This window comes from Citrus sinensis, chromosome 1 (genome assembly GCF_022201045.2).
Source record: "Citrus sinensis cultivar Valencia sweet orange chromosome 1, DVS_A1.0, whole genome shotgun sequence".
Lineage (NCBI taxonomy): Eukaryota > Viridiplantae > Streptophyta > Magnoliopsida > Sapindales > Rutaceae > Citrus > Citrus sinensis.
The window spans coordinates 19,425,747-19,569,925 of NC_068556.1; the positions used below are offsets into that span (position 1 = coordinate 19,425,747).

The window sequence follows — 144,179 nt, forward strand, 5'->3', positions numbered from 1 at the left end:
TATTATGAACCAGAACAACGTTCCAGGAAAAATTTCCTGCAACCACAGTACCACTCACCAACAAAATCTCTCACTTTCCACCTTTTTCTTTTTTGATTTTTGTGTTAAAAATTTTCTTTCATTGCTTAAATATATTTCCTTTTCTTTAACAATAATTGTCTTTACATTCATAGGGGGTGTTTGGTGCTCGTACCACTCTTGATTCTACTGAATTTGTAATGTAAGGAGGTGAGCAAATTGAGCCCAGATCAATATAGTCCCTTATTATGTGTTTATTATGGATATATAGTTTTATAATGAGGTTATCAACACAATCGAAGTTGCGACAATAAGTGATGTGGTAACGTTGAGCTTGACTGGAGATGATTTTGCCTCTATCATTTACCATCGTAAAAAACTCCGCTGATGTGAGTCTAGTACGATGTGTTTGTCAAAAAGTATAAATAGTTTTGTATGTTAAAATATCACAATTATTTTTCAAAAGTGAAGTTACATTAAGATTATAATGATAGGGATGTAAAAGGTAATGTTTAATAAATTAGAAAAATAAATCATAATCCCTCATGGTATACTCTTTTCTTTTTTATTGTTTAGTCTAACAATAACCCAATCTTTTTTCCACTCATGGAAACGGATTCTTTAAAGATTAGACAAGCTTACTTGAAGAAGGATCCTTAAATAAAAAAGAAAAGAAATGATAAAGACATCAAACAAGCTAGTGGACGTAGTGCTACTTCCAAATCTTTTTTCAATTATAGGTTTTCACCAAATTGTCATTCCCTATTCTCTTTAGGAAGGGGAAAAAAAGAACTGAGTTCCAATCTTTAGTTTAATTTTGTTTTTTTTTTCTTCTCTATGTGGAAATCTTAACATTTCTGGATATACGTCGGCAAGGATTATACAACTTGACACGTTCAATGGTTAGGAATCATCCAACTAAAATTAAAAGAATTAAAAGATTCACTTCACTTTGCTTTCGGCATCAATTTCAATTTCACTCCAACCAACTTGGCCTTACCTAATCAGGATGCCGTTTAAGTTCCTTATCCTCCTCTACTTGATATATAAGAACACCACCTTGCCACCCGCCCCATCTCTTTCTAATTAGAGAAGTAACTTTTAAACTTTCACAAATATAATGCTAAATACATTTTCCTGTCCACTATTGAGTAACTCACCAGAATTCTCGAGTCATGTGGCACCCTTTAGGCTTGATTCTTTTTATCTTCTCTGAAATTGATTTTACTTAATGGACTATTTAGTATTTCTTATCTACAGGCTAATTAATTTTATTTTATTTTTAGTGATTATTTAGTATCACTTATCTACGAGTTAAGAGTCTATAAGTTTAATTCTTACCTTCCACTTTGTTTAATCGTAACTTGAGTAGGTTTTTATAGATTTAATATGCTTAGGTTGAGCAGTCATGTTAAAAAATCTCAAATTTTAAGCTTGTGACAGGGGAAGTTGTAAAATTTCTTTTTAAAAAAACAAATTTGTCTACAATATCCTTTATTTATGGGTTAATTATGTCCTCCCTCCAAATGTTTCAATATTTTCTACTGTGTCCCCAAATGTTTCAACAATACTCACTCCACACCCAAATCTGTTATTTTGACCATTTATTCTAATTGTCAAAGGGTAAATTTGAAAGTTCATGTCCTAAATATTATTTGATGATGATAAATTAAATTTATTTGATAAGTTAATTGATGGGATTATTATTAATTACCTTTAAATAAAATTTTTTAATGTAAATATTAATTATTAAATTAACATTTTATCTCATTTAATTCTTCTCTAATTCAAGATAAGGGGTATTTTGGACATTTAATTAAATTTCAAATAGCTCCGTTAAACATAACGGTCAAATTAATGGAATTGGGTGTAAAGTGAGCATTGTCGAAATATTTGAGTGCGCGGCGGGAAATGTCGAAACATTTGGGGCTGGGTGGAAATAACCCTTTATTTATTTTACAATCTTATTTTGTTCTTTTTATTATAAGTATTTAAAAAACTTACCTATTAAAATAGTTTACAACTTTTTTGATAAAAATTATTATTGATAATCAGATAATTAAAAACTTTTACTTAAAGCTCCACTTAAAAAAAAAGTTAGTGAACACTTTACTTGAGTAAGTTTTATTTAAAAACTTATAACAAAACAACCTAAACCTCAAATACAATTCAGCCCAATAGAATAACCCAATTTTTTTCCTTTACAGCTGTCCATGTATATTTTCAGCTGAATTTATTTTTTTGCGTGTTGGGATCTCTTCGCTCATCATCATATGTTGCAAAAGATTGCACTCCTGCTTTTATATGAGGAACAAGATCCTCTCCTGATCTGAGTATTACTAAGTTATTAACAACCAATTAATGATTGAGTTATTTACTAAGGATATGATCAGATCAGAAGAGAATCCTGATCTTTTATATAAACTCCTTGATCACCTTCTTTACCCAATAGCAGCAAATAGCGAACTACATTCCAACAATGACAATAACTAAGTAATTAAACCAGAGGCCACCTCTCCCTGCCATGTATATATATCACCATAATTAATTATCAGAATCTTATCGGGGAATGTTAATTAAGACCAATTGAATACTTACACAATAAATGGTGGACCAAACATAAATCAATATTAATTCCAATTCTCCAGTCATCTGATTTTTTGGGTTACGATCACTGCATAGACATCTGATTTTTCTACCGCAAGAAAGCACACCCATGTCGATAGGGATAGCTGTGCAGGATACCGCTTCACTATGATTGCCTAGAGCCTAGAGGTTACAAAGTTACAGTTGAATACTTGAATATAGGAGATTATTCATATCTCGGCTAAGAGTAGTTTTTTAGCGAAGTCTATAATAAGTTTGTAACAAGCGTCAACTTATTAGCGTAGCTTTTGAGGATTTGTTGGTCCAATTGATTTTCTATGCAGTACCAAAACCAACTCATCCACTAGTATTAACTTATATTATCTTTCTACATGACGAGGATCGGCAAAAGAGGCCTCAGGTCACCTAAGGACATCTTGAGTTATCCTATGAACTTCCATATATGGTATATTTTGATGGATTTAAATCTTGTGTTGTTCTTATATTTTTATAATCTTCTATCGAGTATATATTTAGCTATATATGGTTAAGATTTAATTATATTATTATATCTTATCTAACAACTACCAATCACAATATTATAAAAAAAATTCAAATTAAGCTCAATATTGAATCTAAATTCTGTTTGTTTGTCATTTGTCAATATACTAATAAGAGTATGGGCGGAGACAAGATCTGATAAGGTGAGGCTCGCTACTACAAAATACAAAACAATGATTCACATGTTATGATGATTTTTCGTAACAATCGTCATTCAAAGTATTAGATGACAATTATTATGTGAACTGTCATGATATCTAATATTTACAATGATGGTTCTATTATATAACAATCATTAAATGTGAAGATAAAATGTAGTCTTACTTTTAATGATAGTTGTAAAAATAGTCATTAAAAGTATAAAATAATCTAACATTTATAATGATAGTTCTATTTTATAACAGTCATTAATTGTCAAGTTAAAATATAATCTTACTTTTAATGACAGTTTTATATAAAAATGGTCATCAACCTTAGAAATTTCTGGTGCTATTTCCTCTTTTTCTATTTTTTATTTCTATAATTTTTTCTATTATGTGCATACTTGTTTTTTCCCTTTGGTAATTAACAGATTGTTAACAAGACAACATCTAAGCACGTTAATTATTTGGTTACGAGGTAGTAAACTTCAGGCTTGAAATAATAGAGTTATAAAAATTTTGATGTAGAAGCCAATTTGTATTTTGTTGTAGGTTAATGATTGTTAAAGTTTTTTTGTAAAGCTATCTTTTGCACATGAGACATTTAAGTGAATTTAATAGGAAATTGTAATTGAAATAGAGGCTTCAAATGGTTCTTAAATTACAAATTATTATTGTTGTTGTTGTTGTAATCAACAACAAAAAATGACCGTTATTATGTAAAAACTATCATTAAATTTAACATATAATGACTGTTTTTATTAGAATCGTCATTAAATGTAGTCAGTGAGCATAATTGGCTGTTATAATATAAAAAACCGTCATGAAAATAGATATATAATTATATACTAGGAAAAAGATCATCTCCTGATCTGAGCTCTCATGAGCTTTTAAAGATCTTATGACATGTGTCTTTAAGCAATAGTGTATGGATATAATTTAACTTCTTTATTTTTTATTTTATTAATAACCAATCACCACATATATATTTGTTGAGGAAGAGATCAGATCAGGAGAGAATCATGATCCTATGTACTAACCCTCTTTGCTAGAACCATCATTAAAATTTTTTATACCACTCGCAGTAAGATGACGGTTACAACACAAAACCATCATTAAATATCAGCATCTAATGACGGCTCTTTAAAAAACCGTCATTAAAAATATATTTTTCTTGAAATTAAATGGAATTAATGATGGTTTGTTAAAAAACGTCATTAATGTTATCATTTTAATGACTATTCTTCAAAAAACCATCATGAAAGGTATCATTTCAATGACGGTTCCTTAAAAATTATCATTAAAGGTTCCATTTTAATGACGTTAAAAAACCATCATTAAATGTTTTATTTTAATGATGGTTCGTTAAAAATCACCATTAAAGATACCCTTTTAATGAGGGTTTTATGCTAAAAGTTATCATTAAAATTTATGTAGATACTAAAATAATGATTGCTTAGTAAAATAATCATCATTATAAATATATTTTAATGACAGTTAATGAACCATTATAAGATGTATAGCCCTTTTAATATTGCTTCCTAAGATAACGGTTATAAAAGCATCATCTTATGTCATTTAAAACCGTCTTTGTTGACCATTTTGTAGTTGTTCCGGGCCAAACTCCGAGCCAAACTCTAAAAACAAAAATATAAATATGAAGATAATAAATGCAACGGTTAGAATTGAACTCCTTTACCCACTACTCATGGATGGCATTGTTTCGTTGAACTATGGATGAGGATGCCACAAATTTCTCATAGCTAGCCCCTTGTACGATGTCTTGGTCATTACACCATCCAAGGAGATCAACATCCCAACAACTCTTGCGAGCATTTTGAAGATCAAGTGTGTCTAACATGCAAAATGTTAACTTATGGGTCTTGGTAAGTTACATTATATGTAACCACCTACGACCCACTTGTTTCATATGCTATTATACTTTTGTATTGGATGACAACTTTTGGATTGTCATAAGCTACATTATATGTAACTAGCAGGTATCCTTATTTTAATAGTCAATGACAAAGCAATGCATTTTTCTTAGCAATTCTACAATTAGAGAAATTATATAATACAATGGAGATACCATGTTAGCCATATAATAAACAAATGATATTATGACATATGTGTGATTATTTTGAAAAATTACATACAAGTTGTGGTTATATTAAATTTAATTACACATATTATACATGTATTAATTAGTTATATTAGTTTTAATGTATTCTAAAATTTCTCCTACAATTAAGATGGTAAAATCTCTTGTGTTGAAAATAAGAGGTCTGGAGTTCGATCCCTACTCACATGGATAGGGAAGGGATTGTGTTGCCGACTAAATAAAAAAAAAAAGATGAAGAGATAATTATGGATGTGGACCTCGGTAAAATTGCAATTACAAAATTTATGACACCTATGGCGTTCAGCACCGATACCACAAAAGTTGGAGGGGTGCATGTCATGCCTACAAAGAGCAAGTTTAAACTCAATCTAACCCTAAGTCATAAAACATTTGATATTAACAATTAGTTATTTTTAAAAGTTATTTTGAATCTATAATTCTTAATTAGTCGTCCTTACGTGAAGAAGGACAAAGTAAATATGTTGCTGAAAATAGCTAATGTCAGATTTGGCGTTGTTTTTTGGTTAAAAGAGAGGAGAATTATTAATTTAATAGTACCTTATTTATTAATCAAACGTATATTTTCTATTAATACACATAGAGCTGTATAATCCTTTTCTAGTATAGGTATTTTTTTTTTAAATATAAATTTCAAATTTTACAACAATGTAAGAGGTTTTTAGAATTAAAATACCGACATTGGCACTTGAAAATAATTAATAAATAGGGAAATAAGTAAATAGGGAAAATGAAGATGCCGCCGATGTTACTGCGGTAAGTTGTAGACATAAGCATGCAATCCGTGATGGAAGGAAGCCTCAACAGTAATATTCACAGAAGTGTAGCCTATGTGAGTTAGAACCATAAGAAGGTGTGGCGTGACTCTAGCTCCAGTAAGTGCCCTCAAAAGAACTAGCTTTCAATGCCATATCCAATAGAGTAATGATACAACCACAAACTCTTGTACAAACTTATTTTGTACAAACTGATGTGGCATGATAAGATTGGTTGAATTAAATATCACTTAGCCCACATGATTTGTTTTTATTAATTTATATTTTCATTCAACCAATAAATTAATGCCACGTCAGTTTGTACAAAATAAGTTTGTACAAGAGTTTGTGGCTGTATCATTACTCTATCCAATATACTGTTGCTAGCCAGCTCTCACAATGCAAATGCATGAAAAGAGTATTGAAAGAGCGTGTACAATCGAGGCTTGAAAGTAAGTGTAGACAAAAAAAACTCGAAGTTACGCCACATGTATCTAGATGTAAGAGTAATGATACAGCCACAAACTCTTGTACAAACCTATTTTGTACAAACTGATGTGGCATGATAAGATTGGTTGAATTAAATATCACTTGGCCCACATGATTTGTTTTTATTAATTTATATTTTCATTCAACCAATGATATCATGCCACGTCAGTTTGTACAAAATAAGTTTGTACAAAATAAGTTTGTACAAGAGTTTGTGGCTGTATCATTACTCCTAGATGTAATGGCAATGTGTAACAATAAGATAACCAAAAGACAATGTCACCAGTCACAATTGAGAACTGAGAAATGTGCGTCGACGTGACAATGTGAATGGCCATCATTTGTCATATCTATCATTGTTATGACTGTTACTATTTGCACTTTGCAGCATGCAAACCCTTGGGGCGTTCAACTTCAAGTGCTCTTGAATTAATGTGTTTGATCATTCTCGTTTTGTTTTGACGTACGGAAATTAGAGTGACAATATAATTATGAAGATGACCTTGAATTGTGTTTATGACCAGCAAGATAAATTAAAAAAAATAGCAAAAAAAAAGAAGATGTATTCCTGTTGAGTTATTGGGGCTATCCCACGTCGGCGTTAGAAAGATTTGGCAGTTAGTTACAAACCTCACCTCCCCAATTCTAATAGTCTAATCGAGAAACGACTTGTCTCCACTCGACCTACTAAACTAGCTTTTAAGGTGGAGAAAGGTCTCTATTACAATTGAACCAACTTTATTTAGTTATTTATTTTTCAAGTAGATTGAAGTTTAATTTAATTTATTAAAATGGGATAATTAATTTAAACTATATGTGCCAAATCAGTATTGATTTTCATTTAAAAATCTGATTAAAAAATTAGCAAAGTAATTTATGCTCATAATTAATAATATGGTTCATTTTGAATTATTCCCCGTAAACTAACTATTTTCAAGTCACCTTCTTATTTTTAAAAACTTCAATTTACCCCCTATTTTTGTTAACAAAAAAAAAAAAAAAAAACAACTCACCCCCATTTTGAGCATAAATATACAACTCACCCCCATTTTGAACATAAAAGTTTTTTTTTTTTTTTTTTTTTTGAGAATGAACATAAAAGTTAAATGACGTAACTTGAAGTTTTGAAAAGAAAAAGAGAGAATTTGAAGAAGTCAATTTGCGAAGGGATTAACATGAAATTTACCCTTAATAATATTATAAATATACTCATTTATGTGTGATGCAATTGGAATCAAGGGGTCAATTTCATAATATCTGGTGAATCGAACCAATTAGTCGTTTGATAGAAGTATAATATGTACAAGTGGCTATAAATTTTAGTTGTGTTGTGAAAACCAGGTGGATTTTCGCACACCAATCACATTCACGTCAAAATGCATGTATGCCTCACCTCCAATTTAAACTCAATAATGTACATATTCAATTAGAGAAATTCTAGAATAGATTAGAGGTACTGAACTCAATTAATACATGTATAATATATGTAGTTCAATTAAACATAATTATTAATTACATAATGATTTTTCGAAATAAATGTACACAACATACATATATTAATTGAGTATATTACCTATAATATACTCAAGAATCTCTTGTTGAATGTTATTGCTGTGAAGGTGTTAAATTTTCATTGGCTGAGAGTTGAGATTGTCTAAAAACGAGCTTGTAAAACTTTGTATTCATAACAATTTTAATTTAGCAGCTCAGAGAAATTAGAAACTCAAATAAGTGCTTTGTTTTACAGTGTTATATCGTACAACAACTTTTCTATGCATCACCTATATTATTTAGATCTCCTAAATTACATGCATGTAACTTAGTATTAGTCTATTTATATAAGTTATTAAATACTCTCTACCTGAGTTAGGTAGTACCAGTCCATCAATAATTTAAGAAGTTGAAATTTTTGTTTACCGAAAAACCGGCTAGTCATGTAGGCCCATCCAAAGAAAAGGAAAATGAATGCCACTTGATTTAATGGGGGAGCAGGTATGTCCCTTTTAACTTATTTGTTCTTGCTGCCGCATAACAAAAAGCTCGAAATAAGAAAAATATCTTTGTGTCATTGATTTGAAATTGGATTTAATTCATTTCGTCAAAAGACTAAGAAATCTTTGTCTTTGCATAGGTAGTGCTTTCTTTCTCGCATGATTTAAAGCATTATTTCAATCATATATTATATGATTTGTTGTTATATATACATATTTAAACATACTCTCATCCTATTGAAGACGAATTGCAAATTTCTTTCACATGAATCACATGCTAATGAAATGAAAAGATTTCCACTACGTTCTTCAATTTGCTAATGCTTAGCAGAAAAGCAATGGCCTCAGACACACAAACGGCCGACACTCTGGGTGCGGGTGCGAAATCATATGTTTGAAGATTTAGAAAAAGAATGCAATAAGTGTTTCATAACCATGCTTGGATTTTATTTGCATCCAACAGGTAGACAAGAGAACAAATACATACACTTCAAATGAGAAATGAAAGCAATCTTTGAGTATTGTTATCCTATAGTCTTGTTTTCTTTTCTATTGACACTATAGACAGATCAAAATTTCTTTAAGGCCAAAGGATTTTAATGAGAAATCCAACAGGCAGTGCATCGGAAGGTCTAACCCGAAGCTAATAGCCAAAGCATAATGAGAGATGATGTTGCAATAGTAAAACAGCAGCAAATAGCCAAGCCAACGGACGCTTGATATTTTTGACATTCGTTATCTACACTGCAATGTCCCAAATCATAAAAGTATAGCGTCGTGATGCCAGCTGATGCAGAAGCAGCAGCTAGAGATAATGTGGCTGTCACCTGCAACAATTTAATATAGGATTTGGCTTTTGAACAAACATAAAGACACAAAACTACTTTGGATTTCATATGGCAGCCTGGAGATGCTAATAGAGTTATAGAAGCTGACCCAGTCTCCAACAACAAAGAGGCTGATCAGAACAGGACTATGGAGAACCTTCTTTTGCACTATGGCATATGCATCTATTAAGGCAAGTCCAAAGCTCCAGATAACTTGCAAGCCCATAGCAGCAATTAGGTAGCTGCAGAAGGCACAAGGTGCTCAGCATAAACTTTGTAGCAGGCAAGGTTAGAAGTTCACACACAAGATTTACAGAGCTATAAAAAATGTTAAATTAGTTATCCTGAAGAGCATCATCTCTGTGTTTAAAGTACCTCCCCTAAATATGTATTGATACCAACATCGAGTCCATAAAACAATGGTCCAACTTAACCAAGAAGCTCGAATGCCTATAATTTTCAATTTTCCTATTTTCCAGCTGATGATAAGTTTATAAACACATGGCAAAGAAAATGTTTTTAAAAAAAAAAGGAAGCAGAGGTAACAACAGTAACTACAAAAGATACAACTGGAAGCACCGGAAGCACAAGATAGAGCACCACAACAAGACCTAGATATTGGGCCACTAAAAATCAGGATAAGGTACTCTAAGTGCTCCATGAAACATCATCCAATAGACGTCCAATAAGAGTCACCTAGATGATGTGAAGTCACAAATTAAAAAGCCCTTTTATATGGATCAACTCAGCCCAGCAAAGTTTCAACCACATAAATTGGATGCTTTCAAATCCTAGCATTCTAATTAATTGTACCTTCCACAATTTACATTTAACACAGAGATCACTATCAGATGGCTCAAACCTCATGCTCAAAGCTCCAGACAGTACCACCTAGGATCATCACAATATATGCTGAGTTGTATGATCATCTAATAAACTCAAAAACTGTAACAAGAATGACAATGCTCTCATAATTACAATCTACGATGCCTAAAATAGTCTCTCAGGACTGGAAATTTCATTTAACACAGACGCCGCCAGTATGTTCACAAGAGAATACCTTGCTTACTGCAAACTCTGCCATACTCGAGTCACTAGAAAGTTTGCATAATAAGAGGCTTAGGTATATTTCTTTTTGATACAGCACAAAACCTGAACGACAAAAATTCTAACTAACAAATTATAGCATAAATAGATTCCATGTTTCATTGCTCTGAGATAGAAACAGAATCAATACCAAAACGCATATTTATTTACCCAAAAGGCATTTCAGTTCTTGCACAGCACTATAAGCACAATGAACCAACCCATGGTTGATATTGACGCTGGGGGGCAAGTCTAGGATATCGAGGTATCCAACCCAAAAGGCTAGCCTTTTAGATGATATAACCCATCCTAAATGTAAAAACCTGAGTATCCTTTTATAGCCAATGTGGAACAACTTGACAAATGATAAGAATGCCAAATAATGTAAAACAGGACATTCTATCCTTTGTAATTGCAAATTAATGCTTGATTTAAATTCATCATCATAAAGGAAGCAAAAATGAAAAGATCTTTTTCTCATAATTAAATCGTACTCTTACTCCCTATGGCCATAAATCAAACGAAAGGAAATATATATGGCTATACAACTGATTCAACCACTCAATGAAGGAGGCAAAGGTGAATGTGGAGAAGTTCTTTGATAGGAAAAAAGAAGCCCCCACATTTGCAAGCGAAGAAATAAAAAAAAAAATCTAAGAAATATTCAGCTCAATTCACACTAAACTGTACTCAATTTAGTAATGTTATAAATGGTTTACGGTCCATTTAAAAAGCTATATACAAGGTTCTATCTCAACGAGTATTATCAAACTAAATAGCATCAACATAAGCAAGTAATTAAATAATTATACCAACACATTGATCTTTCAGCTTCTCTTTTTCCAAGAAACAGAGCTCATTGCAAGACTATGGACATTGCAAATCAATAAAAATCAGCTAAATCCCAAAACCAATCTAATAAAAGAACATTGCCCATAAAAATGTAGAGCAAAGGCAAAAGAAAAATACCAGAAAGCTGTAAAATTGAAGAAAGAGTGGGTGGAAGCCATGGAAGCAATAGACCCAGCTGCAAAAATACACTGAGCAATCCTCAGAAATAACCCAGTTGCAGTCCCAGGCGTGCCTGCAAAGACCCTCATCTTTCACGTTTCAGTTAAAAAAAAAAAAAAAACTAATCTTTTCTTTGGTCAAGAAATTTGCCCATTTCCCATAATCTTCCAAATACCCAACAAATTATGACCAAAAATAAATGCAAATTAAATTAAGGAGGCCAAAAAAAGGTGCCCAGAAATTAAAAAATGAACAAACAACAGATGATGAGAAACTTTTGTCTATACAGGAAAGAAGATGAACGAATGGAACAAGAAAGCAAGCCAAAAAAAAAAAAAAAACAGCGCAAAATGGGAGATGCAGGGACCAAATCACTGATGTCAACAAAACTCGAACCCTCTCTCCGTCTCCACTCTCCACACTGCGAATTAAACGAACATGTTCCCACGCGCCTATTGGTACGTTTGTTGTTGCTTTGCCAGTTAACGTTACACGTGTGACCCTATAATTGGAGCGTCGAGTTTGAAGTCTTTTTCCATAGTGGATAAAGTTTTTCAACAGCAGAAATTGACGTCTCCATTTTTTTATGTATTATTTTTAAGTTTTTTTTTTTGGGAGTAATTTAATTGTTTATTTTTTTTTTATTTGAGGATGTTTGTTTGTTTGCTTGCTGGTAGAAAAAAAATAAAAAAATCAATGTTGAGATAATTTTTGTAACTACAATTGAAATGCATAGTGTGGCAAGTTTATATTAAAATTAAAGTTTAATAAAATAATTTTGCTTAAAAACGAGGTAAGAAAGTATTCGACCAACTCAGCTCTTCGTATAATTTAATGTATATATTTGAGTTAATAATTTAGTTAGGATATTGAATTGAATTAACCAACAAGTAGATTTCACAAATGATCGAAAAATTATAATAATTGTAATGAGTTGGCTCTGTTGACTTCTATCATTTTGCTTTGATTAAGTTCCGTTTTTTACGAATGAGTTTAAGCTTTGTTTACGTTAATATAATGGAAATAAAATAAGCATTGGATCTAGTTTAGACTATAAAATGTTTTTTTTAAAAAAAAAAAACTAACCAAGGTTAAAAAGAAATGAACCGGTGCACCTAATCCATTTTTTATATCTGAAAACAAGGGTAGGTTATGAGATTTCATTTGGGAGATTTCATTTGGGTTAATCATTAATTCATGGCAAGCATCGGCTTGATTTGATGCCAAAAAACAGAAAGAAAACTGGTGCATGTTAGTTTTATAAATCAACTTGTAAAGAAGAAGGGTAAACGTATTGAATTCTTATAAAACATGCTAAGTTAAGTACTTAAGTTTTAAGTCAATATTACAAGGAAAGGAAACATGCTAAATTTTAATTAATGACTGAAATGAATGGCCGAGTGCCAGTGTTTGGCAACAAACAAGGGCTGCATTTTGCTGGTTAATATTGGCCAGCATAATGTAGCAAAAACCAGACCCGTTCCCCAGGTCTGGCTACAGTTTATTATTTTCTTTTAATTCTAGTTTTAATATTCTTATTTAGTTTAGATTATTTGTCTAAAATTAAAAAAAAAATCTATCGGTGCTGATAATTGTCAACTGGCCACAAGCAATCATAAAAGTCCCTATCAAACTATTGGAATTCTCATCTTTGGCTATATGTAATGGTGCTAATATCATCAACAATAGAGTTTTCGTTCGCCATAGATCTACAATTAAAATTTTAAAATTGAAAACCTTGATTGTAGATATATGATAATAGATTTTATTTATTTATTTATTATTTTCTTTAAGTCTAAGGCTAAAAGGCGATGAAGTCTTTCTTCAAAAGAGTTCTTAGAATGAGAGTTGAAAAAGAGTTGTCATAACTCTGGTTTTTACTCCATTGTCGAGTGGGTTTTGATACTAAGAGTCTAGGTAGGTGAAAATTTTAAGAACGAGAGTTAAGAGGTTTTGAAAAGCGTTTAATAGGAGGGGCATTAAAAGCTTTATGGAGACAGAGGAGCTTATTAAGAAGTGCAGAGCGATTGCTCTGGATGAGGAAGAGGAGGACAAAGTCTCCTTTGCTGGCAAAATGAAAGTAAAGGGTGCTAAAACTGTAAAGAGATATTTGTTAGTAAAGCTACTTAAAATGCAAGTTATGCAACCCAAGAAGGGGGTGAATTGAGATTTTAAAACTTACGCTAAACAATTCGCACACAACAATTTAATCTATCGCCTTAATCAAATAAAAAATAATAAATTCAATAATGTGCAATAATAAAAGAGTAAGGGAAGAGAGAGCAAACACAAGTATTTTTACGTGGTTCGGCAATCCCCGTCTATGTCCACGTCTCCAAGCAAACCAAGCTTGAGGATTTCACTATCCAAGCATTCCAAAGCTTCAAATGCTGACAATTGACTTCCAATGTGTCAATGAATCTTTACAACAAAGAGATTATCTCCCCAATCTCTTCACCCCAAGTGTTTCTCACACTTGTACACTCACAAATTTGATGAGAAATGAAAATTACAATAAACAACTATCTTTTAGAGTGTATATATAACTGATAGCTCAATGAAGATTTAATCTATGATGATTTTCGAATTTGAAGCTCAATATAAGTTGTGTGCACTTGTTTATACTTGAAAAGATTACCAAAAATGAATTAGATTTGATTTTATATAGTTTGAGCTCAAAAACTAGTCGTTATTCACTTTTTGGTGATAACCGGCTTACCGTTTATGGAATCCGGTTAGCCGCTTTTATGTTACCATTACAGCAAAAATTTGAATTTCAGAACATCCGGTATGCCGCTTATGAAATTCGGATAACCGTTTATGTTATAGAATTTTACTGCCCAAATCCAGTCTACCGTTTGTCAGGATCCGGATAGTCGCTTTCAATTCGGAGAGATTCTGCCCAAAATTCGCCTTACCGGTTTTTCAAATCCAGTCAGCCGCTTGCTATAGTGACCGCTACAGTAAACTATTTTCTAACATTGCAGTTTGACTCCAAAACTTTATAAAACTATATTATGGTCTAAAATGTTATGAAAGTTTTCAAATAAGTCCAATTTCAGAATTTCTAAATAATACTTTGTCAATTCCAAAACTTTTTAAAATTATGATATGGCCCAAAATGCTATGAAACTTTTCAAATAAGTTCTTCTCCAAAATTTCAAGTAATACTTGTTGATTTCAAAGTTTTCAAAACTCTTTAAATTAAACCATAAACTTGAAAAACAACTAATTTCATAAAATTATTTTTCCATTAAATATAAAACCTTTATAATGTGGAAATAATGATTTATTTAAAAATGTATAAAAAAATAATTTGAGCTTTTAAAAGATTAATCATTCTTAATCTTATTTGTTATCATCAAAATTAATATTATGGAAACATATATGTTAACAATCTCCCCATTTTTGATGATGGCAAATATTTCATGTATTTAAAGAATGATTCCATAAATTGCTCCCCCTAAATATAATATTCTCTTACAATTTGCCAATTAACTAAATTAACAAATTTAAATACATGTATTTTTCTCCCCCTTCATCATAAAAAAAAACTTAATTGGCAAAGAAAAAGAATAGCAAATTTTTATAAATTTAAAAACATGTATTCTTTTCTCCTCTCCCTTCATCATCAAAAAGAAAACTTAAAGGAAAAGAATAAGAGTAGCAAATTTGTTACCCATGTTATCCGAGTAGAAATTTTGATAGAATCTCCCCCTGACAACAAGCATCACCTCAAATATAAGTTTAGTAATATTACTCCCAAATTATTATAAATCATGATACAAGCCAACTCCATACATAAATCATCACACAAAAATATCATGAACCATTATTCCATCAATTACCAAGTCAACAACTCATAACATAAATTTATCATATAAAACACCCATGTAATCAAATCACATCATATCTCAAAATCATCAAGTCCTCACCATAATCACATATCAATTATCAAAACAATACTCAAAATGCATATTATTCTCCTCCTTTTGACAACATCGAAATGATATATTACTTTGTCTCCCCCTTTAGACAACAAAAAAGTTCAAAATACATATTATCCAAAATCATATTATATGCTCCCCCTAAATATATGGCCAATTTAAAATTTTAACCGAAATGATTTTATCCAAAAACATATCATATTTATCTCCCCCTTCATAGTAAAAAAGAAAAAAATAGATAGATGCAATCGAAACAAGATCATCAAAAATAATTCGATGAAGATATTACCCATTTTGTGCGAGCAAAATTTTTGGCAAAGTCTCCCCTTAAAAATGAACAAATTCTCAAATATACAACATGGTTAAAAAGATATAAGCTTCAACAATTATAACAAACCAACAACTTTACCAATTCATCAAGCAACACACATATAATCATCAATCATATTTTAATAGTATTAATAACATGATTAGAGATATTAATAAATTTCATCATTCCAAGTTCATACCTAATTTTTGAAAATTATTCTTCGCAAAGAGGTTTTGATTTGTTTACCAAATTAGCATGCAAAAGTTATAAGAACATATTATCAACTATCCAAGCTTCATAATTATGAATCACATTTTAGAAATCAAAACAACTAAACTTATCAAAGATCTAATGTGACATTTCAATATAACTTAAAAATTTCATATGCTTAAGAATCTCAAAGTAGATGTATTTCTCCCTTACATCTCATATCTCCCTCTTGATCATCAAAAAGTCAAGATAAGCACATTAGTTCCACATTATCCAAATATAAACATCAAAATATCAAACAAAAATCATCATCAATCTACAATGAAAGCAACAATGCATATGAAAATGTAAGTGCATAATATAATAGAAAACTATGGTAAAATCCATAAGGAGAGCACACTATGGAAGTGGTAATTTGAAATACTCAAAATGCACAAATTCATATTTTCAAGATATTGAGTAAAATGGGTAATTTTAAATCAATTAAAATGATCATAGAGATGATTTAAGGTGATGTATGGTGTTGATTAGATAAAAAATGGTGGATTTTAGAGAGAGAAAGATCTGGATTGCCGAATGAAGAAAAAAAGATTAATAGTCCTTAAAAAGCTCGAATTCGGCTATCCGGATGTGCCTAACCGGTTATCCGGTTGTGTACCAGTGAGTGTGTAGCACAAATCCGGATTTCTGAATTTTATAACCGGCTATCCAGTTGAATCCAGCAAAAAGCAAATTGAATTTGGCTTTTCTGGATTTTATAACCGGTTGACCGGTTGTTTCCAGCAAGTGAGATATTAAAAGCGGCTTACCGATTTTTCATTTTCTGGTTATCCGGTTTGAGTTCAGTGAGCAACAATAAGAGAAACGGTTTGCCGGTTTGCTAAATCTGGTTATCCGATATGTGACCCGAGAGCAACCAAAGCTAATCTAGCTTACCGGTTTGCTAAATCCGGTTATCCGGAATTTGACCCGAGAGTAATCAATAAGAAAAACGGTTTTCCGATTGATAGGAAGCGGTATACCGATTAATACTTGAAAATCATTTTAACTCTTATTGAATTTTGATAAGCTCTTAAACTTGTATTATACACACCATTTTATTTTTGGCTTAAAAATTGATCAATTTTAAAAATCATTTAACTTTTCAATAAGCCAATTAGTGCATGAAACATATATGCATACAAGACCAAACATATGAAATCATATCAAACAATGATGTCAATTTTATAAATGAATGATGATATAACACAATTAACGGCACAAGAATTCACACATATAATTCATTCATCATGTATATATTTTACACAATCATGAAACATATAATCATTCAAAGATTAATAATTCAAGCATATCACTCATTTATCAAGCTTAGGCATTACATAATCATCAAAATCAAACAAATCTATCATGATGAGTTGACAAGATATCATCATAAATATATAACCATGCATCATGATAAAGCACTCAATGTTAAACACAATGATAATTCAATCATGTAAACATACAAGTATACTTTCACAAACTACTATCTATTTTTCATGATCCACTCAACATAATAAATAGGCAAGATAAATTTATCCACTTCATGTTAATGCACTTAATGTTATGATACCAAATGAAATGTTAAATATTTACTAAGATTAAAAGACTATCACTTATAATCAATAAGGCAATAATTGTTACCAAAACAATTAAATAATCTTGCCTCATTATTTTTGCTTAGACCATGATCAAGTGATTATCCTCACAAGCTTCATTAAGGAGCTCTCCACCATTCCTTGTTTGTGGTACCTACAAAAAATATTCAAGTTGTGTTCTTTAGTACCCAAATATTCTTGGGTGTTTGAGTGTTAGGAATGGTTCCTTTTCGAACCCAAACACATTTTACTCCATAATATGCATTTCTTGTAATTGGACATCTATTCTTCATATGACCATTTTGATTGCAATAATGACATACAATTTTATGATCACTTGTGGAGGTAGCTTTAACAAAATAATTCTTATAATATTTTTGTTTCAACTTAGGCTTATACCCAAGTCCTCCTTTATCAAATACACATTTTTGAGTACTTAACAATTTTTCTAAGTTCTTTTGACCATTTGTGAATTTTAACACAATTTCATTGAGCTCATTACTCTTTTTCTTAAGTACATCATTTTCTTTCATCAATTTATCAACATGTGATTTTTCATGCTCATACGAAATATTTTGTTTAACTTTAAATGATGCAATTCTATCATGCAACATTTTATTATCTAACTCTAGTCCTTTAATCTTTTCATTTAATGAATCATTACATTTTTGTAAAGTATCATTTTCATTTTTCAAGTTATCTACATGTGATTCTAGATACTTGTGTAAAGTGCTGAATTTCTCATTTGATAATGCAACTTCATTATGCAATGTTTTATTCTCTAATTCTAATTCCTTTAGCTTCTCATTCAATGAATCAATGCATTTTTGCATGGCATCCTTTTCATTTGTAAGTTCTAGCATTTTCTTTTTAAGGCATGCATTATTTTTACCAAGTTTCATCCACTCATCATGCAATTCTTTAAAAGCATCATGTAATTCATCATAAGTAGAAAGATAATTTACCTCATCAAGTTCATCATCCGATTCATCTCCAATTGCCATAAGTGCCAAATTCGACACTTTATGAAATTCCTCTTCGTTTGTAGTCTCCTCATACACAATTTCAAGTTTTCTCCAAATTTCATAAGCATTAGAACAATTTGAAACTCTATGAAATTCCTTTTTATCTAAGGCACAAAATAAAGCATTCATAGCCTTGGAATTTAAAGACATATTTTTCTTATCCAACTCACTTAAAACATTCTTCCTAGGAATGAATGAACTATCACAAACTATTTCCCATATTTCATAATCTAAGGCTCATAAAAATACTCTCATCCTAGTTTTCCAATAAGGATAGTCATTACCATAAAAAAATGGAAGTCTAGTGATGGATTGGCCTTCCATGAAGGTTGAGCTAATTTGGGTTGCTATAGATCTTAAACTCTAGACGGTTAAGTCTACACAAGAGCACCTGGCTCTGATACCAAATGAAATGCAAGTTATGCAACCCAAGAAGGGGGTGAATTGGGATTTTAAAACTTACGCTAAACAATTCGCACAACAATTTAATCTATTGCCTTAATCAAATAAAAAATAATAAATTCAATAATGCGCAATAATAAAAGAGTAAAGGAAGAGAGAGCAAACACAAGTATTTTTACGTGGTTCGGCAATCCCCGCCTACATCCACGCCTCCAAGCAAACCAAGCTTGAAGATTTCACTATCCAAGCCTCCCAAGGCTTCAAATGCTTACAATTGACTTCCAAGGTGTCAATGAACCTTTACAACAAAGATATTATCTCCACAATCTCTTCACCCCAAGTGTTTTTCACACTTGTACACTCACAAATTTGATGAGAAATGAAAATTACAATAAACAACTCTCTTTTAGAGTGGATATACAAATGATAGCTCAATGAAGATTTAATCTATGATGATTTTCGAATTTAAAACTCAATATAAGTTGTGTGCACTTGTTTATGCTTGAAAATATTACCAAAAATGAATTGGATTTGAATTTATATAGTTTGAGTTAAAAAACTAGTCGTTATTCACTTTTTGGTGATAACCGGCTTACCGTTTATAGAATCCGGTTAGCTGCTTTTATGTTACCGTTACAGTAAAAATTTAAATTTCAGAACATCCGGTATGCCGCTTATGAAATCTGGATAGCCGTTTATGTTATAGAAGTTTACTGCCCAAATCCGGTCTACCGTTTGTCAGGATCCAGATAGCCGCTTTCAATTCGGAGAGATTCTATCCAAAATTTGGCTTACCGATTTTTCAAATCCGGTTAGCCGCTTGCTACAGTGACTGCTACAATAAATTATTTTCTAAAATTATAGTTTGACCCCAAAACTTTATAAAACTATATTATGACCCGAAACGTTATGAAAGTTTTCAAATAAGTCTAATTTCAAAATTTCTAAATAATACTTTGTCAATCCCAAAAATTTTTGAAATTATGATATGGCCCAAAATGCTATGAAACGTTTCAAATAAGTCCTCTAAAATTTCAAGCAATACTTGTTAATTTCAAAGTTTTCAAAACTCTTTCAATTAAACCATAAACTTGAAAAACAACTAATTTTATAAAATCATTTTTCCATTAAATATAAAACCTTTATAATGTGGAAATAATTATTTATTTAAAAATGTATAAAAAAATAATTTGAGCTTTTAAAAGATTAATCATTCTTAATCTTATTTGTTATCATCAAAATCAACATTATAGAAACATATATGTTAACAGTACTAATTACGAGGGTGGTAAACAAGGAGGGTTTGTGGGGGGCTATGTAACAAGTATGGAGGACAGTGAGAAAGGTGAAGATTGAGAATATGAGAGACAACATTTTCATTTTCAAATTCTCTCTTGAAGCAGATAAAAGAAGAGTCCTAACTGGGGGTCCTTGGCACTTCGATAGGGCATTGATAGTCCTTATAGAACCAAAGGGTATCAGAAACATCACAATTCAGGCATTTACTCATACACCTTTTTGGGTTCATCTTCGAAATTTACCGATAATGTGCATGAATGTAGACGCTGTGATGGAGCTCGGAGCAGTCGTTGGGAAAGTTGAAAAAGTAGAATCAGATGATACTGGAGAGTGTATTAGGAAGTATGTGAGGGCTAGAATTTTAGTTGATATAACTAAACAATTGAAGAAGATTATATTCCTAGAACAAGATGGGGAGAATAAAATCCCAATACCAGTGCTATATGAAAGGTGGCCAGACTTCTGTTTCTGCTGTGGTAAGCTGGGACATCAATTCAGAGAATGTGCGAAATAGAAAGGTCAACTCAAAAGGATCTTGCTTTTGGCCCTTGGCTGAAAGCAAGTATACTTCTAGATCGCTTTAAGCAAAACAGGAGTCAGGAAAGAGGAAACTAATACAGAGGCAAGAAAGCAGGGGAATCTGGAAGCCAAGAACACCATGGACAACTAGGTAACACACAGGAAGAAACCGGGGCAGAGTTGACCTAGAGAAAACGGGTGGGTACAAAAAGCCAATATAAATTGGACACGTAGCTGAAGAAGACATTAAACAAGCAAACATGATAGAGGGAATACCGAGACAACAACTTAATGCCAGCCAAAGTCAGATGGTAGTAGCTGGGTGCACAGAGATATCAGAATCAGAATTGAGTTTAGCGGTAAGAAGAGGAAGTTGAAAAACTTAGTAAGCAAGCTGGAAGTGCTGAAACAAAACCCAAATCAGAGGGAGAATGGTATGGAGATAAAGTCATTTGAGAAGCAAATTGATAACTTGCTACTTAAGGAAGAAATTTACTGGAAGCAGCGCTCGCGAGCTGACTAGCTTAAAGAGGGTGACAAGAATACGAAAGTCTTTCACTCTAAAGCTTCATCGAGAAAGAGGAAGAACAAAATCTGAAGTACTAATGATGAAAATGGAAAATGGATGGATGATGAAGAGGATGTGGAGAGGGAGGTTTGTTCTTATTTTGCAAAGATGTTCACCACTACCAGCCCACCCAAGAACATATGAAAGTTGCCCTTGCTGGATTACATCCCAAGGTATCAGATGAGATAAATGAAGAATTGGAGTAACCCTTCACAGAGGATGAAATCTCCACAGCCTTTGCCTAAATTGCCCTACAAAAGCCCCAGGTCCTAATGGTCTTCTTGCCGTATTTTTTCAGAAACACTGAAAGGTAGTCAACAAAGGTGTAATTTCTACTTGTCTCCACGTGCTTAAAGGAAAAGGTACTCATGCCCCTCTGAATCACACATACGTTGCTTTAGTTCTTAAAATAGAGAAGCCTAAGAAAGTATCAGATTTTAGGCCTATAAGCTTGTGTGATGTCATATATCGTATTATGGCAAAAACTATATCAAAAAGACTTAAAACCATACTCCACCAGATTATATCTCCCACTCAAAGTGCATTCATTCCCAACATGTTAATAACTGACAATATTATCATTGGTTATGAGTGTCTTCACAAAATTAGGCATAGTAAGGGTTAAAAGCAATGCCTGGTTGCTTTGAAATTAGATATTAGTAAAGCCTATGATAGGGTGAAATGAAGTTTTGTTGAAGCATCAATGCAAAAATTAGGCTTTTCTCATAGTTGGGTGTATTTGATAATGAAGTGTATCACGTCAACCTCTTTATCGGTGCTTATCAATGGAGTGCCTAAGGGACTAATTACTCCTCAAAGGGGGCTAAGGCAGGGCTGTCCGCTGTCTCCTTATTTATTTATGATGTGTGCGGAGGTGTTTTCCAGCTTACTGGTACAGGCGGAAGAGCAAAATCTGATTCATGGTTTAAGATTTAGGAGTTCTACCACCATATCACACCTGTTATTTACAGATGACAGTTTGGTTTTTATGAGAACAGTTGTGGCGGACTGTCAACATTTAAAAACAATCTTCGATTGTTACACTAGAGCATCAGGGCAGTTGTTTAACGTAGATAAATCATCGATATTTTTTAGTGGAAACACTAAAGCAGAGGAGGTGTCGGCAATTAAAGGAATATTTAACCTCAATGTGGTTTCTAGACATGAGAGATATTTGGGGTTACCATCTATGGTGGGCAGAAACAAAAAGAGCTTCTTCAATGATGTAAAGCCAAGGGTCCTCAGCAAAATATCAAATTGGCAGAATAAATTTTTCTCAAGCGGGGGGAAAGGAAGTGCTGATTAAGGCTGTATCTCAAGCGTTTCCTTGTTATACTATGATTTAGAATCCCAATTAGCTTGTGTGAGGATATGCAAAAAAGCTATAGCAAAGTTATGGTGGGGATCCAAAAATGACAAAAGGTGTATCCATGCTAAGTGGGAAAAAATGTGCAAAGCAAAAATAAGAGGAGCTATGGGGTTTCGAGATTTTGTTTGCTTTAATTAGGCGCTGATAACAAAGTAAACTTGGAGAATTCTGTAATTTCCCGACTCACTGGTGACCAAAGTTTTGCAAGCAAGATATTTCAAACAAACGGATTTCTTGCATGCAAAACTAGGGTCAAATCCATTCTATATATGGAGAAGCATACTGTGGGAAAAAATGTTATCCACAAGGGTTGCAAATGGAGGATTGGTAGGGGAAATAATGTTAAGATTTATAACAGCAACTGGATTCCAAGAGGTGAAACTTTCAGACCTATATCAATGCCATCTTTGCCTACTGATAATTATGTATCTGAGCTAATTGGGTCTGATAACAAGTAGGATGTGACAAAGATTTACCAGAATTTTGGTAAGGATGATGTTGAGTTAAGTATTCCTCTTCAAAAAGAGCCTGCTGAGGATCAATTGTTTTGGCATTATGACAAGCAAGGAAATTATTCTGTGAAAAGCGGATTTCAGATAGCCCAAAAAATCATGTTCCCATCCCCTCTTAGTAGTTCAAGGACTACTTCAGAGATATGGAAAGCGTTAAGGAATTTCACCTTACCAGCCAAGGTGAAGAATTTCATGTGGAGGGCTGTCTAGAATCTGCTCCCTACAATAGAAAATCTGTGACATGCCTATCGCATAAAAAAATAGAAACTGCGTTCGTGCGACAAAAATTGTCACATGGGAGACATCACTTGTTACCCAAAAACACAGAATGTCTGTATGTGCGACAAAAGCATGTCGCCACCCAAAACACAAAAACAGTGTTTTTGGGCGACATGGGTTGTCGCCCGTGCAACAAATTTTGTTGCCTAAAAAAACAGAAACTGAATTCAGGCGACATAGGTTCGTAGCACATGCGACAACAATGTCACCCAAAAACACAGAAACTGTGTTCGTGCGACGAGGGCTTGTCGCACGGGAGACAAATCTTGTCGCCCAAAAATGCAGGAACTGTGTTTGAGTGACAGACGCACACAAACACTGTAAATTTATAAACAGATCAAGTTTAGCAAACTTTGACGAGAAAAATAAAAATTACAACTAAAACTACTTCTATTTCATACACCCATTGCATAAGAATAACAAATTATTGGCTTTATATACTTTATTACACTATGTATGGTATAAATTACAAACATAAAATAACCAAAAATTAATTTTTTTCAACTTATGGCCATATATGGCTGAACTCATGAACAAGACAAATCAAACACAACCAACAACCACTTATAAAATCTCAAAAAATAAGAAAATCAAAGGTATTTAAAAATTTTAAACTTTGATAAAGTAACTAACCTCTTACAAACTCCAATACAAGTGGGCATATTTAGGCCGCCGTCAATCGTCATCGGTCGGTGGCCTTCTCCAACCACCCATGTTTTTCTTCTTCATGGGTTATATATGCTCTTGATGTGTATTTCTTTTTGTTTTAGTAAATGAGAATAGGGGAGTGGAGTGAAAATTGTGAGAGAATGTCATCTATTGTTTTTTTATGCTGGGGAAAGAGAAGGGAAAGAGAAATGCACTTTTTTACACAATGAATATTGTGTGTAATCGGTTAATACAATTATCCAATGAATTTTAAATTATTTTTTTATTCTTTAAGAATTTCGCCTTGTCTTTTACATTTTTGCCCTCGTTACCTAACGGTCAAACCGTATGTATACTAACGTCAGAGGAGGTAAGTGAGAATATAATCAAACTCGTCATTTAAGTGTAATTATATCAAACCTCAGGGGAGGTTTTAAAAATAGCCCACTTAAAGAATGTAGTTTTGCATTATGGGAATGTTCACTATCCATGCATTGGGCCCATGGGTTTCCATTATAAGTGGCTTATATTACGGGCATAAGCTTGAGCTTAACTATCTACATTGAATTGAGGTAATTCTCAATTCCGAAGTTAATTTTCAAGTACCAGTTAATTTCATGAATTCCTATTAAATATCTGAGCCAAACATGGGCCATAAGTTACATTCCAAGTGACTTACTTTATGCTAATATTCATATGCTTGAGCTGAATGCTCCACTTAAAGAAGGGTTATTTTTAGAAATCTCCCCTAAGGTTTGATATAATCTCACTTAAATGGCGAGATTGATTGTATTCTCACTTACCTCCCCTGCCGTTAGTATACATACAGGTTGACCGTTAGTTGATTTGTGAAATGACTAAAATATTCAAACCAATTTGGGAAGATAGAACATGTTTCCCGGGCGACAAGTTCTTGTCTCCCTAAATTACAGAATACTTATTTCTGTAATTTCGAGCGACAAATGTCGTCTCCAGGGCGACAAGTGTCTGTCTCCCCAAATTACAGAATGTTTGCAGGGCTGGAGGGTGAAATCAAAAACCACTAAAACATAATTTAGTTCTCTCAGCAATAGATTATATCAGTCTCCACCAAACAAATCACCAATATTTTACTTGTTTAAAGAAATAATTAAATTCGAAACCATCAAGTTGTATGTCACCAAACCGACAACACAAATAAAAAATAACAAACATTTTAATTTGTGGCGAGAGGAAAAAAAACATTAGTATGAGTTAATTAAATTGAAAAATAACACTAAGTAAAATAACATCATCATTTAAATAACAGTCACATGTGCATTTTCACAGCTTACAGTTGGTGACAATCACAATTTGACTTAATTTCATCAGCTTATACATCCAACAGTCGCCCATATACACAAAAATAACAACTGCACTAACAGTGTGGTATGTGTTGAGTGTTAGAAAATGCATATTTATAAAGGAGAAAACCGTCATTTTACATTTCAAGTCTTACTAACAACCCTTACTTTTATGTATTTAACCTTCTTGTGATTTAATTACATGTGTTTTATTTTAATTAAGTATTTTATGTATTTTAGGGGCATTATAGTCATTTCACAATAAAGGAGAAATCAGACGGCAAAACGGACATCACTTTTGAACTCAGGACGGTCAAAAACCTTAGGAGGAGCATAAAAGGAAAAATGGCACTATTCATGTGTACGGTACTGTATACGTTACTGTTCACGACACTGTTCACATAGACGGATGATGACGTGGCATTGACCGATGATGTGGCATTGACTGATGAGGTGTCACGATCCTGTTGGACTAAAATTCTTATGTACTGTTGATGGTGACGTGGCAGCATATCAGTGGACGAAAAATCTCGCGTACGGTGCATGCATCACACAGGATTATTTTCAACCAAACCGCGTTACTGTTCATCCGGGTCAAACCGCGTTACTGTTCAAAGTCGGGTCAAACCGTGTTACTGTTCATCCGCGTGGTCAAACCGTGGACTGTTGACTGATGACGTGGCGCAATCCTGAGCGTCCAAACTGTTTTTAATCCGATGGCCATGATTTACACCATGTATCTATAAAAAGGGGGCCTCTCCCCCCTAATTTGATATCTCTGAATCCATTTTTGGGATCCATTTTCTGTAATTCCCTCTCCATCTTGTAGTTTCTTCGTATTTTAATAAATTTCCATTTTGCCCCTAGTTCAACTATGAGTGGCTAATTTTCTTTCAAGCTTAGGTTGAAGGTGAAGTCTCAACATGTGTCATGGGCTTAATTTGGTAAATTTACTTTCTCTTCCCCTCTAATTTTTGTGGATGTTTTGACTTCTCGTCGACAAATAATAATAGTCTTGTCTAGATACCGCCTTGGTTACATCGGCTATCTAGTATAAGGTTATTATTATTTGGCACGGTAAGCCCTTAGCACCATATTGATTAGAGCGTGGTTCATGAGGTGTGGATTCCCCCCTCATGATTTAATTGGCATTAATAAGGAATATTTAGCCCATGATGCATGTTGATACGGATCCAGATACCCAAGTACGTCATTTCAATAGAATTCTCTTCAATTTCTTCTCGCCATTTCAATACCAATTTTAGAATTTATTCTCGCCATTTTAATTTAAGTTGTAGCATATTCCAAATCATTTCCACCACAAATCCAATCATCCATTCACAAAATTAATTCTACACAATTAAAATCCACCTCCTCGTGGGATCGACACTCGTCACCATTGATCTATATTATAATAGATTCGTGCGCTTGCGAGTACATTAAAATTTGCACAACAAGTTTTTGGCGCCGTTGCCGGGGAGGTAAGTAATTTTAATTCATAGAATTAATTTTTGTGAATAATTTCTTTTAATTATTTTCGTGTAATTTTTTTTTATTAAGAAAAGAAGAAAAAAAAAGTGAATTTACATTTTGAGCTAAGAATTTTATTTATTTATTTTCTCTCTTCTTTAAAATTCTATAATTTAATTTTGAATTTATTTTTCTTTTTAATTTTTTTTATCTTATTAATTTATTTTTATTTAATTTATTTCACGTATTTATTTTTGTGTATTTTTATAGAAAGGTTGTAATAGCGCAATAAGGTTAGTATCGTAATTTCTCCATCTTCTTTATTTTTATTTGTTTTGTTCCCATCTCTATTTTTATTTTATTTGTTTTGCATGCATGGTCGTAGGTCATTATTACCTAATCTTGAACCTATAGACCTTGAATTAGAAAAAACACTTCGCACACACAAACAAATTAAAAATAAAATGGATTTACAAGCACCACAGGAGAGGCCATTTAAGGACTACTTCAGTCCCTTAGCTAATTTGAGCACATCATGCATAAGATACCCAAATGTAGCTGCTAGGAGTTTTGAACTAAAACCTAGTGTGCTAAATTGTCTCCCCACATTTTATGGCCTAGAAAATGAGGATCCATATAATCATCTGAATGATTTTTATGCCATTTGTCAAACATTTAAATATGAGAATTTTTCAGATGATGATGTTAAACTCAGATTATTCCCATTTTCTTTAAAAGATAGAGCTCGTTCATGGCTTAATACATTACCTGCTAATAGCATTGCATCATGGGAACAAATGGTAACTAAATTTTTGAATAAATATTTCCTAGTGCATAAAACCAATGCTATTCGCAGGGAAATCTCAGAGTTTACTCAGAGAGAGGACGAGCAGTTTTTTGAGACATGGGAGCGATTCAATGGGCTACTCTTGAAGTGTCCACATCATGGGTACGAGAAATGGCAGCAATGCCAATACTTTTTGGAGGGATTACTACCAAATGTGCAAGAATGGCTAATGGCAACAAGTGGAGGAGAGCTAATGTCAAAAAGTGCATCAGAAATTTGGGAGTTTTTCCAGCGACAAGCGGATAATTCCCAACAACGGAGTCGATCACTCAGGAATACTAGAAGAATTAAAGGAGTGAATGAGGTTCACATTGGCGAATCAACTTCAGGAATCAAAGAAATCAAGGAGATGGTTGAAGGTCTTGCTCGACAAATAGCATCGTTATCGACTGCTAAATCAACTGAACCACATGACCTTGACTCATACTCAGATCAAGCCAATGCCATAGGTGTAATGAGGAAACCATCTAATTACAACCCATACTCCAACACATTCAATGTAGGACTGGAAATATGCAATTGTCCTTCGGCAACATGACTATGGAGCTGAACATCTTCAACATTGCCAAACAACCTCACAGTGCAGATGATGGAATTGTTGATGTGGATTTAATTGAAACAATAGTTGATAACACTTTTCTTTCAAACCTTAGTGACGATCCTTTACAAACATGTTTAACTCACTTTGGTTTGGATTTTGATATTGACAGATCGGTCGATGAGGTCAACGCCCTGCTTGACTCAGCACCATCTATGGATACTAATAAATGGAAGTCAAGAGTTGAACAACTAGCACCATCAGAGAAGAAACTCATCCCATCATCAGAATCACCACCGAAACTTGAGCTCAAACCATTGCCCAACACTCTGGAATATGTATTTTTGGGAGAAGAAGTACTCTGCCGGTAATCATCTCATCATCCCTCAATGACGAAGAAAAAGGTAAGTTGTTAGATGTTTTGAAAGAGCACAAAGGGGCATTAGGATGGACCATAGCAGACTTAAAAGGTATAAACCCAGTAGACTGCATGCATTACATTCACCTTGATGAAAATGCTAAAACTACTAGAGAGATGCAACGTCGGTTAAATCCTAACATGAAAGAAGTTGTTAGAACAGAAGTCCTTAAACTATTAGACGCAGGTATCATTTACCCAATTTCTGATAGTTCATGGGTCAGTCTTGTACAAGTTGTCCCCAAAAAGTCAGGAGTCACAGTAGTTACGAATGCTGATAATGAATTGATACCCACTAGAGTAACTACAGGATGGCGTGTATGCATTGATTATAGAAAGTTGAATTCTGTCACACGTAAAGACCATTTTCCTTTACCATTTATTGATCAAATGCTTGATAGATTAGCAAGCCATGAATTTTATTGCTTTCTAGATGGCTACTCAGGATATAATCAAATTCCCATAGCACCAAAAGATCAAGAGAAAACTACTTTCACTTGCCCTTTTGGCACATTTGCATATAGGAGAATGCCGTTTGGATTATGTAATGCACCTGCTATATTTCAACGATGCATGTTAAGTATTTTTTCTGATATGGTTGAACGATTCCTTGAAGTCTTTATGGATGATTTTTCTGTCTTTGGTGACTCGTTTGATTAATGCTTACATCATCTAACACTAGTTCTGCAGAGATGTATCGATAAGAACTTAGTCTTGAATTGGGAGAAGTGCCATTTTATGGTAAAACAAGGTATTGTTCTCGGTCACATCATTTCGAGCAAAGGTATTGAGGTTGACAAAGCCAATGTGGATCTCATTTCTAATCTTCCTCCACCTAAAATAGTCAGAGAAGTAAGATCTTTCCTTGGGCATGCTGGTTTCTATAGACGTTTCATTAAAGATTTTAGCAAAGTTTCTAGACCCTTATGCAATTTACTTGCTAAGGATGTACCTTTTGTCTTTGATGATTCATGTCTTATGGCGTTTGAAAAATTAAAACAGTTGTTGACATCATCACCCATCATTCAGGCCCCAAACTGGAGCTTACCATTTGAGCTCATGTGTGATGCATCTGATTATGCAGTAGGAGCAGTATTAGGACAAAGAGTTGATCGAATTCCCCACGTTATTTACTATGCTAGTATGACATTGAATGATGCACAGTTGAACTATTCAACTACTGAAAAAGAAATGCTAGCAGTAGTGTTTGCATTGGAAAAATTTCGATCATATCTCATTGGTTGTAAAATAATTATATTCACGGATCATGCTGCTCTTAAATATTTTCTCACAAAGAAAGATGCAAAAGCCAGACTAATTCGTTGGGTGTTACTTTTGCAGGAATTTGACTTGGAATTCAAAGATAAAAAAGGGACAGAAAATGTTGTGGCGGACCACCTCTCTCGTCTCCACTTTGACACAATTACAGAATTATTACCATTGAATGAGTCATTTCCAGATGAACAATTAATGAATGTGGAAGTATTACCTTGGTATGCTGATATAGTTAATTATCTTGTTACAGGTAAACTTCCAGAGCATTGGACCAAGCAAGATAAGGCTAAATTCTTTGTAGAGATAAAGAATTTCTTTTGGGATGACCCATATTTGTTCAAGTATTGTGCAGACCAAATTGTTAGACGATGTGTCCCAGAAAGTGAAATTCAGAATATCCTTTCATTCTGCCATGAACAAGCTTGTGGAGGCCATTTCAGTGCTAAGAAAACAGCGACTAAAGTTTTACAATGTGGTTTCTATTGGCCATCTATATTTCGAGACGCTTACACTTTCTGTTCTTCATGTGATAGGTGTCAACGAATGGGGAGCATTACACGAAAGAACATGATGCCACTAAATCCAATTTTAGTGGTTGAGATTTTTGACGTATGGGGTATTGACTTCATGGGACCCTTTCCCCCGTCTTTTGGCCATCAATACATATTGGTTGCTGTTGACTACGTATCAAAATGGGTAGAAGCAATTCCATGTAGGACCAATGATCACAAGGTGGTGATAGCATTTTTGAAAAGCAACATTGTTTCACGCTTTGGATTCCCACGAGCGATAATCAGTGATGGTGGTGCCCACTTTTGTAACAAAGCATTCAAAGCTCTTTTGACAAAGTATTCAATCACACACAAAGTGGCAACTCCGTATCATCCGCAAACCAGTGGCCAAGTTGAGATATCCAATCGAGAAATAAAGCACATATTAGAAAAAACGGTGAGGCCAGACAGGAAAGATTGGTCATTAAGACTTGATGATGCATTATGGGCATATAGAACGACTTTCAAGACCCCGATTGGGATGTCACCCTACAGGCTAGTGTATGGAAAAGCTTGCCACCTACCTGTGGAACTCGAGCATCGTGCGTATTGGGCCATCAAGAAATTCAATTTTGACATGCAGCAAGCCAGCTCAGAAAGAAGATTACAGCTGGCAGAACTTGAAGAAATTCGCAATAATGCATACGAAAATGCCAAGATTTACAAGCAACGAATGAAAGTCTTCCATGATAAGCAAATTATGAGAAAATCATTCACTCCAGGTCAGAAAGTACTTTTATTCAATTCTCGCTTGCACCTATTCCCAGGTAAGTTACGCTCTCGTTGGTCTGGCCCATTTATTGTTCATACTGTTTTTCCACATGGGGCAATTGAAATTAAAGACCCAAAGAACGGTGTCACGTTTAAAGTTAATGGTCAAAGATTAAAGCCATATCTAGAGTACCAACCACATGAAGAAGACACCGAAATAAATTTGAGTGACCCACCAGATTTGAATTGATTTTTTTTTTCTTTTCGTTGATTTGATTTTTCTTTCTTTCTTTTTATTATTATTCTTTTGCTAATTGAAATTATTTTTGCATAAGTGTGTTTATTTTACCATTAAGTTTTCTCTTATCATTTTTAATCATGAATCTCATACTTAGACCGTTCCTCCTGAACATTCTTAAACCACTTCAACGTGTCAAAACTCATCTCAAAAGGCAGATTCAATTTTGTAAAACACAACGCATTTGGGCTCTACAACCACCAGAGTTAGTAGCCTATGTTGAGGGTTTAGAACGCCAACTCAGAGACATTGAGAGAAGTGTTTATGACATCCAGTTGGAGCTTGAGGTAAATTCAATAAGAGGACGATTTTAATTTTCTTTGTGTGTTTTAATTTGTTTTTCTGTTTGCGTGCTTTAGTTTGTTACCCCGGTGAAGTGGCGGATAACGGTACTCCGTGACAATCAAGTCGGTTACTTCAGTTTCCCATAATAACTGATATTCTGAGGCGAAGGTATGGACAGAAACGAGATTCTAGCGAAGCTTCACAAGCGATTCCCTTCACTTCCTCAGAATGCCCTCCTTACGATCTATAAAGCTCGGTCCGAACGCATGCGATTACTCATGAGGAATAACATACCTGCTAACATCCGTTGGTTAATCGAGGCTAAAGTACGATCAGCAGGTGAGTTACCTTCAAAATTTATTGCATACATGCCTGGTTGTGGTAAAGGAAATTATGCAAGAAAACGACGAGCTCGAAGAATTTCTATTGCTTGTCATAAGTGTGCCAGAATGAGTTGCAATAAAAACCCATGTTCTTTAGGAATGATGTCTGATAACAGGGAAGATAAGATTCAATTCATTAGGGATGGCTTGAATAAGGAGTCATTGGATGATATCCTTTTGTCTCTTGAAACGCATCCCAGTGGATATGTGCAAGGAGCGATTCTCCAGTTATGGTCATTATTCCAGAAAGAGCATGCGCGATATAGTCTCGGGAATCTGACTATAAACGACCCTGTTTGCCAGTTTATAAGAAAACTGGATAGGAAGCCTATCCTCGACCCATAGAGGGCGTTCAAGCCGTTTCTGGACGTAAAACCAGAGGAAGATGTGAGCCACAGTCGCAACTACATGTAAATATCCTTTTACTTTATTGTTATTTTATTTCACTATTGTCTTATTGTTTGCATTATTGTCTTTAATAATTTTATTACTGTTTGCTTTTTCCTTATTACTGTTTGCTTTTCCCTTTTTACTGTTTTCTTTTTGACTTGCGAGCCACGTGCTTTACGCGTTATTTAACACTGACATATTACCTCATACACAACCATGACCCACTATCACCGAGACTCTTAAATGTGATTTCTTTTTTGTCAAGCACTCACAAATTGTTTTTGCGAAGTATCACAATGGCATCTACTCCCAATAGACAATTCAAGAACATTTGTGTGCTTTCTGGATTTACATATGGCAAACATAAAGAGTTCGTTGAGGCAGCCATAGATCTTGGTCGAAGCATAGCAGCGAGAAAATTACACTTGGTGTATGGAGGAGGTAACCGAGGGTTATCAAAAATGGTCTCAGAAGCAGCTTTTATCAGAGAAAGTCAAGTGTTAGGCATCATCCCAAGAGTCTTAAAACCATTGGGCAGTTCGTCTGACTCATCAACTGGAGAAGAGTTAGTCGTCTCAGGTATGCAAGAAAGAATAACTGAAATGCTTAATTATGCTGATGCTTTTATTTTCCTTCCAGGAGATCTTGCAACACTAGAGGCACTTATGACGCTAGCATCTTGGGCCCATCTGCACATCCACCAAAAACCCATCGGTTTGTTAAATGTCAATAACTTTTATGATGGCTTTATCGCATTTCTTAACCATGCAATAAAAAACTATTTCATTCCTTCTAATGTGAAAAAACTTTTTATTTGTGCTCACACTGCTAATGAGCTACTTGATATGTTACAAGCTTATAAACCGGAGCCAGACCCCTGGACTTTTGTGTTGGAGCGCCCAAATAATGATGGTAACAGTAGCCGCAGTAAGAAGTACAAATTAGATTTAACTCTCCTCTTGTAAATATTATTTTCTGTGTTGCACCACCTAGGTGATGTCTTCTAAACTCTACTTCTTTCCTTTCAAACATTGAGGACAATGTTTCGTTTTGATTGGGGGGAGGGAATAGTCGACAATTGTGGAATTTTGGTTAAGTTTTTACTAATTTTTTGTTGTAGAAACTAACTGTTGCTAACTTTTTGTGTTGAAGATGGCTGAATATGGAGTGTAGTGACTCTAGAAACGCATCTTCATCGTTTAAAAAAAAACTTTAAAAAAAAAATTCAGACATTTTCTTTTTTCTTTATTATGTGTTTATGTTTATTTTTCTTCTTTTTAATTTCTCCTCTATAAATATACATTTTTCAACTTTTGAGTCGAAGATGGCTGAATATGGAGTGTAGTTCCTCTAGAAACGCATCTTCTTTTTTTTAAAAAAAAAATATTTTCGTTTTCTATAATTTTACGTGTAACTTTTCTAATTAGTTTTTATGCATCATTTTCACATTTCTGCATGCATATTTTCCTTTCATGTTTAGAATAGGTTGGGGGGTAGAATGTTGTTTAAAAAAAAAATTTTTTTTAACATTAGATGACATGATTAATTTCAAATTTTAGTATTTGTATTATCTTTGGTCTTAAGTGATGTTACATTATGTTTGCTACTCTACATGTTGATGTCGGAGACAAATATGCATTGCTTGAAGGAATGAACATGTCATAATAAGTACCAAGTGAGTTTTTGAGCCTATTATTTTTCTTGGAGAATAACATTTTTGCCCATTCTCTATACAGCTTAGCAATTTATTATTTTATACACGATCTCTAAATTTCTTTTGAGTTAACCCTAAAAAAAAAATTGTAAAAAAAAAAAATTGTGTTGCTACATTAGGAGGCCCATCTAACTAGTAGACATGGATAATTATTTAGAGCCCTAAAAGACGATGGAAAGGCCATCTTTGATCCGTTTGAGCCTTTCTAGCCATCCCTTTTATTAAATATCCATAGTTACCCCTTTTGAGCCTTAAAAAAAAAAAAATATTTTCTTTGTCAACTTATCATCTTGACCCACTCCGATTTGGAGTATTACCCGATATCTTATAAGTTCCATCACCTATTTATGTTTGAGAAAAATATAAATAATTATTTTGTTCAGTGAAGTTATGCAAAAAAAAAAAGAAAAAAAAACAAAAGTTGTTGTTTCAAAAGAATAAAAATAAAAATAATAGGTGAAATCCACCTTGCAACTTCCAAAAAAAAAAAATCTCTGCATTTTTCTCAAACATACACTTTGTTTTCCTTATTTCCCTTTTTTGTTAACCATGTCCCTAACCTACGTTACGTCCTAATAAAAGTCCTTCCTGATTTTAGGGAACTATAATCTGAAGTAGAAGCTAGTTATATGGGCTAAAAAGATGTAGTGGTGCATATAAAAAATAATAATAATAAATTGGGTTGACTAACAATTTTTATTTGACTTGAGATCGTATTATTTCTAAGCTGAGGGCATATTTATTTCATCTTGGTGAGAGCATGTGATATCACTTCTTTATTATTTTCTCTCTCAATTACCATTCATTGGAGTGACTATTTTTATTGGGTTTAATTTATTTGTGAGAGTGTCACTACTTCCAGTGAGATTTTGGGGTTTGACATGTCATTCTTGAAAGTAGCTATAACAAAGTCTACTGGGCTAATTCATGTGGATGGTTGATGTGGGTGTGATGTTGCTTTAGACTGGAGATAATGCTTATACTTTTATTTGATTGCTATCATTAATCTGATTGAATAAACACGAGTGTTTCTAAAAAAAAAAAAAAAATCATTTTGAATTTGAATTTTGTTTTCGCTTCATTTGCTAGGGACTAGCAATAAGCTGGTTGGGGGGTGTGTTGAGTGTTAGAAAATGCATATTTATAAAGGAGAAAACCGTCATTTTACATTTCAAGTCTTACTAACAACCCTTACTTTTATGTATTTAACCTTCTTGTGATTTAATTACATGTGTTTTATTTTAATTAAGTATTTTATGTATTTTAGGGGCATTATAGTCATTTCACAATAAAGGAGAAATCAGACGGCAAAACGGACATCACTTTTGAACTCAGGACGGTCAAAAACCTTAGGAGGAGCATAAAAGGAAAAATGGCACTATTCATGTGTACGGTACTGTATACGTTACTGTTCACGACACTGTTCACATAGACGGATGATGACGTGGCATTGACCGATGATGTGGCATTGACTGATGAGGTGTCACGATCCTGTTGGACTAAAATTCTTATGTACTGTTGATGGTGACGTGGCAGCATATCAGTGGACGAAAAATCTCGCGTACGGTGCATGCATCACACAGGATTATTTTCAACCAAACCGCGTTACTGTTCATCCGGGTCAAACCGCGTTACTGTTCAAAGTCGGGTCAAACCGTGTTACTGTTCATCCGCGTGGTCAAACCGTGGACTGTTGACTGATGACGTGGCGTAATCCTGAGCGTCCAAACTGTTTTTAATCCGATGGCCATGATTTACTCCATGTATCTATAAAAAGGGGGCCTCTCTCCCCTAATTTGATATCTCTGAATCCATTTTTGGGATCCATTTTCTGTAATTCCCTCTCCATCTTGTAGTTTCTTCGTATTTTAATAAATTTCCATTTTGCCCCTAGTTCAACTATGAGTGGCTAATTTTCTTTCAAGCTTAGGTTGAAGGTGAAGTCTCAACAAGTGTCATGGGCTTAATTTGGTAAATTTACTTTCTCTTCCCCTCTAATTTTTGTGGATGTTTTGACTTCTCGTCGACAAATAATAATAGTCTTGTCTAGATACCGCCTTGGTTACACCGGCTATCTAGTATAAGGTTATTATTATTTGGCACGGTAAGCCCTTAGCACCATATTGATTAGAGCGTGGTTCATGAGGTGTGGATTCCCCCCTCATGATTTAATTGGCATTAATAAGGAATATTTAGCCCATGATGCATGTTGATACGGATCCAGATACCCAAGTACGTCATTTCAATAGAATTCTCTTCAATTTCTTCTCGCCATTTCAATACCAATTTTAGAATTTATTCTCGCCATTTTAATTTAAGTTGTAGCATATTCCAAATCATTTCCACCACAAATCCAATCATCCATTCACAAAATTAATTCTACACAATTAAAATCCACCTCCTCGTGGGATCGACACTCGTCACCATTGATCTATATTATAATAGATTCGTGCGCTTGCGAGTACATTAAAATTTGCACAACAGTATGATAGCTAAGTTATACTTTATACATAACATTGTCCATTTCTGCTGCAGGTTCCAGTGGAACAACAGACGGTTCAACTGGCCTTTCGTCCCTATTATATGTCAATAAGCACACGTTAACAAGTGAAAGCAAAGTAATAATTATGAATAATAATAATAATAATGACATTACTAAACAACAACGACTACTACTACAATAATAAAGAAAAATAATGATAATAGTAGTACATTTTAATATTTTTCATGTGACATGCCTATCGCATAAAAAAACAGAAACTGCGTTCGTGCGACAAAAATTGTCACATGGGAGACATCACTTGTTGCCCAAAAACACAGAATGTCTGTATGTGCGACAAAAGTATGTCGCCACCCAAAACACAAAAACAGTGTTTTTGGGCGACATGGGTTGTCGCCCGTGCAACAAATCTTGTTACCTAAAAAAACAGAAGCTGAATTCGGGCGACATAAGTTCGTAGCACGTGCGACAACAATGTCACCCAAAAACACAGAAATTGTGTTCGTGCGACGAGGGCTTGTCGCACGGGAGACAAACCTTGTCGCCCAAAAACGCAGGAACTGTGTTTGAGTGACAGACGCACACAAACACTGTAAATTTATAAACAAATCAACTTTAGCAAACTTTAACGAGAAAAATAAAAACTACAACTAAAACTACTTCTATTTTATACACCCATTGCATAAGAATAACAAATTATTGGCTTTATATACTTTATTACACTATGTATGGTATAAATTACAAACATAAAATAACCAAAAATTAATTTTTTTCAACTCATGGCCATATATGGCTGAACTCATTCTCCTTTTGATCAAATTTTCCATCACCAACCCATGAACAAGACAAATCAAACACAACCAACAACCACTTATAAAATCTCAAAAAACAAGAAAATCAAAAGTATTTAAAAATTTTAGACTTTGATAAAGTAACTAACCTCTTACAAACTCCAATACAAGTGGGCATATTCAGGCCGCCGTCAATCGTCACCGGTCAGTGGCCTTCTCCAACCACCCATGTTTTTCTTCTTCATGGGTTATATATGCTCTTGATGTGTATTTTTTTTTTTTTGTTTCAGTAAATGAGAATAGGGGAGTGGAGAGAAAATTGTGAGAGAATGTCATCCATTGTTTTTTTGTGCTGGGGAAAGAGAAATGCACTCTTTTACACAATGAATATTGTGTGTAATCGATTAATACAATTATCCAATGAATTTTAAATTATTTTTTTGATTTTTTAAGAATTTCACCTTGTCTTTTACATTTTTGTCCTCGTCACCTAATGGTCAAACCGTATGTATACTAACGTCAGAGGAGATAAGTGAGAATACAATCAAACTCGTCATTTAAGTGTAATTATATCAAACCTCAGGGGAGGTTTTAAAAATAGCCCACTTAAAGAATGTAGTTTTGCATTATGGGAATGTTCACTGTCCATGCATTGGGCCTATGGGTTTCCATTACAAGTGGCTTATATTACGGGCATAAGCTTGAGCACAAACCCAACCCCCCCCCCCCCCCCCCACCCCCCCCCCCCCCCCCACCCCTCGCTATCCACGCATGGGCCGTTGGCCTCCATTACAAGTGGCTGATATTATGGGAATATTCATAAGATTGAGCTCGATCAACCCACTTACAGCTACAAGTGGTTTACACTATGGGAGTGTTCACTATTTTTATCTGTGTTAAAATTAAAATTACCTGCGAACCACCTACTAAATATTTCATAAATTATCTGCGAATCACATGTTAAAAGGAAAATTTTCTATAAATCACTTGTTAAATGTTTATATAGATTATTTGCGAACCACGAGTTAAGAATCCAATATCGTTCGCACCTCCAAAAATTTATGACTTTGTATCAACCAACTATTTTCAATTATTTCTATCATTATAGGTTAGATAATCCTTTGAAAGGATTTATCTTTAATGCTGTAAGGAAAATATTGTGGCATCAATAAATGTCATAGTGGGATTGTTGTGGAACATAATTAAATTATTTAATCAACAAAGAAGGTAAACAATAGAGGTGTTCGTGGATTAGATTTTGCGGATTGGATATCAATCCATATTAGATCCGCGATTTTGTGGATTATAAATTTTCAATTCAATCTAATCCACAGATTAATGAAATTCAATCCAAATCCGATCCATACATCTGCAAATCTTATGCGAATTTGATCCAATTTATATCCAATCTATTATTTTACAGATTGGTTTGTTGACTGAAAATTTTTAATTCTGTCCAATCCACGAACTAACTAAATAAAAAAATGTAATATAAAAATAATTTTATTATCAATCAAATTTAAAATTAAATAAGATTTAAATAAATTAATTGTTTAAATAAATATAGAAATGACATTTAAAATTTCAAAATATAACACACCAAAAAGAAAAAAATCTAATTTGTTTAGATCAATACGTGAAAATTAACTATTTAGGAACCATATTTCTTTATTTCATGATTTTTTATTTTATATATTGTCGGATAAGATATAATATAGTGTCAATGTAATTATATTTTAACTTATTTATTTACTAGTAAGTATTAATGTCATATTTACAAAAAAATTTTAATTAAATACATACTTTTTATTTTTTACGGATTAATAGATTTTTGCTAATTTACAAAAGTAAATCCATATTCAATCTGCAATCATCCATATTCAATCCACATTCCACAGATTGCAGATTATCAAATTTTCAATCCAATCCAATCCAATCAATCAATCCATAGATCGGATTTTTATGAATTAAATTTCTACGAATTAGACGGATTGAGCACATTGAATTAGATTCTGAACACCCCTAATAAATAATAAATTTCAATATTTTTATTTAACTTATTTAATTATTATAAAGTATAAACCGTTGATTCATCCAATAGTCCAAAATAATCTCATGATTTTTTATGTCCTTACAGAAAGACCATTATCGAAACTGTGTTAGCATGTAAAAAGTCATTCACACCCAAAATCATTTAGAAAACTACAAAATCTTAAACCAATCCGACATGTTCGATGTTTACGATCAGACCGAGAACGGTTGATTTGCACAATTGGTGTTGATAGTCTCTGCGCTGACGATTGAGCCAGTGGAGTGGACGCTGATATACGGTGTGACAACGTTAATTTTTGACCTTTAAAACCAATCCAACGTCATCAAACTGTGTTAAAAAAAGAACGTCATTAAATTTTTGTTTGACTTTTCAATTTTCTTATTTTTTTAAATTAAATTACTTTTGTCTGTTGCATTTATCCTTAGTTTTATTAATATCATTGTGCGGTCGGCTCAATTTTAATGGTAAAGTCATGACTACTTAAATTTAAGAATCAATTTTTAAAATTTTCTTGTAATTTTAAAGTTTTTAAAATACGGATATTAGATAAATTAAAAATTCTCTAAATGGTTCATCAACCCATTAATAATGGTAACAAAAAAAAGTAGTTGAGTCCCAAAAAAAGTAGTTGGTTGATATAAGTTGAAAGGATGAAACTTTTTATACTTTAAAAATTATTTTAAGTACTCATATTTTTATAAAAATATTATTACAAAAATACCAGTGATATAAATTACTATTAAGAATAATTTATCATTAACAAATATAAACATTATTACTCTGAAAACCCATTTAGCACACTCAATCAACGTTCAATTCTCTTTAACTTTAAGCCCTATACTACTTCCCGACGCTTTAAACAAATATGTACAAAATGACAATAATTGAAGGGAAAAATGGTAAAGGTTAGAGATAAAATTCACTTACCATCATGAAGATTGAAACTTGACGTATTCTCCAAATCATTAAATGAGCAATTCCTTTAAATTTTGTTGGGTGCTTCCAGCTGCTGGTATTGATAGTTAATAATAACTTTTCTGGTGAACCTAATTGAACCTGAACTTGATGCGCAGATCACAGCCAACAACTGCATATATGGTGATTAACTGTGGTGGATTTGAGATCATTAGATCCAGTTGATTTGGTAATACGGTAACTTTTAGAATAATTGTTATTAGCTATACTATAGAAAATATGAAATAATCAGCTGTAAAGAGTATTAGTTAAATAATTGAAGAATTTATTTTAAAAAATACTGTGAATTTTAAAAGTAATTATATGTGTTTACTAAATCTTAATTAATGTTAAACTGTTATAAGAATATAAATGACTGAATTAGATATAAAGTTAAATATAATTTATTTAAGTATTTATAAAGAGTGATGATACAATTACAAACTCTTATACAAGTTGATTTGACATTAATTCATTAGTTGAATGAAAATACAAAATAATAAAAATAGATCAAGTAGGCGAAAACATATTTAATTCAACCAATTTTATCATGCCACATTAGTTTGTACAAAATAAATTTGTACAAGAAGTTGTGGCTATATTATTACTCATTTATAAACATGTATATAATTTTTTCTACTATATGTATGTAATAATTTGTAGCTAAAATAATATTTTATATTATTTATTTTATTTTGTTATCTCAATATAATTAGTTATAATTAATAATAATCTCTTTAAATTTGATGTTTTATTTCTCAATTAACAAGGATAATTTTTATAATATATATACATATATGAAGATATTTATGGAATTATATTAAGTATAAAATTAATTTTCTAAACCTGTCTTCTAAAATATGTTTTGTCAAAAGAGATTTCTAAAAAAATTTACCAAATATCAAAATTAACTTTTAACTTTTTAAAATCACTTTTAAGCTTTCAAAAGTAATTTCAAATGGGCCCTTTATTTATATATACTAATTTATATACATAGTTTGCTGCTTTATAATTACTGAGGATAGAAAATTTATAAATAAAAAAGTTTGACTAAATGCATATTAACTAAGTATGAGGCCTTAATCAATTGCCTGCTCTGTTGACCCTTTGACTCCGATGTTGGAATGAGAAAAGTCCAGCATATTGGGTAGCCGTGAGCATTACAGCTCATGTTCAACCGCTTCAGTTGCTGTTACATTTTTCAAGTTCAGATTTTTTGCTAATTTGTGTTGTACCGTTTAAAGATCTCGTGTATTCATAATGATATATGGTAGCTGCTAAGTTACGTTTTATGTAATTTACAACAACTCAAAATTAATTTTTCAATACAAAAAAATAATAGTATGTGAAACAAGTTAAAGGTTAACTACATTTGGATTTATTGTAAGTTATAATATATATAACTTAGTAAAACCCATACTATTAAGATTTGAGTGCATAGCAAATTTTTTTTTTTGGATTAATGATACTCTAAAGTATAATCTTGTAAAAATATCAGTAGTAGATCATATATATGAGCATTAAGTCGAATAGTTTATTTTTAAATTAGCATGAGAACATAAAAAATTCCAAATTGATAAGCTGCTTCTTGAATCTTACACAAAAAAAAACTTAAATCACAAGAGATTTATTTTCCTTATTTGAAACATGCACGTAGTTTGAAGTTATTCGGAATGGCAGATATTAACCTCAGTACATCCTCAATTTATTGATTAGACAACATTTGAAAACTCTATTCAAAATTAATTGCTACTTTTAAATCTCGAACTGCTTCAGGCCAGCAGACTTGCCTTCAAGTTCTTTAGAAAAATATTTGCTGAAATATTCTCCCACTAGAAATTCTCTGTAAACAGGCCGATTTTCTTCAGAGATCAACTCTTTGATCGGCCCAAAGGGCTTCTGCGTTTCAGTGGCGTGTCCTGTGAAAAAGCATGCCACGGAAACCCTTGAAGTGGCATGAACATTGGCCGCAACTCTATGGTCAACACTCTTGAGCTTATCGTTTGATATAACCTGAATTGATTAATTATTGAAAACTTTAATTAGCCTATATAGTTACTGTTAAAACACTAAAAATAAGCAGATGATGGGAAGATTAATTGTCTCCGTTATTTCAAAGACAAACCTGGAGAAAGTCCCCTATATTTACCACCAAGCCTCCTGATATAGGGTTAACATCAGTCCACTGATTTTCATAGAAGACTTGAAGGCCACCGATTTGGTCTTGCAACAGAATTGTAAGGAATGAAGGATCAGAGTGCCTTTTAGCTCCCAAAGTCAGCTCTGGCTGTGGGCAGTGCGGATAGTAGTTGCAGGCAACGCCGTATATATTGAAGCATCCCATATCTTTCAAATATTCAGGCTTCAGTCCTAGAGCCATTGATAGTATTTCAAACAGAGTCTCACCCAATTTTGAGACTTCTTTTATGTACTCCATTATGGTATCTCTGCAAATTCGGATGAACGATTGTACAGAAGAATATGATATCACAACTCATGATGGCTGGTTACAATATACTGAACATTAATTAAAAAGGGCTCTTAATTAACCAGCAATGTATATACAGAGACGGATCGATTATGTATATACCTGCAAACTTTGGGCAATTCATTGGGTTCCAAACTTTTGGTACCCGAAGTAAAAATGGCCAACGTGTCCCTCCAACTTGCGGTTCGTGAGTGATACAGATCAAAGTTGCTGTTGAATCTAACGTTTCTTGTGGGCTCACGTGTGTAGAACGGTTTCTTCACCTCAACATCTTGTTCATTAAACTTGTGAACTCCTTCAATCATCTCTTCCATCAGGTGTAAGGGAATCCCATGATTGATAACTTGGAAAAAACCCCATGTTTCTGACGCAGCCCGAACTTGATCAACAATATCTTCAAGTTTATTGTATCTGATGCCATCAAGATCGATAACTGGCACTTGTAATTTCCCCTGGTGAGTCGTCAACTCCTCAGCAATCTCTCCAGGTGGTCGAATGAATGTCCTGGGAATATTCACTACTCCAGCGTCCACTAGTCCTTTGACACCGGCTTTCGTATCATCAAAAGCCTTGCGCTCCCTGTCGATTTCCGACCCATTTTCAGAAGATGTTTTGGTGTCATCCGAGAGAACCATTTTCTATTCCTGCAAGAAAACAATGAGGATTGTGGTCGTCTAATGGCTTATTTATACTAATACAGTAATATCCTGTATGACTAGTGAGAAAGTTCTTATATCACTTATGATTTAAATTTCTCAATTACTGCAAAATGGCATAATAGTTGTCCACTTCGCAAATTTTATTGTTGTTTCCCACTAATTTTTTTTTTTCTTTAAACTGCGTTTTCAGGAACATTTTTGGAGTAATAAACATTATTATCTAGAAGAAGGCTTTATGGACCGTTTCTTTAAGGGATATATTTGATAGATTTAGTGTATGATTGAGAACGATCACTTGATTAGATTATATCATTTACTCTTTTTTCTTTTGATACAAAAAGGGCTAAGTTAAAAACTAAGCAATGACCATTCGTGGATAAGCAGTCCCAGATACATCATGCAGCAGCCACCCTTCAGTTCCGGACGGAGGCGTGGGAAACACATGGACCCCAAGAGGCAAAAGAAGAGCTTGGTTGGCAAGGTAATCAGCTGCAAAATTTGTTTCTCTATAGCTGTGTGACAGAGACACCTGCCACTCCATGTTAAGAAGTCTTTTGATACTCTGAATAAGAGAGGAGTTAGCATTGGGATGATTGGAGTAATAAACATTATTATCTAGAAGAAGGCTTTATGGATCGTTTCTTTAAGGGATATATTTGATAGATTTAGTGTATGATTGAGAACGATCACTTGATTAGATTATATCATTTACTCTTTTTTTTCAGTATCTTACCTCTTAAGAGTGATAATGTTCATCATCCATAAAGAATTTTCATAATGACAAAAGAAAACACGTTAATACCATATAATCTTACAGTTGTAAAAAAAAAAATAATGATAACAATAAGTTAACACCATATGGTGTTACAATTAATTAAAAAAACCAATGAAAATCACGCCAACACCATATGGTTTTATAATTGTTTCTATGGCCTGTTCTTTAAGCATTATGAATAAATATCATTTTTCTACCTCTTATCATCTTAAGTGAGGAGGCATTCGGCTATTGAAGGGTCACAGCCGCCGGACCACCGTCGGAACTCGCCGGACCTCGCCGAAAGGTCGCCGGACCTCCGCCGCCGGCCACCGGACCGCCATTTTATTTTATGTATATTTTTTTTATTACTAATATAAATGGTTTAATATTTAAGGTAAAGGATAAATTTGTCTAAAGAAAAAAATTATAATTTATTTCCTTATCAATTTTATATCAAATCAAACAATAAAATCTAATTTCACTACTCTTCTCCATTCTTTTCTTCTCTCTTCCTCTCAATTTCACTCTTTTCCTCTCTTCTTTTTTCTTCAAACCAAACATGACCTAATTATTTTCCAAGTTATGTATGACTTTTCAAACATAATCTTAATTTAGTTAGTTGGTAAGTATAGACCAGTCATGCTTCAATTTCTACTTTATGGAGTCCTATCACTCACAGAAAGGATAAACCTTTGAAACACATTATCGTTTGCTTTTATTTTTCATGCCATTGTGTCGCTGTCTTTAATGTTTGATTTTTCAAGCCTTTGTCTCGTTATCAGTAATATCATGCGATATCCTGGGGCTAAATCTATCTAATATCTCTAAACTTTGAAAATTTTTCATATCACGTGTTTGACTTTTATATGTTACACACACGCACACATATCCTAGGGCTAAAATGCCTAGTACATTAATTCTACCTAATACTTGGAAAAGGAGACAAAATAATTCGCGGATCACTTTAATATTTGTAGACTAAGGAAACCTACAGAGGTGATCATGGTGCCAAATTGTTCAATGCATAGCTTTGACTGGAATTTTTCAAAAATGAGCATTCACATTTAGAAAATCCAATTAACTGTCCTCATGGCTTGACGTGATGGTTTTCAAATAGTCTACTTTGGTTGGTCGCTTTTTAAAATTCTTATAAAACCTTATATTTTTAGTAGTTTGAGAAAATTACATAAAAGGATACATATGAATTTAACTTAAATTAAAATATTTTTATACTTACAAATCATGAACCCATCTTTATGTGATATAAATAATTATTTTAAAGTCAAAATAATTCTGAGGCAATATAGCAATAAATTATATGTTTTTATTATAAAAAATTATGTTTCATAATTAATTAAACTCTATTATAACCTTTTGTCCTTTTCTCTAAATTTCATCAAAATAAGAGTTATACATATAATACGTGGGGTTTCACAGAGTTTTAAAAGGGTGTTAGGAGCTTCGCTCTAAAAAGAATTGATCTAGACTTGCCCATTCCTCTACTTTTTCTAAAATAATAGGACTATTAGCACCCTTTGATTTCCTTTTAGAGCCCCATTTTCTATCAAATATCCATTTTAATTTCCAAAATGTCCTTTTTCTAATTTTTTTAATTTCTTCCACTCAACTCCAAATATCTGTTTCTCAAACAAATTTTGTAATGATTAATGAAGAAATTCACGATGGAAAACCACCATTTTTGTCCTTCTCTTTGTTCTCTATTGATCAATATTTATATGTACATTAGTTAATAAGATTACCCTAGTTCACAAGGAAATCCTATCAAACTAGGAAACATATAACAACCAATAATATATACACGTGAGTTAACACCCCCCCTTAAGTTGGAGCATGGAGATCACAAATGCCCAACTTGCGAAGAAGGAACTCGAACTCTTTGCTGCCAAGTGCCTTTGTGAAGACATCAACTAGCTGAATAGTAGTAGACACATAGGCAGGCCGTATGTTTCTTCGTTGAATTTCATCTCGAACAAAATGACAGTCAACTTCGATGCACTTGGTCCGTTCATGAAACACAGGGTTGGCAGCTAGATGAAGAGCAGTCTGGCTGTCACAATACAGGTGCATAGGCTGTGAGTGATCAACTCGAGAGACATCAACAACCCTTTGAGCCATTTGAGCTCACATGTAATTGTTGCCATGGCACGATACTCGGCCATAGCAGAGGACTGCGCAACTGTGTGTTGTTTCTTAGATTTCCAGGATATAGGAGAGGATCCAAGCATGACAAACCACCCAGATAAAGAACGCCGAGATAGCGGGCAGCTTGCCTAATCAGAATCACACCACCCATAAAGTTGCAAGTCACAACTGATATTAAAACCACACCTTGACCAGGGTTACCTTCAGATAGCGAACTACCCACAGAGCTGATTCCCAATGTCGCTCCCGCGGTTGTTGCATAAATTGAGAAAGCAGATGAACTGAATAGGACAACTCTAGCCGTGTAGCGGAAAGATAAATTAATCTGCCTACGCGTCGTCGATATTTCACAAGATCAGAAAAATAAGGGCCTTCAGCCAAAGTTAGCTGATGATTCGGTTCCAAGGAAAATGGGGCCGGTTTTGCACCAAGTAGTCCAGCCTCAGAGATAATATCTAACACATACTTCCGTTGAGACAGGAAGATTCCTGTCGGATTTCTTGCAACTTCAATACCCAAAAAATATTTCAATGGACCAAAATCTTTTATATAAAAACAATCACTCAAATACATCTTGAACACTCGAATAGCTTCGCTGTTGTTTTCCGAAACAATTATATCGTCAACATACACAAGCACAAGTAGATGTATGCTATCCCGATACAAGGTGAAGAGAGAATAATCCGAGCTCGATTGAGCAAAGTCGTAAGTCTTCAAAGTCGCTACCAACTTTGCAAACCAGTAATGTGGAGCTTGCTTTAATCCATATAATGACTTTCTTAGACGACAAACCATTTTAGATTCGTTTGAGGTGGAACCAGGCGGTAGGCGCATGTAAACTTCTTCATTGAGCTCACCATGTAAGAAAGCATCGTGAACATCTATCTGATAAAGCTCCCAATTCCTAGCCACAGCAACAACCAGAAAAGTTTGAACTATAACAAGTTTTGCGACAGGTGCACATGTCTCTGTGTAATCAATTCCTTTAACTTGCTTGTTCCCAAGGATCACCAAGCAAGCTTTGTATCTTTCAACTGTACCGTCGGCATTATACTTAATCCAGTACACCCACTTACAGCCTATGGCACGCTTTCCAGGTGGCAGAGACACAACAGTCCATGTGTTATTATTTTCCAGAGCTTGCAATCCAGACTTCATGGCCTTACGCCATCTAGGATCTCTCACGGCCTCAGCAAAAAAGGCAGGCTCAACTTCTGCAGTAATCGCTGCTAGAAAAGCACAATGTCGAGCAAAAAAATTATTACAATTCACATAATCAAGTATAGGATAAGGACTACCTGTAGGAAGTGATTGAGCGTGTGAGCATGAAGAGGGCCGCGAAGAGGGACTCAAATGCTGAACAGTATGCAAGACATAATCTTTTAACTTAATCAATTGTTACCGCTGTCTAAGACAGCGTCCCAAGGTCAGTTGTTGTTGCAATGATGTCTTAACAGTCTCAATGCCCCCCTGTCGTCAGAAGCATGCTCATCAGGAGCAAGCGTGGCAGTAGTAGCTGGTTCGGTTAGAGGCTTGTAGGGAAAGTCATGCTCAACGAACGTTACATCCCGGGAAGTAAAGAATGAGGCACTCTCAAAATCATATAAATATCAACCCTTTTTAACAAAATGATAACCCATGAATATATAGCGACGACTTCGACTAGCGAATTTATCACCGCAATGATCACGTTGTAGGTATAGGCGAGGCAACCAAATGACCGAATATTTGCATAAGATGGTGCCTTGCCAAATAGTCGTTCATAAGGAGTTCGTCCGTCAAGAAGAATATAAGGTGTTCGATTGATCAAGTAGGAAGCAGTTAACACGAATTCACCTCAGAATTCAACTGGTAAGAAAGCCTGAAAGTGCAAAGCACGAGCAACATTAAGAATGTGTCGATGCTTGCGTTCGACTCGACCATTCTGTTGAGAAGTACCTACATAAGATGTTTGATGATGAATGCCATGCTCAACAAAGAAATCAGATAAATACATAAATTCTGTCCCATTGTCTATCCGTATGATTTTAACGAGTTTATGGAATTGTCTAGAGACCATACTAAAACAATTACGTAATACACGCCCAACCTCCAAACACCGCGAGAAAAATCATCAACAATAGTCAAGAAATAATGAGCACCACAAGAACTAGCTGTGCGATAAGGTCCCCACAAGTCACAATGAATTAATTCACAAATATTTGAAGCTTTATTATTGCTTAAAACAAATTTGTCACGACACTGTTTTGCTCGAAAGCATACATCACAATTCTGAAAACTAGACAGACAATAAGCCGAATCAATAAAAAAGAGTAGCTGAACAACTTTAGAAGAAGGATGCCCCAACCTTTGATGCCATAAATCACAAGCTCTGTTGGTAACACTAGACAGAGCAGCGGCTGAACCAATGTCCCAAAAATAATAGAGTCCCTCTTGTTGCTCACCCACTCTAATCAGCATCCTCGTAATGCGATCCTGGATCACATATAATTGATCAGAAAATTGAATAAAACAATTGGTATCTTGAATCAGTTGCGATACAGAAATTAAATTGCAAGGTAAAACTTGGCACAAATAAAACATTATTCAGTTGCAGGTGGCTAGCAAGCACAACTGTTCCTTCTGTATTTTCCATTGTCGCGTTTCCATTAGGCAGCTGAATAGAACAGGGAATAACAAATACAATGTCGCATAAGATTTTTCTGTTTCCTGTCATGTGATGTGAGGCCCTAGTATCAAGAATCCACTCCATTGAATTAAGTTTACCACTGATCACTGCTCAAAAGATTAAGCAATGTGTTCCACTGTTCACTGCTCAAACTGCTGAGACCGCTTGCGGCTGATTCTAGGAGTTCTCCAGACGGATTGTTAGACCCTGTCGCAACTTGAGCAGCGTTGGCCCGAGCAGGACCTCCACGACCACCCCCATTGTTTCCACCATTCTGTTGTGAATTGTCGCGACCACGACCTGCATTCCTCGTGGCTTTCGACCGTTCACCCCACCATTCGGGATACCCCATAAGTTGGAAACAAGAAGATGCTTCATGTCCAGTCTTGTTGCATTGGGTACAAAGTATAGAAGACTTATCCCGGTTGTCATGTGATCCATGCGCGGCTTGAACAGCAAATGCTACAGGTTCACTCTGTTCTTCTTTAGCACGTGTCATTGACTGAACCTGCTCCTCCTGAATGACTATGGCATAGGCACGGTTCAACTTTGGCAGCGGCTCGGTGCTTAGAATATGAGACTGCACACCACCGTACACGGCTTCATCAAGACCCATCAAGAATTGATGTAATTTTTCTTCATCTCGTTTCTTATCCTATTCCGTGCCTAGATTACACGTACAATTACCGCATAGACAAGCAGGCGATTGCTCGTAATTACTCAATTCTTCCCACAACATCTTGAGTTTCCCATAATAATTCAAAATAGTCATACCTCGCTGCTTGCAATTCGCCAACTCATATTTGAGTTGCTGCACACGTGGTCCATTCCTAACAGAGAACCTTTCCTTGATATCATCCCACAACAACTTAGCAACTTCTGTATAAGTCACAGTAGATCGCAGGTTCAGTTCAATTGTATTCTGTATCCAGGAAACCAACATTGAATTCACCATCCACCAATCCTCCAAATCAGCCGAGTCATCAGCAGGTTGTTTCACGGTTCCATCAACAAAATTGAATTTCTTCTTAGCGCGCAATGCAGTCCACATAGCCCTTGCCCACTCGTCATAGTTGGTTCCTTGAAGTTGCACTTGAGTGATGATAGTTCCAGGATTATCACTAGCCGAAAAGAAGTAAGGAGACATCATTGTCTTGTCCAATCCACTTCTGCTAGCCTCTTTATCTTTTGTTTTTGTTTGAGTTTGGTCTTCCATTAAGCTCTGATACCATGAAGAAATTCACGATGGAAAACCACCCTTTTTGTCCTTCTCTTTGTTCTCTATTGATCAATATTTATATGTACATTAGTTGATAAGAATTACCCTAGTTCACAAGGAAATCCTATCAAACTAGGAAACACATAACAACCAATAATATATACACGTGACTTGCTATATATATATATAGACACACACACACACACACGTGAGTTAACATATATATATACACGTGAGTTCACAATTAAATCATATACATTTAACTCTTTAAAAAAAAATCATGTATGTTGGAATTAACTAGAATTAAAAGTGGATTTTCTATAGTTTTAAAAAAGTTTATTGTTCAAGGTTATATAAGAAATTGAAAATGAATGAGGAGATTATTGATAAGAGTGAGAATCTATTTGTAGAATGACAATAATAAAAATGCAAAGTGTTTGTGAGAAAAAAAACAAATTATGAATAACAGTGGATTGGTTCTTGTGGAAGTTTATAGTAAAGTGTTTGGTTTCCAGCAATCAAAGAGAAAATATTCGAGAAAGAAAGAAAGTTTGTTTCATTTCACTTAACTGAATGAAGTAATACAGAGGCTAGTATTTATATTACACTTACATAACAAACTTAACTAATGTATCGCCAATAACAATTTGACAGCTGTACAATTTATAACAGTCTAACGCCATGCTGGCTTACACACACACGTGAGTGTTAACTAACTCTCTTAGCATCAGCTGAGCTTCTCAACAACCTGAGCAGTCTTGAGCTTACTGGAGAAATCTGGACCTTTCTAGAATATTCCTAACAGTTCTATAGGTGTAAAGAGTTAGAGAAAGAAAATATAAGGGTTTAGTTAGATTTCTTTTGTTCTTTAGGGTGCGTTCACACTGTATTGTATTATGCTGTATTGTATTATTTTAATGCTGGTGTATTGTATTATGTTGTATTGCATTAGCACTGTATTATAATAATGTTGTACAATGTTTGGTGATACACTGTACTGTATTAATTTTTTTTGTGATTAACTTAAGTTATATATTTTAAAAAATAATATTTATTAATACTTAAAAAACTAAATATGTGGTCTTAAATTTTAAAAATTTAATAATTTTTTTAGTGTAAATGTTAAATTTTATTGAGAAATGATGACAACTATTATTTTTTTAAAAAATAAATTTCTAAACCCAAATTTAGTTATGAATAAGGGTTGTACAACAATTGTCTTTTTATAAACAAAATTCTTAAAAAAAAAATTACCAATACTAATTCCCATAGCACAATAAAATAAAAATTTTGTGAAGGCATTCAATCTCATCTCAAACAAATCTCATCTATCACTGTCGTCTTTAACCAATCTACAAAATCAAACCCCTTGAATCAAACATAGAAAGGAACTAAGGGAGGTAGCGGCAGCTATTAGTGTTATATAAAGATGATGAAGAAATGGAGGAGAAGATGACAAACAAGAAACTGAGAAGAAGAAGAAACAGACAAGACGAAAAAGAAGAGGGGAAAAGGAAAAAATAATAATAAAAGAAAAATGAGAGAGAGAAACAGATATGACGAAGAAGAAGAAGAGAGGAAAAGGGAAAAAAATAAAAGAAAAAAAGAGAGAGAGTGAGAATCAGAGAAGACGAAGAAGAAGAAGAGGGGAAAGGGAAAAAAAAAAGAAAAAAGAAAGAGAGAGAAATAGAGGAGACGAAGAAGAAGAAGCTAATGCAGTATAAACCCGAGTCTCACTCGGGTTTCTGTTATGCGGGGTTTCCCGCATTAATTTTTTTCTTAATGCAATACCGAAGAAGTGCCAAACATCGTATTGTCATATTTTAATGCAATGCAGAGCGCTAATACAGTAAAATGCGGCATGCCAAACATGACCTTAATGTATTATCATAGAGGACGGGTTTTATAAGGATTATAGAGGGCTGCCAATAGTCGGACTCTCTCTAAATTCTAAAAACAATAAAAAGTCCAGTATATGTACCGAGCGCTGGCTGAACAATTTTGACACTAATAAGGAGCAGTGCAGTAGGGACATTCTAATAATTGAAGAAAGTAAAGAGCAGCATTGGATGATTCATACGTTATTAATTAGTTGAAACATTTTTTTCGGAATTACTGGGGAAGAGTTCATAACAGGGCTCCGCAATTTGTAAATTGTTGGTAACAAACACGAATAATTAATACAAAGACTGCCGGCTTCATAGTTTGAGCTGATGGAGGAGAGAATTGTCATCAACCGCCGTAGAATATCCTTTGTTAAAACATTCACTTGCAAGAAAATCTCTGTAAATAGGAGGATTTTCTTCAGATGTCAACTCTTTGATCGGCCCATAAGACTTTGGGATTTCTGCATTATGTCCCATGAAAAAGCATGCCACGGAAACCCTTGGACCGACATGACCGGCGACTACTCTGTGGTTAACACTCTTGAACTTGTCGTTTGATACAACCTGATTCAATTTTAAGACACCTCATTGTCGTGATGATTGATGAAGATTGGCATGATTGTGGAAAAAATATTCATTGTAATTGTGAAAGACAAACCTGGAGGAAGTCCCCTATGTTTACCACTAAGCCTCCCACAATGGGTTGGACACCAACCCATTGATTGTCATGAAAGACTTGAAGGCCGCCGATTTGGTCTTGCAGAAGAATGGTAAGAAATGAAGGGTCTGAATGCCCGCTAGCTCCCAATGTCAAATCTGGCTGAGGGCAAGATGGATAGTAGTGGCAGAGAAGGGTGTATTCTTTAGGGCATCCAATCTCTTGTAAATGTTCAGCCTTCAGCCCAAGAGCCAGGGATAATAATTCAAACAGAGTTTCAGCCAATTTTGTGACATTTTTAATGTACTCTCTCACAGCATCTCTGCAAATTTTTTAGAGCAATTGGTACAGGAAAATATACAATCAATTGCGGATTAACAGAAAAAAAGAAAAAGAAAAAGGAATGTCAATGCGATCACCAATTAATTAAGTTCAATAGACCTGTAAAAATGCAAAACTGTTGATTCGTTTAGAACAACAACTTTGTTATATCGAATGCTTGGAGCTTAGATGTACATAAGCCAATTCAATGAACCACACATAAATTGCTCTTATAGTCGGTTGTTGGTTGATGATTTGTGTTCACGGTTTGTTTTCACGTCTATTACAAGGTGTTCACGGGTGTTTGATAATATCTATGAAGTGTTCATTAAATGCCTGAGTGGGCATAAAGTGGGGTGCTCATATGTAGCAGCAAATAATGAAACATCAAATGAAAAATTAGCATGAGAAAAACCATCAATTTATTAAATTTAAGGTAGAATGATAATTTCTTAAAAATTAACTTAAAATCTCAGTAGATTGCAGCAACTATTCGTCCCAATTAAGACTTTTTCAACTTCAACAAATTTTGCGCCAAATGAACTTATTATAAGAACTTGTGGTAGCAAGCTCAATGCTTTTCCATAAAGTGTATCCAATTGTATATCAAACAATCAGTTGGATTCAGATGTTGGGAGATAATGCTATAAATAGAGAGTGATCAAATTATGTACCTGCAAACTTCTGGGTATTCGTTGGGATCTAAATCGGTGGAAGCTAAAGCAGAAATTGTCAACGTGTCCCTCCAATTAGCTGTCCGGGAGTAATGCAGATCAAAGTTGCTGTTGAATCTGACATTTCTTGTCCGGTCACGGGTATAAAACTCTTTCTTCAACTCAACATCTTGTTCATTAAACTTGCGTATCCCTTCAATCATCTCTTCCAACACATTTAAGGGAATACCGTGATTCACCACTTGAAAGAAGCCCCATGTCTCTGCTGCAGCCCGAACTTGATCAACAATCTCCTCAAGCTTATTGCCTCTGACGCCATCAAGATCAATAACCGGTACTTGAAAATTGGTCTGATGACTGGTCAACTCCTCGACAAGCTCCTCAGGCGGTCGAATGAATATCCTGGGAATATTCACAATTCCAGCATCCACTAATCCTTTGACACCGGCTTTTGTATCATCAAAAGCCTGAACCTCTTTAGCTCTGTGGTAGTCCGTCACAATTTGCGTGGTCGTTCTACTGGTATCGTAGATATCCATTGTCTGTTTTCGACAAGAAAATGATGAGCATAGATGGTAGTCTTATGGCTTATATTAATACTTTTCAACTAAGTATCAAAAATAATTAATGAGCATAAACATTGGATAGTTATAATTTGTAAACGGCCTGGCTTAAAATCAAGCTTACTTATTGCTTGATAGAGATCGCACCATTGCACTGGCAGTCAAGGATTCAAGGATGTTAACTTCTAGCAGAGATATTCAAATAATTTTCCTTCCTGAAGTAAATAGACGTCCTAATTGGTTTTTCGTTCATCTGCTTTTTCTTTCAAATCCAACTTCGGCGCGTGAAGGCAAACATTGAGAAGCACATGGATGTCAATGTGCACCAGTACGGCTCCAGCACAACCATCCACTTGGCTAAAAAGCAAGCCACAGATAAGGATGTGGTGTGAAAAAGCAAGCCACAGATACTCTGGGGCCAATATGATTTGCCAAAGCACGGTGCTCTACAGTGTAGATCTTTTGCTTACTCTCGGGCCAATATGATTTGCCAAAGCATGGTGCTGTACAGTCTAGATCTTTTGCTTACTTGTCATTAGATATAAGCACGGGGCTCTACAGTTTTCAACTTGTCAATAGATATTGTTAAGGAAGTCCAGTATGCTGAGCTCACAGAGAGTAAGAGTAAGAAGGAGAAGAAGCTTCAGTCTCAGTCAGTCAGACATTTTAGCAATGTCAGCTTATCAGAGTTAGTTAAGCAAGTTGCCAGATCAGCACAAATTTGTTAAGATTGTTATTAGTCATTTCGTATATGTGTATAACGAAATGTAATTAGCTTAAGCTGGAATCTTGTTCATGTATATAAGTTGAGTTGATTCTGTTGTTATTGTTTAAGTAAAATCAATAAGAAATAAAGTGATCTTTTCTCTGAAAAATATTTTCCTCAGAAACAAACAACTTCATTTTCTCTTTCATGGTATCAGAGTCATCCATGGATAGTTCCAGTACAATAAATCAAAATCATTTAAATTTCAATCAAATGCATTCCACACAAACTTCATTTACTTTTGCTACAACAGTAAAACTCGATCGATCAAACTTCCTTCTCTGGCGCAAACAAGTGATCACTTCAATCAGAGGATATTGACTTGAAGGATTAATCTCAGAGAAGCAGAATATTCCAGAACAATATATTTCTCAGTCACAAGCTGATGGATCTGTGGAAAGGATTGAAAATCCAGCTTATGTCAACTGGAGAGCTTAAGATCAAACTCTGCTTAGCTGGCTTCTTTCAACAATTAGTGAAGGTATCTTAAGCCCAGTTCGTAACTATGATACTTCTTTTGATATATGGAGATCTATTGAAAAGCAATTTGGAGTACAATCTGAAGCAAAAATAATGCAACTTCGATATGAATTAGATACTCTGAGAAAATAGTCAATGTCTATTGAAGATTATTGTTCGAAAATGAAAATGCTAGATAATAAACTTGCATGTGCTGGAGATAACATAACTGAAAAAGATTTGCTGATAGGACACTAAATGGACTTGGATCTGACTATCTAGATCTGGCTTTAATAATTACAGCCAATAAGATGAGTTATGATGATGCATATGCACTTTTATTGACACATGAAGCTAGGCTGGAACAAAATTAGAACCCTCAGGCCATGTTTAATGCAAATTATAGTATGATGAATACAAATTATTGACATATGAGGGGTGCTCCTAGGAGAAATGCTTATGGTAATGGTAATGCTACCTATGGACAATCTGGAGGCAGAGGCATGTTTTCTACTTCTTATCCTAAAGGTTTTCCAGCTGGTGGTAGTACTGTTAGTGGTTTTGGTAGAGGAAATGTTGTAGGTTTTAGAAGAAATCAGTTCATGCAATCTCATAGGCCACCACAAATGAGGCACATGTTCTCTCCTACTAATACTTTAAATGTTTCTGAATCAAGTGAGCCAGCACCTATATGTCAAATATGTCACAAGCAAGGACATACTGCTGATGCATGTTGGTATAGGTATGGTGATGCCTATGTTTCTTCACCTAAACAATTTGAGAGAGGAAAAATGATGGGATTAAAGACTGCATATATGGTTAATTTTGAGCCATTTCCTTATCAACCATCATCATTTGAAGATCCTTATGAAGTCTCAGATCCTAGCTATCAGTTCATGAACTATTCTCCTGCTTCTTCTTATCCATCAGAGGCATTTACTCTGCCTAAAGTCTATGTTGCAAATGTTGAAGGTTCAACTGATGAAGGGTGGTATCTTGACAGTGGAGCTACACATCATATTACTAACAACATGGCAAATATGCATGTGAGAGAAGATTTCAAAGGCTCCGACCACCTGACTATTGGCAATGAACAAGGTTTGGTCATTACTCATATTGGTGATGCATGCTTTAATCATAAAAGTTTCAAATCTGCCTACAAACACACACCTATAGCACTCAAAGATATCTTGTTAGTTCCTTCAATTATTAAGAATTTAATAAGCATATCCAAATTGACAACTGATAATAATATTTCCATTGAATTTGTTGGCAATGTGTGTTATGTTAAGGATTCACTGAAGGGACAAGTACTTCTGTAAGGTCTTGCTGAGAAAGGATTGTATAAGTTGTTAAAATCATCACAGTCTCCCTCTTCCTTCATGTGTCAAGTTTCTTCAAATCAGCCTCTGTCTATGTTGTCAACATGTCATGCTTCTTTTTCTGTTGCAAATAATGTTCAGAATAAACACTCACGTTCTAAAGCTTGTTTTCAAACTGATGTTTCCTCTTGTAATTCATTGGTCAATAAAGCTGATCTTCTTCATAGAAGATTTGGTCATCCTCATCATAATGTCTTAATACATTTGCTTAAGAATGATCAAACTATTAATCTTTCAACTTCTCTTATTAACCAAGCTGCACAACAAATATGTGAGGCCTGTCAAATGGGAAAAAGTCACAGATTGCACTTCCCTGTCACAGAAACCAAAACTTCTCAAGTGCTTGAACTAATTCACACTGATTTATGGGGCCTTTCACCTATCCTTTCTAAAGCTGGTTATGTCTATTATATTAGCTTTGTTGATGACTTCAGTAGAGACACCTGGATTTATCCATTAAAATTGAAATCAGAAGCCCTCCAAGTTTTCAAATTGTTCAGATTGCAAGCTGAAAAACAATTTCAATATCCTATTAAAATGCTGCAATCTGACTGGGGGGGAGAGTATAGAGCATTTACTGATTTTCTGAACCAAAATGGAATCATATTCAGACACTCATGTCCCTACACAGATCACCAAAATGGGGTAGTTGAGAGGAAACATAGGCATGTTGTTGAGTTAGGACTCACACTTCTAGCTCAAGCTAAATTACCCTTAAACTTTTGGTGGAAAGCTTTCTAAACAGCAGTTTACTATATTAACAGGTTGCCTTCTGCAGCTCTGAAGTTTCTTACTCCATATGAAAAGTTGTTCAAACATAAACCAGACTACAAAATGCTTAAATGTTTTGGTTGTGCATGCTATCCATATTTGAGAGATTATAACAAGCATAAGTTTGATTATCATTCTAGCAAGTGTGTCTTCATTGGTTACAGTCCTTCTCATAAAGGATACAAGTGTTTGCATCCATCTGGTCAAGTTTATATAGCAAGACATGTTGTCTTTGATGAGTCATCTTTTCCTTATTCCTCATATTCTGCTTTTGCTTCTAATAAATCAAACTCATGTGAAAACTTATCTTTCACTCCTCAGCAAGTGTATCATCTATCCACTTTGCCATTATTCTCAACTTCAGATGATAACAGCACTCATAATCCTATCTCTGCAAGTTCCACCAGCAGCAATCCTTATCATTCAGTTCCTCCTGATCATAACAACAATTCTCATCCATTGTCACAAACAAACATATCACCAATCACCAATACAGAGCCTCATACTTCTTTACCAATTCAGCCAATCATCATCAACAGACCTCCCATTTTTCAAACATCACCAAAAACTGATCAAAACACATCAGCTCTAGAAAACACACAACAATTCAATACTTCTTTAAACACACATCCTATGACCATTAGGAGTAAGATTGGCATTTTCAAACCTAAGCTCTACAATGTAGCTCTTGTTCATAAAGAGCCAGAATCTGTAGAAGAAGCTATGCAAAATCCTAAATGGTTTGAAGCTATGGAGGAAGAATATAGTGCTCTGCTCAAGAACATTACATGGTCTTTAGTTCCAAGATCAGTGATCAGAAGACTGTTGGAAACAAGTGGGTATATCGAGTTAAGCATAACTCAGATGGAAGTCTGGCCAAGTACAAGGCTAGGTTAGTTGCTAAGGGATTTCAACAAATTGCAGGGGTAAATTACTTTGAAACTTTCAGTCCAGTGGTAAAATCAGCTACTGTTAGAGTAGTGATTAGTTTGGCTGTTATGAATCAATGGCAAATCAGACAAGTAGATGTTAATAATGTTTTTCTTAATGGGGAGTTAACAGAAGAAGTTTTTATGGATCAACCAGTAGGGTTTGTTGACAGTCAAAAGCCAAACTTTGTGTGTAAACTCCACAAGTCACTTTATGGTCTCAAGCAAGCTCCACGAGCTTGGTATGAAAAGTTAAAAGGGTGTTTGTTACAGTGGGACTTTGAAAACTCAAGAGCTGACACATCTCTGTTCATCAAGAAAACTAGCTCTTACATGATATTGGTACTGATTTATGTTGATGATATCCTAATCACATGACCAAATAGTGCAGAACTAGAATCTTTCATTGCCAAGTTTAATGTAGTTTTTGCACTCAAGGATTTAGGTACTCTCTCTTATTTTCTAGGCATAGAAGTCTTATATGGTGCAGATTGCATTTATCTGTCTCAAAGGAAGTACATAAGAGATCTACTGACTAAGGTTCAGTTGCTCGAGTGTAAAGATATTGACACACCTATGAGTACTGGAATTAAGCTGCAAAAAGAAGCTCAATGACATCTAGGCCAATATATTGCTGATGCTACACATTACAGGAGTATTGTAGGAGGTATGCAATATCTGGTTTTAACAAGGCCAGAGATTGCCTTTGCTATAAACAAGTTAGGCCAGTATGTTTCAAGTCCTACAATGCAACATCTTATAACGTGTAAGAGAGTGCTTAGATACTTAAAGTCTACTTAAGATTATGGACTTAAGTTTGCTCAAAATGGAGAAATGAAGATTATTGGATTCACTGATGCAGATTGAGCTTGTGATTTAGATGATCGAAAATCTGTTGGAGCTTATTGCATCTATTTAGGTAATAATTTGATTTCATGGTCATCCAAGAAGCAATCAGTCATTGCTAGATCTAGTGTTGAGAGTGAGTACAGGGCCTTAGCTTCAGCTAGTGCAGAGATCAGCTGGTTACAATCTTTGTTTTCTAAAATTAGTTTGTGTTGTTCAGAGATACCCATTATCTGGTGTGACAACACCAGTGCCACTGAGCTAGCTCGTAACCCTATTTGCCATTCTAAAACTAAACACATCGAGCTTGACTTACACTTTATTAGAAACAAAGGGATTGCAGGGGAGTTAAAAATTTCAGTACATTCCCAATGAAGAACAGATGGCTGATATCATGACAAAACCCCTCTCTTTTGTTCATTTTAACTATCTGAGATCAAAACTCAATATGCAGCCTTGCCCCTTGAGTTTGAGGGGGGCTGTTAAGGAAGTCCAGTATGCTGAGCTTACAGAGAGTATGAGTAAGAAGGAGAAGAAGCTTCAGTCTCAGTCAGTCAAACGTTTCAACAATGCCAACTCATCAGAGTTAGTTAAGCAAGTTGCCAGATCAGCACAAGTTTGTTAAGATTGTTATTAGTCATTTCGTATGTGTGTATAACGAAATGTAATTAGCTTAAGCTGGAATCTTGTGCATGTATATAAGTTGAGTTGATTCTGTTGTTATTGTTTAAGTAAAATCAATAAGAAATAAAGTGATCTTTTCTCTGAAAAATATTTTCCTCAGAAACAAACAACTTCATTTTCTCTTTCAGATATAAGATACTACAAACACAGGAACGAAGTGCTGACCAAATTGCTTTCCTCTTTTATTCGGTAGCCATGAGCGCTAATTACATTTATCAAATTTAGATCTTTTGCTTAGTTGCACCGTGTTCATCTTTCAAAGTCCCTTGTGTCACAGAATATATTTATAATGATATGCGATTTGACATTTGAATATGAAATATTTTTTCGATTAATTACACTCTAAACATATATATGAGCATTAGGTCTAATTGTTTATTTTGAAATTAGCATGAAAACATTAGAAAATTTAGAATTTACAAGCTGTTTCTGGAATTTTACACAAAAATAATCGATAACACAAGAGGATCATATATTATCCTTATTTGAAGAAATTTTAGAGTACATAAGAAGTACTACATTTAATCAATATATATATATAGCATGTGTAGTTTAATTATATATAATTACCAATTAATTAAGTGTAGTACTTCTAATATACTCTAAAATCTCTTACTTATTTGAAATATGTAGTTTGAAATTATTGGGAAGGGCGGATATTAACATTAGTACATACTCAATTTACAGCATTTGAGAACTCTATTCAAGTATAATGCTACTTTTAAAGCTTGAACTGCTCGAGGCCAATAGATTTGCTTTGAAGTTCTCTGGAAAAGCATTTGCTCATATATTCTTCCACTAGAAATTGTCTGTAAACAGGTGGATTTTCTTCAGAGATCAACTCTTTGATTGGTCCAAAGGGCTTCTGCGCTTTAGTAGCATGACCTGTGAAAAAGCATGCCACAACAATCCTTGCAGTGGCATGAACATTGGGCACAACTCTATAGTCAACACTCTTGAGCTTATCGTTTGATATAACCTGAATTAATTAATTATTGAAAACATTAATAAGCATATATAGTTACTATTAAAACACGAATATTAAGCAGATGATGGGAAGATTAATTGTCTCAATTATTTTCAAAGACAAACCTAGAGAAAGCCCCCTATATTTACTACCAAGTCTCCTGATATAGGGTTAACATTAGGGGTGTTCAGAATCCAATCTTATTTGCTCAATTCGTCTAGTCCGTGAAAATCCAATCCGTATAAATCCGATGCGTGGATCCGTAGATTGGATATGGATTGAAAATTTAAAAATCCGCAGTCGATGAATTGGATATGGATTTACTTATGTAAATCCTTAAAAATCCGTGAATCCGTAAAATATATATATTTATTTAGTTAAAAAATTATTATAAATTTAATTAAAGAATATTATAAATGTGACATTACATAGTTACATAAGCACTATAACATATCTTAGCCATTACCCAATAATAATATAAAATAAAAAATAATTAAATAATCAAATATACAAATATAACTTGTAAAAATTGTAAAACAAAATAAAACAAAGTCACATGCACTAGCGAAAGCAAAGTAACATAACGCTAAGTTACCAACAATTTGCAAAGTCACCGAAAAGTAAAGTAAACATAACATCAAGTCACCAACAATTTGCAAACAAAAAACCTTAAGCTTCCCCGCCATCATATGCACTAGTAACGCCCAATACTGGTTCGATACACTCTCGACACCGATTTGAAGGACATCAGCCGCACGATTCCAGCGAGAGCAAGCCATCTTCTTCCCCAAGTCCATTGAGCCACTTCACAATCACTGGTTTCAGCCAAACAATTGCACTATCACAACCTTCAAGATCGCCACCCGTACTTCTCCTGGTTCCCATCGTTGACGGCTCCGTAATTACCACTTTTCGACAAGTAGAACAGCCCTGGTGAAGGATCAGACTGTGTTTGGTTTCAGAAACTTCACCATTTCAATTAATTATGGCTTTATTTGAACAATTAATTTCGGTGTTATATTAATGTATTATTGTAACTTTATTTGAACAATTAATCTTAATATGTTATATTTTGAAATTTTAAACGTATTATTGTACCTTTATTTGAACAATTAATCTCGATGTGTTATATTTTGAAACTTTGAATGTATTATTTTAGTTTTATTCAAAGAATTAATTTGTTTAAATTTTATTCAATTTTAAATTTAATTGGTAGTAAAATTATTTTTATATTAGATTTTTTTTATTTCATTAGTTCATGAATTGAGAGAACTAAAAATTTTTAATTCGGAAACTAATGCGTAAAATGGTGGATTGGATATGGATTAAGTTAAATCCGTATCCGATCCGCAGACGTATGGATTGGATATGGATTGAGTCAAATCCGCATCCGATCCGCAGATGTATGGATTGGATTTGGATTGAGTTTAATCAATTCGTGGATTGGATTGGATTGGATTGAAAAATTATAATCTGCAAAATTATGGATCGGATATGGATTGATGTCCAATCCGTAAAATCCGATCCGCCAACACCCCTAGTTAACATCAATCCACTGATTTTCATGAAAGACTTGAAGGCCACAGATTTGGTCTTGCAACAGAATTGTAAGGAATGAAGGATCAGAATGCCTTCTAGCTCCCAAAGTCAGCTCTGGCTGTGGGCAGTAGGGGTGGGCATGGGTTGGTTTGGGTTGGATTTTAAGTCAACCCAAACCAAATCATAAAAATTTGGATCCAACCCAAACCAACCCAAATATTTTTAACCCAAACCAAACCAAACCAAACCATTTGAGTTTGGTTTGGGTTTGGTTTGAATTTTATTATCAAAATAATTTTTATTTTAATAAAATTTAATTATATCAAAATTATAATAATTATTAATTGTTATTAATTATTAAATTGATATTAAAATATAAAAAATATAGTGGATAAAAATTATAAATTTTACAATAACTTAATCCTTAAATTAAAGAATACTAGAAAATCAAAATAAAGTTTAATCACAAAAATTATTATTTCTCAATAAATAAGAACGTACACTTTAATAATAAACTTTCACAAACATGACATTAACAATCTAATAATAAATTTTACCACTTTGTTATTTATTTAATTATGCAATATTTATTTTTATTTATCGTTTTGGTAGTTTTGCGTTATGTTGTCTACTTATATGTTTAATTTTAGGGAGATTGCCAGTTTCCCCCCTACAGTAATCAACATATATTATTTTTCCCCCTTCTGCTTTTATAATGGCCAAAAACTCCTCTAATAATATAAGTTTACAATATTACCCTTATTTTCAACTACTCTTTTATTTATATTTATTCTAAATTAAATAAATCACATGAATAGAAACTAAATAAAAAATAAAGCATTAAAAATAAGAAATATTTGTTTTGATATGAATAAAAAAATTAATAATAAAATTTTTTTATACTTATTTATTTTTTGAAAATTTTCTTATAATAAATATATAAGAAAATTATTAGTCAAATGATAAAAAAAATTATTATAAGAAAACTTGATTGACAAATAAAAATTTATTATAAGATAAATAATAAAATATTTTACCTATACTTTTTACATTTAATTTTAAAATATTACAAAATATTTATTATAAGAAAATGTTCACAAAATAAATAATTACAAGAAAAAATTTTATTATTAATTTTTCTACTCATATCAAAATATATATTTCTTGTTTTAATACTTAATATGGGCATTACATTCAATTATTAACCAAAAATTAGCCGACATCTAGCATATCGGACCCAGTCCAAGCCGAATTATTATTGATCATTAGTAGAGTCTCCTGCTCTTTCTATGATGATATTTCCATGTGGGAGGAATTATTTTTGTAAATAAGAAAAAAAATTTATGTTATTTACAACAATATTTATTTAATTTAAAATTATTTTTACTGTTATTTTCATTTTCTAACTGTTGACAATTGATCACGCCGTAAAAAATTTAATGGTGGTCTTTCACTTATTTGTGTTAATTTATTTTGTTTTCATTTATTTCATTTGAAAATTTAAGTGTTGGGGTTTTATCCATAACCCATGGGTAAACCATACCCAAACCATAATGAAATGGTTTTCTATATAAAACCCACATCTAACCTATTTTAATGATTTACCCAACCCAAACCATTTAATTTGGTTTGAGTTTGGATAAACCCATGGGTTGTGGGTTTATGCCCACCCCTAGTGGGCAGTGCGGATGGTAGTTGCAGACAATGAGGTATAAATTGAAGCATCCCATATCTTTCAAATATTCAGGCTTCAATCCTAGAGCCATTGATAGTATTTCAAACAGAACTCACCCAATTTTGTGACTTCTCTTATGTACTCCATTATTGTGTCTCTGCAAATTGGGATGAACGATTGTACAGAAGAATATGATATCACCACTCATGATCATTGGTTGCAGTGCACTCAACATTACAAAAAAGGCTCTGCATTAACCAGCAATATATATACAGAGACAGGATCGATTATACATTTACCTGCGAACTTGGGGCATATCGTTGGGTTCCAAACTTTTGGTACACGAAATAAAAACAGCCAACGTGTCCCTCCAACTTGCAGTTCGTGAGTGATAGATATCAATGTGCTGTTGAATCAAACATTTCTCGTGGGCTCACGTGTGTAGAACTGTTTCTTCACCTCAACATCTTGTTCATTAAACTTGTGAACTCCTTCAATCATCTCTTGTATCAGGTTTAAGGAAACCCCATAATTGATAACTTTGAAAAAGCCCCATGTTTCGGACGCAGCCCGAACTTGATCAACAATGTCTTCAAGTTTATTGTCCTGGATGCCATCAAGATCGACAACTGGCAGTTGTAGTTTGGTCCGGTGAGTGGTCAACTCCTGAGCAAGCTCTTCAGGTTGTCGAATGAATATCCTGCGAATATTCACTACGCCAGCGTCCACTAGTCCTTTGACACCGGCTTTCGTGTCATCAAAAACCTTGCGCTCTCTGTCGATTTCCGACCCATTTTCAGAAGATGTTTTGGTGTCATCCGAGATAACCATTTTCCGTTCCTGCAAGAAAACGATGAGGATTGTGGGCATCTAATGGCTTATTTATTCTAATACAGTAATATCCGGCATGACTTGTGAGAAAGTTCTTATATTACTTATGATTTAAATTTCTCAATTACTGGAAAATGCCATAATTATTGTCAACTTCACAGATTCTATTGTTGTTTCCCACTATTTTTTTTTCCTCTTTAAACTGCGTTTTCAGGAAAATTTTTGGAGTAATAAACATTGATATCTAGAAGAAGGCTTTGTGGACTGTTTCTTTAAGGGACATTATTTGATAGATTTAGAGTATGATTGAGAACGATCTTGATTAGATTATTTTATCATTTTCATTTTGTTTTTTTACAGTATCTTACCTAATAATATTCATCATCCAGGAAAATATTTCATAATGCTATAGAATACACGTTAATACTCTATGGTCCTACAGTTATGAAAAAAGATAATGATAAAAATAAGTTAACACCATATGGTGTTACAATTAATTTAAAAAATTAATGAAAAACACGTTAATTCCATATGGTTTTATAATTGTTTCTATGGCCTGTTCTTTAATCATTATGAATAAATATCATTTTTCTACCTCTAATCATCTTAAGTGAGGAGGCATTCATCTATTGAATGGTCAGCACTTGGATTAGAAATATTGGGATACTACTTGGAAATTTTGGTATATTTTAAAAAATATATTTTATACTAACTTAATCTTAAGTTAGCTGGCAAGTATCTGTGTTCACCTATAGATATTTACCAGAGATCAATTATCATTGAGTTGCTATTTATCGAGTTCTTTCAATCACAGAAAGGATAAATATTTGCAACACTAATTATTTTCTAAATTATGTTTGATTTCTCAAACATAATATTCTTAATTTAGTTAGTTGGTAAATATTTGTTGCGTACCTATAGATGTTTACCAGAGATCAGTCGTCGTTCGATTTCTACTTTATCGAGTCCTTTCACTCACAGAAAAGATAAACTTTTGAAACACATCATCGTTTGCTTTGATTTTTCATGTCCTTGTGTCTCGACTCTTGAGTACCAGAGCATTGTAAATATTAGGCATCTTGCCGGGGGGAAATGTGTCTTTAATGTTTGATTTTTCAAGCCTTTGTCTCGTTGTCATTAATATCATACGATATCCTGGGGCTGAATCTATCTATTATTTCTAAACATTTTTAATACTTTTAAAAATTTTCAAATCACGTGTTTGATTTTTTTGTGTTATATATATATATATATAGAGGATTTCCTAAGCTAAAATGCCTAGTACATTAATTCTACCTAATACTTGGAAACGGAGACAAATAATTCATGGTTCGCTTTAATATTTGTAGATTAAGGAAACCTAGGGAGGCCATGGTGCCAAATTGTTCAAGGCATTGCTTTTAGTTTTGCCACTTGGCTGGAATTTTTCAAAATTGGGCATTTTACATTAAAAAGATCCAATTAATTGTCCTCATGGCTTGATGAAATAGTTTTCAAATAGTCGTTGCTCACTTTTTAAAAAATTATCATAAAACCTTATATTAATAAATATGAATTTAACTAAATTAAAATATTTTTATATTTATAAATCATGAACTCAATCTTTAAATGATATAAATAATTATTTTAAATCAAAATAATTTTGTGGCAATATAGTAAAAAATTATATGTTTTTATTAAAAAAAATTATTTGTTAATTAATTAAACTCTATTATGACCTTTTGTCCCTTTCTAAAAATTTCATCAAAATAAGAGTTATATATATATAATAAGTGGGGTTTCCTAGAGTTTTAAAATAGCGTTAGGAGCTTCACTATTGTTGGCAATGTGGCTTCCATTTAGCTATTCAACATTTGTTAGTGGAGCAATTAGGGAAAGTAAGCCAACAATTGATAGTGGTCAAATTAGGTGCCATAAAATAATCATTAATGGAGCATTTTGGTAAAAGAAATGGTCATGCTAGACAACCACTTTGGATTAAGATATGGCCATTGTTTGAAAAATTGGCTATAAATAGCCTACGGTTCCATTTGTTTGAGTATCGAAGACAAACTATTGTGAGCTTCCTAAAAGTATTAGTTAAGAGCTTTTAGTGAGCATCTCCGAGGTTCAATTCCTATTTGAGGAATTCAAACAATTTGAGTATTCTTTCTTTGATACTTGTGAATTGAGAGAAAAGGTGTATTGAGAATTTAGGAAGTAAGCTTGAGAGAGTTCTATTCCACCTTTGTCATATTAATGGAAATTTAAATTCTCCCTCCCATGCATGTAGGCAATTTGCCAAATCACGTAATTTTTTTTTTTTTTGGTGTCATTTCCTTTATCTCCTTTATTTGATATTATCTCGCATTGCCACATACTAAAGTTGTTGGTTCCATTAAAATTTTCAACTTCAACTTTAGCATTTGTCAACATTGTCTTTACAGACACTATAGATCCCAAATAAAGGAGAGAAAGAAAAAGAGATAAAAAAAAATTACCTACATCCACGGGGGACAATTCAAATTTCCACTAATATGACAAAGGTGAAATACAACTGTCTCAACGTCACTTCTCAAATTCCTAATACACCCTTTCTCTCAATTCACAAGTATTGAAGAAAGAACACTCAGGTTATTTGAATTCCTCAAGTAGGAATTGAACCTCACAAATAGTTACTGAAAGCTCTTAATTAATGCTTGTAAGAAGCTCACAATTGTTTTTCTTCGATACTTAAACAAATGGAACCATAAGCTATTTATGGCCAATTTGCAAACAATGGCCACATTATTTTAATCCACAGTGGTTAACTAACTTGGCCATTTCCTTTGCCAAAATGCTCCACTAACAATTATTTAATGCCACCTAATTTGGCCACTTTCAATTTTTGGCTTACTTTACCTAATTGCTCCGGTAGGAAATGCTGACGACATCAAATTTGAAGCCAAGGTGGAGATTGTTGGCGATGTGGCTTCCATTTAGCGATTCAACATTTGTTAGTGGAGCAATTAGGTAAAAGTAAGCCCACAATTGATAGTGGCCAAAGTAGGTGCCATTAAATAATTGTTAGTGGAGCATTTTGGCAAAAAAATGGCCAAGTTAGGTAACCACTTTGGATTAAAATAATGTGGCCATTGTTTGCAAATTGGCTATAAATAGCTCATGGTTCCATTTGTTTAAGTATCGAAGAAAAACAATTGTGAGCTTCCTATAAGCATTAATTAAGAGCTTCCAGTAAGCATTTGCGAGGTTCAATTCCTATTTGAGGAATTCAAATAACTTGAGTGTTCTGTATTTGATACTTGTGAATTTAGAAAAAAAGGTGTATTGAGAATTTGAGAAGTGACATTGAGATAGTTGTATTCCACCTTTGTCATATTAGTGGATATTTGAATTCTCCCTGCCTTAGATGTAGGCAATTTATTGAACCACATAAATTCTTTTGTGACATTTTCTTTTTCTCCTTTATTTGTTATTATCTTGCATCGTTGTTTGACACATTTCTACACAACAACTCTACAAAGAATTGATCTGGATTTGCCCATTCCTCTACTTTGTCTAAGAAAGTAGGACTATTAGCACCCTGTAATTTCCTTTTAAAGTCCCTTTTCTATCAAATATCTTTTTTTCTATTTTTTCAACTTCTTCCACTTAACTCCAAATATATGTTTCTCGAACAACTTTTTTAACGATTAAATTATACATATTTAACTCTTAAAAGTAAAATCACGTATGTTAGAATTAACTAGGGTTAAAAGTGGATTATCTGTAATTTTAAAAAAGTTTATTATTCAAGGTTATACAAGAAATTGAAAATGGACGAGGAGATCATCGATAAGCGTGAGAAATTATTTGTAGATTAAGAATGATTAAAACACAAAGTGTTTGTTTGAAAAAAAAAATGAAAAACATTGGATTGATTCTATAGGTGTAAAGAGTTAGAGAAAGAAAATGAAAGGATTTAGTTAGATTTATGTTGTTCTTTAATGTAATTGTCATAGAAGACAAGTTTTATAAGGATTATAGAGGGTTGCCAATAGTTACTCTTTTTCTGGATTCTAGAAACAATAAGTCCAGTATATGCATGGAGATTTGAAGTCCAACTCAATATCCATGGAGACTTGCATAGACGTATCATATTTGAAGTCCATCTAAAAAATCGCAAACCAATGAAAGTTAAATAAATAAACAAACTACTGCCTTTCTTCGATGAGGCTGCTTATTGGGATTGCAAAACTGATTGTGGATGGTTGCCCTAGGGGCAATCCTGGAATGGCTGCGTCAGGTGGTATTATATGAGTTCATCGAAGTGTGATTTTAGCTGCTTTTGAATCTTTTCTTGGCTGTCAGCCAATTTTTTATCTTGAGCTTATGGTTGTTTGTGAAATGTTGGAGCTTGCTACTTAGCTTGGTTACTCCGTGCATCGAGTCAGACTCGGCCACAATTTTTTCTTGGATTTATTCTCGGGGTCCTGTTCGTTGGGATTATGCTTATTCATTGTGTCGGGTGTGTGCTTTGACATCTTCCTCTCCTATTTTTGTTAGGCATGTGCTTCTCGGGGTTACTTTTGTTGCCGATTTTTTGGCCAATCGGGCCTACACTCATTAGGTTAGTCGGCATTTCTTGTGTTCTCAAGATCTTCGTGCTGACTTATCTAGCACTCTCCATTTGGATTTGCATGTTGTTCCTTACCTCATAAGCGAGCATTGATGGCTTTTATCTTCCTTTTGATAATTTTATTCTTCTGTATTTATATTTATTTTAGGAGATTTTGGTTTATGTCTTTCTCATGTATTTACTTTATTATTCATTTATATTATAGACAGGGGGTCCACCTAACCCCACCTCTTGGTGGTTTTATTTAAAAAAAAAAAACCAAACTATTACGCTCATGGGACAGCAAAATCATAAATCTCAAGGATAAGAGAATGAGGTGTCTGATCGACTAAGGAGTAAGGATTACGACGGCGTTGACATAAGATCTCAAATCAGGAGGCTGCAAATTAAAACGCCTGTGGTTTGCCCTTTGAAACAGAGAAAAAAAGGGTAACGTTTGGCGTTAAAAATCCAAGCGTGAAACGGCTGAGAATTCTGTCGTTTTGATGTTGAACTGAGTAATCACGTGCAACGCACCTGGGCCACCTAAGTCAAATTGGTCAAACAGGAACAGTTTTTTTTTCTTCCCCGGGTCCCCGTCGCGCTGGTGCGTAGCTGTTGCTGTTATGACAAGCTGATCAACATCATGGTTACTGAGATCTCATACATGCTGTAGATATAAGAATTAGAGAGAGAAAGTCACTTCATCTTGTTCCAAGCAACTTGTAGTGTCATTGTATAATTTGACATCAAGGTTTAATGAAATCCTGATACCCCATTCTTCCTTGAATATGAGCCATCTCCATTGAACCACGTAAATCTGGTTCTTGGTGCTCAATTGATTGTTTTTGTTTAGTGCATAAATCAGATAGTCTGTGTTCTTTTTTCTTTCATCATTAGTGGTCAATCAAGATCTTAGGGTGATCGTATCGACCTTGAATCATGATCTGATTAAAACAATCGTTTAATCCATATCAAATAATAAACGAAGCATTACAACGAGCGCTGGCTGAGCAATTTTGACACTAATTGGGGAACTGCAGTGCAGTAGGGACATTCTAATAATTGAAGAAATCAAAGAGCAACATTGGATGATTCATACCTTATTAATTAGTTAAAACATATTTTTTTCGGAATTATTGGGAAAGAGTTCACAACAGGACTCCGCAATTTGTAAATTGTTGTTACCAAATACGAGTAATTTATACAAATATTGCCGGCTTCATAATTTGAGCTGATGGAGGGGAGAATTGTCATCAAGCACCGTAGAAAATCGTTTGCTAAAATATTCACTTGCAAGAAAATCTCTGTAAATAGGAGGATTTTCTGCGGATGTCAACTCTTTGATCGGCCCATAAGACTTTGGGATTTCTGCATTATGTCCCATGAAAAAGCATGGCACGGAAACCCTTGGACCGACCTGACTGGCGACTACTCTGTGTTTAACACTCTTGAACTTGTCGTTTGATATAATCTGATTCAATTTTAAGACACCATCAGCTAATTAGTCATGAGTGTCGTGATGATTGATGAAGATTGGCATGATGGTGGAAAAAATAGTCATTGCAATTGTGAAAGACAAACCTGGAGGAAGTCCCCTATGTTTACCACTAAGCCTCCCACAATGGGTTGAACACCAACCCATTGATTGTCATGAAAGACTTGAAGGCCGCCGATTTGGTCTTGCAGAAGAATGGTAAGAAATGAAGGGTCTGAATGCCCGGTAGCTCCCAATGTCAAATCTGGCTGAGGGCAAGGTGGATAGTATTGGCAGAGAAGGATGTATTCTTTAGGGCATCCAATCTCTAGTAAATGTTCAGCCTTCAGCCCAAGAGCCAGTGATAATAATTCAAACAGAGTTTCAGCCAATTTTGTGACATTTTTAATGTACTCTCTCGCAGCATCTCTGCAAATTTGTGAGAACAATTGGCACAGGAGAAGATACAATCAATTGGGTATTAACAGAAAAAAGTAAAAAGAAAAAAATATCACTGTGATCACGAATTAATTAATTTCAATAGACCTGTAAAATGCAAAATTGTTGATTCATTTAGAATTACAATTTTGTGATATCGAATGATAGGAACTTAGATGTACATAAGCCAATTCAATGAACCACACATTAATTGCTCTTGTAGTTGTTGGTTGATGATTTCTGTTGATGGTTTGTTTTCACGTCTATTACAAGGAGTTCACAGGTGTTTGATAATATCTATGAAGAAGTTTGATTAAATGCCTAAGTGAGCATAAAGTAGGGTGCTCATTTGCAGCAGCAAATAGTGAAACATTAAATGAAATATTAGCAGGAACAAGAACATGCTTACAGACCGTGTCTTTCACATTCAATAAACAAACTTAATAACCCAAGCATGAGAAAAAACCTCAGCATATTGCAGCAACTATGCGTCCCAACTAAGACTTTCTTTTTCAACTTCAACAAATTTTGGTCCAAAAGAACTTATTATTTGAACTTGTGGTAGCAAGCCCAATGCCTTCCATAAAGTGTATCCAATTGCATATTAAACAATCAGTCGGATTCAGATGTTGGGAGATAATGCTATACATAGCCAGCGATCAAAGTATGTACCTGCAAACTTCTGGGTATTCGTTGGGGTCTAAATTGGTGGAAGCTACGGTAGAAATTGTCAACGTGTCCCTCCAATTAGCTGTTCGTGAGTAATGCAGATCAAAGTTGCTGTTGAATCTGACATTTCTTGTCTGGTCACGTGTATAAAACTCTTTCTTCAACTCAACATCTTGTTCATTAAACTTGCGTATCCCTTCAATCATCTCTTCCAACACATTTAAGGGAATACCGTGATTCACCACTTGAAAGAAGCCCCATGGCTCTGCTGCAGCCCGAACTTGATCAACAATCTCCTCAAGCTTATTGCCTCTGACGCCATCAAGATCGATAACCGGTACTTGAAAATTGGTCTGATGACTGGTCAACTCCTCGACAAGCTCCTCAGGTGGTCGAATGAATATCCTCGGAATGTTCACAATTCCAGCATCCACTAATCCTTTGACACCGGCTTTTGTATCATCAAAAGCCTGAACCTCTTTAGCTCTGTCGTAGTCCGTTACAGTTTGCGTGGTCGTTCTACTGGCATCTGAGATATCCATCGTCTGTTTTCTACAAGAAAATGATGAACATAGATGGTAGTCTTATGGCCTATGTTAATACTTTTCAACTAAGTATCAAATAATTAATGAGCATAAACATTGGATAGTTATAATTGGTAAACGGCCTGGCTTAAAATCAAGCTTACTTATTGCTTGATAGAGATCACACCATTGCACTGGCAGTCAACGATTCAAGGATGCTATGCTTACAGCAGAGATATTCAAATAATTTTCATTCCTGAAGTAAATAGACGTCCTAATTGGTTTTTCGTACGGACTAAGCTATTATACCACAGCGGTACCATGTCATTTCTTTTGTCTTTTGTGGCTGTACCATTGTAAAATTTTATTTAACCCCTTTCACTCATTTTTATTTGAACTTTACTTCACAAATATTAAGTTACTTTCTACTGCATCCCTGAATCCTTCAACGGCTGATAACGGCTCCTCCAGTGGCTGTGGTTGGTCGGAAAAGACAGAGGGATTTATGGGGAACAAAACACAAGTGGTGGCGTCACCGAAAACTGGCGAAATCATAGCGAATTGAAGCGGTGATTCCGCGGCTTTTCATGGCTTCGATTCGCAACTTTACGAATACTTTTCAGCGACAATGATGGTATGCCGATGATCGGTATCGCACTAGCTTCCGATCGGTACCAACCTTGGCCAGTGGAGTGGCCGAAAATGAAAACGGAATCAGGGTCGAGTCGACGGTAGCTTTCCGAAAGCCTTCTGACAACGTGGGTGGCATGGAGATGACCGGCATCTCACAAGCTTCTGATTGGTATCAACCTTGGGCGGTAGAGTGACCGGAAATGGAAACGAAATCTGGGTCGGGTTCGAGGGTTCGGGTTGATCTGATTAATTATTTGATCTCAAAATTATAAAGGGAGGGGGCATTGAAATACATATGTAATATAAAATAAAATTTTGTTAATAGTAAATAGTATAAGGTGCTAACTAAAATATTCATATAGATACAGTAGGAAATAACTTAATATTTATGAAATAAAGTTTAAATAAAAATGAGTAAAAAGGGTTAAATGAAAATTTACAAGGGGGTGTTGAACTGTAGCTGGACCCTTTTCGTACATCGGCTTTTTCTTTTTCAAATCCAACTTCGACAAGTGAAAGCAAACATCAAGTGTTGAGAAGCACATCGATGTCAGTGCGCATCAGTACGGCTCCAGCACAACCATCCACTTGGGTAAACAATCCGTTAATCGCGGCAACCTAACCTCCTATCTGTGGTTACCTCCGCAACTTGAAACGTGTGAGAGCAGAGTTCCCATCAAAGTCCTCTTGATTTGCAGTACGCAATGAAATCTTGCACAGACGTTTCACTGTATACAGGAGAATTTCAAAGAAGCCCTTTATTTTGCAAACTAATTAATATACATCGTTTGCTGGCTTGCTGCTTTATAATTACTGAGGATAGAAAATTTACAAATAAAAAAGTTTGACTAAATGCATATTAACTAAATATGAGGCCTTAATCAATTGCCTAATCTGTTGACCCTTTGACTCCGATGTTGGAATTAGAAAAGTCCAGCATATTGGGTAGCCCTGAGCATTACAGCTCATGTTCAACCGCTTCAGTTATTACATTTTTCAAGTCCAGATTTTTTGCTAATTTGTGTTGTATAGTTCAAAGATCTCGTTTAACAGAATATATTTATAATGATACATGGGTAGCTGCTAAGTTAGGTTATATGTAATTTACAACAATTCAAAAATAATTTTTCAATACAAGAGAATGATAATATGTGAAACAAGCAAAAGGTTATGGATAATTAACTTTGGGTTTATTGTAAGTTACATTATATATAACTTAGTAAAACGCATACTATTAAGATTTGAGTACATAATAATTTTTTTTTAATTAATGATACACTAAAGTTCAATCTTGTAAAAATATCAGTAGTAGATCATATATAATTATATATGAGCATTAAGTCTAATTGTTTATTTTTAAATTAGCATGATAACATAAAAAATTCCAAATTGATAGGATGCTTCTTGAATCTTACACAAAAAAAAAAAAAAAAAAATTAAATCACAAGAGAATTATTATCCTTATTTGAAACATGCATGTAGTTTGAAGTTATTCGGAAGGGCAGATATTAACCTCAGTACATCCTCAATTTATTGATTACACAACATTTAAGAACTCTATTCAAATATATTGCTACTTTCAAGCCTCGAACTGCTTGAGGCCAGCAGACTTGCCTTCAAGTTCTTTAGAAAAATATTTGCTGAAATATTCTCCCACTAGAAATTCTCTGTAAACAGGCGGATTTTCTTCAGAGATCAACTCTTTGATCGGCCCAAAGGGCTTCTGCGTTTCAGTGGTGTGTCCTGTGAAAAAGCATGCCACGGAAACCCTTGCAGTGGCATGAACATTGGCCACAACTCTATGGTCAACACTCTTGAGTTCATCGTTTGATACAACCTGAATTGATTAATTATTGAAAACTTTAAATTAGCATATATAGTTACTATTAAAACACGAAAAATAAGCAGATGATGGGAAGATTAATTGTCTCCGTTATTTTCAAAAACAAACCTGGAGAAAGTCCCCTATATTTACCACCAAGCCTCCTGATATAGGGTTAACATCAATCCACTGATTTTCATTAAAGACTTGAAGGCCACCGATTTGGTCTTGCAACAGAATTGTAAGGAATGAAGGATCAGAATGCGTTCTAGCTCCCAAAGTCAGCTCTGGCTGTGGGCAGTGCGGATAGTAGTGGCAGATAACGCTGTATAAATTGAAGCATCCCATATCTTTCAAATATTCAGGCTTCAGTCCTAGAGCCATTGATAGTATTTCAAACAGAGTCTCACCCAATTTTGAGACTTCCTTTATGTACTCCATTATGGTATCTCTGCAAATTCGGATGAACGATTGTACAGAAGAATATGATATCACAACTCATGATGGTTGGTTACAATATACTGAACATTAATTAAAAAGGGCTCTTAATTAACCAGCAATATATATACAGAGACAGGGATCGATTATGTATATACCTGCAAACTTTCGGCCATTCATTGGGTTCCAAACTTTTGGTACCCGAAGTAGAAATGGCCAACGTGTCCCTCCAACTTGCGGTTCGTGAGTGATACAGATCAAAGTTACTGTTGAATCTAACATTTCTTGTGCGCTCACGTGTGTAGAACTGTTTCTTCACCTCAACATCTTGTTCATTAAACTTGTGAACTCCTTCGATCATCTCTTGTATCAGGTTTAAGGGAACCCCATGATTGATAACTTGGAAAAAGCCCCATGTTTGGGACGCAGCCCGAACTTGATCAACAATATCTTCAAGTTGATTGTATCTGATGCCATCAAGATCGATAACTGGCACTTGTAATTTGCTCTGGTGAGTCGTCAACTCCTCCGCAAGCTCTGCAGGTGGTCGAATGAATATCCTGGGAATATTCACTACTCCAGCGTCCACTAGTCCTTTGACACCGGCTTTCGTATCATCAAAAGCCTGAACCTCTTTAGCTCTGTCATATTCCGTTACAGTTTTCGTTGTCGTTGTACTGGCCGCATCTGAGATATCCATTGTCTGTCTTCTACAAGAAGATGACGAGCATAGATGGTAGCCTTATGGCTTATATTAATACCTTTCAACAAAGTATCAAATAATTAATGAGCATAAAGATTGGATATTTATAATTGGTAAACGGCCTGGCTTAAAATCAAGTGGATAAAACCCGAACGGATTATATCCTCAGACCCGATCGGTTTTGACATCCGGTTCGGGTCATTTCCAAACCGAGCGCTTTTTAACTCTTTTAAAAAAAAAATCCAACAACCCAATTCCCAAACCCGTTTAACCATTTCTATCTTTCCAATTACCTCATAACCAATTGAATTTCTCAGTTCTCACAAACCCGATTCTAACACCCTACCCAAAATCCCAATTCCCAAACCCTAACCAAAATCGATCCCGGCCGGCAGTTTCTCTACCGCTCCACGTCGACGTCGCTGCACCACGCCAACACACCACTGCCTCACGCGTCATGTCCTCACCGTCTAATTTCGTTTCGTCTCGTCTCTCTCACACGAGCAATGACCGCTCCTTTGCTATTAGCCTGCCGTCGTCACTCGCCAGCACAGCAAATCGCCCACAGCCATGCTGTCGTAGCTCGCTGTTCACTCGTCTCCCACGGCAAGTCGATTATAAATTTTGTTTGGCTGCATTTTCTTGCATTGTTGTGTACTGTGTTGTTCGACCCACGTCCACACACACTTTCCAAAAGCACTAAAACTTGAGATCATAATCATAGGTGGTTTGGTTCAGTGACGCTGGCTTTACGGTGCATGGTGATCAAGAATCGATTGGTCAATCCCTTGTTTTGGAGCCTTCTCTTTGTATTAATTTGCCCGAGGCCCGCATGCAAATAAAAAGGCTGTAATATGTAGATGCCATTCTCTTGATGATTATCTTTTTGCTTTTTGGCTTCTTGTTTGAATTTTCTCAGCCACTACTTGCAAATTAACATCAATTGTATGTTCTAGAACGAAAATTCCCTCTCCCCCTCTATACACACACACACACACACTACCATTTTGCAACCCAAGCCGTTTTGCAATCCGAACCGAATCGAATCGAATCGAACCGAATTCCAAACCGAACAGCGCCGAACCGAAATAATTTTCCAGTCTCAAACCCGAACGGGTTATAACTTGTCATTAGATATAAGATGCTGCAAACCCAGGAACGGTGTCGAGAGGTTTCACTGGCCAAATTGCTTTCCTCTTTTTATTCGGTAGCCATGGGCGCTCATTACATTTATCAAATTACTTGAATTGTGTTGATCTTTCAAAGTCTCACGTGTCACAGAATATATTTATAATGATAAGCGATTTGAGATTTGACTATGAAATATTTTTTCAATTAATTACACTCTAAACATATATATGAGCATTAGGTCTAATTGTTTATTTTGAAATTAGCATTGAAAACATTAGAAAAATTAGAATCTATAAGCTGCTTCTGGAATTTTACACAAAAATAATCGATAACACAAGAGAATCATATATTATGCTTATTTGAAGAAATTCTGGAGTATAAAGAAGTACTACATTTATATATACAGCATGTATAGTTTAATTAGATATAACGACCAATTAATTAAGTGTAGTACCTCTAATATACTCTAAAATCTCTTACTTATTTAAAACATGTAGATTGAAATTTTTCGTAAGGGCAGATATTAACATTAGTACATACTCAATTTACAGCATTTGAGAACTCTATTCAAGTATACTGCTACTTTTAAAGCTTGAACTGCTCAAGGCCAGCAGACTTGCTTTGAAGTTCTCTGGAAAAAAATTTGCTCATATATTCTCCCACTAGAAATTCTCTGTAAACAGGTGGATTTTCTTCAGAATTGATGGAAAACATTTGCTTTGAAGTTCTTTGATCGGTCCAAAGGGCTTCTGCACTTCAGTAGCATGTCCTGTGAAAAAGCATGCCACAGCAACCCTTGCAGTGGCACGAACATTGGCCACAACTCTATGGTCAACACTCTTGAGCTTATTGTTTGATATAACCTGAATTAATTAATTATTGAAAACATTAATTAGCATATATAGTTACTATTAAAACACGAAAATTAAGCAGATGATGGGAAGATTAATTGTCTCTATTATTTTCAAAGACAAACCTGGAGAAAGCCCCCTATATTTACCACCAAGTCTCCTGATATAGGGTGAACATCAATCCACTGATTTTCATGAAAGACTTGAAGGCCACAGATTTGGTCTTGCAACAGAATTGTAAGGAATGAAGGATCAGAATGCCTTCTAGCTCCCAAAGTCAGCTCTGGCTGTGGGCAGTGCGGATAGTAGTTGCAGACAATGAGGTATAAATTGAAGCATATCATATCTTTCAAATATTCAGGCTTCAATCCTAGAGCCATTGAAAGTATTTCAAACAGAACTCACCCAATTTTGTGACTTCTCTTATGTACTCCATTATGGTATCTCAGCAAATTCAGATGAACAATTGTGCAGAAGAATATGATATCACAACTCATGATGGCTGGTTACAATATACTGAACATTAATTAAAAAGGCCTCTTAATTAACCAGCAATATATATACAGAGACAGGGATCGATTATGTATGTACCTGCAAACTTCAGGCACTTCATTGACTTCCACTTTTGGTACCTGAAGTAAAAATAGCCAACGTATCCTCCAACTTGCGGTTCGTGAGTGATAGAGATCAAAGTTGCTGTTGAATCTAACATTTCTTGTGGGCTCACGTGTGTAGAACTGTTTCTTCACCTCAACATCTTGTTCATTAAACTTGTGAACTCCTTCAATCATCTCTTGTATCAGGTTTAAGGGAACCCCACGATTGATAAATTGGAAAAAGCCCCATGTTTGGGATGCAGCCCGAACTTGATCAACAATATCTTCATTATTGTCTCTGATGCCATCAAGATCAATATCTGGCACTTGTAATTTAGTCCGGTGAATGGTCAACTCCTCAGCAAGCTCTTCATGTGGTCATTCTTCTTCATGTGGTCGAATGAATATCCTGGGAGTATTCACTACTCCGGCGTCCACCAGTCCTTTGACACCGGCTTTCATATCATCAAAAGCCTTAAGCTCTTTAGCTCTGTCATATTCCACTACAGTTTGCATTGATGCATCTGAGATATCCATTGACAGATTTCTACAGAAAAATGATAAGGATAGAAGGTAGTCCTATGGCTTATATTGATACTTTTCAACTAAAGTACTAAATAATTAATGAGCATAAACATTGGATAATTATAATTTGTAAATGGCCTGGCTTAAAGTCAAGTTTACCTCTTTTTAAATCCAACTTCGACACATGAAAGCAAACATCAAAGCCTTGAAAAGCATATTGATGTCAATGTGTAATTTGAAAGTAAAAAATGGGCAGTTGTCAAGCAAGTGAAATTAATTATCATGCATTCCTGGTTGCTGATAAAATAAAAATGTATTGGAACTTACAACTTTTACAATATATCAGTATGGCTCCAGCACAACCATCCATTTCAATAAACATTCTGTTAATCAAGCCAATCTAACCTCGTATCTGTGGCTACCTCCGCAACTTGAAATGAGTGAGAGCAGAGTTCCCATCAAGTCCTTTTGATTCATAATATGCAATAAAATCTTGCACCGACGTTTCACGGTAGAGAGGAGGATTTTCTTCAGATAACAATTCCTTGATGGGTCCATAAGTCTTCATCGAGGGATAAAGATGTGGAGTGAAAAAGCAAGCCACAGATACTCTGGGGCCAATATGATTTGCCAAAACGCGGTGCTCTACACTCTTCAACTTATCATTAGATATAAGCTGCAACAAACACAAGAACGGTATCAACAGGTTTCACTGATCAAACTGATGTCCTCTTTTATATAGTGAATGGCAAAGTATGTCCCTGATAAAACAAAAGATAATCACACCTTCCTTTCTTTTCAGTTAGAACAGACACTGCCCTGTTATTTGTAATAAAGAAGTACATAGTTATTAGATAAGAGGCAAGTTAGTAAGTCAATGATATGCCCCAATAAAGACTTGCCTGCAAAAGATCCCCAATATTTACAACAAACGCTCCGGACAAAGGAGGAACATCAATCCACTGATTTTGATGGAAAACCTGAAGTCCCCCCACATGGTCTTGAAGAAGGATGGTTAGGAAATCAGGGTCGGAGTGCTTGGTAGTGCCCATAGTAAGTTCAGGCTGGGGGCATGCTGGGTAGTAGTTACTCAAAAGACAATGCCCTTTTGCACATTCCATGTTCAAGAGGTAGTCAGGCTTGAGCCCAAGTGCTTCAGAGATTAGTTCAAACAACAGTGTCCCTAATTTATGGACTTGCCTAGAGTACTCCAGTGTAATATCCCTGCATGTATACATTTGATGAATTATAAAAATGTTCTTTGTTTCAGATGACTGAATCATTTGAAACAAGCTTTGCTTTATATCAGTAGAATTGTTACTAATGAAATAAATCCTCCATATTGTATAATGAAAATAAAAAAGCAATCACTCAACACCCAAATACCTGCAAACAAAAGGCAGTTCCTGAGGGTCAAGAGGCTCAGGACCCATAACACAAAACAAAGTATCCCTCCAATTAGCAGAACTTGATTCATACAAATCAAAGTTACTCCCATACTTCACCTTCCTATTCACTTCCCTACTATAATACTCCTCTTTGACCTCCACCGGAAGCTCGTGAAAGCCACGCGCCGCCTCCAACATCCCCACCAGCACTTCCGTTGCCACCCCATGGTTGATCACCTGAAAGAATCCCACCTCCTCTGCCGCCTTCAGGACTCCGGAGACTGCTTCAGCTCTCTGGAAACGAACTTCTTTGAGGTCGACGACCGGAATTCTGAAGTGGGTTCTGGTTGGTTCGTTGGAATTCTGGCGGTCTCTGTCAAGCTCCTCTGATGAACAGATGAAGATTCCTGGAACCTTGGTGATGCCAGCATCGACTAGGCCTTTGACACCGGCTTTTGATTCGTCAAAGGCTTTCAGTTCTTCAAATCTTTCATTTATGGAAGAAGCTTCACTAACTCCCATGTTCTTCTTTTGGACAAAATCAAAAGATTAAGCTTTGAGTCGTTGATTTAAAGTCGCGAAGTGATCTGAAAGACTGAAACAACAAATTTTATTTTTTTGGGTTAATGGGTTATATACAACCTGCAATATTCATGATCAGAAAGTTAGCAGAGAGTTTGACTTAAAGACAAGGCCCATGTTACTTTGTTATATAAAGTAAGTAGTAGCAAACATAATACACTTGTCAAGTATTTCTAATTCTCCGTAAAGTTTATTATTTTTATTTTATATTTTCACAAATTGTATTACTTTTACTTTATATTTTTATGAGCAGTTAAATTTTTATCAACCGGTTATTATCTTATCATGTAAGGTAACAAAATCCTTAAAATAAATCAGTTTAGAGGTCTTGTGGTTTAAAAAAATTTTATAACTGTATTGAGAAATTTATCTTAGTACAATTTAAAAATCTACACCTTCGAGAAATAAATAAATTTTTCCATTTAAGGCCTCAAGTATAAGTTAAAGGTTCATTTAGTCTCTTATATTATGAGATTAATGTTCATTTAATTTCTATAAAAATACTTTAAAACATCCTATCATTAAATAATTGACATCTTGTCATTATTTTTTATTTCTTTTAACTGCTTTTACAATATTATCCTTTAAAAATAATGTTTCCTTTTGTTGGACATTAATAAAATGAAAAATTAAATTACTAATTTAACCCTAAAAATAAAATAAAAACAAAAAGAATATGTATTAAATTTTGTGGAAACTCACGTATGTCCAAAAATACTAATATTTAAAATAATTAACAATTATTTTGGACATTAATTAAAAAATTAATATATTAACTCTTCAGTAGATTGTTCAAAAAAAATTAATAGATACATATATATATATATATATATATATATTGGTGTTAAATTGGTAATTTAAATTTTTTTTATTAATGTAAAAAAAACATTATCATAAGAGGGTAATATTGTAAAAACAAGTAAAAAGAAACAAAAAATAATAGAAGAGATGTTAATAAACAAAAAATAACGACAGAGATGTTAATAACAAAAAATATAGAGACTAAACAAATTTTTATCTCTCAAACATACTCTCACCAAAAGAAGGTATTGATTCACTTTTAAAAATTTACCTATTTGAAAATGAGTAATGATATAGTAAAAAATTCTTGTACAAATTGATGTAACGTTAATTCATTAGTTGAATTAAATATTTCTTGGCACATATGATTTATTTTTATTATTTGATATTTTCATTCAACCAATGAATTAATGCCACATCAGTTTGTACAAGATAAGTTTATACAATAGTTTATGGTTGTATCATCACTCTTTGAAAATTGGTACTAACTTTAAATATAGAGACTAAACAAACTTTTATCCCTCAAACTTTTTTTGAAAACAACAGCTTTTTTTTCCTTCTTGCTTTATTAATAAACAAAATTGCGATAATTGAAAAATGGGGCTAAAAATGATTTTGAAGAAACTTGTAGCCCGGCTGCAACTTAAAATTTAGATAGATCCCACCCACATGATACGCAGACAGAAATTGATTTACTACTCTAAGCCTGTAGATCTCTAAGAACTTTTATTTTTCACTTTTTATAAAATAATTAATTGAGATGTTTTGAAATAAGTTAATTGTGAAACTTGAATCTTGTGTACGGCCTTTTATCAAAACTATTGAATATGAGAAGTCCGTCACATTGTTAATCACATTCAATTTTTTATTTGGTGTGAAAATCCGTCGATTCTTGTGGCTAAAATCTAGTTTCAATGGTAAAGAATGATCTTTTTAAAACTCAGGTTTTAAGATTGAATTTTAGTGGTTGCGTGAGTTCATAATTATTAAAAACACGAAACTAATGAACTTGTCTTCCGTTTTCAAGCTTGTTAGTTTTTGAGGATCGGTCTTCCCACATATGAAAGATGCTCCATCCAATTAGCATTTACTTTATGAGAAAATCCAGAAAAATCAAGAAGAAAATACAGTTTGTGCTGCTCTATAGAAGCACTCTCTCCTGGGTTCACGAGGAAGAATTTATTAGTCAATGTCAAGAATGATTTGATGGCCGTACGACTTGTCTAAAGCCCCTATCTTTGGGATTAATTTGATCTCTTTCTTTTATTTATCTGTCTTGTAATTTATTTTAAGTGGTTCATATAATTGCTTGCTTCTGTGCTTCGCTTTGGATTTTGGCTTTGCAACCACTTAATTTAAATTTCATGGGTAGACGGTACTACAGTGTAGCCGTGTAGGGGGCCAATTTTATTGCACCTACAAATATTTTCAAAATAATATATAAATATTTATCTCTATGGATTTGAACCAAACGGACTGCCTTTTAGCTAAAAATAAAAGATAACTTAAGAGTTACTTTTTTATATTATAAATTCATAATAATACGAGTGACTCTATTTGTACATACTAAAGTACTTTTTAAATTTATTTATTTATACCTACAATAAAAATTTAAAAATTAAATTTTTTACTCTACGCACCCACCAAAGTATAAAAAATACCTTGAAAACCGATTTCCCATGTTAATAATATTTTTTTAAATAAACCCATTACAATTATTTACAAACCCATTAATTAAGAACATGAAAATGAAATTCTATTTACGATTCATTGAACAAACTTGATTGGCGTGATTTGTCTGGCGGTATCAAGTTTTTATTTATTAATAAAAAATATTGATTCAAATATGAAATAAATATGACTCCAGACCCAAAAAACAAAGTTTCATTAAAGTATAGAAGTTAAAGAAATATTAAGAACAAATTACATTAAATTATAGAAGTTAAGAAAAATTACATTAAATTACTGTTAATATACATGTCGAATGACAAATATCATCGAATAGTATTCTAGCCCATAGCTGCGTAGAGTGAGCTTGAATCTCTCGTCAGATCTTAGCTTCTTTTGAAACGTCATGTGCATAACTCTGTTGACAAGGACAATGGTGCTCGTCTTCTTTGGATCAATTATTCTCATATTATGTGTCTCTCCCATGATGTTATGAATAAGGTTGTTAGTTCATGTTATCCTTAGCGATCTATAGTTAAAAAGTAGCATAAGTTGTAAGACTAACCGACTACACACAAAATAGAGCATCATAGGGAGGGAATACTAGCTTTATTGGTATGAAATTTTCTTTAATGAAGACAAAAAAAGAATCATTTACATGCTGTATAAGAGGGCATATAAGCTTCATTGATGTAAAAACCCATAAAATCTGATGTTAATAATGGAAAAAAAAAGTTCATTCGCATACCGTATTGATTGAAAATTTTCCTTGATAAAATTTTCAACTAAAAATAGAATTAAATTAGAAAAGCAAGTGAGATGAACTCTATGTATGTCATGGATTTCATTTCAATAACATGTAAGGAATAAATTTTTGTACATTATTGACATGAATTACCGAACGGAGCATGCCTAAACAATTTCAACACATAAAGCCCAGAAAACCCATGACCAACCTCATCAAATCCGACATAAATATCACTTGCATGAAAGTAATCTAACATGTATAGAATACTACTCCATCAAAAAATCCCTATTACCAACATAAAAAACGCACCCCAATGTGTGGAGACCGAAGCTGCAGAGCCCACTCTCATACTCTTACAATAAAATCCCTCAAATGAGCTCTGTAAATTGTAATCCTTAGCTTCTTGAGAAACGAGCGGCTTGTAGGTGAGGGATCAAGAAGTTTGGCAGGAATCGCCTCCAGCATAAGATATTTTCCTTCCAAATTGCTTCGATTTTTACTTTTAGAGAGCACATTTTGCAGAGGTGAAGCGATTTTTAAGAACTGATGATGTTACTTTCTTTTCCTTGTATACATACAACTTTATTTTTATTTTGAGTCATTTTATAATACCATGATTAAAATTACGACATTAATATTGTAATTAAAAATAAATTATATAAATAAAACATAAGACATGTAAATTTAATGTAAAAACTTATAATATTTAATGTAAAAACTTATAAATGAATATTATGTTGAAAAGTCAAAAGGCCACATGCATGGTGCTATTTGGTGGCCACCTAAAATTGACAATTTGGAAGCTGCATGCATAAGCCACAAAAATTGACATAATGTGCATGAAAATCCAATGTCGGCAATTCATTTGTCAATACTTGCATATAAAAATAGCAACAATTTTGGACCATAATTGCTGAAGATTAAGGCCACTCATACACTATAAATAGAGCTTCATTTCGAGAGAGTAAGGCATCCTCAAAGTGTTTTAGCTCTTAGGAAATTTGAGAGAGTGTTTCCTTGGGGGCTCAGTTGGGTTTTGCACTATTTGTAAAGATGTGAGAGACTATGTTTGTTTTGAGAAATTGTTTCCTTTAAGATTGTGCAAGACTACTGGGTGTATTTCAATATTTGGAAGATGAGGTTTCGTTACTCAAATTTATACTCTATTAATTGTTAGTAAAATAATTATTTATTCTTGCCTCCGCGAACGTAGGCTTTATTGTCAATCCACGTAAAATTCTTGTGTCCTTTATTTTTTGTGCATATTTCGTGCGTATTGATTCCGAATTTACCCATAAGTGATATCAAACCACAACAAATGATGCTTCCATAGCACAAGTGATATTGCAGCATAAAAAGAGGTATCAGAGCACAACACATTAAGTGTAAAACAAAAAATAAATTATGTAAATGTAACATAAGACTTGTAAATAGAAGGTAAAATAAGTAAATTAACATAAGAATGGAAAATTGACATATCATTCATAAATAAAACAAAAATTTATCAATATAACATAAAACTTGTAAATCAACAACATTAAGTATAAAATAAAATATAAATGATGTAAATGGAATATAAGACTTATAAATGAAAGATAAAATAAATAAATTAACGTAAAAGTGGTAAAATGACATATCATTTGTAAATACAACAAAAGTTTATTAACATAGAATAAAATTTGTAAATCAACATTAAGTGTAAAATAAAATATAAAACCTGTAAATAGAAAGTAAAACAAGCAAAATTAACATAGGATTGGTAAAATGATGTATTATTGATGAACAAAACATAAACTTACAGATATAACATAAAACTTGTAAATCAATATTTAGTGTAAAATAACATATAATTTATGTAATGAAATAGAAGACTTATAAATAAAATGTAAAGTAAGTAAATATTATAAGAATTATTAAAAAATAAAAACTTACAAATGTAAAATAAAAACTCATTATAATAATGATTACCTTATATATTTACTGTTTTTATTTCTAAATTGAATGATAATAATTTTGGATTTATGTAATATATGTGATGATACATGTAAGATTTATTAAGAATAAAACTTATTTTTAAAATCAAATTTTGAAAAACTTTTTTCTCATATTTCTCAAAATTATTTGTAAGATAAGTGATTTTGCATCCTTCTAAATCTCATCAACAACAACCCTAAATGATCTTTTAATATAAGTAAGAAACAAAGTTTGAAACTATATGAAATATGTATAAAATTAAAAATTAGATCCAATTTTATTGATATTTTATATATGTCTAGTAATATAAGAATTGTCTTATTATTTTGTTTTGGCTTAATTCACATCAAGAAAAATAATTTTGCTTGATTATCTTGTATAGTAAACAAATAATATGATAGCAAAAAAAATTATTAATGTCCTACCATGAATATAGAATTTATGGTTAAACCAATTTAACAAAACTTATTCCAATTGTTTTCAATACAATTTTTTATTTTCAATTGATGACTAATTTTTTTTTGCTTAGATAATTAAATAAATAAATTATTTTTAAATTAAAGTTTAATGTTAATTTACAAGTTTTATGTTATTTTTACAAGTGTTTGTTTTATTTGTAGTTTTAAAACACCAATTTACTAGTCTTATATTAATTTACTTATTTTACTTTTCATTTACTATGTTATATGTAATTTACAAAATTTATATTTACCACGACATTGATCCCATAATTTTAATCACGGTATCATAGAATTTTTTAAAATTTTTATTTATTTATTGTACAATATTTTTTTTTAACCCTTGGCTAGTTAAACTAAACGGTAAAATTTAACGGAATGGGTATACAGTGATAATTATTGAAACAATTGGGTGTACAGTAAATTTTGTTGAATCAAGTGGGGTGGGAAAATTAACTCCTTTTTTTTAATATATAAGCTGTCTTGTTTCGTTAAAACCCTTCGAAAATGATGACCAACAGGACTTTCTTGGACCACATAAGCTGTGTTGAATGAAGGATTGAGATTACAATGTAGCTCATGTTCAAAATAAGACTATGAAAAATGATCACAGCAATAGGAGATCAGCTAGCAGTTGATATTATTGAATATCACACAATCATGAACTAGAGTGCCCTGTAACAACATTATAGCAACCATTGACCCCATAATGAGCTTTATATATAACACTAATACGATTATGGATGGGAAGGCGCGCAACTAATTAAGCTGTAAGAGTAATTTAATCATCTTCCACTTCGAGCTGCCTACTTTGACAGCTTAAGATGTTGAAGCCCAGAGGTTCCATCAAGCCCTTTTGAATAAATGTATTTGACATAATCCTTTGCAGTGGTTTCCCTGTAAATTGGCGGGCTAATTTGTGATAGCAGCTGTTCTATTGGACCATACAATCTAGAATCATTCCCTTCCTCCAAATGTGTTCTAAAGAAACATGCCACTGAGATTCTTGGGCCGTTATTTTTTGCCAAAACTCTGTGGTAGACACTTTTGAACTTGTCATTTGATATCAGCTGTACTAAGACTAAAAATAGAAATTAAAGTTGAAGCGAATAGCATCCCAAATTAAGTTTAATGTTAACTAAATAGACTTGCCTGTGTCATATCTCCAACGTTAAGTATTAGAGATCCGGAAACAGGTTCAACATCAACCCAGTCATCCTCATGCAGGACTTGAAGGCCACCCATTTGATCTTGTAGAACTACAGTTAAGAAGCCACTATCAGTGTGCTTGCTGAGGCCTAAAGTCAACTCTGGTTCAGGACATGCTGGATAATAATGTCCTATCAAATAAAGTCTTTCTGCGCATCCTAGGTCTTTCAGGTGACTGGAATTGAGTCCAGGAGCTTCAGACATCAACTCAAATACTGTGAGCCCAAATTTCATCACTTCCTTTGAGTAGTCCATCATTACACTTCTGTAATTGAAATGATGTTAGTTTTCTTTTCCTGAGGATAAAATTTTGATTACCTTGTGAATAAATTATATGAACCATATGGGACAAAAGTTTTCCCTCTGTAAGGAAACTTTACGAGTATATAATTGGCGTGATCTAATAAAAGTTGCAAAATTATTGTTATAGTGTTAAAAAAACAAAATGGGTAGGATTGAAAATAAATATATGAACATTCATCTTGATTAAGACTCTTTTTAACAGAGCGGCTCTTCCTCTACGCAACTTAGACAGTTGTCTAGAGCCCCACCATATATGAAGGTCCCAAATTTCTCTCCAACATTATAATTATTAAATTTGTCAAAAGTAGTAAAAAAAATATGAATTGGAGTGAAAAATTAGTAATTGACGAAGTTTTTCAAAATTAAAATTGACAAAAATTTATTTAAGATCAACTGAGTCACAAGAAAAGTTAAATGATTTAACTATATTGAGAAAAATATATTAGTGAAATTAGAATGTAAAAATTTGATCAATAATTTTGCACCTAACAAAACTAGAAAAATTGATTTTAAATAAATAACTTTTTAGTAAAACTAATACATATATTTGACCTCAAATTTTTTAAAAGACCTAATTAAAACAATTCGCCTAAAACCCCAAAATTAATTGAGCCGCACCTGCTCTTTAATATTATAATGTTGCGACTTCAAAACTATATCTACTGTTAATTAAAAGTTAGATACCTTAACTTTTAAATCGTAGTTGTAATTAAATATTTGTCAAACACTATAGCAACTTTAACCTTAATTAGGCGGCACAAGCCGCACAACTACCGGACATGAATACTAAACTGACCATAAATGAAGGCGTATGTATTACATACCTACAAACAGCAGGCAGCTCTTCAGGATTTGGTGGGCGAGGAGCCATAACACAATACAAGAAATCTCTCCAATTAGCTGCCGGTGCTTGATAAAAATAAAAATTGGTATTATAGATCATCGATCTGGTTTCATCACGCGAATAGAACTCTTTCTTTACATCGGCATCAAGCTCGTGAAATTTACGCACCGCATTAATAATCTCCTCTAAAATGTTTAATGGGATTCCATGATTGACCACTTGAAAGAAACCTCACTTCTCACAAGCTTTCCGAACTTTGTCAATGATCTCACAGCGAGCACTTGCATCTCTATCAATGTCTTGAAAATCTATTATTGGAATAGTAAAATTTTGGCAATTACCTGAACCTGATTTGTGTTCAAGCTTGTTTTGCTCATGGATGAATATCCTTGGCACTTTTGCTGCTCCAGAATCTACAAGTCCTTTTACGCCGGTTTTTGAGTCATCAAAAGCCTCCAATTCACTTTTTCGGTCGTCATTGGAATCTTTTTCTGCATAATTTTGCTAACTGAGCTTGTGATCACTATTTTTGACTTTTTGTCTATTACGTTATGTGATTAAATAAAATGAGTTAAATTGAAAACGTATATGGCTTTTGTTAAATAAAAGAACAAAAATGACAGCCACCTTTTTGTCAGTAACTGAAGCAAGTTCACATGAGAGCGCCGACAGTCAAAACTCGCTGATGATGTTTTGTTTTTTGGGTCGTTTTGGACTCGATATAAATCTCGTGCTACACAATTTTTTTAATATTATTTTTTACCTAAAATTCCATTGAATTCTTTTTATTTCTAATGTAAACTTATTAGGAATTTTTACTAAACTCGCGGTTTACAAAATAGAAAAGAATTTTTAGTATTAATTAAATAAACACTTGTAACTATTGTCATCGAGTCCTTTTTCTAATGTGACACACGTTATAAATTTTGAGTTTGATATTATATGATATAAACTCGTTTGGGACTATTGTGCTATGGTAGTGGAGCAGCATGGTTGCCACATTCAAAAATATGTTCAGGCCTAGTGGGCTGTGGTAGCCAATCAGTTGCGCTACCACACAGCCACAGCACAACAGTACGTAAGCAAGAGGTGTATATATGTATATATATAGACATACTATATTATACATATTATTTCACCATCATTAATCAAATAATTTATAGCGGATATAAACTTTGCATACAAAGTAGATAAGTATAGCATCACTTGAATAGTTTTTATAAAGAGATTGTGGCAGGTGATACCATGTAACGTGTCTCGATGAAGACTTTCCTAAACGTCCTCAACAAAAAATTTCCAAAATATCAGATGATAGATAATAAATAATGTCAAATGTTAAGTAGACTTGCCCGTGTCATACCTCCAATGTTAAATATTAGAGCTCCAGTGTTCACATCAATCTGTTGATCCTCATGCAGAACTTAAAGGCCACCTAATTGGTCTCGTAGAACCAAAGTCAAGAATCCACTATCAGTATTCTTGGTAAACCCCAATGTCAAATCTGCTTCTGGGTATGCTAGTTAGTAATGGCACAACAAGTAAACCCCCAGCACAACCAACCAATTTCCTTCATATGGCTTGCGTCCAGCCGAGTGCGGCCGACATCAATCTGAAAACAGTGAGCCCCAATTTCATTACTTCGTTTGAGTAATCAAGCATTATATGTCTGCAATTTGATCAAGTACATTGTACATAAAATAATAATACAAGGAAACACAATAATAAGAGAAACACACACACACACACATTCAAACAAAATAATTTAACGTGGTTCACCCCCAATTGGGCTACATCCACGGATCTAGCAGAGTTATAAAGAATCCCTCCAATTAGCCGCCGGTGCTTGATACAACTCAAAATTGGAATTATAAGTCACTGATCTTGTTTCATCCCGCGAATAGAACTCTTGCTTAAGCTCATCGTCTTTCTCGTGAAGTCTACGTAGAGAATCAATCATTTCCTCCAGGACACTTGATGGAATCCCATCATTGATCACCTGAAAAGAAACCCCATTTCTGACAGGAATCTCGTACTTTGTCAATTACGTGGCAGCGAAGACTTTCGTCTTTATCAATGCCTTGAAAATCAATTACAAGAAAAACAGACTTGTAGAGGTCACTTGAATCTGACTTGTCACTGAGCTTGGGGAGCTCACGGATGAATATCCGGGGGATTCTATCAGCTGCAAAATCTACCATTCCCTTTACGCTGGTCTTAGAGTCATCAAAAGCCTTCAATTCACTTTTCCTGTCTTTTCTGGAATCGCTTTCTTTCTGAGTTTTGCCCGAGCTAGTGATTACTATTTACTTTGTCTCTCAATTAAGGGGGAAAAAAGGAAAGATAAATACAGGAAAAAGAACTTGAAAGCACCGACAGCCTTTTGTTATAAGTTTTGATGTATTCGCGGAGCTTTAAGCATAGGCAAAGAAAATGTTAAGAAGGTTCTATTGCAGTTGCCCAAGTCCTAAAAAGATATAACTGCTGATGTGCGGTGTCCTTTTATGATATAACTTGAATGCAAGAAAATCTCATAAAAAAAAATTTGCCTAAAACTCCTAATACTCCAAAACCAGCCCATACGGTCCTCAGTAGTTTTGCTAGTAGGATGAGCATTGTACCATATACGGGTGTGATAATATCATATGGCTACAAATAACTTGTTCTAACTGCTGCTGTGCGGTGTCCTTTTAAAATAGACAGCTTCATTTGTCTTCTCTTCAACCTTGAACTTTTATATCCTCAACGACTCTAGAGCTTTCTTGATCAACAGCTGAGTCATATGACATGCCATGCTACCAACTAATTCATACTATCCTGATGATGATGCAAGTTGGAGGATTACTCATTGAGGCAATAGGTCGAGCACTTAGTTCATTTTATCGAACACTTTATTTTGCCTAACACGTACTTCAATATGTGAATTAAAAACAAATATAACGACGTATATGTTTGGGGGATATACTTCGACGAGACCAGCCATGACGAGCAGACATCTGGTAGCAGGGTCTCGCGAGCAAGTATATACTGTAAGAATATGGTAGCAGGGGAGCAGGGGAGCAGGAGCAGGAATATTCTGCTCGTCCACGAATGCACCATCCGCGAGGCCGATCTTCTGTTAGAAGCATAAAGCCATTCCAGCTAAGGTTTGAGTCGAGGAGACCCGATCAACGACAGTTGGCGAGACGTGCTCTCCAACCCAAGAATCAAGGCATGAAGGCCATACAACCACCCACGATTACAGAAGTGGAACATCCACTTTCGAGAAGTGGGAGGATAACGGGCGCGAATGGAGGGATGGTCTGAATTCAGGAGAGGCCTATAAAAAGGTAGCCAACGAAGGTAAAAGGGTTAGAATTTTTGACATTATAACAAAGATAAAGAAAGCTCTAAAGAACTGAGACTAAACAAAAAGTCATAAGATTTGTGGCTAGCGTTCCCAGAACCTTCATTTCTGACTTGAGCGTCGGAGGGTTTACGCCGGGGAAACAACCGGCATACTTTGACCTGCTTCTGTGTACGCAGGAACTTCTGGAGGAGAAGCCTTACGAGGAGAGATCCTGATCATGGTGGAGTTGATCGAGCAGAGATCCTAGTCGTAGTAAAGAGGGCAACCAGAATCTCGCATCAACATTTTGGCGCCGTCTGTGGAGAGCTGATAAAAAAGCTTCTATTGACAGAGAGAGGAAAAGCAAAGCAAGAGAAGAAACAATGGATGTAGGAGGAAGTAGTGTACAAGGAGGTGATATGAGGCTTAACGAATCTATGACGTTGAGGGAGATAGCCATTGAAGCACGGGAAAAAGCCATGCAAGACCAAATGGAACGGATGGACAAGCAGATGGAGACCCTGACAACCATCCTATATGAATTGAGGAGTGAACGAAGGGGAACCCATGAGGAAAGGGTGAGAGGTGGCGGAGTGGCACTAGGGCACGATGGTAGGAGGAGAAGTCAGACCACTAGGAGATTTGGTGGTGAGAGAGGTAACTTATCTCTGCAGGGAGAAATTCATAGAGAAGAAGAGCAATCCCCAGGAAGACAAATTTTTGATGAGGATGACTGGGTGGCGAATGCATAGGAAACAGAGCTCAGACAACACCTACATGATGTAGAGCAAGAGCGGGATCAAGTTGCAGCATGTGACCCTGGTCGTGCGGTGCAACTGGAGGAGGAAGTGCGCAGACTGGCGCAGGTAATTGATGACATACAAGGAAGGAGCAAAGCACCTGGTTGGAGGATAATGCTGGATGGAGAATCCCCGCTCTCGGCAGTGATCATGAGGGCAGTCATTCCAAGGGATTTTCGCCTCCCAGACCTTAGATATTTGGGGTGAACTGATCCGTTGGTGCACATAGAGCGCTTCAACGACATAACTGGGGTGCAAGGATTGTCTCAATCCCAAAGATTCAGGGTGTTCCCACTATCTCTAGAGGGACGAGCACGCGAGTGGTACAGGAAACTTCCTTGGGGGAGTATTAAAACCTTTGAGCAGGTGTGCCAGGAATTTACAGAGCAGTTTCGTGGGGCAATGGCACCGGAAGATGATATAATGGAGCTGATGAACATGAAGCAGAGAGAGGAGGAAACCCTTCGGGAATTCATCAAAAGGTTCCACCGTGCTGTCCTCGACTTAGGAGCCTTCGACCATCTACATGCATTAAGGGGGTTGAAAGAATGAGTGAAGATAGGACGGCTGTGGTACAACTTGAGAAGCCCAGCTATTCAGACATATTCGGCTGCTTACGAGCAGGCTAAGAGAGATATAGAAATCGAGGAGGAAAAGGCAGCACGGATTAAGACAGACTAGCTAGAAGGGTTGAAGAGGAAAGAGAAGAGAGCCGTACCAGGAAATGGGTCGATCAAAAAGAGGGACCACCAGGCCTCAAGTAGCGGTACAGGAGGTCGGGTAACCGCTTATCAGCCTCATCAGAGGCCACCACAGTATCAACGCAGCAGGGCGCAACCTCCTCGCTCACCAACTAGGGAGCCTTGGAGAAGGCATGACTCGGTATATGGTCATCTTCATCCACACTCCCACGGTGGTAGAGGGAGCAGACTAGAAGCACTGCCATCACCTCCAGCTCAGAACGGGACAAATAGGGAAAGGGCAGTGCATATGATCGACCAGAACCAGGACTATGGGCGGTATACTTCCTTGAAGATGCTCCTGGACAAGGTGTACGAGGTCATAAAGGACCGGGGATTACTGTATCTTCTGGCCCCAATAACAAAGCTACCAGCAGGAGGGATAAGGGTTGCTATTGCAAGTTTCATGGCACTCATGGCCATACTACAACCGAATGCAGAGATCTCAAGACCCAGGTCGAAGATTTGGTGAGAAATCGACACCTGGACGAGTTTATAGATGAGACTTTTCCGATGGTGGCTTCAACATGTGAAAGGGAGCAGAGTGACAGAAACTTGAGGCACGAGCAGCCTATAGTAAGGGTGATTGCTGGGGGCCCAACATTGGCTGGAGATTCCAACAGATCGAGGAAGAATTATGCTAGATATGCCATGACTAGTAAAGAGGTATTCTTCAACACCCCAGCAGCCAAACGAGCAAGAGTCAGGCAAGTGCCGATCATGTGGACAAATGATGATGAAGAAAGGATTTTATAACCACACGAGGATGCCTTAGTCATCAAGGACACTACTACTAGCAAGAAGTTTGAGCGGATATTGGTCGACACAGGGAGCTCAGTTGATGTCTTGTTTAAGTCCACTCTAGAGGAGATGAGAATAGTAGACCTGAGGTTGGAGCACACCAACACCTCCTTGAAGGGATTTGGAGAAGGAAAGCTGGTCCCCATGGGTGTGGTCGAGCTGCTTATCACAATCGGAAGCACCCCGACAGAAAGGACTATGATACTGAATTTTATGGTGGTTGATGAAAAGGGTCCTTAGCAGATGATCTTAGGTCGGCCGTTTCTAAGGATGAGCAAAGCAGTACTATTCAACCATTATCTTGCTCTCAAGTACCGAGTGAATGGGGTAGTTGGAGTGGTACGAGGAGACCAGAGAATCGCACGAAGCTATTACCCCTCGGCAGCAAGAGAAGCAATGCAGATAACATCCCTTGATACCCGAGTGGAAGCTAAGAATGGCAGACAGGAACCTGTAGAGGAGCTGGAGACAGTAAGCCTAGGACAAGAGGATCCAGGAAAAACAATCCGAATTGGGTCGAGACTTAGAGAAGAGCAGAAGCAGGAGTTAATGCAATGCCTGCGAGCTCATACAGATGTGCTCGCTTAGACACATGAAGACATGCCAGGGATTGACCCTGAGGTCGCATGTCATAAGCTGGCAATAAAGAAAGGTGCTCGGGCAGTAAGGCAGAAAATGAGGTGCTTCAACCAGGAGAGGTATGAGGCTATAAATGACGAGGTGGAGAAGCTCTTGAAAGCAGGGTTCATTCGAGAAGTCAATTATCCTGAGTGGATATTGAATGTGGTGCTAGTAAAAAAGGCTAATGGCAAGTGGAGGATGTGTGTAGATTTCACGGATCTCAATAAGGCATGCCCGAAAGACATGGCCTGCTCAGCTTCATGGACACGTTTTCGGGAAATAACCAAATTCCCATGCACGGGCAGGATGAGGAGAGCACGACATTCATTACTAACCAGGGTTTGTTCTATTACAGGGTAATGCCCTTCGGTCTTAAAAATGCTGGGGCCACGTACCAGAGGCTGGTGAATAGAATTTTTAAGCCGTTGATTGGGAAAATAATGAAGGTGTACGTGGATGATATGATAATCAAGTCTAAAATCCCGAAGGAACATGTCGAGCACCTCGAGGAGGCATTCGGGCTTTTGAGGAAGTATAAGATGAAGCTCAACCCGGAAAAGTGTACTTTTGGGGTCGAGTCAGGGAAATTCCTTGGATTCATGGTGAGTCATAGAGGGATCGAGGTAAATCTCGAAAAGATCCAAGCGATCGTGCAAATGAGGTCTCCTCGCAACCTGAAGGAGATGCAAAGCCTTACGGGGAGATTGGCGGCGTTGAGCCGATTTATATCCAAGGTCACGGATAAGTGTCAGCCATTCTTTCAAGTGATAAAGAGAGGAAAGAAAACAGAATGGACCCTAAAATGCGAAGAAGCCTTCCAGAAGTTGAAGCAATACTTGCAGCAAGCACCTCTGCTGTCCACACTGAGGATGGGGACAAGTTATTTTTGTATTTGGCGGTATCAGGTCGTGCCACAAGTTCTGTTCTGGTGAGAGAGGAAGAAGGAGTTCAGTACTCGATATACTACACCAGCAAAGCCCTGCTCGATGTCGAGACCAGATACCCACCATTGGAGAAATGGGCACTCGCCCTTGTAGTTGCTGCTCGGAAGCTAAAGCCGTACTTTCAAGTATTCTCCATCTCGGTAATAACAAATCAGCTGTTGCGTCAAACCCTGCACAAGCCGGATGCTTCTGATCGGCTCGTGAAGTGGGCCATAGAGATGAGCGAGTTCGACATTAATTACAAACCCCGATCAGCGATAAAGGCTCAAGCAATGGCCGATTTCGTAGCAGAATTCGCAGAGTCCGAAGTATGTTTGGACCAGTAGAATATGGCTATAGACAGCAGTAAAGCTCGAGTATGGCAGATGTCTGTAGATGAGTCATCAAGGGAGCATGGATCAGGAGCATGGATTGTTTTGGAAGGCCCAGAGAGGGAGGAGATCTCTTATGCTGTAAAGTTAAAGTTCACAGCCATAAATAACCAGGCAGAATACGAAGCCCTGATACCAGGTTTGGAATTGGCTAAGGCAGTGAAAGCAGATAGGGTGAAGATCAGAACTGATTCCCAGCTGGTTGCAAATCATGTCAGTGAAAGATTTCAACCAAGAGAGGAGAAGATGGAGCAGTACCTGAAGAAAGTCAGGCAGATGATGGGGAAGTTCGAAGCGGTTGAGGTGATACAAATCCCCAGGGAGCAGAATAATCGAGCAGATATTTTGGCCAGGATGGCAGTGGTAGCAGATCCAAAAATGCCAAAGTCGATCCCTCTGGAGGTGAAGTCCAGCCCAAGCATCGAGTAAAATCTGGAGGTGCTGCAGATAGAACAAAAATGTTCGTGGATAGATCCGATAATTTCATACCTAAGAGACGGGGTATTACCACCAGATAAGTTGCGAGCTCGGAAGATTAGAGCCCAGGCTTCGAGATACACGATGATTGATGGGGTGCTATATTGGCGAGGGTATACGCTCCCGTTCCTTCGGTGTTTGGATGAGAACGACGCGGACTACGTACTGAGAGAAGTATATGAAGGAATTTACAGAAACTATTTTGGTGGGAGGTCCCTGGCCCACAAGGTCCTAAGGCAGGGATATTTCTGGCCAACAATACACCAGGATGCGCAGGAGAAGACCAGGAGCTGCGTGAGCTGCCAGAGTTTTACAAGTTTCTCCAACCAACCACCAGAGAAGCTCACCTCTATGGTCTCCCCTTGGCCATTTGCTCAATGGGGAATTGATCTGATCGGGCCGTTGCCAAGGGGACGAGGAGCAGCAACACATGCAATAGTAGCAATAGATTACTTCACAAAGTGGATTGAGGTAGAAGCCCTCAGCAGGATCACAGAGAAGAAGACAACAGACTTCGTATGGAGAAACCTGGTCTGTCGGTACGGGATCCCTTATGCATTGATAACAGATAATGGCAGACAGTTCGATAATCAAAGTTTCAGGGATTTCTGCCAGATTCTCGGGATAGAGTTGAAGTATTGCTCGCCTGCTCACCCTCAGTCTAACGGACAAGTAGAAGCAGCCAACAAGACGATCAAGAAGTTTTTGAAAACCAGGCTTGGAGCAAAAAATGGTGCTTGGGTTGATGAGCTATCAGGTGTACTATAGGCATATAGGACAACCCACAAAACAGCAACTAGGGAAACTCCGTTCGCCTTGGCCTTCGGACACGAAGTGGTCGTACCAGCCGAAATAGGAACGACCACGCACCGGACAGATCATTTCGATGAGCAAGAGAATAACGACCAGATGTGCTTGAATCTGGATCTACTAACCGAGAAGAGGGAGCAAACATCGAAGCGAACAACCCTCTACAACAGAGGGTTGCTCGGTACTACAACCAGAAGGTGAATGTACGGCAGTTCAAAGTTGGAGATTGGGTGCTAAGGAGAGTGAATCAGAACACCAAAGATTCGACTCAAGGAGTGCTTGGACCGAATTGGGAGGGGCCATATAGGGTCAAGCAGCTAGTTGGACTGAATTGGGAGGGGCCATATAGGGTCAAGCAGTTAGTTAGACCCGGAGCTTACAAGGTGGTTCGCACGGATGGACACGAGGTGAAACGCCCATGAAATGCAACACACCTCAGGAAGTATTTCCAGTAAGACTCGTTTATGTTTTAAAGTTATTTCTGTTCGTGCTCGTTGTTCTTTACTTTTTATGTCAAAGCAATCCCATGTAAGCCGAATTCAACAATAAATGAATCAATGAGGAATTTCAGTCAACTGTACTGTTAAAACGTTTCTAAGGCATACAAAGGCTCACCAAGTCTCAAAGCCTGTCTTATGGCGAGACCAGAAGCCAAGCGTGCCAGGATTTGCTCGACCAAGCGAAGGTGAGCAGACTCCCAAGCATTGAAAAATTTTCTAAGGCATGCAAAGGCTCACCAAGTCTCAAAGCCTGTCTTATGGCGAGACCAGAAGCTAAGCGTGTCAGGATCTGCTCGACCAAGCGAAGACGAGCAAACTCCCAAGCATTGAAAAATTTTCTAAGGCATGCAAAGGCTCACCAAGTCTCAAAGCCTGTTTTATGGCGAGACCAGAAGCTAAGAGTGCCAGGATATACTCGACTAAGCGAAGCCGAGCAGACTCCCAAGCATTAAAAAGTCACTAAGGCACGCAAAGGTTAAGTCTCGAAGCCTGTTCTATGACGAGACTAGAAGCCAAATAAATAAATAAACCAAAACTCCAATACGAGAAGGCAAACAAGAACAATTTTATTAAGCTTCTAATAGTCTGTAAAGTTGCTACATACAATGTTCAAGAAGCAATTACAACACAAGACAAGTTTAGGAAGACAGCGGGTCAGTAAACCGAGCAGCCTCAGTTGGCTGTTCCACCTCAGGGGCAGGGGGGTATCACCAGTTGCGTCCGGGGGGTACTCGCCTCACCAACATCAGTAGGGACTGCACGAGGAGGAGAGTTTTCCTCCTCAACCACAATTGGCTCCACCTCTTCGACATCCTCTTTTGCCGCCTCCTCGTCCACGTGTTGAGCAACACCAGCTGCAAGGTCACCCATCTTCAGATCAGGGTGCTGCTTCCCAAGGACGGCCATGATGCAACGATAGGAATGTCGAAGTCTCTGGTCGTATTGGTTGTCAGCGTCCTTCTTCAAGTTCTCGACTTGAGCCCGGTAGGAATCGCGGAGAGATTCGAGCTGAGCCTCGTACATAACCTTCTGCCTTTGTAGATCTTCTTTAACCTTAGTCAGTTCTTCCTCGAAAGTAATGGCCTTTATTTGAGCAAGAGATTCTCACTCTATCAGCTTCAGATTCTCGAGATTCAAGTCTCCTATTTTCTTTTCGGCAGCGTCGGCTCTGGTCATTGCCGATTGAATGTCCTCCTTCATCTTCCGGTCATAATGGCCAACCTTGGCCTTATAATAAGTGGCTATGCAGCTGAGGTAGAAGGCGTTATATTGCATGGCCCCCACCAGCTCACCCAGGGTGCAGCCGTCAAAGTCCTCCAAGTCCTTCTTGCTCACGAGTTTAGAAAGCTCGTTCATATAGGGGACCAAATGTTCTGCTCGATTGTCAGATAAACGAGATCTTGGCCCAATAGGAGGAGAAGATGAAGCAGGATCAGTGGCTGCTCCGCTAGTTTCTCCGACTTTTGCAGGAGGAGGTGGTAGAGTCTTCAGGGGAGGAACCTGCTGCATAATGTTTGCCCGCTTTGCAGTGGGAGCGTCCTTATTCTGGTCCCGCTTGGCAGCTTGAGGTCGAGGACGTTTCTGGGTCAGAGCCCCAATCACAGCATCCTCCATCTTATGGCCGGTGGACACCAAACCAGACTTGACCAGATTATAAGTAATTAGCAGCTCTCGGTTCGAGCAGGAATTAACCAGTACAACCTCGACTCGCTTGAGCTGGTCAGGTTTAAGCGGGAAGTGAACACTCCAATAACCTGCAATACGAACAGACATCTAGTTAGAGTCAAACTAGTAAAGTGAGAACAATTATGGAGACAAGACATCTAAAGCGAGCAGGCAACTTGGGACCATGAAACGGGGTAGGACGCGATAATCCTTCCCGTCAATCTGTGTAACTTGACCCCAGAGACCCCAAGCAAAAAAGATTTTTTTCTTCCAAGTCCCACCACCACCAGTTAGAATATCCGTTATGGGTTTTCTACTCTTGGTACTAGATTGGAAGTAATACCAGTCGGCATCTTTGGGGCTGCTCTTTAGCTGGTACAGGTACTTCACCTCATCAACTGTGGGCTCGCTTTGGCAACATCTATCCCACAATATGAACAGACCAGAGAGTACTCTCCACCCGTTGGGGTTCAGCTGACTATGAGCTAAATTCAACCCGTTAAGTATTTGGGCAAACTAGGGTTGCAGGGGACACCTCAGCCCATACTTAAAACTCTCCAGAAACATGGTGACATATCCCTTAGGAGGCCGGCTAGGAGTATCCTTCTTTCCTGGGACCCTAAGAGATATTTCATCAGGAATCTCATACCTAACCCGGAGGTTAGTGAGCTCGTCTACTGTAGTCGTGCACGTGATAAAATCGATAGCGTAATTCTGTGATAAAGCTCTACCTCCTACTGTGCTCCTCACTTCTGGTCGCGATGTTTCTGGTGAGGGCATCTCACCAGAATCACCTCCCTGGTCCTCACTCGGGGTGTCTTCCGAGCCAGATGATCCCTCGTCACCGCTATTTTGGCTCGAGGAGGTTGTTTGGGGGGACATTCTCTTAGCATTAGTCCCAATACTAGATCTAATGGGTTCTAAGGGGATCCCGGGGTCAAAGGCAGCATCGGCGAGCAGACTAGGTAGGAAGTCTAACTCGTCGTCATCAACCTCAATGATTTTCTCTTTACCTTTCGACATTCCCTAAGCTATAACCTGAGCACCACCACCAACTATTACCCAAGCAAAACAGAGAGAAAAGAGATATCAACAATTATCCAAGACCGAGGGAATAGAAGTAATACCTGAAGTAGTGGCTCAGTTGGAGGGAGATAGGGATGGAAGCTTTTATGCTAAAACTCATTTGGCCGGAGAAACAGAAATGGAGTAAACGACGAGTTTCTCGTTTGGGGGTTTTGAGTTTTCCTAATGAGGAACAACCCCTTGGGTTGCCAGCATTTAATGGCACCAAATCCCAAGGGTTTCGTAACCCTTGGTTTGAAATTCAAATGGAGAGATAGATTTCTGCCACATCATCTCATCCGTAATTAAATGCGATACGACTCTTGGCAGCTTTTTCCTGCCCTACGTAAGCCAGAACTGTTGAGTTTCTACTGTCGGCTCACTATGTTATCCAACATCAAAAACTGAGGGACCGGTGTTTGGGGGATATACTTCTACGAGATCAGCCATGACGAGCAGACATCTGGTAGCAGGGTCTGCTACCATGGGACTTTAGTTATTCATAAACTATCTGACGATTCCAAAACATTTTCTTAACTTACCTCTCAAATTTCTCTATGTTTCTCTTTACTTAAGCACTGACAATAAATATATCGTTGTATTTCAAAATACACAATTTCAGAAAACTTCATAATTTTCAGATTAATATAAGTGAATTTCACTTCATATACGGAACTTTCCTGCAGAAAATCTCCAATGTTTATGATCAGAGCTCCATCGGTGGGCCGAACATCAATCCATTGATTCTCGTGAAGAACCTGAAGGCCACCCACTAGGTCTTGTAACAGTATCGTGATAAAGCTACCATCAGTATGCTGCGTAGTGCCCAGAGTAAACTCTGGTTCCGGGCATGCCGGGTAGTAATGACCCAGAAGGAGAAGACCCTCTTCACAATCCATATCATTCAGGTGGCTGGAATTGAGCCCAAGAGCCTCTGATAGCAACTCAAACATTGTATGCCCCAATCTCAATACATGAGTTCTGTATTCCATCACTGCATCTCTGCAAGTTTTTACGTATAAACTCTTTACAATAATACTCTTTAGCCTAATAAAACGATAATTGGACAAAAATATTTTCTGTCACCTGCATACATCTGGCAATTCCACAGGGCTAGGTGGATGAGGAGACAAATGACAAAGAATAGTATCCCTCCAGCCAGCTAAGGGTGCTTGGTACAGATCAAAATTAGAATTATAGAACACCCTTTGCGTTGGGTCTCGCGAATACAACTTTTTCTTCGTCTCAGTGTCAAGCTCGTGGAATCTGGGGATCCCATCTTTGATGTCATTCAAAACACTAAGTGGAATTCCATGACTGATCACCTGGAAAAACCCCCATTCCTCGCTTGCATTCTTAACTTTGTTGATGATCTCAGTGCGTGTATTTGGATCTTTATGAATGCCTTCCGGGTCTATTGTTAGAACTCTGAGCTGCGAGCTATTTCCTGAGTTCAAATTCACAACACTCTGTTCACACTTGAATATACGTGGAACTTTTGCTACTCTAGCATCTACAAGTCCTTTGACACCAGCTTTTGTATCATCAAATGCCTTTAACTTACTTTCTCTGTCGTAGTTCGAATCAGTCTCTGCCTGAAGAGCCATTTTCTTCTTCTTCTTCTTTAATAGTTGATCAAAGATAAATTGAACAATCTCTTTTCTCTTTATGAAAATTGAATACTGTGTTATACGTATAGAGGAGGTTCAACATATCGTTTATGAATCAATTCAGTATTCACTTAATCGTGGCCACGTTAGTTTTCCGAATCTGGTGTAACTAGAGATATGAAACAATTCCAAAATAGACTACTTTGCTAATTGGGGAGACAACAGCTGCTACTTGAGCGGACCCCACGCTACCATTTTGCTTTTTTATAAACAAAAAGTTTGGCTTTACGGACCACAATTGATCAATTTGGAAGAGATTAAAACCTCAGAAATTATGTGGCCCATTAAGAACTTCGGTTTGTGGGTTAATAGATGAGTGGGTGCTATCTCGCATCCTCAAAGCACATATGCTTGTGATCATTGTTTAAGTACCTAGACATGCACAGTCCTACTTTTTATTTGGTAGCTGTCTTTTAATTTGAAAATCTGTCTCTGTTGAAATTCTACTGATTATATAACTTTTGTGAAGAAACAATTTGTAGATTTATTGTAGAGAACAAGGCAGAAAATTTATAACAATAAAAGAAAAATATTTGAAAGTAACTAAAGGAAAGAGATTTTTTAGTGGAACACACTTGTCATTCACTGCAATACTCTTTTATACAGAGCTAGAAAACATAACAGAAAACCAAATATCTTCCTAATATCAAGCCACATCTAACCAAATATTTCTAAAGATTTGGTCTGTTGACCAATTATTCAGCAAATCTGTTACTGAAGCAACTAAGACATGTTTCCAACACAATTCCTTGTCTTAGTAGCTGCAGAGGCCTAATTTGTTTCTTAACATTTCAAATCTAGCTTTTGGCAGAGCCTTGGTAAAGATGTCTGCAACTTGTTCCTCAGTCTTGCAACAAAGCAATTTAATTTCTCCACCCTTTTGTACTTCGCTCGAGTGATACAACTTGATCTTGAAATGCTTAGTCTTGCCATGGAAAAAGAGATCATTTGAGATTGTCATTGCAGCTTGGTTATGTAATGCCAAATTCCATAATATTAAATTATGGAAATTGGACTTTTATTAGAAATCTGTAACCCTATTTAATAAGGATATTAAATTATAAATATGGGTTATTTATGAGAGAATTTTTGGAAAAAGGGTTATTTTTCTAAATTCAATAGGATTTCTTAAAACTCCTTATAAATTCATAATGTTTCCCCTTCCATAACCCTAAGTCCACGACGTTTCTTCTTTTCTCTGCTGCTCATTACGCTCCTACCCAAACCCTAGGATTCGAACCTTTGTTAGGAGAGAATCAAAGCGATTGGTAAGTTTACCCTCTTTATTCTCCACAAGATTTCCAATAACTCTATCTAGGGTTTGAATTGGCATGATTTTAGATTGTTAACCCTAATACATGATTTAGGATGTGATTAGGTTCTGTTTAGGGTTTTGATTATTTGTGAGTTTTATTAATTTATCCTTGATGCATTAAGCACACTGGATAATTCTGGACAACATGAGTATCTTGAATTTAAACCTGTATTTTCTGAATGATTTTCTTAAGAAATTCATAGTTCTGAAAACTAGACATGTAGGGCTTCTTGAATAAATTTTGTTTTATTAAATTTGACTTTGTTTTCGATTTTATATGTATTTTCGAAACAAACACTATTGTACTGGAAAATTGCGATTCCAGTGCAGGGACCAGATTCACAAAATTATTTGTACTATCAAATGAACTCAAAATATTCTGAAATTTTATTTAGAAGTTAACATATGTGTCTAGTATTTCTAGTTTTAATTTTATAATTTAGTATTTCTAGTTTTAATTTTATAATTTTCTAATTAGTATCTAATTTTATAAAAATCTCCGAACCCGTTCTGTTCAGTTAAGGTACTGTGAAACAATTTCGAATTTGTCAAGAAATAAATAGTTTTGAAAATGGTTTTGGTATCGGATTCTCTTGAAAAGTTTACACATTGATGTCCAAAATAGTTCCATAGAATATTATATCATTCTAATTTTTAGATTAAGAGTTAAAATTCTGAGAATCAGACATGTACGGGTATGAATTAGAAAAACCAGGTTCTTAGAATAAGTTATCAATTGCCATATCTTGTATTTGTTTAAGGTGTTGGAGGTGTTTGAGGCCCTTAGAGACATAAAATTGTGCTAGATTAATTCTTTTATCGAGGTAAATAACTTCATTCTTAATAGACTGGATATGTATAAGTATTTTGATATTATTATAAGAGTTTTTATACTACTTAGAAGATTAACCTTAGATTCATTAGACCATTTGAGATTTTAGAGAGAATTGGTCCTGTGGCCTATCGCATTGCTTTACCACCAAGTTTTTCTAGGCTTCACAATGTATTTCATGTGTCTGTGTTAAGAAAGTACATAGCAGGCCCTTCACATATGCTAGCTAGACTATTAACCGATTCAGATATCAGAAGACATGTCATACGAGGAGCAGCCTATTGAAATTGATGATCGAAAAGAACAAGTATTAAGGAGTAGAGTTATTCCCATAGTGAAGGTACGATGGATGAATCATTCTATTGAGGAAGCCACATGGGAGCGAGAATGCAGAAATGTTGGAGAAGTACCCTCAGCTCTTCTATGCATAAAGTAATCTTTGAATTTCGAGGACGAAATTTTTGTTATGAGGGGAGAAATTGTAAAAGTTCCATAATATTAAATTATGGAAAATGGGCTTTTATTAGAAATCTATAACCCTATTTAATAAGGATATTAAATTATAAATAGAGGCTATTTATGAGATAATTTTTGGAAAAATGGTTATTTTTCCAAATTCAAAAGGGTTTCTTAAGACTCCTTATAGATTCATAATTTTTTTCTTCCATAACCCTAAGTCCACGACGTTTCTTCTTTTCTCTGCTGCTCATTACGCTCCTACCCAAACCCTAGGATTCGAACCTTTGTTAGGAGAGAATCAAAGTGATTGGTAAGCTTACCCTCCTTATTCTCTACAAGATTTCCAATTACTCTATCTAAGGTTTGAATTGGCATGATTTTAGATTGTTACAGACCCTAATACATGATTTAGGATGTGATTAGGTTATGTTTAGGGTTTTGATTATTTGTGAGTTTTATTAATTTATCCTTGATGCATTAAGCACACTGGATAATTCTAGACAGCACGAGTATCTCGAATTTAAACCCGTATTTTCTAAACGATTTTCTTAAGAAATTTATATTTATGGAAACTAGACATGTAGGGCTTCTTGAATAAATTTCGTTTTATTAAATTTGAATTCGTTTTTGATTTTATATGTATTTTTGAAACAAACACTACTGTACTGGAAAATTGCGATTCTAATGCAGCAACTGATGGGCGTAATTTATATACATATTTTACTCTTAATTATATAATTGCTAGTTATTTTTATTTCTTATTTTTAATTAATTGTATTATTTTTTTGAATAGAGAATTAATTTGAGATTACCCTTAATTATATAATTGCTAGTTATTTTTATTTCTTATTTTTAATTAATTGTATTTTTTTAATAGAGAATTAATTTGAGATTATAAATAAAAATGGCATGAAGAAGTTCAAATTGGGAAGGAATAAAGATTAAATTAGAAGACAAAAATACAGCCAGATGAAACGAATGAAAGAAATGAAAGCAATTAATCCAACTGAAGAATATTGAATAATTAAAAGATTTAATTTTGCCGATTGCCAATTGGAGTGCACGTGCAAAGGGCTTTCAACTTCTAAAGAAGACAAATGACTTTAGTCTTAAAGTGGCCAGCACAGGGAGGATTAAAGGAAGCTTAATTGGGCTTTACATAAGTGGGCCGATTGTCAGCTTATGTGAGCCCATTTATTTGCAATCAAAATTGGACAAGGATTCGGCTAGGGATTGAAAATATAAAAGTCAAACTTTGGCTTTAGAAAGAGGAGAAGAGCCGCCTGGAAAGAAAATAAACAGACGCAATTCGAGATTAGAAAAGTGGAGCACCGGCTGCAACAGTTTGGCTTTTTCATAGCTGGTTTTATTTTATTTGTTGCTCTCAATTTAAATATGTCTAATTAATTTTCTTATATTGAGATTAATGATGAAACCCTATTCAATAAATAATTATCTTTTTATTTAATTAATTTCTTATATATGTTCTTTGATGATTATGATTTTTATTTTACATGATTAATTAGATGTTATTAAAATCTTTTCATCAATTCTGTCATGCATTATTGATTGTTAGGATTAATATTCGATTAAATTTATGCTTGGATCTATAAAGTTTATACATGATTATCTTTGATTTTATGTCTTTCATTAAATTGTTTACATAGAGTGCTTAGGAAAACTTTGACTATTTGTTATTCAATATGTTTACATGAGATTCTTAGATATCATGCTATTAAGTAGAAAAAGAACCTACATTAGATTTAATTATTTAGACTTAATTGTTATATCCATGAGATGACATAGATTGATTTTGAGTTGTTACTCTAAAATTGAGGATTAATTAATAATTAGATAATTACTAGTTGAATAGTAGTGGATTCTGAAACTTTGGTAATTTTTGTCTTATTGAAATCTCATTTTCTTTAATTGTTTTCTTAGTTTAATTAGTTTAATTTTCTTAAAAACTCAATTTGCTCAATTAGGTTAGAATTAATATTAATTTTAGATTTAAATTAGACTTTTCAATTTATAACAATCCTTGTGGGATCGACCTCGTTACCACTATTCTATTTCTAGATTCGTGCACTTGTGAGTGTATTAAAATTTTCACAACAACGACCAGATTCAAAAAATTATTTGTACTATCAAATGAACTCGACAAAATTCTAAAATTTTATTTAGAAGTTAATATATGTGTCTATTATTCTACTTTTAATTTTATAATTTTCTGATTAGTATATAATTTTATACAAATCTCAGAACCCGTTCTATTCAGTTAAGGTACTGTGAAACAATTTCGAATTCGTCAAGAAATAAATAGTTTTGAAAATGTTTTTGGTATCGGATTCTTTTGAAAAGTTTACAAGAGGTACCCATTGATGTCCATAATAGTTCTATAGAATATTATGTCATTCTGAGTTTTAAAGGAAGAATTAAAATTCTGAGAATCAGACCTGTACGGGTATAAATTAGAAAAGGTAGGTTCTTAAAATAAGTTATTAATTGTCATATCTTGTATTTGTTTAAGGTGTTTGAGATGTTTGAGGCCCTCAAAGACTTAAAAGTGTGCTAAATCAATTCTTTTATCGAGATAAGTAATTTCATTCTTAATATACTGGATACGTATAAGTATTTTGATATTATTATAAGAGTTTTTATACTACTTAGAAGATAAATGGCTTTTCATAACAAAATCAGTTTATGAAAATGTTTTCAAAGCTAAATTCTTTTAACAAAATATTTTATAAATGCTTTTCAATATGTAAATTATTTTATGACATGACTATCTTTTATAATTTTGTCTATGAAATATTGTGCAAGCCTAAATTGTTGCTGTGGAATTTCATGAATATAATACCGAAAGAAATTAAAAAAGGAGTCAATAGGCCTTACCTTTTCGAATTATGCAGCGGAATAAATAAGTGTTGGATCACGTCACTGGTCGCAAAGAAATCACTAGCGGAAATCTTTCTCAATTCACAGTATATTTTGCCTTTTTCGGACTGTTCAAGGATCTTGTTTTAATCTTCTTCTTTCACCCACACACACATTGCTTTTTTTTACGAATGAATGAAAAATTAACATTATCTTTTCCAGCAGCAGTTTTTTATGAATATATACAGCAGTTGGGAGCGGTTGCGAAGTTGAACACAAATCAACTTCCCTCTCCCAAACACGTATGGTAACCAACAAGTGGTTACCATGTGTGGGTCGGCCCATGTTGGGCACTCACTCGTCCAACATCTCCCACTCGCACATGATGGGACGACACCGAAACAGTAGATAGTGAACAAAGAAATAATAAACAACCACATATCTCCAATCATACTAGCAAATATACCGTGTGACCATGAACATATCCAAAAAAAACCCATTTAGGGAGCCAAAGACATATCTCAATTGCAATCATATGTAAGAGAACTCAACATATGTTCATTGTATCTCATATTTAATTTACTTTAATACTCAAGCATACTAAATCCCCTCAGTATACCAAAATTGCGCAATTTCTTTATGTATTCACAATTGTAATATCACAAAAATATTAAACAATTGGTCGATCAATGAATCACATAAAAGAAAAAATTAAATCTTCCCATCAAACTCATGTCTATCAATCCAGATTAGTCGTTTTCCTAAACATGTTTCATAGACCGAATCATGTCAAGATCATAGATAACATGCTAAAGTAACAGACACCAGTCTGAAATCTCAGAAACATAGTTGATAGTCATAGGGATACCAGAATTGACTTATAGAAATTCATATGGAACTTACACAATGAGAAAGAAGGGAGATTCTCTCATTTTCCATTTTGGTCACCAAGCACACACAATATGATAGACGCGTTACAATGAATCTTCCATTTCAGAGCGTATGTCTCATTAATCCAATTCACTATACAGATCTTAGTCCAGTTGCTCTTATACAGCACCTGACCTGAGTTCTTAAAGTAAACGCTTTCTTTTAGCATCAAAATAAGATCTTACATCTGGCTTTAATCAGGTCTCTATGATGGTGGGATACATCATAGTCGGTCAACGAGAAAATATGGTATACGACCTCATCTTGATCCCAGTCAAGGCAACTAAATTTATAGAATATTTCTTTATTCGTTGACTCTTAGACAAAACACATTGTCTCATTATTCTACTTGTCTCATCTTAGCTTGCTCTCAGAGCAACTAAGGTGACCGCTCATGTAAGAAAGTCGGTCATTGACTTGATGACATACTCTCATATGTGTGTAATTATGTCTTTCTCAAACTAATTTGAAAAAGAGAACTTAAAACATCATTGCATTTCAAAATAATTCATGTAATAAAAATGTTTACAAAATAAAATATCTTTATAATGCAAGATTACAATCTACGTAGCCCCAACAATTTAACATGAGAGGCGGATACATCCCTCGTTACAACTTTTGTAAGTGGATCAGCTATCATGCTATGGGTAAATATGTATTGTATGACTATTTCCTTCTTTGTCAAAATATCTCTTATAAAATTGTATTTAGTGTCAATGTGTTTCGACTTGCTGTGGTATTTGGCGTCTTTAGAGAATGATATAGCAGCCTGACTGTCACAATAAATAGTTACTGGACTAATAGCGCTAATATTAATCTCTAAGTCCTCCACAAATTTCTTAAGCCACACAGCTTCTTGCACTACTGCAGAACATGCAATATATTCAACTTCTATCGTTGATAAAGCTGTGCATGTTTGTTTCTTGCTGCTCCATGTAATTGCTCCTCTGTTTAGCAAGAATACATATCCTGAAGTCGATTTGCGCTCATCCAGATCACCACCCAAGTCGACATCTGAATATCCAACAATTCGCAAACCACCTCTTTGATAGCATAAAGAATAATCTGCAGTGCCTTTTAAGATATGTCAAAATCCTCTTGATCGCACTCCCATGCTTCTTTCCAAGATTTGACTGGTATCTACTCACCAATCCTACAACATAATTTATATCATGCATTGTACACATCATGACATACATGAGACTTCCAATGGCATTTGCATAAGGAACTCTAGCCATTTTTTCCTTTTCTTGAGGAGTCTTAGGAAACATATCGAGACTAAGAGATTGTCCTTTAGCTATTAGGGTGTCTATTGGCTTATAATCAACCATATTGAATCTTTCAAGGATCTTCTTAATGTAAGGTTCTTGTGATAGTGCCAGAAGTTTTCTTGAACGATCCCTGAAAATTTTGACTCCTAAGATATAAGCTGCTTCGCCATATATTTCATGTCAAAATTTGAGTATAGCCAATTTTAACAGTTTTGACAAACTCTTTACTGTTTGCAGCTAACAGTATATCGTCCACATATAAAGACAATATCGCAAAATCATCTTTAGACCTTTTAACGTACACACAATGGTCTTCCTCAATCATCTTAAAGCCATAAGAAATTACGGCTTGATGGAATTTAAGATTCCATTGTCTAGAGGATTGTTTAAGGCCATAGATATATTTTTTTAGCTTGCATACTTTGCTCTTTTGGCCTTTAAAAACAAAACCTTGTGGTTGTGCCATATAAATTTCTTCCTCTAGTTCTCCATTGAGAAATGTAATTTTTACATCCATTTGATGTAACTCAAGGTCTAGATGTGCAACGATAGCCAAGATTAATCGTATAGAAGCAAACATTACTACAAGAGAAAATGTCTCTTCATAGTCTACACCCTCTTATTAGGTACAACCTTTAGCGATCAATCTTGCTTTATATCTCTTGATTGTCCCATCTGCCTTATGCTTTATTCGGAGAACCCATTTGTTTTTCATAGCTTTACGGTTAGGCAGAAGATCAACCAAGTCCTAGACCTGATTGACTTTCATAGACTCCATCTCTTCCTCCATTGCTTTCATCCACAAATCCTTAACAGAAAATGTGAAAGCCTCGTTATAAGTATTTGGCTCATCACCATCGTGTGAAGCAATAATAAAAGCTTATCCCTCAATCTCAAAGCGACGACGAGGAATTAGCCTACGATTACTCTTTCGAGTTGATTCTCCAGCTGGAATCGAAGTGTCTGATATTTTACTCCCACTCAAAGTGGCAATCCTTAAAGGATCCATACTAACACCAACACCATCGTTAGAAATGATAATCTCATTTGGATCTTTTAATTCATAGAATTGAAAATCCTTATCAACTTCTCCAATGTTAGGAAATTCATTTTCTAGAAAACTGACATCTCGTGATTCCAGTTCAGACACAGTTCCACCTGCTTGTCACTAATGAACACATATCCTTTAGAGTGTTCTGAGTATATAATAAAGATACACTTTTTACCCATAGCTCCCAATTTTCCAAACTTATGAGTAAGGTTGTGAATATAAGTTGCAGACCCTCATGGCCGCAGATGAGATAGGTCAAGTTTTCTACTCGTCCATAACTCATATAGAGTGGAACTAATTGATTTTGAAGGAACTCGGTTAAGTACATAGGCAGTAGTTAATAAAGCATCTCCCCAATAGGATATTGGAAGATTTGCTTGCGCCATTATTGACCTAACAATTTCCAATAAAGTTCTATTCCTTCTTTCTGCTACATTATTTTGTTGAGGAGTTCTAGGAATAGTCAGCTGTCTTTTTTTCCATTTCTCATTACAGAGTTCCTTGAACTGTTTCGAAAGGTATTCATGTCCTCGGTCAGTTCTTAGAACTTTAACATTATTGTCTAGTTGATTCTCTATCATATTCAAATATAATCTAAAGCAATCCAATGCTTCTGATTAATGAAAAATCAAGTAAACGTGACCGAAACGTGAATAATCATTAATGAATGTAATAAAATATGAGGCTCCATGTTTAGCCTTTACATTCATTGGACAACAGATGTCAGAGTGGATTAACTACAACGGTTTTCAGCTCTAATTCCTTTGCTAAATGGTTTTTTAGTTGTTTTCCTAGCTAGACAATTTTCACATATGGGCAATTCAATCTTGGTGAGCGGGCCCAACATGCCATTTCTCGCAAGTCTGTACATTTTTTCTTGTCCTATATGACCTAGTCTAGCATGCCAAGTGATGGTATCTATTTCATTATTACTAGAAGAAGTAACATAAGAAAAACAAATATTATCATAACTTGAACCATCAAGAATTGTATCTATTACAATAAAACAATTAATTAAATGCCTAGTTCCAATAAGGACTGAATTTAAAAAGATCTATAAACAAACACCATGAAAAGTTAAGTAATATCCTAATTCAAGAAGAACATGGACAGAAATCAAGTTTCGTTGAATCTCCAGTGCATACAGGACATCGTGTAACAAAAGAATACGTCAATTATGCAAAGTCAATTTGTAGGTGCCTATTCCTTTTGCCTCAACCCTAGAGTTGTTACCCACGTATATCCATCTACTCCCTTGACTAATTCGATGATACTCTATATATGCATCTCGATCACGAGCTATATGGTCTGTTGCTCCTGAGTTTACAGTTTACACAGGACGAGATTCGGTTAGGAGTACAGAACTCGTAACTAAAGCATAATTTAACAAAGTTTAGTTGGGTCTCACCTTTTTCGGCTTAGTGCACTCACGAGCAAAGTGACCCAGCTTGCTACAGTTGTAGCATCTCACCTTTGATTTGTCTCTTTTCTTGCTAGCACGGTTACCTCTTGGGCGTTTTTAAGCATTTGGCTTCTTCTGGTCAGGATCAGATCCCTTACCCTTCTGGTTATATTTATGGCCCCTTTTGCGCTTGAAGCCCGAAGCTTTGTACGAGCTTGACTCAGCTATAAAAACACTATCAGAAAGCTTAGCTGCTTCAAGGCGCTCTACTTCCAACTCTAGGTGATGCTCAATATCTTTAAAAGTTTTGATATTTTCATTATGAGTCATATTCATCTTCATGTGTTCCCAGGTATCGGGTAAAGATCTTATCACTGCCTGGACCTGTTGTTCATCAGTCAGAATATGTCCAGCAGACTTAAGCTCACGAACCATGTTCGACATCTCCCTCATATACTGTCTCATAGTGTGGTTCGGGAGCTTTTGATAAGAGTCAAATTCGATCGTAAGCCTTATGAGTTTAGTGGTTAAGGTACCACCAAACTTGTCTTTCAGAGCGAGCCACATCTCTTGAGCAGTCTCATACTTTTCATACTCGCACATGAGGTCATCTTACATGCTGCTCAACAACGTTATGCGAGCATTGCTATTCTTTTTCTTTCTAGGCCTGATAGGCCTCAAGATCCCTCCTGTGTTGAGCAGTATTGCCTTACTTAGGCTCAACTAGGGTGTTATTGAGAGCTTCTAGAGTCTCTTGCTCTTCAAGGATGTACTGAATTTTGCGGTGCCAAATATCATAATTGTCACAATTCAGTTTCTCACCCTTGTTCAGCTCAGCCACAATGTTTTTAGATGCAGAGGCCATCTCAACTATAATTCAACACATAGACAATTCAAAATACAATCACTAAAGGCATAATTAATAATTACACACAAACAATTAATTTTGCCACAAATGTAAATAAAAAAGACATGACGAACTAATATCGGGAATGAAATCAAAAGGTCGTCGAGACTTCCAATCATCATCCAATTCCCTTTATTATATTCATCATTAATTCAATTTTAATGCGCAAAATTATCAGTTCTAATTATGAATTTACCATATTAAATTTAATTAGAACTCCCACTCAACGGAATAATTCATGAGATATGATAAAAGAGTATGTAAAGTTGAGCAACAATTAATGTAGAATATCATTAATGAAATCATAGCAACATATAATTCAACCAACAAAATAAAAACCAATTTTAAAAAAAATAATCAACAAACAAATGAAATAACCTAACATGATCAAACTAATACATAGAATTTTCTACATGTTCTTAAAATATTCTTTGTTGCTCATGACTCTTTCATCTAACTTATACTTAAGTCTATCTCTAAATAAAAATAATTGTTCCCTCTTAATGATTCTGTTTATGGTTTTCTCATACCATAACTTCTACCCTCTACCAAAGCGACTAGCTTGTCTCCCACTTCGAAGGTTCGTGTGAATGCTAAGCACTGAGATTTGCCTCATCTTTGAAACAAGACGACACTCCTCCATCAAGTCAATTTCACACCTCAGCATATAATATATGTGTGAGGGTTTCTCAATCTGATTTAACATGCGAACCTTAAAGACAAGCGTATTGTCATCATTAGGTAATGATTGAATGAGAAGCCATTCATAATAACCCCAGTTCGTATACACAGTAGGTTTATTTGCGGATATGAAGCGGTTAAAAGCCCCATATAAATCTTCTATGTTAATGCATATATGATTATCAAGGTCCATCTTCTAATTCTCCATTTTCTCCATAAGTTCTTCATAAGATAGACTATTATTAATCTCAATTAAATCATTAGGTGAAACCCAAGCTCTAATTGTCATTAAACCTTCTTCCTCAATCCACAACTTACTAACGGGAGGCATCTATGAAAAAAATATAAAAATCAAATTAGTGATTGTTAACAAACGACTGAATACGAGATTAGATTTTAGCCAATTCCCATACAAATATTTCAATTTCCCACTAGAGCGAAATATTTATTAACATATAATGCTCATTCATGAGTCTATATATGTGTGATCCAACATTTTATTTCAAAAATCAAGAGTTGATTAAAAATAATTATTTTATATTAAAAATGAGTCAATAGGCATTACCTTTTCGAATTATGCAGCGGAATAAATAAGTGTTGGATCACGTTATTGTGCAAATTTTATTGAACTCGCAAGCGCACGAATCTATTGTAGAATTGACTAATGGTTACAAGTGTCGATCCCACGAGGAGGTAGATTTTAATTGTGTGTAGAATTAATTTTGTAAATGGGTGGTTGGATTTGTGGTGAAAATGATTTGGGTTATCCTAAAATTGGAATTGAAATGGCAAGAATAAATTCTAAAATTGGAATTGAAATGACGAGAATAAATTGAAGAGAAATCTATTGAGATGACGTACTTGGGTATCTGGATCCGTATCAACATGCATCATGGGCTAAATAATCCTTATTAATGTCAATTAAATCATGAGGGGGGAATCCACACCTCATGAACCATGCTCTAATCAATATGGTGCTAATGGCTTATCGTGCCAAATAATAATAACCTTGTACTAGGAGCCCGGTGAAACCTAGGCGGTACTAGACAAGATTAGTATTATTTGTCGACGAGAAGTCAAAACATCCACAAAAATTAGAGGGGAAGAGAAATTAAATTTACCAAATCAAGCCCATGACACATGTTGAGACTTCACCTTCAACCCAAGCTTGAAAGAAAATTAGCTACTCATAATTGAACTAGGGGCAAAATGAAAATTTATTAAAATACGTAGAAAATACAAGATGGAGAAGGAATTATAGAAAATGGATCCCAAAAATGGATTTAGAGCGATCAAATTAGGGGGAGAGGCCCCTTTTTTTATAGATACATGGAGTAAATCATGGCCATCGGATTAAAAACAGTTTGGATGCTTAGGATTGCGCCACGTCATCAGTCAACAGTACGCGGTTTGACCACGTGGATGAACAGTAACACGGTTTGACCCGGGTGAACAGTGACACGGTTTGGTTGAAAATAATCCTGTGTGATGCATGTACCGTACGCGAGATTTTTAGTCCACTGATATGCTGCCACGTCACCATCAACAGTACATAAGAATTTTAGTCCAACAGGATCGTGACACCTCATCAGTCAATGACACATCATCGGTCAATGCCACCTCATCGATCTGTCTATGTGAACAGTGTCATGAACAGTAACGTAGACAGTATCGTACACGTGAATAGTACCGTACATGTGAATAGTATCATTTTTCCTTTTATGCTCCTCTTAAGGTTTTCGACCGTCCTGAGTTCAAAAGTGATCTTCGTTTTGCCGTTTGATCTCTCATTTATTGTGAAACGACCATGATGCCCCTAAAATACATAAAATACTTAATTAAAATCAAACACACATAATTAAATTGCAAGAAGCTTAAATACATAAAAGTAAGGGTTGTTAGTAAAACTTGAAATATAAAATGATGATTTTCTCCTTTATAAATATACATTTTCTAACACTCAACACACCCCCCAACCAGCTTATTGCTAGTCCCTAGCAAATAAAGCGAAAACGAAATTCAAATCCAAAATGATTTTTTTTAATAGAAACACTCGTGTTTATTCAATCAGATTAATGATAGCAATCAAATAAAAGTATAAGCATTATCTCCAGTCTAAAGAAACATCACACCCACATCAACCATCCACATGAATCAGCCCAGTAGACTTTGTTATAGCTACTTTCCAGAATGACATGTCAAACCTCAAAATCTCATTGGAAGTAGTGACACTCTCACAAAGAAATTAAACCTAATAAAAATAGTCACTTCAATGAATGGTAATTGAGAGAAAATAATAAAGAAGTGATATCACATGCTCTCACCAAGATGAAAGAAATATGCCCTCAGCTTAGAAATAATACGATCTCAAGTCAAACAAAAATGCTAGTCAACCCATTTTATTTATCTCTTTTTCTTTTATTATTATGCACCACTACATCTTTTTAGCCCATATAACTAGCTTCTACTTCAAACTATAGTTCCCTAAAATCAAGAAGGACTTTTATTAGGACGTAACGTAGGCTAGGGACATGGCTAACACAGAAGAAAAATAAGGAAAACAAAGTGTATGTTTGCGAAAAATACAGGGATTTTTTTTTTGAAGTTGCAAGGTATATTTCACCTATTGTTGTTATTTTTATTCTTTTGAAACAACAACTTTTATTTTGTTTTTTTTTTTGCTTTTATTTGGCATAACTTCACTGAATAAAATAATTATTTACATTTTCTCCAACATAAATAGGTGATGGAATTTATAAGACATCGGGTAATACTCCAAATCGAAGTGGGTCAAGATAATAAGTTGACAAAGAAAAGTTTTTTTTTTAAAGGCTCAAAAGGGGTAACTATAGATATTTAATAAAAAGGGATGGCTAGAAAGGCTCAAATGGATCAAAGATGGCATTTCCATCGTCTTTTAGGGCTTTAAATAATCATCCATATCTACTAGTTAGATGGGCCTCCCAATGTAGCAACACACATTTTTTTCGTTTTTTTTTAATTTTACAAAATTTTTTTTAAGGGTTAACTCAAAAGAAATCTAGAGGTCCTATATAAAATAATAAACTGCTAAGCTGTATAAAAAATGGGCAAAATGGTTACTCTCCAAGAAAAATGATAGGCTCAAAAACTCACTTGGCGCTTATTTATGACATGTTCATTCCCTCAAGCAACTCATATTTGTCTTCGACATCAACATGTAAAGTAGCAAATATAGCGTAATATCTCTTAAGACCAAAGATAATACTAATACTAAAATTTGAAATTAATCATATCATCCAATGTTAAAACAAATAACACAATTTTTTTTTAAACAACATTCTACTCCCCAACCTATTCTAAACATGAAAGGAAAATATGCATGCAGAAATGTGAAAATGATGTAGAAAAATTAATTAGAAAAAGAAATATTTTTTTTTAACTAAGAAGATGCGTTTCTAGAGGCACTACACTCCATATTCAGCCATCTTCGACTCAAATATTTGAATATATTTATAAAGGAGAAATTAAAAAGAAGAAGAAAAATGAACATCAAAACTTAATAAAGAAAAAGAAAATGTCTAAAATTTTTTTTTGAATTTTTTTTGAATTTTTTTTTTCAAACGATGAAGATGTGTTTCTAAAGTAACTACAGTCCATATTCAGCCATCTTCAACATAAAAAATTAGCAACAGTTAGTTTCTACAACAAAAAATAGTAAAAACTTAACCAAGATTCCACAATTGTCGACTATTCCCTCCCTCCAACCAGAACGAAACATTGTCCTCAATGTTTTAAAGGAAAGAAGTAGAGTTTAGAAGACATCACTTGAGTGGTGCAACACAGAAGAAAATATTTACAGGCGGAGAGTTAAATCTAATTTGTACTTCTTACTGCGGCTACTGTTACCGTCATTATTTGGACGCTCCAACACAAAGGTTCAAGGGTCTGGCTCCGGTTTATAAGCTTGTAACAAATCAAGTAGCTCATTAGCAGTGTGAGCACAAATAAAGAGTTTTTTCGCATTAGAGGGAATGAAATTATTTTTTATTGCATGGTTAAGAAATGCGATAAAGCCATCATAAAAGTTATTGACATTTAACAAACCGATGGGTTTCTGGTGGATGTGCAGATGGGCCCAAGATGCTAGTGTGATAAGTGCCTCTAATGTTGCAAGATCTCCTAGAAGGAAAATAAAAGCATCAGCATGAATAAGCATTTCAGTTATTCTTTCTTGCATACCTGAGACGACTAACTTTTCTCCAGTTGATAAGTCAAACGAACTGTCCAATGGTTTTAGGACTCTTGGGATGATGCCTAACACTTGACTTCCTATGACAAAAGCTGCTTCTGAGACCATTTTTGATAACCCTCGGTTACCTTCTCCATACACCAAGTGTAATTTTCTCTCTACTATACTTCGACCAAGATCGATGGCTGCCTCAACGAACTCTTTATGTTTGCCATAGTTAAATCCAGAAAGCACACAAATGTTCTTGAATTGTCTATTTGGATTAACTGCCATTGGGATACTTCTCAAAAAAATAATTTGTGAGTGCTTGACAAACAAAATCACTTTTAAGAGTCTTGGTGATAGTGGGTCACAGTTGTGTATGAGGTAACATGTCAGTGTCAAATAACGCGTAAAGCACGTGGCTCGCGAGTCAAAAAGGAAACAGTAAAAGGAAAAAGCAAACAGTAATAAAATTATTAAAGACAATAATGCACATAATAAAACAATAGTGAAATAAAATAACAGTAAAGTAAATGGATATTTACAGGTAGTTGCGACTGTGGCTCACATCATCCTCTGGTTTTACGTTCAGAAACGGCTTGAACGCCCTCTATGGGTCGAGGATAGGCTTCCTATCCAGTTTTCTTATAAACTGGCAAACAGGGTCGTTTATAGTCAGATTCTCGAGACTATATCGTGCATGCCCTTTCTGGAATAATGGCCATAACTGGAGAATCGCTCCTTGCACATATCCACTGGGATGCGTTTCAAGAGACAGAAGGATATCATCCAATGACTCTTTATTCAAGCCATCCCTAATAAATTGAATCTTATCTTCCCTGTTATCAGACAACATTCCTAAAGAATATAGTTTTTTTATCGCATCTCATTCTGGCACACCTATGACAAGCAACAGAAATTCTTCGAGCTCGTCGTTTTCTTGCATAATTTCCTTTACCACAACCAGGCATGTAAGCAATAAATTTTGGAGGTAACTCACCTATCGATCGTACTTTAGCCTCGATTAACCAACGGATGTCAGCATGTATGTTATTCCTCATGAGTAATCGCATGCGTTCGGACCGAGCTTTATAGATCGTAAGGAGGGCATTCTGAGGAAGTGAAGGGAATCGCTTGTGAAGCTTCGCTAGAATGTCATTTCTACCCATACTTTTGCCTCAGAATATCAGTTATTATGGGAAACTGAAGTAACCGACTTGATTGTCACGGAGTACCGTTATCCGCCACTTCACCGGGGTAACAAACGAAAGCACACAAACTGAAAAGCAAATTAAAACCCACAAAGAAAATTAAAATCGTCCTCTTATTGAATTTACCTCAAGCTCCAACTGGATGTCGTAAACATTTCTCTCAATGTCTCTGAGTTGGCTTTCTAAACCCTCAACATAGGCTACTAACTCTGGTGGCTGTAGAGCCCAAATGCGATGTGTTTTACAAAATTGAATCTGCCTTTTGAGATGAATTTTGACACGTTGAAGTGGTTTAAAAATGTTCAGAAGGAACGGTCTAAGTAAGGTACTCATGATTAAAAATGATAAGAGAAAACTTAATAGTTAAACAAACACACTTATGCAAAAATAATTTCAATTAGCAAAAGAATAATAAAAAGAAAGAAAGAAAAATCAAATCAACGAAAAGAAAAAAAAATCAATGCAAATCTGGTGGGTCACTCAAATTTATTTCGGTGTTTTCTCCTTGTGGTTGGTACTCTAGATATGGCTTTAATCTTTGACCATTAACTTTAAACGTGACACTATTCTTTAGGTTCTTAATTTCAATTTCCCCATGTAGAAAAACAGTATGTACAATAAATGGGCCAGACCAACGAGATCGTAACTTATCTGGGAATAAGTGCAAGCGAGAATTAAATAAAAGCACTTTCTGACCTGGAGTGAAAGATTTTCTCATAATTTGCTTGTCATGGAAGACTTTCATTCATTGCTTGTAAATCTTGGCATTTTCGTATGCGTCATTGCAAATTTCTTCAAGTTCTGCCAACTGTAATCTTTTTTCTGAGCTGGCTTGCTGCATGTCAAAATTGAATTTCTTGATGGCCTAATATGCACGATGCTCGAGTTCCACAGGTAGGTGGCAAGCTTTTCCATACACTAACCTATAGGGTGACATCCCAATTGGGGTCTTGAAAGTCGTTCTATATGCCCATAATGCATCATCAAGTCTTAATGACCAATCTTTTCTGTCCGGCTTCACCGTCTTTTCTAATATGTGCTTTATTTCTCGATTGGAGATCTCAACTTGGCCACTGGTTTGCGGATGATATGGGGTCGCCACTTTGTGTGTGATGGAATACTTTGTCAAAAGAGCTTTGAATGCTTTGTTACAAAAGTGGGCACCACCATCACTGATTATTGCTCGAGGGAATCCAAAGCGTGAAACAATGTTGCTTTTCAAAAACCCTATCACCACCTTGTGATCATTGGTTCTACATGGAATTGCTTCTACCCATTTCGATACATAGTCAACAGCAACCAATATGTATTGATGGCCAAAAGAACGGGGAAAGGGTCCCATGAAGTCGATACCCCATACGTCAAAAATCTCAACCACTAAAATTAGATTTAGTGGCATCATGTTCCTTCGTGTAAGCATCTCGAACATAAAATTCCCCATTCGTTGATACCTATCACATGAAGAACAGAAAGTGTAAGCATCTCGAAATATAGTTGGCCAATAGAAACCACATTGTAAAACTTTTGTAGCTGCTTTCTTAGCACTGAAATGGCCTCCACAAGCTTGTTCATGGCAGAATGAAAGGATATTGTGAATTTCACTTTCTGGGACACATCGTCTAACAATTTGGTCTGCACAATACTTGAACAAATAAGGGTCATCCCAAAAGAAATTCTTTATTTCCGCAAAAAATTTGGTCTTGTCTTGCTTGGTCCAATGCTCTGGACGTTTACCTGTAACAAGATAATTAACTATATCAGCATACCAAGGTAATACTTCCACACTCATTAATTGTTCATCTGGAAATGACTCATTTAATGGTAATGATTCTGTAATTGTGTCAAAATGGAGACGAGAGAGATGATCCGCCACAACATTCTCGGTGTCTTTCTCATCTTTGAATTCCAAGTCAAATTCCTGCAAAAGTAACACCCAACGAATTAGTCTAGCTTTTGCATCTTTCTTTGTGAGAAGATATTTAAGAGCAGCATGATCTGTGAATATAATTATTTTACAACCAATGAGATAAAATCGAAATTTTTCTAATGCAAACACTACTGCTAGCATTTCTTTTTCAGTAGTTGAATAGTTCAACTGTGCATCATTCAATGTCATACTAGCATTGTAAATAACATGGGGAATTCAATCAACTCTTTGTCCTAATACTGCTCCTACTGCATAATCAGATGCATCACACATGAGCTCGAATGGTAAGCTCTAGTTTGGGGGCTGAATATGGGTGATGATGTCAACAACTGCTTTAATTTTTCAAACGCCACGAGACATGAATCAGTAAAGATAAAAGGTACATCCTTAGCAAGTAAATTGCATAAGCGTCTAGAAACTTTGCTAAAATCTTTAATGAAACGTCTATAGAAACCAGCATGCCCAAGGAAAGATCTTACTTCTCTGATTGTTTTGGGTGGAGGAAGATTAGAAATGAGATCCACCTTGGCTTTGTCAACCTCAATACCTTTGCTTGAAATGATGTGACCGAGAACAATACCTTGTTTTACCATAAAATGACACTTCTCCTAATTTAAGACCAAGTTCTTTTCGATATATTTCTGTAGAACTAGTGTTAGATGATGTAAACATTGATCAAATGAGTCACCAAAGATAAAAGAGTCATCCATAAAGACTTTAAAGAATCGTTCAACCATATCAGAAAAAATGGTTAACATGCATCGTTGAAATGTGGCAGGTGCATTACATAATCCAAATGGCATCCTCCTATATGCAAAAGTGACAAAAGGGCAAGTGAAAGTAGTTTTCTCTTAATTTTTTGGTGCTATGGGAATCTGATTATATCCTGAGTAGCCATCTAGAAAGCAATAAAATTCATGGCCTGTTAATTTATCAAGCATTTGATCGATAAATGGTAAAGGAAAATGGTCTTTACGTATGACAGAATTCAACTTTCTATAATCAATACATACACGCCATCCTGTAGTTACTCTAGTTGGTATCAATTTATTATCAGCATTGATAACTACTGTGACTCCTGACTTTTTAAGGACAACTTGTACAGGACTGACCCATGAACTATCAGAAATTGGGTAAATGATACCTACGTCTAATAGCTTAAGGACTTCAGTTCTAACAACTTCTTTCATATTAGGATTTAACCGACGTTGCATTTCCATAGTAGATTTAGCATTTTCATTGAGGTGAATGTAATGCATGCAGTCTACTGGGTTTATATCTTTTATGTCTGCTATGGTTCATCCTAATGCCCCTTTGTGCTCTTTTAAAACATCCAACAACTTACCTTTTTGTTCGTCATTTAGGGATGATGATATGATTACCGGCAGAGTACTTTCTTCTCCCAAAAATGCATATTCTAGAGTGTTCGGTAATGGTTTGAACTCGAGTTTCGGTGGTGATTCTGATGATGGGATGAGTTTTTTCTCTGATGGTGCTAGTTGTTCAACTCTTGACTTCCATTTATTAATGTCCATGGATGGTGCTGAGTCAAGCAGTGCGTTGACCTCATCGATCGATCTATCAATATCAAAATCCAAACCAAAGTGAGTTAAACATGTTTGTAAAGGGTCATCACTAAGGTTTGAAAGAAAAGTGTCATCAACTAATGCTTCTATTAAATCCACATCAACGATTCCATCATCTGCATTGTGAGGTTGTTTGGCAATGTTGAAGATGTTCAGCTCCATAGTCATGTTGCCGAAGGACAACTGCATATTTCTAGTTCTGCATTGAATGTAAGCATCGGCAGTTGCCAAGAAAGGTCGGCCTAGAATAATTGGGATGTGCTTCCTTGAATCCTGTATTGGTTGAGTGTCAATTACAATGAAATCAACAGGAAAATAAAACTTGTCTACCTGGATAAGTATGTCCTCCACAATACCTCGAGGTATTTTCGTGGACCGATCTGCAAGCTGTAACACCACTGGAGTTGGGTGTAATTCTCCAAGTCCAAGTTTCACGAATACAGAGTAAGGCAAAAGATTTACACTAGCTCCTAAATCCAACAAAGCATTCTCAATTGTGTGGTTCCCTATACTACATGAGATAGTAGGGGAGCCTGAGTCTTTGCATTTTAAAGGAATTTTATGTTGGAGTATAGAACTAACATTTTTTGTTAAAAATGCCTTCTTTTGAACATGCATATTTCTCTTTTTAGTACAAAGGTCTTTAAGAAACTTGGCATAAGATGGAACTTATTTAATAGCATCAAGTAAAGGGATATTAACACTTACCTGTTTGAAGATTTCAAGAATCTCACCTGTGGATTTTCCGTTTTTTCCTTTAGCTAACCTCTGAGGAAATGGAGCTTTGGGAACGTATTCTCGTGGGTTAGTTTCTTCTCTCTCCTCCGGTGATGAGTCATCAACACTCACAGGTACAATTTGATTTTCTTTTGTCACCGGCATCTCCACTTTGTTGTCGACTTCTTTTCCTTTTCGCAAGGTCATGACTGCTTTGATCTCTCCATGCTGCTGTGGTGAACTGGTACTTGCTTCATGCACTCCTTTAGGATTAGGCACTAGTTGACTTGGAAACTTGCCTTTCTCAACAGTCATTGCTAAGGTCTGAACTGAAGAAGCAAGTTGTCCCACCATCTTCTCGAGGCTTGAAACTGATTGGGCTTATGAGTTGAAGCTTGCTCTCAACTCATTTCGTAGTCCATCAATGGTGATGTTCTAATGCTCAATCGTGGAGTGAGTAACGTTCTTGAAATTCTGGAATGCATCCTCCCATGGTCTGGGTTGTGAGTAGTTCTGGTTTTGATTGTATGGTCTAAATGGGGGCTGAGAGGCTTGACGATTTTGTGGGAATTGGTTGCATCGGTGGAGCTGGAGCTGCTGGTCCATTCTGTTGGAATCCTTGAGACCATGAAAAATTGGGGTGGTCTCTCCATCCAGGGTTATATGTGTTGGAGTATGGGTTGTAATTTCATGATTTTCTCATTACACCTATGGCATTGGCTTGATCTGAGTATGAGTCATAGTTATGTGGCTCTGTTGATTTAGCAGTCGATAAAGATGCTATTTGTCGAGAAAGACCTTCAATTATCGCTTTGACTTCTTTAATTTCTGAACTTGACTCACCAATGTGAACCTCATTTACTCCCTTAATTCTTCTAGTATTCCTGAGTGATCGACTCCGTTGTTGGGAATTATCCACTTGTCGCTGGAAGAATTCCCAAATCTCTGATGCACTTTTTGACATTAGCTCTCCTCCACTTGTTGCCATTAGCCATTCTTGCACATTCGGCAATAATCCCTCTAAAAAATATTGGCATTGGTGCCATTTCTCATACCCATGATATGGACACTTCAAGAGTAGCCCATTGAATCATTCTCATGTTTCGAAAAACTGCTCGTCCTCTCTCTGGGTAAACTCTAAGATTTCCCTGCGAATAGCATTTGTTTTATGCACTGGGAAATATTTATTCAAAAATTTTATTACCATTTGTTCCCATGATGCAATACTATTAGCAGACAATATATTAAGCCATGAACGAGCTTTATCTTTTAAAGAAAATGAGAATAATCTGAGTTTAACATCATCGTCTGAAAAATTCTCGTATTTAAAAGTTTGACAAATAGCATGAAAATCATTCAGATGATTATATGGGTCCTCATTTTCTAGGCCATAAGAATGTTGGGAGACAATTTAGCACACTAGGTTTTAATTCAAAACTTCTAGCAGCTACATTTGGGTATCTTATGCATGATGTACTCAAATTAGTTAAAGGACTGAAGTAGTCCTTAAATGGCCTCTCCTGTGGTTGCAAATCCATTCCAAATTTATTTTTAACGTGCTTGTGTGTGCGAAGTGTTTTTTCTAGTTCAAAGTCTATAGGTTTAAGATTATGTAATAATTAGGGGTGGCAATATGGGTCAGGATTCGTTTATTCGATTCGATTCGATACGAATTAAATGGGTTTGGATTTGAAAAAATTGATTCGTTTAATAAATAGATGAATTCGATTCGATTCGCTAATTAAACGAATCGAATGCGGGTTTAAAGATTTTGATTCGTTTATTCGTTTAGGATTCGTTTAATAAACGGGTCATAAACGAATCGAATTCGTTTACTATTCGTTTATTATTCGGTTAATTAAATTACTTTTGTATCCCTAAATTTATTTGAAAACTTTTTAAAATTTAGAGGTTAATATTATAATTTTAAGCAAAAGCAAAGTCAAAGTAATCAAAGCAGCCGGCCCTAATCTTAATTCTTACATTTCACATCTCTTTACGACTTTACCTTCATCTCTTTCCCTTCGTCTCTTAGCAATTCAGGGTTGATTTCACAGTTTATCAACGTCACTTAACTAGCAAGCAGCAGTCACCACCAAAGTAAGCTCCACTTCTTTTTCTCTTTTTTATTATTTTTGCATCCAAGATTCCAAGTGCTAGCTTTTTCATTTCGAAAGATATGTTGTGATTTGTGAACTATGCATGCTTTTAGCTTTTTCCATCAAGACGATTAATTTCAAAGAGTCCATTAGTGCTAGGCTGTTAGCTTTTTTATTTTTTGCTCATATTCTTCAATTATGTCATTGTTAAAAATTTTTAATATATATATATAATATTAGTGCAAGCTTTTTTTATTTCTTGCTAATATTCTTCAATTATATCACTGTTAAAAAATTAAAAATTAATTAATTTTAATATATATATATATATGATCTTTTATTCTTCAATTAATTTGAATTATTTCATTTATATATGTTAATAACATTTTATTTATTTGTTTTGCTGCTTTGGTGATGTTTTGTCATTAATCAGGGCCCTTAAAATAATTTTGAATTATTTTATTTTTAGGAGAATGGACACAAGCCAAAGTAATTCAGCCTACACAATTAACAATTCTAGTGTTGGAGATGATGATGTAAATGACATAATCGAACTGGAAGAAGAGATTGAAAAGGGTTTAAGGCCAGTGGAACAAAAGGCACCACGACAAAGGAAACTAACTTCACAAGTTTGGTCGATGTTCCGTAAGGTTTCGGGAGATAAGTATCCGGACAACAAGCCGAGAGCGGTGTGTAAAAAATGCAGCATTGAGTACGTGGCTGTGCGTAATTCTGGTACAGGTAATCTAAGAAGACATTATGAAACTTGTGCAAAATTTAAAAAGCGTGATCCTGTACAAATGATGTTAGATCGTAGTGATGGACTGTCAACTCGTGTTCCCAAGTTTGAAGCTCATGTGTTTCGTGAATTATTGTCTTGTGCCATTATTATGCATGATTTGCCATTTCAATTTGTTGAATATGAGGGAATTAGAAGAATTTGGAATTATTTGTGTGATGAAGTGCCCAACATCTGTAGGAACACTGCGAAAGCCGATGTGTTAAAAATGCATAATAGGGAAAAGATAAAAATTAGAAGCATGTTAGAAGAAGCTCCTAGTAGAATATGTTTTACTACTGATTTATGGACTTCTATAACTACAGATGGTTATTTGTGTCTCACTGCACATTTCATTGATAAGGGATGGAATTTACAGAAAAAAGTGCTGAATTTTTGTGAAATGCCAACTCCACACACTGGGGTTGCTTTGGCTGAAAAAATATTGTCATTATTGTGTGAATGGGGTATTGAGAAAAGGATTTTTTCATTGACTGTAGACAATGCTTCGAGTAATGATGTTTGTGTTGTAATGTTAAAAAGTCAATTGAGATTAAGGAATGCTTTGGTGTGTGATGGAGATTTCTTTCATATTCGATGTTGTGCTCATATTATTAATTTAATTGTTCAACAAGGATTGAAAGAAATTGAGCAAGAAATAGAAAAAGCCCGTGAGAGTGTGAAATATGTCAAAGGGTCACAAGTGAGAAAAAGAAAATTTTTAGAGTGTGTTAAGCAAGTATCTCTAAACGACAAGAAAGGACTAAGACAAGATGTTCCTACAAGATGGAATTCAACTTTTCTCATGCTTGATAGTGTTCTGTATTACAAAAATGCTTTCTGTCATTTACAACTGAGTGATTCTAATTACAAGAATTGTCCTTCTGAAGAAGAATGGGAGAAAATAGAAAAGATTGGCAAATTCTTGTCTATGTTTTATGAGATCACATGCATTTTTTCTGGTTCAAAATACCCCACTTCAAATTTGTATTTTCCGAAGGTGTTTGCGGCTAAGGTTGCTTTGGATCAATTATTGTGTAGTGAGGATGTGTACATGAAAATTATGGCACAAAAAATGATCGAAAAATTTGAGAAGTATTGGTCTGATTTTTGTACCATTTTGGCCATAGCGGTCATCTTGAATCCTAGATACAAGATGGCATTTATTGAGTTTGCTTATAGTAAGGTTTATGGTCAAAATTCGGAGGAGTTGAAACATGTTCGAGATAAGTTGTTTTCAATTTTTGGTGAGTATAATTTGATCACACCGTCTTCCTCCACTACATCCGTACTCACTCAAATGAGTGATGTTGGTTCAAGTGCGGGACATAATGACAATAGTCAAAGTACACTTAACCAAAGGACCATGGATATGTTCAAGGTATATTTACAATTTTCTTATTTGTTCATTGTAAGACTTACTATTTAGATGCTTGTTTTGAATTTTGACTATTCTTATTTCTTAATTATTTTGTAGGAGTTTGATGATTTTGATAACATGGATTGTAGTGCTTATATTAGAAAATCTGAATTGGAGCTTTATTTAGATGAGCCAAGAATTGATAGAAAGATTGATTTGGACATTCTAAGTTTTTGGAAAGGAAATGGATTTCGTTATCCTAACCTTTCTTTCATGGCTCGTGATATCTTGAGCATTCCTATATCCACTGTTGCATCTGAATCAGCTTTCAGTGTTGGCGGTCGAGTTCTTGATCAATTTCGAAGTGTTTTGAAGCCAGAGACAGTCCAAGCAATTATTACTACTAGAGATTGGAAGTTTGGAGAGATTGGTAAAACTTGCTCATAAAATTTATTTACTTTTCTTTTATAATATTATGTGCAATTTTTCTAATTAAGATTTATTTTTATAAAATTATTGTAGAAAATTTAGATGTCACTGTGGACCAACTTACTCAAAACATTATGAACATGAGCACTAATTGTGCTCCATCTGCAGAGAGTGTCAATGGTCCAAATGACAGTGTGTGAGTGTGGTAGGTAAAGTTTTTATCTTGTTTAATTATTATTTCCTTGAAAATGCTACAAATTTGCTATATATTTGATTTTTGAAATTTTACAATGATTATTATCAATATTGCAGCATGTTAATAACATTTTATTTACTTTTTGGTGTAGGATTTTTGTTTTCAAGGTGACAAAGATAAATGAAGAGAATTAAAGAAATTACATTTCTTTATAATTTGAATTTGAATTATTGTTATTTGTAATATTAAGGATTTGTAATTTGTTATTTGGATGACTGTATAATATGATTTGAATTATTTGTATTTTCATATTTTGTTGTGGGATATTAAATTTGTGTTTTTTTTACTTAATTTTGTTTATTAATTATATTTTTCTAAATGAATCGTAAACGAATCCTGATTCGATTCGATTCGTATAGGATAAACGAATAATAAACGAATCCGGATTTGGTTCGATTCGTTTATCAATTTTGTTAAACGAATTAAACGAATCGAACCGAATATTCGTTTAATAAACGAATCGAATCCGAATCCTGAAATTTCAATTCGTTTAATAAACGAATCGAATCCGAATCCATATAATTTTGACCCAATTCGTTTACGATTCAATTCGAATTCGATTCGTTTATTCGTTTTGCCACCCCTAGTAATAATGACCTACGACCATGCACGCAAAAAAAAATAAAATGAAAATAAAGATGGGAACAAAACAAAAAAAATAAATAAGAGGGAAAAATTACGATACTAACCTTATTGCGCTATTAAAACCTTTCTATAAAAATACATAAAAATAAATACGTGAAATAAATTAACTAAAAATAAATTAATAAGATAGACAAAAAAATTACAAAGAAAAATAAATTGAAAATTAAATTACAGAATTTTAAAGAGGAGAAAAAAAAAAGAAATACTAACCTTTAAATGTAGATTCACTTTTTTTTAATAAAAAAAAATTACAAGAAAACAATTAAAAGAAATTATTCACAAAAATTAATTCTATGAATTAAAATTACTTATCACCCCGGCAACGGCGCCAAAAACTTGTTGTGCAAATTTTATTGAACTCGCAAGCGCACGAATCTATTGTAGAATAGACTAATGGTGAGGAGTGTCGATCCCACGAGGAGGTAGATTTTAATTGTGTGTAGAATTAATTTTGTAAATAGGTGGTTGGATTTGTGGTGAAAATGATTTAGATTATCCTAAAATTGGAATTGAAATGGCGAGAATAAATTTTAAAATTGGAATTGAAATGACGAGAATAAATTGAAGAGAAATCTATTGAGATGACGTACTTGGGTATCCGGATCCGTATCAACATGTATCATGAGCTAAATAATCCTTATTAATGCCAATTAAATCATGAGGGGGGAATCCACACCTCATGAACCACGCTCTAATCAATATGGTACTAAGGGTTTATCGTACCAAATAATAATAACCTTGTACTAGGGGGCCGGTGAAACTAAGGCGGTACTAGACAAGATTAGTATTATTTGTCGACGAGAAGTCAAAACATCCACAAAAATTAGAGGGGAAGAGAAATTAAATTTACCAAATCAAGCTCATGACACATGTTGCGACTTCACACTTCACCTTCAACCCAAGCTTGAAAGAAAATTAGCTACTCATAATTAGGGGTGGCAAAAAAGCCCGGGCCGGCCCAGGCCCGCGGGCCTAAAGCCCGGCCCGCAGGGGGTGGGCCTGGATATGGGCCTAAAAATTATAAAGCCCGCATATGTTGGGCCTGGACAAGGGCCTAACAAAAAAGCCCGGACTTGGCCCGGGCTTTCTAAATTTATGAATAAAAAATAAATTTAATTTAAATAAAAAAGAAAAAAATCAAAATATTAAATTAGTTTAATTTTTTATATTAGTATTTGTTATTTTATTAGGTTGTATTGCTAATATTTAATGTATTTGACTATTATTCTATTTATATATTATATTATTATCTTTAATTTAAATATTTTTCTTAATTTAAAAAATATTTTATAATTAATTTTAAAAACCCGAGCCCGGCCCAGGCCCGTCTAAGCCCGGCCCAGGCCCGCCTAGGCCCGGCCCGAGTTTGGCCTGTCCAAATTGGACGGGCTTTTGAAGGGCCTGGACATCGTTTAACTAATGTGGGCTTGGGCCTGGGCTTTGAAAAGCCCGGCCCAAGCCCGCAATTTGCCATCCCTACTCATAATTGAACTAGGGGCAAAATGGAAATTTATTAAAATACATAGAAAATACAAGATGGAGAAGGAATTACAGAAAATGGATCCCAAAAATAGATTCAGAGCGATCAAATTAGGGGGGGAGACCCCCTTTTTATAGATATATGGAGTAAATCATGGCCATCGAATTAAAAACAGTTTGGATGCTCATGATTACGCCACGTCATCAGTCAACAGTACGCGATTTGACCACGTGGATGAACAGTAACACGGTTTGACCCGGGTGAACAGTGACACGGTTTGGTTGAAAATAATCCTGTGTGATGCATGTACCGTACGCGAGATTTTTGGTCCACTGATATGCTGCCACGTCACCATCAACAGTACATAAGAATTTTAGTCCAACAGGATCGTGACACCTCATCAGTCAATGCCACATCATCGATCAATGCCACGTCATCGATCCGTCTATGTGAACAGTGTCATGAACAGTAACGTAGACAGTACCGTACACGTGAATAGTACCGTACATGTGAATAGTGCTATTTTTTCCTTTTATGCTCCTCTTAAGGTTTTCGACCGTCCTGAGTTCAAAAGTGATGTCCGTTTTATCGTCTGATCTCTCGTTTATTGTGAAACGACCATGATGCCTCTAAAATACATAAAATACTTAATTAAAATCAAACACACATAATTAAATTGCAAGAAGCTTAAATACATAAAAGTAAGGGTTGTTAGTAAAACTTGAAATGTAAAATGATGATTTTCTCCTTTATAAATATACATTTTCTAACACTCAACACACGTCACCGGTCGGAAAGAAATCACTAGCGGAAATCTTTCAATTCACAGTATATTTTGTCTTTTTTGGATTGTTCAAGGATCTTGTTTTAATCTTCTTCTTTTACCCACACACACACTGCTTTTCTTTACGAATGAATGAAAAATTAACGTTATCTTTTCCAGCAGCGGTTTTTGATGAATATATACAGCGGTTGAGAGCGGTTGGGAAGTTGAATACAAATCAACTTCCCTCTCTCAAACACGTATAGTAACCAACAAGTGGTTACCAAGTGTGGGTCCAGTCGGGTCGGCCCATCTTAGGCGCCCACCCGTCCAACAGATACAAATATTTTGTGTAAATGTATGATTTCAATTATTTATAATTGTACGAGGGCCACCTCTTGAGACTATATGGGGGCAACCTCTTGAGGGCCAAAGCATTGTAAAGTGCCATATATAGTGCAAAGTGTCACGTATAAGTCATTATATATGAAGTTAATTTGAATGTTTTGGTTCATTGTCCATAGTTATTCTGATTCTGATTCTAATTGTATTATACGATATATCTATTCTGGACCAGTACTGGGTTTCTATTCTGAGTGTGCACACGATATTCTGATTCTGTTTTTCGTTGGGTCACCGGGACTGTAGGTGACACTTTATGACATGAGCTAACTATCTGATTTTTGTGTATGCGTTATACGATTTTCTTTCATAATTGATTATTATTTTGATATTCTGAATTACCATGAATTTATGTCATCTTATTGAAATATGTTGTTTTATGAAAGTTATGAATTATAATACATGTTTTAAATAAAAGAAGGCTTACAATATTTTTAGTATCGGTAGGGCTAGTGTGTTAGGAATAATTTTACTTACCAAGTTGACGGCTCACTCCTCGTCATTACTTTTTGCAGATTAAGTTCCTTTTGAGAGGTGTGTTTAGCATTGGAGTTAGAGATTTTGTTTCTTTTTTGCTAGTTGAATAAGAGGAGGAATAAACTCATATTTCTTTTAATTTTATTTATGTTATGAACTTGTAATTTGAGAGTTTTAAGACTTTTGTTATATTTATGTCTTAGAGAGAGATTGTTTAGTATTAGACATATGGATTTGTGGATTTTATTGAATAAAATTTGAGGTATTTCAATTTGAGATTGTTGGCATAGGGATTTAAATTTGTAAGTAACCTCCTTCTTCACGTGCTCTGCACATATTAGATTTGGGGTGTTACAAGTTAGCTACATGAATCTACATTTGCTCATTTTGCTCCATATGTAAATCCGCAAGTATTTTTCTAATCCAAATTCCTTGATTTACTGTAGCATTTGCTGCTACATATTCTACCTCTAATGTACTTTGAGCTATTACATCTTGCCTCTTTGAAGACCATAAAAAAATTCTTGATTCAAAACTAAAACAAACACTTGTTGTACTTCTCATATCATCAACAGAACTAGCCCAATCACTATCAAAAAAACCATGAAGCTTAAAATTCTGACAGTAAGAATATTTAATGCCATAATCTGTTGTGCCCTTAATATATCTTACAATCCTTTTGGCTGCTTGAAAATGCACTTCATTGGCGCAATGCATGAATCTTGAGAGCAAGCTTACTGTAAACATTATGTTTGGTGGTTGTAAGAGACATCAAGCAACCAATCCGGCTTCTATATTTGCTTTCATCAACTTTTTCTGCTCCATCATCTTTGCTAAATTTCTCCTTCTGATTCATTGGCGTGCTGATACTTTTGCAATCTTCCATGTGAAGTTTTTTTAGTATTTCTTTTGCATACTTATTTTGGCTTATGAAGACTCTATCATGATCTTGCGTCACCTCCATTCCCAAGAAATAGGATATCAAGCCAAGGTCTGTCATTTCGAATACTTTGAGCATTTCAGCTTTAAACTCCTATACCAGCTTCTCATTACTTCCTGTAACAAGGAGATCATCAACATAAACAGAAACTATAATTAAGTTAGCATTTGTTCCTTTTACATATAATGTAACTTCACTTGGACTTTTAATGAATTCAAGACTTTGAAAGTGTTCATCAATCCTATTGTACCAAGCCCTGGGAGCCTGTTTAAGACCATATAAGGCCTTCTTCAACAAGTAGACTTTCTCCTCATGTCCCTTGACTTGGAGTCCTTCAAGTTGCTCTACATAAATCTCCCCTTGAAGATAACCATTTAAAAGGCAGATTTTACATCTAATTGATAAATCTTCCATCATTTTTATGCTGCCAAAGCAATTAACATCCTTATTATATCCAAGCATGCCACCGGAGCAAAAGTTTCTGAGAAATCTACTCCAAACACTTGATTATACCCCTTCACCACTAATTTGGCTTTTTATTTAGTTACAGAACCATCTGCATTAAGTTTAGTACTGTAAACCCATTTGACTCCAATTATCTTTCTGTGTTGAAGCCTATTCACCAACTCCCAAGTGTCATTTTTTTCAATCATTCTAAGCTCCTCTTTCATTGCTTCAATCCACTTGTTGTCCTCTGCTTTTTTAAATTCTGAGGCTCAAAAATATCAACATTGCTTCTTTCATAAACATCTTATAAGGGTCTTGTACCTCTAATTGGGACATCATCTATGTCGTCATCAACATATTGCAGTGTCTCTGTCAACTGCTTTTTTATACCCTGGTCCAGTTCCATTGTTTATCCTTTATAAACTTGACGTCTCCGCTTACAAGAATTTTGCCATTTTGAGGTTGAAAAATTTTGTAAGCCTTTGAAGAATCGTTATATCCAATAAAACTCCTAGTTCTGCCTTCTTATCGAGTTTGTCTCGCTTTACCTATGGTACATAAAAGAAATAAAGACAACCAAAAGTTTTTAGGTTCTGCAAATTCGGTTTGTAACCAAACCACACTTCAAATGGAGTTTTTTTCTGCAAAACCCTTATTGGCAGCCTATTCAACAAAAAAAACTGTAGTATTTGCAGCCTCTGCCCATAGCTTCTTTCGCATTTCCTTTTCATATAGCATACACCTTGTCATTTCCATAATCGTTCAATTTTTTCTCTCACTTACACCATTTTGTTGTGGCGTGTAAGGAGTTGTGAGTTGGTGTTCAATACTAGTTTTTTCGCAGAACTTGTCAAAAGTGTCATTTATGTATTTTTTTCCCATTATCAGACCTTATCTTTTTGTTGGCTAATTTGTATAGGCAATTATTACCAATGTCAATGTGCAAGTATACAGAACAAGTAATAAAGTGATAAGTATTCAAGACCGTCTCCACAATGATTGATGTTATCAAAATGTTAAAGCAATCACAATATTGCAAATCAACTTAGGATCGAAACAAACAATTGTAAAGTAATTTCCAAAGTAATTAAGGATTGTGAAAGAATTAAATAAAATAATACCGTAACAAAATAAACTAAGTTAAATGTGTCTAAGATTCAATTGAGATTATAGTAGTTGAATGATCAAACTCTCCTAATGGGGTGACTGTTGTTTATCAAGTTAGCACCAATTGTTACAGTAAGTGCTGCAGCACTGGGCAGAATAAATCAGCATCCTCAGCTATCGCATGTTGGAAATCTCATACCTTTAAATCTATTAACAATGACCAGCTGATAATATATTTATGGTACGACATTATACTCTTCAATCTCTCCACCCTACAAGGTGAACACCTATGTCTAGTGTGTCATAAATCTTAACTTCATGTATTGCCCTTATGGGATTCAAGATAACTTAATCCAGGAAACTTAATGTAAGATCAAGTAATACTCTAATAATATCCGCTAAGACATGCCATTTTGCTGCTCTATCTTAACTAAAACTATTAAATGGGTGGTCAACCGAAATAACAGTTATATTCATATAAAACTACTAGAGTAAAATGCTACAGCAGTGCCATAACAACATATAAGAACAGTCAAGAACCCATTGGATTATTTGTCACTCAACTACAAGTAAATTTAGTTCATAATCTGAAAAAAAAAATAAACATAAATATCTTGATCTCGGAATACATCAAAACAATTAAAGGAAGAAGATAAATATAAGTTGAGCACGATGAAAAACAAATCCAAGTAATTCTGTACGATTCTCCAATGTTGCCGAAAACAACACTCTTCAATTTCGATCTTCTTCTTCTTTCCTTTGTAATTATTCTGATGATAATTCCCTTCCCGTCTTTCTATGTGGTGCATGCCTCCCTTTTATATTGCAAATTAGGGTAAACACAAGCCCATTAGCGTGCATGCGTTAAATGAGGAAACATGCGCCGGCCTGCGCCTAAGTATTCTCCCGTATTGCTCCCAGATTGCTACAGCACAGGTTGCTCTAACATCCTCAATAGCACTGCATTATTCCCGATTATGCTTTTCTTCTTTTGTGGCCATCTTCTTTCCTCCTCTTGCTCATCTACTGTCTCAACATCCCATCATGAATTAAGACTTTTTGAGAACCTACAATTATGCACTTGTTTTTAGCACAAATTACTTTTATTCAAGCAAAACTTATTAAGACTCAACTAAAATGAATGTTTATGCAAAATGTAGCCAAAATGTAATAAAAACATCTTATTTGTTCTCTAAGTGATCTTGATTTAAGTCTAGAATTGATGTAATAACTCTCATTTCCTAGAGTTATCACTTTTGCATCCTACAACCACTTTAATTCTCCACTAAAGCTTTATATTTCCAAAATATATTGGCAACCTCATATTTGAATTTGAAAAAATAAATCCAGCAAAATCTGGTATAATCATCAATAAATACAATGTAATATTTACTACCATTTAAAGATGATGTTTTTTAAAGTCCTCCAACATCTATGTGTACAAGTTGCAGCTTGTGTGTTGATTTCCATGTTGTTTGAGGGAAAGGTTTTCTAGTTTGCTTGCCATATTGACAAGCCACACAATCTGCTAGCTTTTCCTCCAATGAAGGAACACATTTCACCAAATTATGTCTCAGCATATATGGAAGTCTATCATGGTGGAAATGCCCGAGCCTTCTATGCCACAATTCTGCAATGGTTACAGTGCTTGAAAAATGCTATTTACTCATTCTCCAATAGATTTAAAGTAAAGCTTTTTGCTTTCATCTTCACCTTGAATACGTATCTACCTTCCACGTCATTGGTCAAGCACTATTTGTCTTCAAATATAACTTTGAAGCCTTTTTCAATCAGCTGGCCAACACTAAGCAGGTTCTGGTCAATATTAGGCACATATAGAACATCAGTAATATACTTCAAACTTGTTAAGCTTTCTAAAGCCACTGTTTCTTTCCCTTTAGCTAAAATAAATTCACCATTTCCAATTTTTACTTTGGAAATGATTGTTTTATCGAGCTCTTTGAAGAGCTCTTGGTCATTAGTCATGTGGTTTGTACAGCCACTGTCAATTAACCAGGAATTGCCAGAGCTTGTCGCGAAGCATGTTGCGACAAAAAGTTGCTCCTCTTCATGTTGCTCCGAAGAAGTGTTTGCCTCTTCAGGTTGTTGAGACTTGCAAACCTGCTCCATGTGTCCAATCTTACCACATTTTCTGCACTTGACATCAGGCCTCCACCAACACTTCCTTTGTGAATAATTTGTCTTTTTGTAGTATGGGCATGCTGGATAGGTCTCATTCTTGTTTTTGTTGTTGTTGTTGCCGACCTTTTTCTTCTTTTTGTTGTTCCTGTCTTTACCTCCTCCTGAACTTTCTGCCTTTGCTTGAAGATCCCTCCATCGTTTCTTCTTTTCTAATCATTCTCCTTTGCTCTAGTGCCTATAATGCATTTACCAATTCTGCCAAGGATATTCTTAACAAATCCTTAGATTTTTCTAGTGAAGAAATTTTATACTCATATATTTCAGGCACAATAACAAGCATTTTTTGCACAATTCGTTCATCAGAGAAGTCCTTACCAAGCAACCTCACCTTATTTACTATACTCTGTAGCTTGTTAGAGTAATCTTTGATGGTTTATGTTTCCTTCATTTTCAGCATTTCAAACTCCTTGATCAAGTTGAGTGCCTGCATATTTTTAGTTCTTTCATTGCCCTAGTATTCCTTTTTGAGGTAGTCCCATATACTCTTCGCTAACTCCAAATTCATAATTCTTGTAAAGATAGTGCTTGAAACAACAGAGAATAGGCAAGCTTTAGCTTTGGACTTCCTGGTCTTCCTTTCTTTGTGGGTCTTAAGCTGAGCCATTGTAGGATTTGCTGGCAGTGGTGGCACATCATAATCTTCCTCTATGGCTTCCTAAAGATCTAATGCTTTAAGATAAATTGTCATTTTAATAGCTCAAGCTTGATAGTTATCACCATAAAAAATTGGTGGTGTAATATGGGAGAAATTAGTTTCAGTTTCCATTCTTGAAGTTAATTATATTTGTGGTTTTTGGGTTATTGTGTTTCGGTTTTGTGTTTAGACTCACACAACTCACATGTCCCTCAAGAAAAAAATGCTCTGATACCAATCGTAGATTTATTGCAGAGAACAATGCAGAAAATTTATAACAATAAAAGAAAAATATTTAAAAGTAACTAAAGGAAGAGAGATTTTTTAGTGGAACACACTTGTTATTCACTGCAATACTCTTTTATACAAAGTTAAAAAACATAACAGGAAACAAAATATCTTCCTAATATCAAGCCACATCTAACCAAATATTCCTGAAGACTTGGTCTATTGACCAATTATTCAGCAAATCTTTTACTGAAGCAACTAACAAATCTTTTACTGAAGCAACTAAGACACGTTTCCAACACAATTACTGGTCCAATAGTACTAGAGATTTCAACACCCAACAAAAAGTACAAAAGCTTAGGTTTCAAATAAGTGGTTACATATTGCAATATTTCACAGAATTCATAGCTTGAAATGCTCTAACGCTGAAGTGCCATCGAGGCCCTTCTTGTGCAAATGCAAAACAAAATCTCGAACCGTGGTTTCCCTGTACTTAGGAGGATTCTCTTCTGATAACAACTCTTTGATAGGTCCATAAAGTTTTGAGGATGGCTGACGTTTGGGGCTAAAGAAGCTTGCCACTGATATTCTTGGTCCAACACGGTTTGCCAATACCCTATGTTCCGCGCTTATGAATTTGTCGTTTGATATAAGCTGAAAAGTGAAACCCAACAAAAGATGTTAGGGCAACCATTAGAACCTAAGTTTAAATTGGTGGCTAGCTCCCCAAAAATAGTATTAAAGACCAAACTTAACAGGGTAGCTCATGGCTTTAACAAATGGGGTGGTTACCGAAATCCCTACCCACCTCGACCCAGAGTGCAAGCCTCCAGTGTTAACTATTAGTAAGGCTTTCCATTCCACCAAATTAATATTAACAACTTAACCCTATAAGGTTAAAGTATCCGACCCGAAAGCTTAAGCTTTTGAATACCAACGTTAACACTATTGTGACCATAGCAATTAAGGATTTTGTTCAACAATATATTGGAGCACGAATTCATGAAAAAGAATGATAAAAAAAAAATAAAGGGACTTGCCTGTAGAAGGTCTCCAATGTTAATAACTAAAGCCCCAGGACTGGGGGGCACATCAATCCAATGATTTTGATAACAAACTTGGAGGCCACCAATGTGATCTTGAAGAAGCACCGTAACGAAGTCATCGTCGGCGTGTTCGGTTGCGCCCATTGTTAATTCTGGCTGTGGGCATGCAGGATAATAATGGCCCAATAACAGTAGACCCTCAGCGCAATCCATCCCTTTCAGGTAATTTGGGTTCAAACCAAGAGCCTCTGATAACAACTCAAACAATAAAGGTCCCAGTTTCATTACACTCTTGGTGTACTCCATTACTATATCTCTGCAACATTTAATCCAAATTGGTTAACATTTAATTATTCATCCACAAATCGCTTTCCATAAATTTGGATCCAGTGTTAATTCAGTTATGCTAATCTCTTAAAAAATCTTGTGCGACATGTGCATTCATGACAGTATACGGTTAAGATTTAATTATGTATATGTTCATTATCTATCCAATATCTCTATCAATCACAGCTTTCTAAAAAACCAAAATAAAACTCAGATCACCTACCTGCAAGCAGCCGGCATCTCTTCTGGCTTGGGAGGATTAGGAGCCATATTAAAAAGTATGGTGTCTCTCCAATTAGCAGCTGGTGCACTATACAAGTCAAAATTGCTATTGTAACCCACCATTTTTGTGATGTCACGTGTATAGAATTCTTTTTTCAGCTCAAAATCTTGCTCAAAAAACCTGCGCACGCCTTCCTTCATCTCCTCCAGAATACTCACCGGAATCCCATGATTAATCACCTGAAAAAATCCCGACGTCTCCGATGCTTTTCGGACTCTCTCAACAATTTCTTTGCGTTGAATTGGATCTTTGTCGACTCCCTGCAAGTCTACAGTTGGAAAAATATATTGAACGTCACGGGGAACTGGAGTCTTGTCCAAGCAATCAGTTGGTAGATAGAATATGCGGGGAATCCTATCGATTCCAGCATCTACAAGGCCTTTAACGCCAGCTTTCGTGTTGTCGAAAGCTTTTAGTTCACTCTCTCGATCATAGTGATTCAACTCCATCGTAGCTTGAGTTTCACTTGTGCTATTTGCTGCCATTTTAATGTTTCTTACTTCCTTTTATAGTGCTGTGTTTGAAATTTTAGGTGATCATGATGTTGATGTCGAAAGTGTCACAGTCACCCGCCATAGGTGGGAGGCTGATTAATTCTTTATAATTTAGACACCTTTTCAAGTACTCACCTAAAGTTCAAACAATTCATGTTGATCTAGGTGGGAGGCTGATTAATTCTTTATAATTTAGACACCTTTTCAAGTACTCACCTAAAGTTCAAATAATTCATGATGTTTTTGCTTTAAATTGGTGCGGCCCAATAATAAACATATTGAATGTCTAACCGGATACATTTTCCCTAAATATTATTTCGATGGATAGTTATTATTTAATACGACGTTTGCACGTTTTAAAATAAAAATTTAAAATCAATTAAATAATATTATGTAATTATAATACTATGATTAGAAGTATTTTTTTAGCTTCAAATTCGTATTTTAAAGGGTACATAAAGATTAGACATGTTTAAATGTCTATTGCAAAGATTGATGGTGTGTTTACTAAATGATAATCGAAATGAGTTAAAATCAGAGTGAACTGAAATAAGAATAGGTGCATAAAAGTTAGTACAAAAAATGGCACAACATTATTATAGATAAAAAAAAAAATCTCATTACATGACAAATTTTCTTATATGTCTTAATAGTTTTTGAGCTCGTTTCGGTACAAACATCATTTTTCAAATACTAAAAGAGTTTAATGACTAATAAAATACTGACAAAATAAACTATAACATCGTATGGTGTTGTTGTACTGTTAATTGATTATTTTGTTTTCTTTACTCTTAACATCACGGCGTAATAATTCATTTTGTCAACATTTTATCAAATTCTTTTCTCTAAATATCCATGCTCGTGGAACAATACTAGCTAGTGGGATAAAAATTTGGATTGTACGTACATCTAATTGTCATAGTTGAGCAATAATTCAATACATCCACCACGAAAATTTTGTGGTAACTAGCAAGCTTAGGATGGCAAAATAAGTGATGAATAGTTAAAAGCAATGAAAATGATCATATACACTACAACAAAAAGGGCGTATAACAGGGGTCAAAATGTGCCGTTTATCCGTAAGCTATATATCGCAAGAAATATAAGCCGTTGATAATTCATTTCAACATATGCCATCAAATTACTGAATCTTGAAAGTTTTCCTTTTTTAAATGATACAAAAATATGATTAAAATATTTTCTTATTGATTTCATGCATCACAAATCTATTCTCTATTTCATTCACATGATAAAATTACATTTGTTACATACGAACAAAAATTGTATAACTTGAATTGTCAATAAACAACCAATAAAAACTTCTTAAGTTCTATTATTTTGATACAGCAAGTGAAGAGAAAGAGAAAAAACTTGTCTCATTAAAAATTAAAACTATAATTTTCTATCCTTGATGCGAAATCCTTGGCCTTCTAGCAATTCTTCTTGTTGCTCTGCAGCCCCTGCAAAATAAGCGATTTCATTATGTTTGAACGAACAATATAACAATCCATCATACGTAATTTAGCCAAAAAAATTAGTAATTGCAGCAAGATTAAAAGACAAAACTCCAAAGAAATTAATCCACACACACATACACAATTCCTTCTCTAGTGGGGGTGCCCTTATTTTTCCTCATACCAATATGCTTCTAAACCTTGGGGGTTTACTATAGTCAAGATTTGAATTCTTTTAAACTGCACAGCTTTATAATTCATTCAAAGATAAGCTTATTAAATCCTACAATTTAAGGACGTGTCCACATAAAAAAAAAAAAATTACTGCACCTAAGAATTTTATATATAAAATTGAAAACATCTTAATAAAATGAATATTTTTTATGTCATTACTCTTACAATATAACTAAAATTAATAATAATAATAATTTTAATAAGGAGAAATCAAATTAACATGTGATGATATAAATAAAAAATAAATCTTGACTGTAGAATATTGTAATTGCCACATATAATTGAACTATGAAAATTGAGAAATTTTATAATACATCAGAGGTGTCATGTCAACAATACAATAAACAAATAATGTTATGATTTGTATACATTTATTAAATTCAATTATACATATTATACATGCATTAATTAATTATATTACCTATGATATATTTTAGAATTTCTCCTGAAAATCTTAAGAAAAATTAAGTTAAGAGAGGATCTGAATTCTTACTCTCTCTTTTTACCATGAAAAAAGTTTCCACTGCATATTTTATTCTTATGCTGTTAAAATGAGATGTGTTAATATTTTCTACAGCATGTATTAAGAGTCCGTTGTAGTATTGACCTTATCGAGGTTGAATAATGGCATAGCCATTAGACACGCCGTCTTTAATAATAATAAATGGTATTTAATTAAAACTTGCCGTCTTCTCAAAAAAAATAAAATTAAAACTTGCCGTAAAACCTCCGACATTATAAATCAATTTTGTTGTTGAGCGGTTGCCGTCATGGCGTCGTGCAACTTTCAAGCGCACATGTTTTAGACTTGGCGAAACTAAATTAACTTGAAAA

The 144,179-nt window shown here is 35.0% G+C and overlaps 12 protein-coding genes and 1 non-coding gene across 23 annotated transcripts; all 13 read right to left on the minus strand.

The window, feature by feature from the left end:
- Window positions 1-9,103: 9,103 nt before the first annotated feature.
- LOC102607894 (CASP-like protein 5B3) lies at window positions 9,104-12,032 on the minus strand. Its single transcript, XM_006489512.4, has 3 exons — window positions 11,563-12,032; window positions 9,617-9,749; window positions 9,104-9,507 (listed from the first exon to the last, which is right to left on the minus strand). Exons 1-3 carry the CDS (start codon window positions 11,691-11,693, stop codon window positions 9,313-9,315), a joined length of 459 nt encoding a protein of 152 aa, XP_006489575.1. The 5' UTR covers window positions 11,694-12,032; the 3' UTR covers window positions 9,104-9,312.
- A 15,937-nt stretch (window positions 12,033-27,969) lies between these two features.
- On the minus strand, window positions 27,970-28,073 carry LOC127903857 (small nucleolar RNA R71). The gene has a single exon (XR_008056742.1). It is a non-coding gene; the product is annotated as a small nucleolar RNA R71 (small nucleolar RNA).
- Window positions 28,074-42,341: 14,268 nt separating this feature from the next.
- Window positions 42,342-77,948, minus strand: LOC102623384 (1-aminocyclopropane-1-carboxylate oxidase homolog 1-like). Of its 2 annotated transcripts, XR_008055703.1 has the most exons (4): window positions 76,470-77,948; window positions 76,003-76,324; window positions 75,565-75,888; window positions 42,342-42,517 (listed from the first exon to the last, which is right to left on the minus strand). XR_008055703.1 is itself a non-coding variant. In XM_052443304.1 (3 exons), the coding sequence occupies exons 1-3, from the start codon at window positions 77,009-77,011 to the stop codon at window positions 75,631-75,633; spliced, it is 1,122 nt and encodes a 373-aa protein (XP_052299264.1). In that variant the 5' UTR covers window positions 77,012-77,947; the 3' UTR covers window positions 75,474-75,630. The 2 variants fall into 2 exon arrangements, 1 of the variants encoding a protein (XP_052299264.1); XM_052443304.1 differs by lacking the exon at window positions 42,342-42,517 and having other exon boundaries at window positions 75,474-75,888; window positions 76,470-77,947.
- LOC112495502 (1-aminocyclopropane-1-carboxylate oxidase homolog 1-like) lies at window positions 42,441-44,226 on the minus strand. Its single transcript, XM_025102773.2, has 3 exons — window positions 43,420-44,226; window positions 42,955-43,276; window positions 42,441-42,842 (listed from the first exon to the last, which is right to left on the minus strand). The coding sequence occupies exons 1-3, from the start codon at window positions 43,950-43,952 to the stop codon at window positions 42,585-42,587; spliced, it is 1,113 nt and encodes a 370-aa protein (XP_024958541.2). The 5' UTR covers window positions 43,953-44,226; the 3' UTR covers window positions 42,441-42,584.
- LOC102630902 (1-aminocyclopropane-1-carboxylate oxidase homolog 1-like) lies at window positions 52,837-55,179 on the minus strand. Of its 2 annotated transcripts, none has more exons than XM_052443309.1 (4): window positions 55,033-55,179; window positions 54,323-54,864; window positions 53,328-53,649; window positions 52,837-53,233 (listed from the first exon to the last, which is right to left on the minus strand). In XM_052443309.1, the coding sequence occupies exons 1-4, from the start codon at window positions 55,033-55,035 to the stop codon at window positions 52,982-52,984; spliced, it is 1,119 nt and encodes a 372-aa protein (XP_052299269.1). In that variant the 5' UTR covers window positions 55,036-55,179; the 3' UTR covers window positions 52,837-52,981. The 2 variants fall into 2 exon arrangements, with proteins under 2 accessions (XP_052299269.1, XP_006489569.2); XM_006489506.4 differs by having other exon boundaries at window positions 55,010-55,170.
- LOC102606706 (1-aminocyclopropane-1-carboxylate oxidase homolog 1-like) lies at window positions 71,259-73,745 on the minus strand. 2 transcript variants are annotated; one of them, XM_052443325.1, is made up of 4 exons: window positions 73,583-73,745; window positions 72,898-73,439; window positions 71,895-72,216; window positions 71,259-71,784 (listed from the first exon to the last, which is right to left on the minus strand). In XM_052443325.1, exons 2-4 carry the CDS (start codon window positions 73,434-73,436, stop codon window positions 71,533-71,535), a joined length of 1,113 nt encoding a protein of 370 aa, XP_052299285.1. In that variant the 5' UTR covers window positions 73,437-73,439; window positions 73,583-73,745; the 3' UTR covers window positions 71,259-71,532. The 2 variants fall into 2 exon arrangements, with proteins under 2 accessions (XP_052299285.1, XP_052299283.1); XM_052443323.1 differs by having other exon boundaries at window positions 72,898-73,446.
- Window positions 77,949-78,467: 519 nt separating the features above from the next.
- Window positions 78,468-82,211, minus strand: LOC102607005 (1-aminocyclopropane-1-carboxylate oxidase homolog 1-like). 8 transcript variants are annotated; one of them, XM_052443337.1, is made up of 6 exons: window positions 81,504-82,211; window positions 81,020-81,341; window positions 80,523-80,793; window positions 79,588-80,139; window positions 79,122-79,498; window positions 78,468-79,008 (listed from the first exon to the last, which is right to left on the minus strand). In XM_052443337.1, the coding sequence occupies exons 1-3, from the start codon at window positions 82,025-82,027 to the stop codon at window positions 80,536-80,538; spliced, it is 1,104 nt and encodes a 367-aa protein (XP_052299297.1). In that variant the 5' UTR covers window positions 82,028-82,211; the 3' UTR covers window positions 78,468-79,008; window positions 79,122-79,498; window positions 79,588-80,139; window positions 80,523-80,535. The 8 variants fall into 8 exon arrangements, with proteins under 8 accessions (XP_052299297.1, XP_052299313.1, XP_052299311.1 ...); XM_052443353.1 differs by having other exon boundaries at window positions 80,445-80,793; window positions 81,504-82,210; XM_052443351.1 differs by having other exon boundaries at window positions 80,277-80,793; window positions 81,504-82,210.
- On the minus strand, window positions 78,808-80,129 carry LOC127903694 (1-aminocyclopropane-1-carboxylate oxidase homolog 6-like). The gene is made up of 4 exons (XM_052444179.1): window positions 80,045-80,129; window positions 79,724-79,960; window positions 79,122-79,366; window positions 78,808-79,008 (listed from the first exon to the last, which is right to left on the minus strand). The coding sequence occupies exons 1-4, from the start codon at window positions 80,127-80,129 to the stop codon at window positions 78,808-78,810; spliced, it is 768 nt and encodes a 255-aa protein (XP_052300139.1).
- A 6,029-nt stretch (window positions 82,212-88,240) lies between the features above and the next one.
- LOC102630598 (1-aminocyclopropane-1-carboxylate oxidase homolog 1-like) lies at window positions 88,241-90,636 on the minus strand. Its single transcript, XM_025102778.2, has 3 exons — window positions 90,073-90,636; window positions 88,889-89,210; window positions 88,241-88,806 (listed from the first exon to the last, which is right to left on the minus strand). The coding sequence occupies exons 1-3, from the start codon at window positions 90,189-90,191 to the stop codon at window positions 88,543-88,545; spliced, it is 705 nt and encodes a 234-aa protein (XP_024958546.2). The 5' UTR covers window positions 90,192-90,636; the 3' UTR covers window positions 88,241-88,542.
- A 9,535-nt stretch (window positions 90,637-100,171) lies between these two features.
- LOC127903695 (uncharacterized) lies at window positions 100,172-102,169 on the minus strand. Its single transcript, XM_052444182.1, has 4 exons — window positions 101,682-102,169; window positions 101,323-101,567; window positions 100,661-101,235; window positions 100,172-100,564 (listed from the first exon to the last, which is right to left on the minus strand). Exons 1-4 carry the CDS (start codon window positions 102,167-102,169, stop codon window positions 100,172-100,174), a joined length of 1,701 nt encoding a protein of 566 aa, XP_052300142.1.
- Window positions 102,170-102,706: 537 nt separating this feature from the next.
- Window positions 102,707-103,916, minus strand: LOC102622500 (1-aminocyclopropane-1-carboxylate oxidase homolog 1-like). The gene has a single exon (XM_052443369.1). It carries the CDS (start codon window positions 103,816-103,818, stop codon window positions 103,294-103,296), a length of 525 nt encoding a protein of 174 aa, XP_052299329.1. The 5' UTR covers window positions 103,819-103,916; the 3' UTR covers window positions 102,707-103,293.
- Window positions 102,757-103,203, minus strand: LOC127903697 (1-aminocyclopropane-1-carboxylate oxidase homolog 1-like). The gene has a single exon (XM_052444186.1). The coding sequence runs from the start codon at window positions 103,201-103,203 to the stop codon at window positions 102,757-102,759; it is 447 nt and encodes a 148-aa protein (XP_052300146.1).
- A 35,698-nt stretch (window positions 103,917-139,614) lies between the features above and the next one.
- LOC102630294 (1-aminocyclopropane-1-carboxylate oxidase homolog 1-like) lies at window positions 139,615-141,687 on the minus strand. Its single transcript, XM_006489502.4, has 3 exons — window positions 141,104-141,687; window positions 140,548-140,869; window positions 139,615-140,161 (listed from the first exon to the last, which is right to left on the minus strand). The coding sequence occupies exons 1-3, from the start codon at window positions 141,646-141,648 to the stop codon at window positions 139,910-139,912; spliced, it is 1,119 nt and encodes a 372-aa protein (XP_006489565.2). The 5' UTR covers window positions 141,649-141,687; the 3' UTR covers window positions 139,615-139,909.
- Window positions 141,688-144,179: the final 2,492 nt, after the last annotated feature.

Bases quoted from the DNA above. Each gene is read 5' to 3' on its own strand.
- LOC102607894 (XM_006489512.4), bottom strand. From the start codon at position 11,693: ATGAGGGTCTTTGCAGGCACGCCTGGGACTGCAACTGGGTTATTTCTG. The intron at 9,750-11,562 runs GTATTTTTCTTT...TGCCTTCTGCAG, and splicing joins TTCAATTTTACAGCTTTCTG to CTACCTAATTGCTGCTATGG. The intron at 9,508-9,616 runs GTCAGCTTCTAT...AAATTGTTGCAG, and splicing joins TCTTTGTTGTTGGAGACTGG to GTGACAGCCACATTATCTCT.
- LOC112495502 (XM_025102773.2), bottom strand. From the start codon at position 43,952: ATGGTTCTCTCGGATGACACCAAAACATCTTCTGAAAATGGGTCGGAA. The intron at 43,277-43,419 runs GTATATACATAA...CCGAATTTGCAG, and splicing joins GAATTGCCCAAAGTTTGCAG to AGATACCATAATGGAGTACA. The intron at 42,843-42,954 runs GTTTGTCTTTGA...TAATCAATTCAG, and splicing joins ATATAGGGGACTTTCTCCAG to GTTATATCAAACGATAAGCT.
- LOC102630902 (XM_052443309.1), bottom strand. The intron at 53,650-54,322 runs GTACATAATTTG...AAAAATTTGCAG, and splicing joins GAATACCCAGAAGTTTGCAG to AGATGCTGTGAGAGAGTACA. The intron at 53,234-53,327 runs GTTTGTCTTTCA...AAATTGAATCAG, and splicing joins ACATAGGGGACTTCCTCCAG to GTTGTATCAAACGACAAGTT.
- LOC102606706 (XM_052443325.1), bottom strand. From the start codon at position 73,436: ATGGATATCTCAGATGCCAGTAGAACGACCACGCAAACTGTAACGGAC. The intron at 72,217-72,897 runs GTACATACTTTG...ACAAATTTGCAG, and splicing joins GAATACCCAGAAGTTTGCAG to AGATGCTGCGAGAGAGTACA. The intron at 71,785-71,894 runs GTTTGTCTTTCA...AAATTGAATCAG, and splicing joins ACATAGGGGACTTCCTCCAG to ATTATATCAAACGACAAGTT.
- LOC102623384 (XM_052443304.1), bottom strand. From the start codon at position 77,011: ATGGATATCTCAGATGCGGCCAGTACAACGACAACGAAAACTGTAACG. The intron at 76,325-76,469 runs GTATATACATAA...CCGAATTTGCAG, and splicing joins GAATGGCCGAAAGTTTGCAG to AGATACCATAATGGAGTACA. The intron at 75,889-76,002 runs GTTTGTTTTTGA...TAATCAATTCAG, and splicing joins ATATAGGGGACTTTCTCCAG to GTTGTATCAAACGATGAACT.
- LOC127903694 (XM_052444179.1), bottom strand. From the start codon at position 80,129: ATGGATATCTCAGATGCATCAATGCAAACTGTAGTGGAATATGACAGA. The intron at 79,961-80,044 runs GTGTCAAAGGAC...GACCACATGAAG, and splicing joins TTTTGATGATATGAAAGCCG to AGCTTGCTGAGGAGTTGACC. The intron at 79,009-79,121 runs GTTTGTCTTTGA...TAATTAATTCAG, and splicing joins ATATAGGGGGCTTTCTCCAG to GTTATATCAAACAATAAGCT.
- LOC102607005 (XM_052443337.1), bottom strand. From the start codon at position 82,027: ATGGGAGTTAGTGAAGCTTCTTCCATAAATGAAAGATTTGAAGAACTG. The intron at 81,342-81,503 runs GTATTTGGGTGT...GTATACATGCAG, and splicing joins GAACTGCCTTTTGTTTGCAG to GGATATTACACTGGAGTACT. The intron at 80,794-81,019 runs GCAAGTCTTTAT...TGTTTGTTGCAG, and splicing joins ATATTGGGGATCTTTTGCAG to CTTATATCTAATGATAAGTT.
- LOC102630598 (XM_025102778.2), bottom strand. From the start codon at position 90,191: ATGATCTATAATACCAATTTTTATTTTTATCAAGCACCGGCAGCTAAT. The intron at 89,211-90,072 runs GTATGTAATACA...TTTCAATTACAG, and splicing joins GAGCTGCCTGCTGTTTGTAG to AAGTGTAATGATGGACTACT. The intron at 88,807-88,888 runs GCAAGTCTATTT...GTCTTAGTACAG, and splicing joins ACGTTGGAGATATGACACAG to CTGATATCAAATGACAAGTT.
- LOC127903695 (XM_052444182.1), bottom strand. From the start codon at position 102,169: ATGTCGAAAGGTAAAGAGAAAATCATTGAGGTTGATGACGACGAGTTA. The intron at 101,568-101,681 runs GTGTCCCCTGCA...ATTGTGGGATAG, and splicing joins AGTTTTAAGTATGGGCTGAG to ATGTTGCCAAAGCGAGCCCA. The intron at 100,565-100,660 runs GCAATGACCAGA...GCTCAAATAAAG, and splicing joins TGAAGGAGGACATTCAATCG to GCCATTACTTTCGAGGAAGA.
- LOC127903697 (XM_052444186.1), bottom strand. From the start codon at position 103,203: ATGGAATACAGAACTCATGTATTGAGATTGGGGCATACAATGTTTGAG.
- LOC102622500 (XM_052443369.1), bottom strand. From the start codon at position 103,818: ATGGCTCTTCAGGCAGAGACTGATTCGAACTACGACAGAGAAAGTAAG.
- LOC102630294 (XM_006489502.4), bottom strand. From the start codon at position 141,648: ATGGCAGCAAATAGCACAAGTGAAACTCAAGCTACGATGGAGTTGAAT. The intron at 140,870-141,103 runs GTAGGTGATCTG...TAAATGTTGCAG, and splicing joins GAGATGCCGGCTGCTTGCAG to AGATATAGTAATGGAGTACA. The intron at 140,162-140,547 runs GCAAGTCCCTTT...TTCACTTTTCAG, and splicing joins ACATTGGAGACCTTCTACAG to CTTATATCAAACGACAAATT.